Source organism: Capra hircus, chromosome 19, assembly GCF_001704415.2.
Source record: "Capra hircus breed San Clemente chromosome 19, ASM170441v1, whole genome shotgun sequence".
In the NCBI taxonomy this organism is placed as follows: domain Eukaryota; kingdom Metazoa; phylum Chordata; class Mammalia; order Artiodactyla; family Bovidae; genus Capra; species Capra hircus.
The window spans coordinates 54,992,084-55,102,639 of record NC_030826.1 but is presented as its reverse complement, the minus strand read 5'-3'; the positions used below and the strand labels follow the sequence as shown (position 1 = coordinate 55,102,639).

Here is a 110,556-nt window from a genome sequence, read left to right as displayed (position 1 = left end):
GTGGTCTCCCGCTGACCACGGGAGAGCCCACTTGAGCCAGGCAGGCAAGGCCACCAGCATTCTCATCACCTCTCCAGCCTTTCCCCTCCTCCTCCCCACCCCCCACACCCCCATGCTTGGCTCCTCCCAACTTCAGCACCGACACTTGCAAGATTTTCTTAATTGCAGGTCAGATTGTCTTAATCCTTTCCTGATTTCCCCCAGGCGTTAGTTGCTCCTTTCTCGATGCTCCCTACTCTTTCTTGCATCTCAGATAACACTACTGCCTGCAGAATCTGTCCCAAGTACCCGGCGGGAGATGAGAGCCCAGGTGATGGGAGGGATGGAGGGCAGGGTCATTTTTTGGCCACACCATGCAGCATGCAGGATCTTAGTTCCCAGATAGGCGAGGGTTAAACCCATGGCCCCTGCCTTGGGAGCACTGAGTCTTAACCATTAGATCGGGCTTCCAGGGAAGTCCTGCACTCTCTAATTTTATGCATGAGGGGTTTTTTGTTGTTCTTTTTTTGTTAAATCAGAGTGTGAAAGGTGCATACAGAGAAACTGTTTGTTTATTTAAGACAGGAGCACAGCAGAGATACACACCTGCAGAGAAAGGGTGTGGGTGTTCTCCCTAATGCGGAGGAACGCCTTCATGCATGTTGAAAATCTCCAGGGACTTGCCTGGTGGTCCAGTGTTCAGATTCCACACTTCCACTGCAGGGGCGCAGATTCAATCCTTGGTCAGGGAACTAAGATCCCACAGGCCTTGTGACCAAAACTATAAAATCTTTATAATAAAAAAAAAAAAGTCAAGTTCCTTTGAACCATAAAGAATAAGAAAAGTCTCCAGACTTGGAATGGTCCTTAGGAGAAAAAGAAAGAGCAAGGTGCTGAACAGTGCAGGGAATATGCTTTTGTGTAAGACAGGGAGGAAATACAAAACCGAAAGTATAGAGAGGAAAGACACAGAAAATGCATTTTAAATTTGAATTGGAAATATCAATATGAGCTCACGATTCAAAACTAAAAAGTCCCAGCTATGTCCTTCGGAAGGACCCAGAAGCAATAGCTGGCCCGTTGTAGCACTAAGCACCCGAATCTTAACCTTCCCTCCCAAAAAGGAACCAGGGCTGCTCGCAGAGAAAGGGCTAATCCAGAAATCTAAGTGAAGCTGCTCCAGTGTGTCCCAGAAAGCAGGGAGGACTGCAAGGAGGGTTTCAAAGGTCAAGGAACTGGTTTGAAAAGACCTCCCACTGACCAATTATTGGGAAAAAGGAAAAACTCCCTTGCTGCCTGTACTTGCTGCTATGCTCTCACACCAAGTGCGTGGGCTTTTCACAACCAAGCACTTCTGATGCCAACTGCCCAGAGTCAGCACCAACCCCACAGGTGAAAAGGGCTCCATCCCATAAGACTGTCTGCTGCCCAGAAGCCAATTGCAAGTCCTGGCCTCCCCAAATTCCCACTGACTGGCTGTAAATTGGGGGTTCCCATGACCCCTCCTTGGGCTCAATAATTTGCTAGAAGGACTCATAGAACTCAGGAAAACAGTTTACTTACTAGGTTACCGGTTTATTGTGAAAGGATACAACTCAGGATCTCAGGATGGGCCAGAAGGAAGAGAAGCACAGGACTCAGTACAGGGTGAGGGAGCGGAGCTCCCTCTGGTTTCTCCACCCTCCCTCCCAGCGCTCCACGTACCCAGCAATCTGGAGGTGTCGGAACACACTCTGGTTATGGTTTTATGCCAGACTGATGACTAGGCAGGGGCTTCCCAGGAGGCACAGTGGTAAAGAATCTGTCTGCCTGTGCAAGAGACCCAGAAGACGGGCGTTTGATCCCTGGGTCAGGAAGATCCCTTGGAGTAGGAAATGGCAACCCACTCCAGTATTCTTGCCTGGAGAATTTCATGGACAGAGGAGCCTGGCAGGTTACAGTCCACGGGGTCGCAAAGAGTCAGACATGACTGCACACCTGAGCACGCACACACTTCATTACATGATTCATTAAATCATTGGACATTGTTTTGGAGATGAAAGTCAGTCTCTAACCCGTCCCCCTTCTCTGGAGGTTGGGGGTTGGGGTGAGGGTGGGGGAGTATTGAGGCTGAAAGTTCCAACTCTAATCACGTAGTTGGTTCCCCTGGCAACCGGTGCCCCCAACCTCAGTGGCTTTCCAAAAGTCACCTCATTAACATAAACTCTATTGTTATTGAAAAGAGCTTCTTATGAATAACAAAGACTCCTTTCACTTATATTGCTCCGGAGCCTTTCCAAGAACCATAGACAAAAACCAAACATATCTTGCTTATTATATCAGAACATCACCAGTGTAAACTATTGGATAAGTGAAAATGAGTCCGTGCATGGCATTTGATTTGAAAAAAACAGAAAAAATGTATTTGCCACCATTCGAGTTGAATATATCAACTCTTTACTCTGAAAGTTAGAATTAAAAGAATTAACCTTTGTGCACTGCTGATGGGATTATAAATGATGCAATTGCTATGGAAAACAGTATGGTGGGCCTCAAAAATTAAAAATAGGACTACCACGCGGTCCATCACTTCTGGGTTTATATCCAATAAAACTGAAAGCAGAGTCTGGAAGATAATGACTGCACACCCGTGTTCATAGCAGCTTAATTTACAATAACCAAGAGGCGGAAGCTACCCAATGCCCATCAACAGATGAATGGATAAAAACAATGTGGTCTATACATACAATGAAATATTCAGCCTTAAGGGAAGAAAACCCGCCACATGCTACAACAGAGAGGAAGCTTGTGGGCGTTATACTAAGTGGAATAAGCCAAACACAAAAAGACAGACTGTGATTCCAATCACGTGAGGTACCAGAGTAGTAGTAATAGTAGTCCCCTGGACTGCAAGGAGATCCAACCAGTCCATCCTAAAGGAAATCAGTCCTGAATATTCATTGGAAGGACTGATGCTGAAGCTGAAACTCCAATACTTTGGCCACCTGATGTGAAGAGCTGACTCCCTGGAAAAGACCCTGATGCTGGGAAAGATTGAAGGCAGGAGAAGAAGGGGACAACAGAGGATGAGATGGGGCATCACCGACGCGACGGACATGAGTTTGAGCAAGCTCCAGGAGTTGGTGATGGTCAGGGAAGCCTCCATGGGGTCGCAAAGAGTCAGACACAACTGAGCAATTGAGCTGAACTGAACTGAGAATGGTCAAAATCACTGATTCAGAAAATAGAATGATGGTTAATCAGGGGTGGAGGTGGAGAGTGAGGAGCCATTTAATGGGTATAGTTTCAGTTGGCAAGATGAAAAAGTTCTGGAAATCTGTTTCCCAGCAATGTGTATATAGTTAACACTGTTGATCTATACACTTAAACTGATTAAGGGAATTCCCTGGCAGTCCAGTAGTTAGGTGCTTTCGCTGCCCCGGTCTGGGTTCACCCCCTGGTTAGAGAACTAAGATTCTTCAAGCCACGAAGTACAGCCTAAATAAATAACTGATTATGATGTAATTTTTATGTTTTTACTACAATTAAAAAAAATCGTTGTGGTTGTTTTGTAATGTAATAGTAATTGTTCAAAGTTCTATAACTTGAAAAGATTTTACCCTGTATTTTGGAGGTATATAATTCATTCCCAGTTGATGAAGGAAACCTTTTTTTTTTTTAATTTGAAGGATACCTTTTATTAAATATAGAAACAGAAAGTCACTGCTCTTCAACCCCCAAAGAATAATTGATTCAAGCAAGGATCAACAATGGATGCTAGAACAGTTCAGTGAAAGTTTGTCGGGAAAAGGGCAGGATGACAAAACACCATCACCGCCTCTTACTTACTTTTTAATCATAAAGTGAAAATGCATTTTTACAATTAAGAGAGATGGTGAGGCAGCTAACATCCTGCGCCAGCCAATAAAACACAGCACCTCCGAAGAGGTGCTTACTCTTCCAATAAGTGACATACATCGTCAAGCAAAAATAGTGGCGGGCTTCCCTGGTGGCTCAATGGTTAAGAATCCACCTGCCGATGCAGAGGACAGGTTTGATCGCTGGTCCGGGAAGGTCCCACGTGCCAAGGAGCAACTAAGCCCTTTTGCCTCAAGCACTGAGCCTGTGCTCTAAAGCCGGGGAGCCACGACTACCTAAGCCTGCTCACCCTCCACAGGAGAAACCACCGCAATGGGGAGCACTTGCACAACCACTGGAGAGCAACCCCTGCTCCCTGCAACGAGAGAAAAGCCCGAACAGCAACAAACACCCAGCACAGCCAAAAATATACAAATAAAATGATTTATTTAAGTCAATGTTTGGGGGTGAGAGAGGGGAGAGGCTGTTTTAGGAGTAAGACAGATTAAACAGTCAACTGTGGTGGGGATTAATACAAGGTCTCTAGACGGGTCACCAAACTGTTCTGGTCACACATCCACTGTCCGTTTATTATTCAAGTTGTTTCTTTATAGAAACGGGTACCGTAACTGATGTACACGGTCAAGCAAAAAGTAATGCCTCCTGTGGCGCATCCCTGGAGAATACTCCGTCCACCTCGGATGCCCGTGGTTTAAACTGTGAGTTCCGTGAAGCAAGCAGATGTTGTGGCTCATTCCTCTGCGATCCCCAGCACCTGGCATAAGAGCTCGTTAAATGCTTGTCAATGAATAAATGATTGAACTAATGAGGGAGCAAGTCTGGCCTCCTTGAGGCCGTGGAATGAGCGTGGGTAGGTGGCAGCTGCCATCTGAGGTTCCTGGACCTCTCTTTCAGGGACCTCAGCTCTTAGGCAAAGTCTGCAGAAGGAAACCCCACTACATACCAGACTCACTCTGGCCCTAAGGCTGCAGAATCAGACAATAGAGGGTTTTGTTTTATTTTTATTTTTTATATAGAAGTAATATGTAGTACAAAGCTCCTTAACCCTTTGGGGACCAGTACCTATTTGGGAATTCAGTGTAATCAAAGGATCCTTTCCCAGAAAACCCACATTCCCGTGTCAGATACACCTTGAGTTTCACACGTGATCTCAGATGATTCATGGACCACCCCCTGACCCAGGTCCATACTCAGGTTCTGGGTAATGAAATTCCAGACTTGAAGAAACCCGAGGGACCTCATGGTTTGTCTTCTGAGGGCCTCTCAGGGTACACATCTCACCTCTCAGCTGCTGCCAAACTCCTGCTCTCCTAGTCTCTTTTTTTTTTTTTGGATTGTGCTGTATAGCATGTAGGATCTTAGTTTCCCAACCAGAGATTGGACCTGCACCCCTTGCATTTGAAGCACTGGACCCTTGCATCTTAACCACTGGATCACCAGGGAAGTCCCCCTAGTCACTTTTTTTAAATGATTTTATTTATTTATTTGTGGCCGTGCAGGGTCTTCGTTGTGCGGGCTTTTCTCTAGATGCTGCGAGTGAGGACTACTCTCTAGTTGCGGTGTGAGGGCTTCTCATTTCAGCGGCCTCTGTCGCGGACCACGGATTCTAGGATGTTCGGGCATCAGTAGTTGCGGCTGGTGGGCTCTAGAGCGCAGGCTCAATTAGTTGTGGCACACCAGCTTCGTTGTCCCACAGCATGTGGGATCTTCCAGGACCAGGGATGGAACTCATGTCTCCTAAATTGGCAGGCAGATTCTTTCCCACTGAGCCACCAGGGAAGCCCTCCATTAGCCATTTTTTAAAGGGTCTGGAATGAGGAGGGGAAAGGGTTGCTGAGCTCAGTGGGGTCTGTGGCATTACTGCCTCTGGGCCGGGCTCTCCTTCTCTTGGAGGGCTCATCAGCAGCCCCCACTGTGGGGTACACCCCCTGATGGATGGTGCCAGCAGGCTGCTCCCTGAGCCTGTATTTCCCAGGGTGGACTGGGTGACGGCTGGAGTAGCTCAGATCCATCGGGCATGACCTGGGTGCCCCAACCAAACTGGGGCTTCTTCCACAGAGCTCCCCACTCCAGGAGCCAGCCTCTGAGCCCCTGGCCCAAGCAGAGCAGATCTCAGATGCCTGGGCAAGGTGCCAAAGGGGTGACCTGAGGCTCGTGCAGTTGCAGTGAGCACTTACTGTCCTTGGCTGCTTCTCAGTCAATCCCAGCTGTTCCTAGGGTCACTCTGAGAGTTGGCAGTGTTTGCACCTGTTTACAGATGAGAATGCTGAGGCTCAGGGAGGCTGTGTCAACTACACGTTTATTGAGCAACTGCTATGTGCCCAGCACTGAGCTAGGTGCTGGGGATCAAAAGATGTGCTACACCATGCCCATCCTTGGGGTTCACCCTGCAATAGGGAAGAGACCCCTAAACAGATTATTTCAAACCAGTGTGGCAAATGAAAAAAAAAAAAACATGCCCCAGGGGTACACAACCCAGTCCAGGGTTCAGGGAGGTCAAGGAAGCTCCTTGGAGCAGGTGACATCAGCATAAGGCCCTCAAGGATAAGGAGGATAAACCAGGCTGGGTGAGAGTGGGAAGACCCCAAGTAAAGGGACCAGCCTGGTGTAAAAGAGCCGCAGTCCCCATATGCAAGAGGATGCTGGCTTGAAGCTGCTTGGTTGGGGGTCTCTCTCATTTTGTGCAAGGTGGAGCCAGAGAAAAAGACCAAGTTGAGGTCATGGAGCAACACCAGAAAGGTGAACCCACTTAACCAGCAGCACTTGAGAGAGGACGAGCTGGGTGGGGTGGGGTCAGATTTGTGCAGCAGCTCGTCAAGAACAGCTGTAACCTCAGGTGGGTGCTGCCTCTTGAGGGGCATTACTCTCGCTTTAAGAAGGTTTAATTAGCTTGCCTGCAGACACTCAGAGAACCAGTCCTTGCCCAGAGCTCCCTCTGGGCTCACGGGGTGAATGCGCTGGCGAGTTGGGGAGGCTAAGATGCTGGGAAGGCAGACCCCGCCTGGGGCAGCCCAGAGCTCGTCCTCGGCGCTGGCACACAGAGAGGGGATGCGCTGTGTATGATTGTCGGGTTGTGTGTCTGGGGCTCCCGACGGCTCCCCAGGGCAGGGGCGATGGCTCCCGGCCCAGGGTCTGGAGGAGAAGGACGGCGGTCCCAGAAGGGGGCTAGGAGGGGCCGCCTCTAGGTGGGGGCAACCCGGCCCCCGAGCCTGAAGCCCGGAGGGGCGAGGAGGCTCGGCCCCCGGGGCTGGACCGGAGAGAGGCGGGTGGCTCCTCCCCGGCCCCGCCGCCCTGGGTCGGGGCGCGGGGCCGGGCGCCGCGGGAGCCGCAGCCCTTTCCGGGGGGCGGGCCCAGAGGCGGCAGCGCCCGGCTCCTGCCCCGACAGGTGCGCGCCGCGCGCAGGAATGCGGCCGGCCTGACTCACCAGCGCCTCCTTCCTACCTGCCGCCCGCCCCATAAAGCGGTCCCCTCCCCGCCGCCGCCCGCCCTCCCTGCAGCCCGCCCTCCCTGCAGCCCGCCCTCCGCACCGTCCCGGCTCGCCCGCGCGCCGCATCTGGAGCCGCCGAGCGGAGCCCAGCGCGGGGAGGGTGCGAGTCCGCCCCAAGGTAGGTCCAGCCATCCCCCCGCACTCCGCCCGCCCCTCCAGGGCCCCGAGCCGCCGAGGCTGGGCGCGCTCTAGGAGATCTCCGAGGGGAGAAGCGGAAAGGGAGTGCGCACCCCAGCCCCGGGCAGCCCGACGGGGAGCTGATTGGTGGGCCGGCAGCTTTTGTTTCCCCAGCTCTTCCTTTCCTAAAGGCCGGCCGCCCAGGGCAGGTGCCCTGCCTGCCCGGGTGTGTCCAGGGGACCCCCGGCTGAAAGGGAACAGGCAGAGCTGGAGAAGGCGCTTGGTTGTCAGACCTCTGGGTGGAGGAGGGCAGCAGGGAGAGGTCTGGGCTTCGGGTGGGCGCTTGGGAGAAGTGGTGGGCAGGGGCCCGGTGGGTGGCCTACTGGGCTGGGCACTTCTGGGGTTCAAAAAGAAGCAGCCACCTAGAGGCAGAGACCCTCCGATTTGGCTGGGTGGTGCCACCGTGCAGCTGGGGTCTGGGGACTCCTTGACTCTCCTCTCCTCCTGGCTAGGCACACGTCTGCCTTGCTCCCAAAGTCAGCTCAGGACACCTTTCCTCCAGGAAGCCCTCCTGACCTCATGGCCCACCACTGTGACCTCCTCCAGGGCCAGCCCCCCGTCCCCACCCTCTCAGCCCCGGGTGGCCCTGTCCGGTTGTAGGTGGGGACCTCTAGATGGTTCCTCCTGGGCTCCTTCTTCTCTCCAGTGGCCTGGCCACACCCTGAGCCCAAGGCTGGACGGGGTTGTGGCTGCCTCAGACCACAGCTGGACGTGAAGTCTGCAGGTCTCTGTCCCGGGGGGCTGAGCGGGTAAAGGAAAACAGGAGGGACAGCGGGGAAGGGGTGTCCGTCTGTCTCCTTGGCCTTGAATCTGCGGGTGATAGAGCAGCAGAGGGGCCAGAGGATAGGGAAGCAGGAGGGAAGAGAGCTGTGGAGGGCGGGTGCAGACGTGCCAAGCGGGGGCCCCATGGGGTAGGTATCAGGAGAACGCTGAGCCCACATTATGTGGGCCATAGCGTGTGTCCAAGAGTATGTATGTCCCTGAGCCTGCCAGACTGGGTGTGCTGCTATGTGATAACAGTGGGTGGCAAGCACTCACTTCCGGGACCCGGCTGCTACATAAAAAGGCCCCGCGCCTGGTGGGACCCAGAGTAGCCTGGAGGGACCCAGAGTAGCCTGGAGGGTTCGTGTCCCAAGGCCTCTTCCCATGCTGCCACAGTCACGTCTCCCAGGAAGCCCACAGTCCTCTTATGTGACATCTTTTCACCCACCAATGACTACTTTGAAAACTTTTTAGGGAGGCCCCTTGGTGGTCCAGGGCTTCCCAGGTGGCAAAGTGGTAAGGAGTCCGCCTGCCAATGCAGGAGACACGGGTTCGATCCCTGGGTCAGGAAGATCCCCTGGAAGAGAAGATAGCAACCCACTCCAGTATTCTTGCCTGGAAAACTCCCATAGACAGCGGGGCCTGGCGGACTCCAGTCTGTGGGGTAGCAAAGAGTCGGACACGCCTGAGCATGCATACAGTGGTGGTCCAGTGGATAGGAATCGGTGCTCTCACTGTCTGGGGTTGGGGTCAATCCCTGGTCAGGGAACCAAGGTCCCACAAGTCACTCGGTGTGGCCAAAAACAAAAAAGCTTTTTAGGCAGTTCCCTGGTGGCCCAGTGGTTAAGACTCAATGCTCCCAATGCAGGGGGCACAGGTTCATTTCCTGGTTGGGGAACCAAAATTTCTCATGCTGCAAGATTCAGCCATAAAAAAGAAAAAAAAAGTTTAAAAACACAAGTTGAGAAAAACACAACACTCCTGTGTGCATCGCTGCTATTTTAGAGTCTCTGAATATAATGTGAAGGTTAAATGGGGCGGGGGTGCTGCTGCTGTACTGCCCCGTCTCGTCTGGACAAAGGGGAGCAGGCAGTCATTCCCCCACTGGTTCCTGTGCAGATTAAATGGCGATTATGTACATGACATGCTGGGCACTTGCCCATTGTGTGCCCAGCCTGGGGGCACAGGAGAGTGAGTAAGAGCCGGGTTGGGCAATGCCTGTACCTGCATGTATAATGGTGCCCCAGGGAAGCCCGGGGAAGCAGCCAGTATTGTGTAGCCTGTGGGTGTGGTGCCTGTGCCCCAAGGCTGCAGGAAAACCATTTCCCCGCAAGAAGCACCCCTCCTCAGCTGGCTTGGGGCACCCTTACCCCAGGCCCATCTTAGAGGCGGGCTCCTCCCCAGCTGACTGCCTGTGGATGAGGTGGAGCTCCTGGTCGCCGCCTCGGAGAGACGGAGGCATGCCCTCCTGCAGCCCCTCGGGTCTCCCCAGGGCCTGGGGTGTGCCTGCCCCACAAGCCAAGGCCTGAGTGAGGACTCAAGGCTGAGGGCCAGTAGGCATGGCCTAGTCGCGGGCTGCTGGGTGACTGGCTCTGGAGAAGGAGGCCGGGCAGTCACTCTTGCCCTCAGCTCTGCCAGGCCAGGCGCCTCTGGCCAGCTCTTCTCTTCAGCAGGCTGTCCATCTTGAAACGTTCTCAGGAATGTTACTGCCTGCCCTGGAAGGTCACCAATGACTCGAGATGGTTTAAAAGTTGAACCAAAGGGGCCTTCCCTGGGTCAGTGGTAAAAGAATCCGCCTGCCAATGCAGGAGACACGGGTTCAATCCCTGATCCAGGAAGATCCCACATGCCGAGGAGGAGCTAAGCCCGTGTGCCACACCACTGAGACTGTGCCCTAGAGCCCGGGAGCCGCAAGCAGAGAACCCACCGCAGGGAGAACCCCACTCACCGCAACTGAGGAGAAGGCCTAGCACAGCCAAAAGCAATGAATAAATAAATCGTTTAAAAAAAAACAGTGACGCAAAGGCAGATGGGGTGTCCTGGGGTGGCTGGCAGTGTGTGTGTGTATGAGTGGGCTGCAGGGGCTTTTAATCCCCCTCCAGGCTAACTTTCTAAAGGGTGATCTGCTCAGAATCCCCCAACTCAACTCGGGCAGGCGCAGGTGCGGGGACCCCCTCCTCTGATGGGCCAGGCAGCCATTACAGAACTTAGCTGAGTAGCAAATCATGTCCTCCCTTCCCTAGGCCCCCAGTACTGCGGAGGGCCCCCCTCCTTCTAGGCTGTATCCCATCACCGGAGGGCAAGTAAGCGGGCCAGGACCCTCTAGGGTGGCCCTGTCCCTGCCAAGCCTGACCCAACCCAGTGGGGTCTGAAAGGCGAGGGTGGAAAAAAATCCCTGGTCTTCCCTCCGGGGAGCCCAGTACAAGAGACCTAGCAGTGGGACAAGCTCAGAGCCCACAGTCCTCAGTGGTGAGAGGGTGGGGGCCTCCCTCGCAGGGTGTAGGCCTACAGGGCATCTGGCCGCTCTAGGGATGCCAAGGAAGGGGCCAGAGGAAAAGAGGGATCAGGGATCCTGGGCCCTGCCACTTGTAGGCCAGGTGGCCTCGGAACATCACTAAAATTCTCAGAGCCTGTTTGTACATCTGTGCAATGGGAACGGTGGAGCTCTGATGAGGACCCAGTGAGCTGACACGTGGACCAGGGTTGTCAGGCATCATGTGTCAATTGTGGGTGTTTTACAGGAAGAGGAGGATGGCAGGGCCACATCCCAGCCCGTGGACCAGGCTGCTGCTGGCAGCCCTGCTGAGCGTCAGCTTCCCCGGGGACATGGGTGAGTCGGACACGCCCCTGCAGCACCCTCCTTGGCGGGGCCTCAGCTTTCAAGGCCCTGCCCTTAAGGTATCAGGGGTGTGGGGGGAGGCTGTCACTCAGTGTCTGGCCCAGACCCTCACTCAGCCATTCAGCAAACAGCCACCACCCACTTCAAGGGTTGTGGAGCAAGCGCAAGGAGACTTGGTCTGAAGGAGGGAAAAGACATCCACTCAGAGAAGGCAGGTGCTTACAGGGTGTGCTGAGGCCTGGACAGCGGAGTTGAAAGATTTTATGGGAATTTGAAGGAGAGGGAGGTGATCGACACTGGCTCTCTGAGTGTCTGCAGTCCGCAAAGGGCTCCTACTGATGGAATAGTGCCTGTCAGTGGACGCCATGGCTGGCAGCTCAAAGCAGTCCGTGGTAGGAACATTTATACTTTGGAAATCGGTAAATGCTGCAAGTCAGGGCTTCCCTGCCCTCACCGGAGACACTGCTAAACACTGACGGCACTCCTTTTCCTGAAAGTCCAGGAGCCCTGCCCACTAGCGAGGGCGGGTCCTCACTGTGATTTTAACTGAACAAAACCAGACGGTATCCCAACCTTTGGGGAAACTGAAGTTTCACCTCATTTATTTATTAAAAACTTACCATGTGCAGGGCATAGGCTCAGCACTAGGGACGCTGATAAAAGAAACACAGTCCCGGAGGAGCAGGCAAGGGGGCTGGTTAGGGTGTCCCCGCCAGCAAATGAGCCAGCGCCTCCATCTCAGCCCCTACCCTCCTTCCCTCCAGACTTGGGTGGAAAATCCCAGTTTGAGACCTGGCTCTTCAGGTTGCTAACCGCGTAGCCATTGGCCTCTGTTTCCCCCTCTGTATCTTGGGAGAGAGTCCCTACCTCTTTCAAATGAGGATGCTTAAGGGGAGGGCTTGGTCCTGGGGGAGACCTATCTCAGTGGGCCCACCCCGCTCTGCTCCGCAGCGAACCGCTGCAAGAAGGCCCAGGTGAAGAGCTGCACCGAGTGCATCCGCGTGGACAAGGACTGCGCCTACTGCACGGACGAGGTGTGTTGCTGCCCGGCCGGGCCGCCTCCCCCGCCTGCGCACCCACCCCTGGGCTCTGGCCGAGTCCACATTTGCCCCACCCTCGGCCCAGCCTTGGGCCAGCTGGGCGTGGGAGAACGGGCAAGGGTTCAGGAAAATTGAGGGGTGTAAATCCGGGGTTAGGAGAGCAGCGGGGACGGGCACGGCCCCCCTGACCCCGTCTCCTTCTGGCCAGGTGTTCAAGGAACGTCGCTGCAACACCCAGGCTGAGCTGCTGGCTGCCGGCTGCCGGCTGCAGAGCGTGGTGGTCATGGAGAGCAGCTACGAGATCATGGAGGTGCCTGGGGTCGGGGGTAGGGGGAGACAAGCTCAAGGCCAGCTGCTTATGGGGCGTTATGGGGTCCCCTGGCTGAGCGGTCTCTCCATTAGATCTGGAGAGGCCCTCCAGCCAGCTGTCCTCCTCCCTTGGGCACAGGAAAGGCAGATCGACACCACGCTGCGCCGCAGCCAGGTGTCCCCCCAGGCACTGCGGGTGCGGCTGCGGCCGGGTGAGGAGCGGCACTTCGAGCTGCAGGTGTTTGAGCCCCTGGAGAGCCCCATGGACCTGTATATTCTCATGGACTTCTCCAACTCCATGTCTGATGATCTGGACAACCTCAAGAAGATGGGGCAGGATCTGGGTATGGAGAGGAAGACTGCGGGGCAAGGAGAGGGTGCCCCCCCACCCCCAGCTGCTGAGGAGGCCAGGGCTCAGGCCAGCTATACCCACTCCTCAAGGAAGGACAGGACTTCTGAGCACCCCAAGAACTCCTCCCCATTCTCAGAGGAGAGTCCTGGCCAGACCCCCAATAACCACCCAGCAGTACAGAGGAAGGCACCACTGGGTGGGCCCCAGACCCCCTCTGGTCCTTTTTGGGTTTTTTGGCTGGACCGTGTCACGTGGCTTGTGGGATCTTAATACTGTGACCAGGGGTCAGACCCGTGCCTCTGCAGTGGAAACCCAGAGTCCTAGCCATTGGACCGCCAGGAAATGCCTGCCTCTGGTCCTGACAAGGAGGGTCCCAGCTGCTATGAGGCTGAGGTTAAGTCCGAGCTCAACAGACATCTGGTCCAGCTCCCCACCGCCCCCTCCAACTTGCTGCGTGCGTGACTCCGGGTACCCTGAGTCCCATTCCCTTCATCTGTAAATAATGACAGGGCTGCTGTGTGCACCAACTGATGCCAAACATGCAAAGCATTGACGTTAAGTTATTAAGTTATTCTTCCTCTTCCTCCTTCCCAAACCAGCCCCCAACACCTATGTGGATGTAGGGTTCTTGGGGCTCAGCTGCCCTTTCTTTTTGTTTTTAAAAAGTTTATTTTTAATTGAAGGATATTGCTTTACAATGTTGCATTGGTTTCCGCCATACACCAACATGAATCAGCCGTAGGTGTACCTATGATCCCCTCCCTCTTGAAGCCCCCTCCACCTCCCACCCATCCCGCCCATCCCACCCTTCGAGGCTGTCCCAGAGCCGCCGGGGTTGAAGCCCCTGAGCCACACGGCGAATCCCCCGGCTACTATTTTACACATGGCAGCGTGTCTGCTTCTGTGCTACTCTCCGTCAATCCCACCCACAGCTGCCCCGTCTTTCCTACTGATGCCCAGCTCAGGTCCTGAGGCAGCTCACCAGTGACTACACAATAGGATTTGGCAAGTTCGTGGACAAAGTCAGCGTCCCTCAGACGGACATGAGGCCTGAGAAGTGAGTGATCGACCAAGTGGATAGGGGTCTTGGCCAGGTGGCCCACCTCCTCTCCACCCAGGCACTTTGAAAATCTTGGGGTTACACTGAGCCAAGGGGTGGTCTGCAAGGAGGGTGGGCGCGGGGCATGGGGGTCTTCTTCCCTGACTTTCTCTCTCCCTGATGCTCCCCTTCCCACCTTCCTAGGCTGAAGGAACCCTGGCCCAACAGTGATCCCCCCTTCTCCTTCAAGAATGTCATCAGCCTAACGGAAGACGTGGAGGAATTCCGGAACAAGCTGAAGGGGGAGCGCATCTCAGGCAACCTGGATGCCCCCGAAGGAGGTTTCGATGCCATCCTGCAGACGGCCGTGTGCACCGTGAGTGTGGGGAGGCTCCTTCCGATCTAGACCAGGGCTGTGTCAAGAGCTGCCCCCTGGCCTGCTCTGGTGCCAGGCTGGGGCCCCCATGCTCTCAGACAAGCTCAGACCCTCTGGGGGACCCTCAATTCCAATCCAAGTTTAGAGGTGTTGGGGCCTGAGCAGTCTTACCCTGGTTTTGTATTGGTCACCAAGGTGGACCTGAGCCTCGGCGTTCTGGAAACTTCAGTGCCCCGAGCCCCAAGCTCCCTGCTAATACCCATCTCCAGCTGTGCTAGAAGAGGGCACTTTTTACGTGCACATCAATTTTTTCATTTAAAAAATAATGCACCGATGTTATAGACAATTTGGAAAACAAAGAACAGAAATTGCCCATAATTCCACCACCATCACAGAGACAGCTGCCTGCCCCGGCAGCGTGTATTGTTCCCTTGTGTAGTCGAAATCAGTGCACATTATATTCTGCCCTTTTTTCCCCCCAACCTATTACTTTTATAAACATGGTTTGCAAAACCACCCTATATATTTCTCAAACAAATGGCCATGCGCTGCTGTCCCTGTTTTAAGTCTCTTGTTGAACGTTGGCGTGGTGTCCGTTTTTATATGCAGTTGAGAGATGCTCGCAGAGTGATTGAGACCTTGAGGGGACAGCTGGCTGAAACTGGCTCCCATCTTGCGTGGTGCCCGCTGTGGGCACCATCCCTGCGTCCATTTCCCGCTCCCCATGGCTGGTTTCTGTGCCCCCTCCCCACCCCGGTCATCCTTCCGGCGCTGTTTGTCATGAGCGTTGCTCACAGAGGCTGTGAATCGCGAGTCCTTGCTGAGCGCCGCGTTGGGACGCGCCTTCGCCATGATGGTGCACGGCGCTGTGACATTGCCATCAGCAGGCTGCCTGCTCCACGGGCACCTTTTTGCTCTCCCCAGAGGGACATCGGCTGGCGCCCTGACAGCACCCACTTGCTGGTGTTCTCCACCGAGTCGGCCTTCCACTACGAGGCCGACGGGGCCAACGTACTGGCCGGCATCATGAGGCGTAACGACGAGGAGTGCCACCTGGACCCCACGGGCACCTACACTCAGTACAAGATGCAGGACTACCCATCGGTGCCCACCCTGGTGCGCCTGCTCGGCCAGCACAACATCATCCCCATCTTCGCCGTCACCAACTACTCCTATAGCTACTACGAGGTGCGGGGCTGGGCCTCCCTGGGCTCGGGGGAGGGACCCATGGAACTTCTCAGACACACCCCCCACCCTCCTTTCCTTCCTTCCGGAAACTTCAGATGGGCCCTGGTGGGAAGAGGCGGTCATGTGCCCATCCTCTGACCCCACTCCCCAGCAGGCAGGAGCTGAGAGCGTCCCCCACCCGCAAAGCGGGTGAGCCCCAGAGCTCCCGTCTGGATCCGGAGCGATGGCCCCCGTCAGAGGCTGAGCCCCGGGCCCGGCTTTCTCTCCCGCAGAGGCTGTCGTCCTACTTCCCCGTCTCCTCACTGGGGGTGCTGCAGGAGGACTCGTCCAACATAGTGGATCTGCTGCAGGAAGCCTTCAACGTGAGGGCCAGTGAGGGCTGCGGGGCCCGAGGGTGGCGGGGGTGGGCGGGAGAGATGGCCGGAAGACAGGATGGGGAAACAGGATGGGAGGGCGGAAGGGACTCCTGCGGTCCCTGAGGAGCCCCCTGGGCTGGCCCCAGGCTCCTGCAGGCTCTGCTCCCATGAGCCCCCGGCACCCAGGCCTCCGTGCAGGTAAGGCTGCAGCTCAGGCAGCCAGGCCGCAGCGGGCGGGTCTGGGCCCCACCTCCCAGGTCATCAACAACCTGCCCCCTTTTAGCGCATCCGCTCCAACCTGGACATTCGGGCCCTGGACAGTCCTCGAGGCCTGCGGACAGAGGTCACCTCTAGGATGTTCCAGAAGACGGACACAGGGTCCTTTTTCATCCGGCGAGGGGAAGTGGTATGCCTCCATGGGGGCCCCAAGAGAAGGGAGGATGGGGACAGCACCCTGTGGGGTGGGGTCTACCCAAACAGAGATCCAGAGCGTGGCCTCCCGAGTCAGACAGATCTGGGTTTGAAGCCCCCTGGAGCAGCCCCTTGGCTGAGCTCTGCCCTGCCCTTGGCTGAGCTCTGCCCTGCCCTTGGCTGGTGCTCAGCTGTAAAGCGGAGATCAGTCAGCATGGAGCCCAGGTTGCTCAGCTGAATGAGCAGGCCGAAGGCAGCTCTGCTTACTGTCGGGCTCTTGTTATCCTGACTGCCTGGAGGAAGCGAGTTGGCAGCCCTGAGGAAGGACAGGCAAGGAGCTGGGTGGCAGGGGCCAGACACATTTCTGAAGCTTTAGGGCTGAGAGCTTTCAGGTAGAACTGCCATCCCAGCTGGTCCAGCTGGGCCTGCCTCGGCTAAAGGCGGGGTCCTTGCAGGGCACATACCAAGTGCAGCTGCGGGCCATCGAGGACTTGGATGGGGCTCATGTGTGCCAGCTGCCGGAGGCAGACCAGAAGGGCACCATCCATCTGAAGCCATCCTTCTCCAACGGCCTCCGGATGGATGTGGGCGTCATCTGTGACGTGTGCTCCTGTGAGCTGGTATGACACAGCCCTGCCCAGGGGGCGCGGGCAGGGAAAGGCTAAGCTAACCGCCCGGGGACCCGAGTAACAAAGCAGAGCTCCCTTTTCGGGGTGCTGGCAAGCATCTCCTGCCCTTCCCCCACCCACCTCACCACGATTTCATTCCAGCAAAAAGAGGAGCGGTCATCTCGCTGCAGCTTCCATGGGGACTTCATGTGCGGACACTGTGTGTGCCATGAGGGCTGGTAAGTGTGGAGGGGGTGAAGCCGGCACCCAGGATGCCAGCATCTCCCCGTGAAGGGGCCCGCAAGTGCTTGACACTGGGCATACCATGGAGGCAGGCTGAGGAGGGGGTGGCAGCCGGGCATAGAAAAGGCTGAGAAAGGGGCACATCCAGTTGGTGGATTAAATTCAAAGCACTTTGAAAAACATGGGTTTAGGAATTCCCTGATGGTCCAGTGGTTAGGACTTGGTGTTCTCATGGCTGGAGCTGTGGGTTCATTCCCTGATCAGAAAACTTAAGATTCTGCAAGCCATCCAGTGCAACACCCCACCCCCACCCCCCAAATAAAACCTGGATAATTCTTGAAAAAATACCTGGGTATATCGGATTATCTCTGGAAAGTCATTTAAGAATCAGGACAGTGGCCATCAGGGTCTTGTGGGTCAGGCAGAGGGGGAGGCTGACTTTGCCCTCCATCCCTTTTGAACCTTTAGTATCTGAGCCATCCTGGAGAAGGAAATGGCTACCCACTCCAGTATTCTTGCCTGGAAAAATCCCATGGACAAAGGAGCCTGGTGGGCTACAGTCCATGGAGGTGCAAAGAGTCGGACACGACTGAGCACACAGCACATTTGAGCCATGGGCCCCTATTCCCTGAGCAGAAGTGAGTCACGGATGAGTGATAGTAAGAGTAAGGGCTTTTCAAGCTTCAAGACACTGAACAGATTTGTCGTGACTTGAGGGGACAGAGGGAGGGTCTCAGGGAACTGAGGTTTGAGTTCAGTTCACCCACTGCTGTCTGCTTAACTTAGACCCATTTAGAGCCTCAGTTTCCTCATCTGTAAAATGGGATGGTGAAGGCCCAGCCTTCTTGCTGGGCAGTGGGGAAGTGACTGGCTCCTCCTGCAGGAGCGGCAAGACCTGTAACTGCTCCACCGGCTCCCAGAGCGACCTGCAGCCCTGCCGGCGGGAGGGCGAGGACAAGGTGTGCTCCGGGCGGGGCGAATGCCAGTGTGGGCACTGTGTGTGCTACGGCGAAGGCCGCTACGAGGGTCAGTTCTGTGAATATGACAACTTCCAGTGCCCCCGCACCTCTGGGTTCCTCTGCAATGGTAAGCTGCTGACCCGGGCGGGGTGGCACGGGGCTTTGGGGGCGGCCTGGGTGCCCAGCCCACACCCTGCCCCGCTGGCTCTCCCATCAGAGCCCAAGTAGGGAGAGCCACACCAGGAGTCAGAATCCCCACGTCCAGGCCTAGCCCTCCTCCAGATTCCCTGAGCGCGGCCCCCAAGTCCAGCCCCAACCTGGACCTCTCTCCTCCTCCAAAAACTTGATGCCCAAGGCCCCTACCAGCATGACATTACCCTTATGTTTAAGACTCTGGCTCCCCTGAGGTCCTCCAGTCCATGCCCACCTTCTTCTCCACTCTCCCACCCCACTAGGGTGGGTACTACCCAGCTCGGTCTCAGGGATTGGTGCTATAAGGCATGGTGATCTTTCCTGTCTTGGAAGGTGCTACATCTCTGGCAGGCAGGGCCTGGGGTAATGCATCCCACAGGGCCCAACACAGTGTGGGTCCAGGCCAGGGGCCTATAGGCTAGCCAGAGCTTCTGGAACTGGGCAAGAGCCACAGAACCCACAGGGCCACAGGGAAGGACTGACTGGGTAAATGGAGGAGATTGAATGAAAATCCACTCACCAAATACTTATTAAATCCCAACTGTATACTTGCCACTGGGGGTCTACTCTTTCCTTCATTCTTGCTTTTATCTGCCTTCTCTTCTCTTTACCTGCCTACCCCACAGTGTACTCAGAGAAATGAAGGGAGAACCCAGGATGTCTGGAGAAAGACAGGTATTTAGCACAGGTGGAGCCATGAGATAGGAAGGGAGGGAGATGCTGCTGGAAAGGAGGCAGGGCCAGAGTGTGAGGGGTTTGGATTCCAGGCCAGGATGTACCAGTTTTAGTCTAGTCCACACTTTTTCTTAAAGGGCCAGACATTAAATGTTTTCAGTTTTGTAAGCCAAACCATTTCTATCACTACTACTCAGCTCTGCCGTTGTAGCAGAAAGCAGCTATAAGCAATACGGAAGCAAACGAGTGTGACTCTGTTCCAGTAACTCTTTTGCAAAAGCAGGTGGTGAGTTGGATTTGGCCTGCAGGCTGCAGTTAGTCAACCCCTATTGTAGCAAGGATATTGGACTTTATCCTTTGGGCAAAGGGAATCATTGGAGGTTTTAATTTCATTTTCTCTTTATATGTTAACTTTGTAACCAGCCACCTTGCTCAACTAACTTATGAAACCTAGTAACTTATCTATAGATTCTTGCTATTTGGGGACATTTCTGATACTGGCAAATAATGACAGTTTTTTGTTTCTTACTTTCCAATACGTATGTTTTATTTCGTTTTCTTACCTTATTGCATTGGCCAGGACTCATCAGAGGTTCTTAAACAGGGGAGACATGTGTCTGGGTTTGTGTTTTAGGGTGATCACTCCATCTGCAGAGTGGAAGGTAGAGGGCAGAATAGAGCTGGAAAAATGGAGAGAAGGGAACTCCAGGAAAGAGAGGAAGAGATGACTGCCTGTGGCTGGAGATAGCCTAGCTCCCAAGGCAGCTCCGCCAGGTGGGCAGGCGGGACTGCAGGTGCAAATGTGCCGCTCCTCTCTCGCTTTCCCTTCTTTGCAGACCGGGGACGCTGCTCCATGGGCCAGTGTGTGTGTGAGCCTGGCTGGACAGGCCTGAGCTGTGACTGTCCTCTCAGCAATGCCACCTGCATCGATAGTAACGGGGTAGGCCTGGGCATGTGGCAGGCAGTGGGGGACAGGGGGCGGGGCCCCCCTCTCAGACAGGGATGGGGGCGCAGCTGGCTCACAGGGGCCCCCTCTCGCCTCAGGGCCTCTGTAACGGACGTGGCTACTGCGAGTGCGGCCGTTGCCACTGCAACCAACAGTCGCTCTACACGGACACCGTCTGCGAGATCAACTACTCGGCGGTGAGGCCGGACTCGCTGGGTGTGGGTGCGGGGACCCATCGCCATGGGGGCTGCCCAAGGGGGTGAGGTTGCGGGAGCAGGCCTGGCAGGGGCCACCCAGCACAGTGCCCGTCTGCCCCTCCTCCTCGTCCACCCAGATCCGCCTGGGCCTCTGTGAGGACCTGCGCTCCTGCGTGCAGTGCCAGGCCTGGGGCACCGGTGAAAAGAAGGGGCGCACGTGCGAGGAGTGCAGCTTCAAGGTCAAGATGGTGGATGAGCTTAAGAAAGGTACAGGGCAGGCAAGAGAACTAGGCAAGGGGAGACCTCTGAGAGGTGGGGGTGTCGCTCATCGGGGCGGGGCTGTAGAGCTGGGTAGGGGGCTCGTAGTCCAAAGTGAGGACAGGCAGTCCGCAAAGAGGGGTTCCAGGCCTGGGGAGTGGTCACAGAATCCAGACCGGGCACACAGACCCCGGGAGGGGACGCACAGTCTGGCCAGGGCACCCAGTCCTGGGGAGGGGGCCATGATCATAGCAAAGGTGCAAAAATGGGCCCTGGGGCACACAGCCTCCTTTCCTCTGGTCAGAAAAGTGTTCTAGAAGCCCAGCTCCTGAGTGATGCCCAGGACAGGCACAGATTTACAGGCTTTGATGGTCCTGGGCAGGGCAGCCCCCACATTACCCCCCCACCCCGCCCCCCGTGTGCAGTCTGCCGGGAACTCACATTCTTCCCCAGGGAGAGGCCTCCTCTCCTCCATGCCAACCCCGTGATGGGCGAGGTGGGCCCCAGAGCAAGGCCGTGGTGAGGAGCGGACCCCTCGCCAGGCCCTGAGGTGCTCCGGGCTGGGGTCGGGTGCCCTGCTGACGGTCTGTGTCTGTGTCTGCAGCGGAGGAGGTGGTGGAACACTGCTCCTTCCGGGATGAGGATGACGACTGTACCTACAGTTACACCGTGGAGGGTGACAGCGCCCCCGGGCCCAACAGCACCGTCCTGGTGCAGAGGAGGAAGGGTGAGCCGGCGGGCCGGCAGGGATGGGCCTGGGTGGCCTGTCAGACCTGCTTCGGGGGGATGGCACTGGCTCCCTCCTCCTCCTCTTTCCTCCCTAGAATGCCCCCCGGGCACCTTCTGGTGGCTCATCCCCCTGCTCATCTTCCTCCTTCTGTTCCCGGTCCTGCTGCTGCTGCTCTGCTGGAAGTACTGTGCCTGCTGCAAGGTGGGGGCTTCCCCGGTCCCCACCCCACCGGGGTCCCTGTAGAGGGCAGGGGCCAAGTGAACCCACACATTCCGCCCAGCTCTGGTGCCATCCCCACCCCAGCCCCTCGCCTCTGCCAGCCACCAGTGGCCGAATTCCTGGGAGTCCCTGGCCCGGGGGTCAGCCGCATGCAAAGGGTCACAAGAGCCAACAGGAAGGAAGGGCTCTGCCCACCAGGAGCTGGCCATCTCCCTGGGAGAAAAGACTGGAGACAGGAGAGTGCAGAGTATGGCCCGGCATGGAATACTGAAGGGGGCAGAGGCGCCCATACAGCAGCCCCCAGGGTCGTACTGGTGTGTGTTAAGGGAAAAAGCGTTCTGTGATCAAATACTTTTGAGAAAGCGGTTTCTCCTCTGCAGGGCTTCTCGGAGCCTTTGAGCTAGTTGTTTGCATAATGAAACTACATGGGGAAGGAATTCAGTGCTTCCCGAAGGGGTTTGATCACAGAACCTTTTACCTTCCGGAGTAGATAGTGGGACCAGAGTCCCAGGGCGTGCATTTTGGGTACCCTCTGCCCCCGTTCACCTCTGTGCCCACACCCAGGCCCCTGTAACTGCTTGGATATCCTGATGTCTGGGGAAGGCACTGCTGACCCCTCTGGACCACTGGCGTGGGTGGGAGGCAGTAGCCGGAGGGACTTCCCTGGGCCAGTGTGGCCGTCTCAGCTCTTATCCCCACCCTCCTTGCCTCCTAGGCCTGTCTGGCCCTTCTCCCTTGCTGCAACCAAGGTACGGGCCTGGCCTCGGCGGGGGTGGTGGAGCTCTGACAGCTCCGCCTTCAGCGGGGGTGGAGGGGAAGCAGGGCGCCAAGTCTGGGACAGAGGCCGGGGACCGTGGCGGGGGTCCCACCTGTGGGGTGTGGTGGGGGAGGGTCTAGAAAGCAGCCCCTCAGCCCCGTACTGAGGCCCAGGTCCCACAGGTCACATGGTGGGCTTCAAGGAAGACCACTACATGCTGCGGGAGAACCTGATGGCCTCGGACCACCTGGACACGCCCTTGCTGCGCAGCGGGAACCTCAAGGGGCGCGACACAGTCCGATGGAAGATCACCAACAATGTGCAGCGGCCGGGCTTCGCCTCGCACGCTGCTGGCATCAACCCCTCGGAGCTGGGTGAGGGCCGGGGCTGGGCACCGCGGCTCCTGGCGCTGCCCTTGGGGCCTGGGGCATGTTCACCACTGCTTGCCGCTCCGGGATCCAACATTCCTCTTTTCTCTGGGTATTGGGTGCAGGCACATGCCTGTTACCTCCTACCCTTCCTGAGGGGTACATGCCCCCAGTGCCCCCCAGTCTGAGCACGGCTTCTGGAGGGGACTTCTGCAGTGCCCACCATGGTGGGACTGACGATCCCCTCTTCTCGCCTGCCCTAGTGCCCTACGGACTGTCCCTGCGGCTCGCCCGCCTCTGCACCGAGAACCTGCTGAAGCCTGGCACACGAGAGTATGACCAGCTGCGCCAGGAGGTGGAAGAGAATGTAAGGAGCTGGTCCCCGGCAGCGGGTGCTTCTGGGCCGGGTGTGAGACTGGTGGCGGGAGGGCAGAGGGAAGCTGCCATGGCAACTGGATGTATCCGGGTGGGAGAGAAGGGCTTCCTCGGACATGTGCATGGCCGGGGGGTCACCCTGGGATCTGCCCCCTGTGAATGCTTCCAGAAGGGTAGAGCCACTGCTCATGCCTGTGGCCATGCCCCCAGCCACGCCCAGGAGGTCCTCTGGGTGCAGGGGCTCCCCCAGGGCCCCAGCCTCACAGCCCTCCCTTGCCCGGCAGCTGAACGAGGTGTACCGACAAATCTCAGGCGCCCACAGCCTCCAGCAGACTAAGTTCCGGTGGGTCCTGGGCGCCCAGGGTGGGGTTGGGGGTGGGGCACTGCTCCCATAGCTGACGCCAGGGGATTTCTCCCAAGCAGATAATCCCTGCCCCCTAGGGACCTTCTGGCTCACGGTCTTCACTTTGTCCCCCACAGGCAGCAGCCCAACGCTGGGAAAAAGTGAGTAGAAGACACATCGGTGGGCAGTACCAGCCCCAAGTCCCACCTCCCCCTTCCCCACCTCCCCCATCCCCACTCCCGTCTCCATCATCTCCGCCCCATGGGAGAGGAGGGCTGTCCAGGTCTGTCCTGGGGTAGGACCTTCACTGAACACATACCCGTATGAAGCCCTCACTGACAGCCAGCCCCTGTATGAGACCAAGGAACCCACAGGGAAACGAGCCAACCCAGTCCCTGGCCTCACACAGGCAATAGCCCCCACCCAGTACCAGGGACGGCGGGTGCCCAGAGCCAGACCTTCTCTGAGGCCAAAAGCCTTGATCCTGGAGGCACCGCTGGTTACTAACCAGATGGTCCAGTGGGTGACACACTTCTTTCCCAGTTCCCACCCCGAGTCCCAGACCCCCCAGGGAAGAGTGGGGTGGGGTTCAATACCAAGAAGACAAAACCCAGCTCTCACCGGGCACAGCGCTGTCAGTAAGAACCACTGAGACTGGCACTTTGAGTGCTGACCACCGGCCAGGCCTTGTTTTAAGGACTCGTGTGTGTAGTTCTTACTCAAGTGGGTAGCACTGCTATGCCCTTTGTATAGTTGAGGAAACTGAGGATCAGAGAAGTTAAGTAACTCACCCAAGGTTACCTAGCCATTAAGATAGAACCAGGGGAATTCCCTGGTGGTCCAGCAGTTAAAGCTTCCTAGGTGGCTCAGTGGTAAAGAACCTGCCTGCCAGTGCAAAAGACAAAAGACACGGGTTCAGTCCCTGGGTCTGGAAGATTTCCTGGAGTAGGAAAGGCAACCCACTCCAGTATTCTTGTATGGAAAATTCCATGGACGGAGGAACCAGGCGGGCTACCGTCCATGGGGTCACAAAGAGTCGGACACGATTGAGCTCAACACAGGAGCAGCAGTTAAGACTCAGGCTTTGGCTGCCAGGGACCAGGTTCAATTTCCATATGGTTGGGTGAAAAAAAAAAAAAAAAAATTTAAGATGAAGAGCCAGGATTGCAGCCAGGCAGTCTGGCCTGTCCCCTTGGCATCTTTGCTGCCCCGCCTCCATGTGTGTGTCATCAGCCCTTCTGGGAGAGGTGGGCAGGGAGAGGAGCCTCCTCTCACAGATAAGGACCCTGAGGCTGCAGAGGGTGGTGGCGGGGCCAGGCGGGGTCTCTGCGTCTGTCTGGCTCTGAAAAAAACGCTTTTTGTTGCCTGGAATCTTGTGCCCCGATGCAGAGAGGACAGGCAGGAGGGGCGGACAGGGATGCGTGGCAGCCTCCCAGATGGCCTGACACTCCCCACCTACCCCGCCCCCAGGCAGGACCACACCATTGTGGACACGGTGCTGATGGCTCCCCGCTCAGCCAAGCAGGCCCTGTTGAAGTTGACAGAGAAGCACGTGGAGCAGGGGGCCTTCCATGAGCTCAAGGTGGCCCCCGGCTATTACACGCTCACTGCAGACCAGGGTAGGTGGGCAGGCTCCCTGTGCCCCTCCCTCTCACCTCCCACCCCCGTGCGGGCCCCTGACCCCCATCTGATGGCTCCCCACCAGACGCCCGAGGCATGGTGGAGTTCCAGGAGGGCGTGGAGCTGGTGGACGTGCGGGTGCCTCTGTTTATCCGGCCCGAGGATGACGACGAGAAGCAGCTGCTGGTGGAGGCCATCGATGTGCCCGTGGGCACCGCCACCCTCGGACGCCGCCTGGTCAATATCACCATCATCAAGGAGCAAGGTCGGTCAGGATGGGGGCCACCGGGGACCCAAAGGGGACTCTGGGACCCTTGTCTCTCCTCACATCCAAGTGGAAGTGAGACTTGGTCCTGTGGCCTAGGCAAGCAACTCAACCTCTGAGCCTTGGTTTCTCCATCTGCAAAATGGGTATTAGGCTCTTATAAGGGGGGTGTGGCTGTACCTCTCTCATAAGTGCGCAGTGGGGGGCTTCTCTTATCATCACCAGAGGGTACTGAGTTCTCCTGGAGCCTTCCCACGACCCTCTCCTTGTCCTGTGGCTTTTGAACTTGAGACTGAAAGGGTCCCCAGGATGCCAGGACATCAGAACAAGAAGGGACCTGGGGCTTCTTCTGCCCAGGCCTACCTAGAGGGCGGGCAAGGCGTCACACCACCGTCACCTACCTTGCCTTCCCTGCTAGTTCCTCGGGGAAACTGGACTTGTTGATAACCGTCCTTCCGGTGTCCAGAGGGTCTGTTCTGGTCGCTGACCCCTCCTCCCCACTTGCCGCAGGACTTAGGCCTGCTCTGCCTCGGCCCTCGGTCTCAGCCCTCATCTCTGGTCTTGCCGCTGCCTGGCTTCCCTTCTCTGCCCCGACCCTTCCAGGATGTCAGCTGGACACTGTTTCAGCCTTGTCAACTTTTCCTGGAAGACTTTTCCAGCCCCTCTGTCCACCCTCCCCAGAGAGCAGAGGGGTGAGGGGTGATAAGCAGACTCCTGAAGTCTGAGCTGGGCTGGGCCAGAGGGAGGGCAGGGGCTGAAAGGGGGACTGTGGTCAAGACCCCTGACCAGCGCCTGGCTCCTTGCAGCCAGCGGGATCGTGTCCTTTGAGCAGCCCGAGTATTTGGTCAGCAGCGGGGAGCATGTTGCCCGCATCCCTGTGGTCCGGCGCATCCTGGACAGCGGCAAGTCACAGGTCTCCTACCGCACGCAGGACAACACTGCCAAGGGCAACCGGGTGAGTCCTTGCCACGAGGTCAGGCACATCCCAAGGGCCCAGTGGGGGCCGGACACAGCGGTATCCTGGGTCTCTGGATGCTGGTGGTGCCACAGGCTGGACTCCCAGGGACACGTTCCCTCTGCCACCCTGCAGCAGGGGCATCAGTTCAGTTCAGTCGCTCAGTCATGTCCAACTCCTTGCGACCCCATGGACTGCAGCACCCCAGACCACCCTGTCCATCATCAACTCCTGGAGCTTACTCAAACTCATGTCCATTGAGTTGGTGATGCCATCCAGCCATCTCATCCTCTGGTTCCCCTTCTCCTCCCGCCTACAGTCTTTCCCAGCATCAGGGTCTTTTCAAATGAGTCAGGAAGATCTCCTGGAAAAGGAAGTGTTAACCTACTCCTATTCTTGCCTAGAAAACCCCATAGACAGAGGAGCCTAGTGGGCTACAGTCCATGGGGTGGCAAAGAGTCGGACAGGACTGAGCAATTTCACTTTCACCAAAAAGGCCAGTGATGCCCTGAATAAGGCCTCCTCATGTCCAGACCATCCACGTCCCCCTTGCAACATTCCAGGACCCACCCAGACACTCTTCAAAGAAATAGACTGCCCCCTCTGCCATGGCCCAGAGACTCTGGCCTTCTTGTCCCCAGGCAGGCCCTCTGTCGGCCAGGCCACAGGACAAATCCTTCAGGGCAGGGAGGGCCTCGTGGTGGGCTGGTGTCAACTTTTTCGCTACTTAATCACTCTCAGACAACAGCCATGTCCGTGCTTAGTTTGGCTTATACGTCTGTTTTTCTAAATTAATTACCAACGTTTTGTGTATTTTGATTTTTTTGGCCATGCTGCGTGGCTTGTGGGATCTTAGTCCCCCAACTAGGGATCAAACCTGGACCCAGGGACCTGGCAATGAAATTGAAGAGTTCTAACCACTGGACTTGGAGAAGGCAATGGCATCCCACTCCAGCATTCTTGCCTGGAAAATCCCATGGATGGAGGGGCCTGGTGGGCTGCAGTCCATGGGGTCGCAAAGAGTCGGACACGGCTGAGCAACTTCACTTTCAATTTTCACTTTTCACTTTCATGCATTGGAGAAGGAACTGGCAACCCACTCCAGTGTTCTTGCCTGGAGGATCCCAGGGACAGGGGAGCCTGGTGGGCTGCCGTCTATGGAGTCACACAGAGTCGGACACGACTGAAGCGACTTAGCAACCACTGGACTGCCAGGGAATTCCCTATTACCATTACCAATTTTTTTTAATTAAATTTTTTATTGGCATACAGTTGATTTACCATATTGTGTTTCTGCTGTACAGCTAAGTGAATCAGTTAAACATAGACATATATCCACTCTTTTTCAGATTCTGTTCCCATATAGATCATTACAGAGTACTGAGTAGTTTCCTGTGCTATACCATAGGTTCTTATTAGTTATCTATTTTATACCTATTACCAACATTTTAAAACTAAAAATATTCATATCAAAACTTCACTGGACTTTCCTCTTGGACCAGTAGTTAAGATGCTGCGCTTTCACTGCATGGGTTCGATCCTGGTTTGGGGAAGTTCCATATGCCACAGAGTGTGGCCCAAAATTAAAAACGAAACAAAACTTCACTCAAAAGTAATAAAGGTTAGTCGCACTGGCCTGCAGGCCCACTTGGCAATCATGAGAGCAAGTGTGCACAAACACCCTATTCTTTATTTCTTTTTATAGGTAGGACTAGTTCTCATTACTGCTCTAATGCTCCCAGTGAAAATTCCAAAACGGAATTTGTACAACCATAACTTCACTGAAAGTGAAAAAGTGAAAGTGTTTAATCGCTAAGTCATGTCTGACTCTTTGTGGCCCATGGACTGCAGCCTACCAGTCTCCTCTGTCCATGGGATTTTTCCAGGCAAGAATACTGGAGTGGATTGCCTTTCCTTTCTCCAGGGGATCTTCCCCACCCAGGGATCAAACCTGAGTCTCCTGCATTGCGGGCAGATTCTTTACCATCTGAGCCACTAGGGAAGCCCTTTATAAAGATCCTTTGGTAGTGAACTATGTTTTTTAACATTTTTAAATATTTCTCAACTTTTTATTTTGAGAAACTTCAAACCTACAGCAGAATGGAAAGACTAATAAAATTAGCACCCATTTACTCTTGACATAGATTTACCCATTGTTGATAGTTGCTTTCTCTCTTTCTATACAGATGTATATATGTATGTGTATACAGGTATATGCCTGGGGGTATAGCTCAGTGGTAGAGCGCATGCTTAGCATGCATGAGGCCCTGGGTTCAATCCCCAGTACCTCCATCCTTACATTTTTCGGCTTCCCTGGTGGCTCGGACTACTGGCAAAGAATCTGAATGTTAGTTTACAGTGCCACCTAGTGGAATCATGTGAAAAGGCTTCCCCCTACACACACTGCAATCCATCTGCCCCATATCAGTTCAGTTCAGTTCAGTCATGTCCGACTCTTTACGACCCCATGAATCACAGCACGCCAGGCCTCCCTGACCATCACCAACTCCCGGAGTCCACTCAAAGTCACGTCCATCGAGTCAGTGATGCCATCCAGCTATCTCATCCTCTGTTGTCCCCTTCTCCTCCTGCCCCCAATCCCTCCCAGCATCAGAGTCTTTTCCAGTGAGTCAACTCTTCACATGAGATGGCCAAAGTACTGGAGTTTCAACTTTAGCATCATTCCTTCCAAAGAAAACCCAGGGCTGATCTCCTTCAGAATGGACTGTTTGGATCTCCTTGCAGTCCAAGGGACTCTCAAGAGTCTTCTCCAACATCACAGTTCAAAAGCATCAATTCTTTGGCGCTCAGCCTTCTTCACAGTCCAACTCTCACATCCATACATGACCACTGGGAAAACCATAGCTTTGACTAGATGGACCTTTGTTGGCAAAGTAATGTCTCTGCTTTTCAATATGCTATCTAGGCTGGTCATAACTTTCCTTTCAAGGAGTGAGCGTCTTTTAATTTCATGGCTGCAGTCACCATCTGCAGTGATTTTGGAGCCCCCCCCCCAAAAAAGTCTGACACTGTTTCCCCATCTATTTCCCATGAAGTGATGGGACCGGATGCCATGATCTTTGTTTTCTGACTTAATCCCAAGATGTTCAGGAAAAAGCTCTAGGGCATTGGAAAATAAAAACTGGAGGTAATAGAAGCACCCCACCCAGGAAGCAGGGCCGGGGGGCTGGTGGGATTCAGACTTCAGAGCCCCAGGGTGGGGAAGAGTTCCTCCCTCCGAGGTGAGGCCTGCAAATCTCAGCTCCCTTGGCTGAGTGCCTGCCTGTGTGGGACCCTCCTGTATCTGCATCCTTGTCTCTCTGTGCCTTGGTTCAAATCCCAGCTCCACCACAACTACCTGTGTGAACTTGGGCATCTTTCTTTACCTCTGTGTGCCTCAGTTACCTGATCTGTAAAATGAGGACAGTAATATCTCTGCCTCACTCTGCCCTGAGGAAGAAACGAGCTAATATCTGTAAAGTACTTGATGCACAAGAGGTGCTGTATAAACAGGAGCCATTCCGTGTCCATGTGGGACAGTCTGTGCGTGAGGGTATCTGCACTGGCTGTGGGGTGGGGGTGGAGCGTGTGGCCTTGGCTCGTCTCCCAGGCCTGCTCCAACTCTGACCCCTTCCCATTCCTAGGACTACATCCCCATGGAGGGTGAGCTGCTGTTCCAACCTGGAGAGACCTGGAAGGAGCTGCAGGTGAAGCTGCTGGAGCTGCAGGAGATGGACTCCCTCCTGCGGGGCCCTCAGACCCGCCGCTTCTACATCCAACTCAGCAACCCCAAGTTCGGGGCCCGCCTGGGCCAGCCCCAGTCTGCCACTGTCATCATTGGGGACCGAGGTAGCCAGAGCCTGGGGTCAGGTTAAGCAGGTGGGAAGGGAGGGCTGGGGCTTCTTGAAAGTCTCAGCCGTAAAAATACAGAATGCTCAGTTAAATTTGAATCCCAGATAAATAACAACTCAACTTGTAGTATAAATATATCCCATATGCTATCTGGGATATACTTATTCTTAAAAAGTATCTTTGTGTGAAATTCCAGTTTAACTAGGCATCTTGTATTTATCTGGCAACCTGCTCTCAATCAGAGAGACCAGGGTCATGTGGCCACGGGCCTGCCGCTGGCTGGGAATCCCACCATTAAGCCTTAGCCCTTTGACTTCAGCCTTAGTTCAAGCTAAAATGCAAGTGTTTCAGAAGGGGTGAAACACTTCTTATGTGCCCTTAGCTTCCAGTATAGTGGGGCCTGTGAGCCCACCCTGGAGGAGAGGTTTGCCAAGAGGATGGGGGCGGAGGAGGAGTCTTGGGGTAGGGGAGAGAGGAAGGGCGTTGGAGGAGAAAATGTTCCCTGTGGGTCACGCCTTGGCTGCCAAAGGGACAAAGAGAGCAAGCCCTCATCCCTCTGGAGACCCTCCTGGGTCCCCCTGAAGCAGGGGGAAGATTCAGTTCAATTCAGTTCACTCGCTCAGTCGTGTCAGACTCTGTGACCCCATGGACCGCAGCCTCCCTGTCCATCACCAACTCTCGGAGTTTACTCAAACTCATGTCTATTGAGTTGGTGATGCCATCTAACCATCTCATCCTCTGTTGTCCCCTTCTCCTCCTGCGTTCAATCTTTCCCAGCATCAGGGTCTTTTCAAATGAGTCAGTTCTTTGCATCAGGTCGCCAAAATATTGGAGTTTCTGCTTCAACATCAGTCCTTCCAATGAACATTCAGGACTGATCTTTAGAATGGACTGGTTGGATCTCCTTGCAGTCCAAGGGACTCTCAAGAGTCTTCTCCAACACCACAGTTCACAAGCGTCAATACTTTGGCCCTCAGCTTTCTTTATAGTCCAACTCTCATATCCATACATGTGATGTGATGTGAAGGGGAAGGAGTCTTGGTGTTTAACTGTGCGTCTGGTGCCCCCTGGTGGTGCAGATGGTTCCTGCCCCCTCAAAGCCAGAGGGGAGTCTCTGCTGACTGCCTTGCCCTGGCTTGACCCTGTGCAGATGAGCTGGACCGGAACGTAATGAACCAGACTGTGTCATCACCCCCACCACCCCGGGGCGACCTGGGTGCCCCACAGAATCCCAATGCCAAGGCTGCCGGGTCCCGGAAGATCCACTTCAACTGGCTGCCGCCTCCTGGCAAGCCAACAGGGTACCGGGTAAGGTGGGGGGCGACGAGGGAGGTGGATGGGAGGCCGGGCACACACTGTCGAGGTGGGCCCGCTGAGGTCAGAGAGGGCCCCAGGGAGAGGAGAGGGCGTGCTTGGCCTCAGTGGGTGGGGAACCCCCATCGGCCCCTGAGGGAGGAAGAAGTCCCTGGAATGTGGCCCCCAGAACCCAGAAACACCTGTGCTCTGGGCCAGCCCTGCTGCGTGCGCCTGGCAGGACACTCAATCCCTCCACATCTGTGTGCCCACGGGACTGTAAGGGCAGGGCTCAGCGGAGGGACGGTGGGCTCTGCCAGCTGCTCCCCACTGACCAGCCCTGCCCTGGGCACAGGTGAAGTACTGGATCCAGGGCGACTCCGAGTCTGAAGCCCACCTGCTCGACAGCAAGGTCCCCTCAGTGGAGCTCACCAACCTGTACCCATATTGCGACTACGAGATGAAGGTGTGCGCCTACGGGGCGCAGGGCGAGGGCCCCTACAGCTCCCCGGTGTCCTGTCGCACCCACCAGGAAGGTGAGGCCTCGCCACGTCCATCCCTGGCCACCCTGATGCCAGCTTGCCCTGCCCCGGCCCCGCCCAGAACTCTGCCCTCTTGTCCGCTGTTGACAGCACTCTTCCTGCACCCCCTCTGCCCCACCCAGTGCCCAGCGAGCCCGGGCGTCTGGCCTTCAACGTCGTCTCCTCCACTGTGACCCAGCTGAGCTGGGCCGAGCCAGCAGAGACCAACGGCGAGATCACAGCCTATGAGGTCTGCTACGGCCTGGTCAATGAGGACAACCGTAAGGGCCTGCCCTCGCCTTCTGCCTCCAGCGAGGGGAGGGGGCGTGTCTGGTTGCCTGGGGGCATCATTAGGTTTGTGGTCAGGTTTGGGCTGAGTTAGTTGCCTGCCAAAGCAGAGCCCAGAAGCTCCCAGGGCAGGTGAGGATGGAAGGCCTGAGGTTATGTGTGTGCAGTGGGGTCACAGGTCCAGAGTGCCTGCCCACGCAGGTTAACGAGAGTGGCTCAATTCTACATGGGTGTCTTCAGGTCAGGGTAGAGAGATTTAGCAAATACAAAGCAGAGGACGCCCTGAACTTCAAACAGTTTTTCTAGTACATTTCATGCAACGTGTTATCTGGCAGCCCTAGGCCAGAGCACTAGGCAGAACTCTTTATTTTTCTCCCGTCCTGGAAGGGAGAGATGACCCCTGCACTTGTCAGGATGGAAAACTTTTCAGGGGAACTCAGTCCCCCACTCTTGCCTGGTACAGGGCCCTCCTCTCTGCGTCCTCACATGTTCAGTCCATCCCAGGGATGGAGAGCTTCCCACTCCCAGATACAACCTGTGGACCCTAAAGTGGGTTAGACTTAGCACTCCCAGGTGGCCCAACAGGGCAGAGGGCAGCAGGATTGTTCTGGGCCTCAGGCTCCTTGCTCTGTTCACCTGGCCGACCAAGCACAACCTTTTCAGCTGCTGCGTCACACCTTGGCTCCTGCTGGCGACCCCTGATCCACCCCTGGACCACTGTCAGGAAGTCTTTTGTGGCCCGGTCTTTAATCTTAACCAGGCGTGACTGATGATTCCGGCCCACAGTCTTAGCTCTTGCCTCACAAACGTGTGAGGAAGCCCTCCTGACCCAAGGGCATCAGCCCTTTGGGGTGGTCCCCTTCCCTTCTTCCCCTGGCAGACAGATGCTACAGGGTGGACCCCACCTCAGCACTCAGAGGCCTCCCCCAGGCAGACAGTCCAACATCAGCCAGTTCTTGGAGCACAGCTATTCTCTTATCAGACAGCATCAAACTTTGCAAGTGGGGTTTTCCCTGAGAGCCCTCCTTTGGACCCCTCGGACACTGAGATGTCTTCTGATCATCCAGAGAGCCCCATGTTGTCAGGTTGGGGCCCCTAGGCACTGTAACTCACTCAGAGCAGCCTGGAGTCTCTTCCTTCCCCCTCCCAGGGCTGCGTGTCCTCCCTTCTGGGTGTGGGGGAGCTGCCTCACCTCTGCTCCTGGCTAACTGGCTCTTGTGCAACCTCCATCCCACCCCGGCACACTAGGCTCATGCAGGCCTCGGCCTGTCCTCGGCTGCAGAATCAGCCCTGCCTTTCTCCTCCCATCCTTGCCCAGGTAGCCAGGGCAGGCTTGGCAAGTGCCCGAATGTCTCCACTTTTAAAATATTTTTTATTTATTGTTTTGGTTGTGCCAGGTCTTCGTGGGGGCATGCGGGATGATCAGTCTTTATCGTGGCACGCAGGATCTTTTCAGTTGTGGCCTGTGGGATCTGGGGCTTCCCTGGTGGCTCAGCGGTAGAGAGTCCACCTGCCAATGCGGGAGATCTGGGTTCAGTCCCTGGGTCGGGAAGATCCCCTGGAGGAGGAAACGGCAACCCACTCCTGTGTTCTTGCTTGGGAAATCCCATGGACAGAAGAGCCTCGAGGGATCCATAGGATCCCTCGAGAGTCCATGGGATCGCAAAAGACTTGGACACAACTTGGCTACTCAGCAACAACATGTAGGATCTAGTTCTTGGACCAAGGATTGAACCCGGGTCCCCTGCATTGGGAGAGCAAAGTCTTAGCCTCTGGACCACCAGGAAGTCCCCAAATGTCTCCACTTTGGATTTCCCAACAGAGCATTTGGGGTTTGGTTGGGGACGGTGAGGCCCAGGTGGTGAGGGCACTCTTGGCTCTGGAGCCAGACTCGCACAGATGCACGTGAATGCAGGACCTTTACCAACGGGTCAAGGTGACACGCGGCTGACTTGCGTCTAGTGTGTCTCTGCCACTCAACTTAGCGATGAACCCCGTGGAGCCCTGGTGACACTTCTCTAAGCCAGTCACACCCGTCAGGGCTTGGCCCGTGTCTGGGCATCAACAGTTGCTCGCTCCTTGCCTTGTTCCCCTGACCCCTGGGTGCAGTTCAAGGGCCATGCGACGGTCCTCGGGCATCCGAGACCAGGACCAGGCCGGAAGCTAGACGATCCCCCTGAGGCACTCTCCCTGCCCCAGGACCCATCGGGCCCATGAAGAAGGTGCTGGTGGATGGCCCCAAGAAGCGGACGCTGCTCATCGAGAACCTGCGCGAGTCCCAGCCGTACCGCTACACAGTCAAGGCTCGCAACGGGGCAGGCTGGGGGCCTGAGCGGGAGGCCATCATCAACCTGGCCACCCAGCCCAAGCGACCCATGTCCAGTGAGCAGGGGGCAGGGAGACACAGGGTGGACAGGGACGGGCAGGGGCCTGAGATCTGGGCCCTGGCTCACCTCCCCCCCACCCCGCAGTCCCCATCATCCCTGACATCCCCATCGTGGACGCCCAGAGTGGGGAGGACTATGAGAGCTTCCTCATGTACAGCGATGACGTGCTCCGCTCTCCGGCCGGCAGCCAGAGGCCCAGCGTCTCTGATGACACCGGTGAGTGGGCCAGGGATCCCGGCGAGGATGGTGGGGGTCCTGAGTAGAGGGTTGGGCTGTCGCTGGTGTCCAGAGACAGCAAAGGGGCCAGTGACCACTGGGCAAGAAGATCAAAACTGAAAGTCCCCTCTCTGCACAATCAGCGATTTGACAGGCACCATTCTGGCTCTGGGTACAAAGGACAAAGCTGACGTGGCTCATAGGACTGGTGTGCACATCTCTGTGTGAGGACAGACAGACAGACATAGGTTTGGGGCACATGCACATGGGCTCGTGCACATGAGACTGGAAACAGCTGTGAGAGTGGAAGGCTCACCAGCTGTGCCATGGAGTCAGGACACCCAGGACACCTCCCAGGGACAGGGCTACAGGCGAGGAGGCAAGCCTGGTCCGGGAGCCCCAGAACAGCGACTGGCGTGGGGGCCCCCAGAGCAGTGTGCCTTGCACTGGCCCTGCTTCACTTCCCTCTTGGATTCCTGTACAGTGTGATCAAAGAGCCCCCGACTGGGACTTCTGGGGTCTATTTTAGCTCCGGCTTCACTGCGGACGGCTTCCCTTGTAGCTCAGTTGGTAAAGAGTCTGCCTGCCATGCAGGAGACCTGGGTTCAATTCCTGGGTTGGAAAGATCCCCTGGAGAAGGAAATGGCAACCCACTCCAGTATTCTGGCCTGGAGAATCCCATGGACAGAGGAGCCTGGCAGGCCACAGTCCATGGGATCTATGGGGCAAGAGTCGGACAGGACTTAGTGACTAAACCACCACTGTGGGAATTCAGATGAATCACATACATTCTCTGCCTCGGTTTTCTGATCTGTGAAATGGGATGCCAATCATACTAGGCTGAGTAAAAATCCACCAGGATTTGTATTTCCTTTTTATATAATTTATTTTCGGCTGTGCTGGGTCTTCATTGCTATGCAGGCTTCTCATCCCAGTGGCTTCTCTTACTGTGGAGCAAGACGGGCTCTTGGGCTTAGTAGTTGCAACTCCTGGGCTCTAGAGCAATTACTCCGTGGCATGCAGGATCTTCCCTGTTCAGTTCAGTTCAGTTTGGTTCCGTCACAGACCAGGGATCAAACCTGTTTTTCCCCCATTGGGAGGTAGATTCTTTACCATTGAGCCATCAGGGAAGCCCCAGGATTTGTATTTTCATCCTTCTTTACCTACATCAGGCTTCCATGGAGTCAAGCTAGGGTTCAGGGATCTTGAGGGTTTTGAGGGTCTGGAGTAGAGAGCAGCTGGTATGAATCAGGTTCCTCAGCTTGTCGGCACCACACAGATCTACTCCGCCGGCTGGAACACGCTGGGAGGCAGGCCAGGGAGACATCACTCCCTCCCTCATCCATAAGGGATGTAGGCTCAGAGCAGAGGCCTCACGGCTCGAGGTACAGCCAGGGCTCTGGTCCAGAGGGTCTTCCCTTGCCAGCTGCGGCCCAGGCCGCCCTCTAACACCTCCGGGCTGAGGGTCCCACCTGCCGCCGCACACCCAGATCACAGTGCCGGGGGACCACCGGCTTCTTCTCCGCGCCCCTGGCGCCCCCTGGCGGTGCCAACGCGGCCCTTCGTTGTTCCTAAGGCTGCGGCTGGAAGTTCGAGCCCCTGCTGGGGGAGGAGCTGGACCTGCGGCGCGTCACGTGGCGGCTGCCCCCGGAGCTCATCCCGCGCCTGTCCGCCGGCAGCCGGCGCTCCTCCGACTCCGGGCCCCCGGGAGACGGCACCGCCGATGGGGGCGCTCGGGGCGCCAGCGGGGAGGGAGGTGACCGGCACGCCCCCACCCGCACCCACCTCGGCTCCAGCCAGAGCCCACCGCAGCCAGGCTGCCTTGCCCGGTGACCCCAGAGCCAGGGGACCCCAGGGCAGGCGTGTAGGCTCTCCCCAGGGCGGGGCCGACTGCTGGGGCTGCAAGGCCCTGGCGGAGGTCGGGTCCGTGGGGGCCTCCTGCCAGGCCAGGGGACCTGCGTTCCAGAAGACTGCGGGCGTTGGGGGGGGGGCTGTGGACTCCTCCAGGGGCCTCTGTCCCTGGTGGGCAGAGGGAGGCTGGGTGTTTTGATGCCAGGGGGCCCCCGGTAGGTAGGTAACCCCCGGAACTCCCAGGGCTGCAGCAGCCCGCCCCTCGGGGCTCCGGGGTCTGCGGCCGGGCCTGTGGGAGTGACCCTGCCCTGTCCCCGCAGAGCACCTGGTGAACGGGCGAATGGACTTTGCCTTCCCCGGCAGCGCCAACTCCCTGCACAGGATGACCGTGAGCACCGCCGCCCACGGCGCCCACCTGAGCCCGCAGCTGTCCCACCGCATGCTGAGCACCTCGTCCACCCTCACGCGGGACTACCACTCGCTGACGCGCACGGAACACTCGCGCTTGGCCACGCTGCCCAGGGACTACTCCACCCTCACCTCCCTCTCCTCCCAGAGTGAGTGCCGCCTCCTCCCCGGCCCTCCGGCCAGTCCTTCCTCTCTTCCAGCTCCTGGAGGCGGGACAGGGGCTGCTGTCCCACGCTGCCCCCCATCCAACACGCACACCCGCCCCAGCTCACTCCTGTTTTGTCCTGCCCTAGGCCTCCCTCCCATCTGGGAACACGGGAGGAGCAGGCTTCCACTGTCCTGGGCCCTGGGGTCCCGGAGTCGGGCTCAGATGAACGGGGCCCCCCGCTCCGAGGACTCAAGAGACTCTATAATCCTGGCTGGGCAGCCAGCAGCGCCCTCGTGGGGCCCAGGTAGTACAGGGGTGGCCGTCCTGCGTCTCCATGGCCTTCCGGCTCCATGTCACCATCTTCCCACCATCAGCACTGCCCACGCCTCCTCACCCTCCATTCCATCCACATCCATGCTGGTGCCTAAAGTGGCTGTCCTCCTGCGGTGCTGGGCTGGGGCTGGGGCAGGAGAGGGGCCAGCTGAGGGTGGGGGGCCGGCCACTCAAGCGGAGCCCGCACTCACCTGAGTGTGGTGGGGAGGCACTGGGCGGCTTAGAGAGGGTGCTGCAGGGCTGAGTGGGCTGCCCGGCCAGCAGTCACGGAGGTGCGGCTGAGAACCAGGGACTCCTGCCCAGACACCCCTGCTGGGGGCTGACTGTGGCCTCCCCCATCTGCAGGCTCCTGCCTGGCTGCGGGCGTGCCCAACACGCCCACCCGCCTGGTGTTCTCTGCCCTCGGACCCACGTCTCTGAAAGTGAGCTGGCAGGAGCCGCAGTGTGAGCGTGCGCTGCAGGGCTACAGTGTGGAGTACCAGCTGCTGAACGGCGGTGAGGCCTGGCTGCTGGCGGGCTGACACACAGGGGCTCGGGCTGTCTGGAGCCCAGCCGAGCCGCTTGACCACTGATGCCCCCACTGCCACCCCCTGCCTCTCTGAGAGGGCCTTTCCCTTCCGAGCCCCCCACTGTCCCCTTCACTGCGTCCACTCTTCCGCTGCATCCTCATCCATCTCCCTGGGCCTCGCTCCGTATCACTTCCCCCGCGAGGTTTTGCTTAGGGACCCAGGGCCTCTCTGCTGAGCCTATGAGAAGTGGCCCTTTTCTGGGCAGGCATGACCTGGGCCCATAAACAGCTATCATACACAGATGAGATTTCAGATTCCACTCACTCCTTGACTAGTGCACAACCTGAACCGCCAACCACACCACACAAGGCTGCCCCCACCTGTACCCCAACCACAGCTGGTCCTGGCTGGGCGAGGACCAGGTCTGGGCTGTGGCCTAGGGGAGGGGCGGGATCAAGCCGGGGCTAGGGATGAGGAATGAGGCTGCTCTGCTGTCTGCCCCCGTCACCCACCCAGGTGAGCTGCATCGCCTCAACATCCCCAGCCCCAGCCAGACCTCGGTGGTGGTGGAGGACCTCCTGCCCAACCACTCCTATGTGTTCCGCGTGCGGGCCCAGAGCCAGGAGGGCTGGGGCCCAGAGCGCGAGGGTGTCATCACCATTGAGTCTCAGGTGCACCCGCAGAGCCCGCTCTGCCCCCTGCCAGGTGAGTTGCCACCCCCACCCCCGCGGGTGCCCCCGCCTGGCCCTCAGGTACCCACCTGTCCCCTGACAAGCTTCCTCGGCTGCCCCCAGGCTCCGCCTTCACTTTGAGCACACCCAGTGCCCCGGGCCCACTGGTGTTCACTGCCCTAAGCCCCGACTCACTGCAGCTGAGCTGGGAGCGGCCCCGCAGGCCGGATGGCGACATTCTGGGCTACCTGGTGACGTGTGAGATGGCCCATGGAGGAGGTGCTGCCCACCCCGGGTTGGGGGGCGGGGGGGGTTGTGGACAGGGAGCCACAGAGGCTGAAAGGCATCTTCCCTGCCCAGAGCCAGCCACCACGTTCCTGGTTGATGGCGACAGCCCCGAGAGCCGGCTGACCGTGCCCGGCCTCAGTGAGAACGTGCCCTACAAGTTCAAGGTGCAGGCCAAGACCACCCAAGGCTTCGGGCCGGAGCGTGAAGGAATCATCACCATTGAGTCCCAGGATGGAGGCAGGCTTCTTTGCCCCTTCTCCAGCCCCGCCCCTTCTCTGGCCACACCTTCTCCTGGCACCATCCTCTAACTGCGCCCCCACCCACCCTCTCCAGGACCCTTCCCACAGCTGGGCGGCCACTTGGGGCTCTTCCAGCACCCAGCATCAGGGGAATACAGCAGCATCACCACCCACTCCAGCACCACTGAGCCCTTCCTACTGGGTGAGTTGCCCAGTGGGGGCTCCTGGCTCTTCCCAGGAAACACAGAGCTAACAGAGGAAGGGGTCGGGGGGGGACAGTCAGGACCCAGGGGTAGGTCCTTCAACGCTTCTTCCCCTGCAGATGGACTGACCCTGGGCTCCCAGCACCTGGAAGCAAGTGGCTCCCTCACCCGGCATGTGACACAGGAGTTTGTGAGCCGGACGCTGACCACCAGTGGGACCCTCAGCACCCACGTGGACCAACAGTTCTTCCAGACCTGAGCTCCCCCAACTCTACACACACACCCCGCTCCACCCCCACCCCAGGCGCTGCCTCAGCTACTCCATCCTTGGACTCCTGGTGGCCCGGCCCAGCCACATGCTGATCACAAGGCCGCTGCCTCTGGCCACAGTGCAGGGGCTCAGTGTCCTCTGGACGGCATGGAGGAGGCAGAGGTCCCAGAAGGCCCTTCTGGCTGCCCCCCCTGCCCCCGGCCCCAGCCCCTTTGTAACCAAAGAGCTGGACCCAGCATGGCAAGGGCTTGGCTTTGTTCTGCACTATAATAAAGGATTTCGCTACTGCTTGGCTCTGCCCTGACCATGTCTCTAGGCCCTGTCCAGAGCAGGGAGTGGTTCTCACACCCCCCTTTTCTGATGCCCCAGCACACATACACCTCTTGAGGCAGGCGGGCATCAGAGTCAGAGATACAAGTTTATTGAGCACCCAGACAGGAAGGGAGGCCCGCCGTGTGCTGTCCCAGCGAGGGCCTCATAAGCGGAGCACCTTGGCGCCGTCAGCCGCCTGGGAGAGGTAGAAGGTGGCGGTCCCGCGGTACTGCTTCTGCCGGGGGATGGAGGGTCTGAGCTCGGGGGGCCCTGGGAGCCCATCCCTCCTGCTCCCTTGCCCTCCCCTCCCCTCGACTCCAGCACTGCCAACCTGGATGTGCTGCATCACCCGAGGAGCGGCGGAGGCCTCCAGCAGGGTCACCGTGCAGCCCCCAAAGCCACCGCCCGTCATGCGGCTGCCGTAAACCCCCGGCGCGGAGAGCGCGGCCTCCACCAGCTGATCCAGCTCCGGGCAGCTCACCTCGTAGTCGTCTCTGTGGAGAGAATACGGAGCCTGGAGCCAGCCCCAGCTGCAACACGTGTGCTCGCGGGGGGTCAGGCACCCAGGGGCCTCACCTGAGCGAGTGGTGACTCTCCACCATGAGGCGGCCGAAGGCTCTGTAGTCACCGCGGCGCAGGGCGGCCGCCGCCTGGGCCGTGCGCTGGATCTCGCCCACCACGTGCCGTGCCCGCCGGAAGGCCTCCATGCTCATCAGGTCCCGACCAGCTGGGGAGGAAAGGGGCTCAGGCAACCCGCCACCCACGGCCTCTGGGCCCCTGTGGACTCCAGGCCGCTGGCCCAGGGGCATCTCCACTCTGGTTCTGACAAAGCTGTGGGTGGAACCTCGGGTTGGGGAGCAAGGTTTTAGACCTCACCTCCTCGATTATGAAAGGGGGTACCCAGGACGTCCCTGGGGGTCTAGTGGTTAAGACCCCCCGCAAGCTTCCACTGTAGGGAGCATGGGTTCAGTCCCTGGTTGGGGAACTAAGATCCCATGTGCTGGGCAGTATGGCCAAAGAAAGGGGCATGACCCACCTCATTTGGGATGTGGGGAGAACTTAGTGAGGCAGACACATGCAGAGCTCCCAGCGTGCCTGGCACATGGTGGGTACTCAATAAACAGCCGTACTCTGCTTCTCTGGCGAATGGGACACTGCTGCCTTCCAGAGGCCAAGACAGAACAGAAAGGACAAGTCCTGCTGGTGTTTTTGCTGGACTAACAGTGAAACCTCCAAGGGCCAGGAATCCAGAACTAGGGTACAGCGCAGGTCTGCCTGGGACACCCCAGGGAACCAGCAGGCTGTCCAACTGGCTAACGCTGAAGCGGGCACAGCCAGCCGAGTCACTAAGGGCAGCCCTGAACACTGAGGAGACTTTGCAACTTAATTCCGAGTGCCAGTGAGATTCTGGGGAGGGACAGAGCTGAGCTCTAGTTGACAAAAGTGACCACCTTGGGCAGGGGCCCCGCTGGGAGAGGTGGGCGCCTGGAGTCCAGCTGGTGGCTATTAACATCAGAGACCAGGAGGGGCCCGATGTGGGGAGGAAGGGGAGGAGGAGAAAGAGGTCAGAGACCCGAGGGGCTGGGGGGCCAGGAAGCACTCAGGGGTGACTCTGAAGTTTCAAACGGGAGTGACAGGGGTGAGGAAATAACAGACAAGGCGAAGTCAGGGGAGAGGTGCCCAGGAGAAGGATGAGTTCCACCAGGGCCAGGTGAAGGCTCCAGGACCCCAGGTGGGAATGAGGGGGTCAGACTCCCATCTGAGTCCTCAGTGGGGCAGTGGTGGCTGGAGTTGAGCTGGGGACGAAGCCTGGGGCAGGCCCGGGAGGAGGAACAGGGCTCTGACCAAGCAGATCCAGCACTGAGGGGGTGGAGAGGGCAGCCCCCAGGTTTTTGTGGGGAGCCCCCAGGAGAGCTGTCATACCAGGTAGCATGGGAGACCGGCTGCTGGGTTCAGAGGATTCAGAAATGAGTAGAGAGGAGAAAGGGCTTTCCAGGTGACATGAGTGGTAAAGAACCCGCCTGCCAATGCAGGAGACGTGGGTTTGATTCCTGGGTCTGGAAGATCCCCTGGAGGAGGAAATGGCAACCCACTCCAGTATTCTTGCCTGGAGAATCCCATGGACAGAGGAGCCTGGCGGGCTACAGTCCATGGGGTCACAAAGTCGGACACGACTGAAGCGACTCAGCATGCACACACAGAAGAAAATGGGGGTTGTGAGCATCGGGGACCCTTCCCAGAGGACTGGCATAGGAGGGAGACTCCATTTGAGGATGTTAAAAGACTGGGCATGTTTAAAAGCAGAAGGCGGGGGGCAGGCGGAGGACAGAAAGGCAGGCAGAGAGAAGCACGGTTCCTGAGGGAGACGGAAACCTCCAGGGCTGGGGTGCGGGGGGCAGATGGAAGGGCCGAGGAGGAGGGGAGAAACAGCTCAAGTGGTCAAGGGCAAAAAGCTCAACCACTGGCACCTGCACAGAGCAGGTGGGGCAGGCCTAAAGCTGATGGTTCACCAAGAAGGACAAGATGGTCCCTGGAACGGGCCCCACACCGCCAGGGAGGGCAGCTCCTAAGGCCAGCAGCCTGGCCCCGAAGGTAGGAGGACGAGCTGATCCGCCTGGGATCAAGTCTTAGCCCTGCCACTCACTGTACATCCCATCACAAAAAAGTGAGAGGGACTCCCCTGGTGGTGCAGTGGATAAGACTCCACCTGCCAGTGCTGGGGCCAGGGTTTGGTTCCTGGTCTGGGAGCATCCATCCCACATGCCGTGGAGCAACTGAGCCCGTGCACCCGTTACTGAGCCCAAGCGACAGAGCCCAGGAGCTGCAACTACCGAAGCACTCGTGCCTGGAACCAGCTCAGTGAGAAGGCTGAGCACTGCAGCCAGGAGCAGCCCCGGATCTCTGCAGCCAGAGAAAGCTCAGGCGAAGCAACAAAGACCCAGGGCAGCCCAAAGTGATAAATAAATGAAACCTTTTTAAAGATGAGTGTGTTATCTGTCCTACAGAGTTGTGAGAGACTTCAGTGAGTTAACGTTTACATGACCTTTAAACTGTTCAACAGACTATCTTCCTGGCCATGTATATCTGGAAACTTAAAAATACATGCTATCTTTTGATCCTGTGATCCTACTCCAAACAATCGAATCCTGAGAAAATAGGAGGAAAACGCAGAGAAAGAATTATGTATAAAAACATCCCTCGTGGTGTTAGATGTGATTATCAGAAACTGGTTAAGTAAATTAAAGGGCACCTATATGCTGAAATGCTTCAGTAGCTTTAAAAAGCCATGTTGATGGGGACTTCCCTGGTGGTCTAGTGGCCAAGACTCTGTGTTCACAATGCAGGGGCCTGGAACCAAGGAATCTTCACTGGCCAGGGAAATTAACAGACCTCACATGCTGCAGCTAAGAGTTCACATGCGGCAACCAAAGATTCCACATGCCAAAACTAAGGCCCCAGGCAGCCAAAAAAAAAATCGCTTCCAGCGGCAGGGTCTGGGGAAGAGGTGGCAGGCACCACGTCAGACCCCAAAGGTGGCAAGAAGCAGCCCCTGATGCAGCCCAAGAAGCAAGCCAAGGAGATGGGACGAGGAAGATAAGGCATTCAAACACAAACCGGAGGAGGAGCTAAAAGCCAAAGCGAAAAGGCCCCCTGCCCACAGGAGGAATTAAGAAATCTGGCCAAAAAACATTCCTTGTGCCTGAGGCAATGATGGTTTTTAGTTCCATTCCTGTTTAAACATCTGGACTCCCTGCCATTAACATCTGTTGCCACCTATAGCTACAATTAAGTGTTGTCTTGGAACCTATTGTACATTTAAGAGTAAACTTTTGGGGGTGGGAGAAAGCTATGTTGATGACCGGCCTTTCACGGTATAGGAAGTGTACTGAGAGAGTTAAGGGCGACAAAAGGGCAGATAGCAACACTGCGTTCATGCAACTTTGAAAATACAGATGATGAAACCAACACAACAGTGTAAATCAACCATAATTCAATAAAATTTTTTAAAGTATTTTTTAAAAAGAAAATACAAGTACAGAAAACCATTAAAGGAAATATATTAAAATGCTAATAGTAGGACTTCCCTGGTGGTCCAGCGGTTAAGAATCCGCCTGGCGATGCAGGGGACACGGGTTCTATCCCTGATTCGGGAAGATTCCACATCCCAGGGAACAACCAAGCCTATGCGCCATAACTACTGAGTCCATGGGCAGCAACTACTGAAGTCCGAGTGCCTGGAGCCCGTGTTCCACAAGAGAAGCCCGCACATCACAAGGAAGTAGCCCCTGCTCACCGGAACAAGAGAAAGCCTGCACACATCAGCAAAGACCGAGTGCAGCCAAAAAAATAAGCTTAGTGGCTATCTCTGGGTAGCGATCTTATAGCTTATTATTTTCTTCTTTGTCCTTTTCTATATTTTCCACAGTGCATATTTAATTCTTAAATTACAAAAAACGATATCGAGATATCAAGCAGTCTTACGTTAGCCATATCAGGAGTAGGCAAAGCATGGCAGAGATTCCAAGAGATGAGAGGAAGCACATCTGGGCCAAAGCCAGCTGAGGCCCCGCCCTGCCCCACCCCGACTCAGCAGCCCCTGCGGGGTGCCAAGCAGTCTCCAGGACAGAGCGCACCCAGCCAACTCTCCACTCACCCTCCAGCTCCTCCAGCTGTACCTCCCGAAGGCTCTCCTTGCCCAGCGCCCGGGCCACCTCTTCACACTGGTGCCGCCGCAGGGGATACTCACTGGAGCCCAGTGAGTGGCGAACATTGGAGTTGGTGATGAGCACGGCCAGCTTGGGGTCCGACAGTGGCACCAGGCTTGTCTCCAGGGACCTGGGGCGGAGATGGAGAGCGGGGAGATGACAAGGCCGGGCGTCTGCTTGCCGTGCAGGCTCCATCCAGGAGCTCCTATGAGGTGGGAGGTCCAAGGGGAGCCCCTGACCTGCAGTCAATGAGCAGCGCGTGGCCTCTCTGCCCCAGCAGTGCGATGAGCTGGTCCATGATGCCACAGGGCACCCCTGCGAAGCTGTGCTCGGCCCGCTGACACACCTGGGCCCGGGCAGCTATTGTCCCTGAGTCTGTGGCACAGGGCGAGGTGGGGAGGCTAGGGCCCAGGAGGGGGCACTAGGGGGTCGACGGGTGGGAGCAGCAGTAGCTCCAGGGATGTTCCAGGGAGATTCCCCACCTACCCCGCCAAAGCCACGGTTGGGGTAAGCAGCTCTGATCACAGGACCTCGGGGAAGGAGGGCTGGGTGGGGGCTGGGAGGTACCTGGGCAGAGCTGCTGTAGGAAGGTATACGTGGCCACTTCCAGGGACGCCGAGCTGGACAGCCCACCCCCCAGGGGCACAGAGCTGACCACCACTGCGCTGAAGCCAGGGAGGGGGGCAGCTGCAGGGGAAAGAATGGATGACGGTAAGACGGGCCACCAGGGAGGATGAACACTAGAAGGGAAAGCGTTCTGGTGCAAAGGGAGGCAACTGTCCGGCAGCTGCTGCTGGGGGATGTGTCTCAATTGTCAGAGGTCACCAACCTGCTGGGCCAAGGGGTCCGCTGCCCTCCACCCGGCCACCCTGAGGGTCCTGAGACACAGTCTCCCAGTTCGCAGGATTCAGGGCTCTGGAGACCAACACGTTGGGGTTTGAATCCTGGCTCCTCCAATCGTGGGATGGGCAACCCAGGGCTAGTTCTGGAACCGCTGGGGGCATCAGTCTCCTCATCTGCCCATTGGGGAATCTCTACTCTGCACCCCTAGCCACAGTGGATCAGATTAGCTACTGGGCTTTGTGGCTGAGGCAGGAATCTGACCCAGCCCCAGGCCCCATACCTGGGTAGTGCTGAATCACTCCCTTGACATAATTGGCCCAGTGAGGGGTCCCAGGCTCCAGTGGCCGCTGGCTTGTGGGCAGGGGAAACTGCAGCCGCCGGGGCTCGTCAGCATCCTCAGAGGTAGTGAGGAGGGAGACAAGCCCATCCGCACGGGGGCTGCCCACCAGCACCGTCACGAGCTCCAGGGCCTGGCAGGAGAAACAAAAGTATGCAAAACTCCCAACACCAGAGGGCCTGGGACGGATGAGCAGCTGGCCTCCTGGCTCCAGGTGAAGGGGATGTGGAGTGTCCCAGGGAAGAGCCTAACAGCTCATCAGGCCTTGGGGGGCTTGAGTCCTGTCCCAGCGAAGAGTCAGTGCTTGGGGAGTGCAGATCTGAACTCTGCCCTGCGCGTGGGCTCCTGGCTGTGACGCAAGGGGGAGAGAGAGAGTTCAACAGGGAAAAAAAAAACAACAGAACTCCTTTTGGCGCTTCCCCATTTGGAGGTAACCTCAGAGGCACTGTACTCACTCAACCTGCCAGGCTGCACCGAGGGATGAACACGGCCCCAGGCTAAGGCAGTCCAATCGCCCCTGTGTGACCTTGGGCAGATGACTAGCCCTCTCTGAGCCTCCTCTGCTAATCGAACGGTCTGGACCAGGTAGCTTAGGGCTTTACTTCGCCCGGATCTACCCCTGCGACCCCCCTTCTGCATCCCCCCACACCGTGAGGAGGCTCCCAGGGAGATGGCGAGGATCAGCAGTACACGGCCTACTTCCTCGAGGATTCCCGCCTTCCTGCCTCCCGACGTGGGAAATGACCCGTCTGAGGGCCTCTCTACGTGCTCGGGCCCCACACGCGGCGGGAGTGAAAGTTCGGAGCGGCCCGCGCAACGGTGCACGCGGGACGCCTGCGCCTCCCGCCCAACCCCTCACCATGGGCAGCACCAGGCCCCGGTTGTAGTCCGTGTGTTCCCCGATGAGGTTGACGCGGCCCGGGGCCGACACGGCTAGCTCGGGCTCAGCTCCGAACTCCTCCAGGAAGGCTCTCCGGGCCTTGACCAGCAGCTCCCCGGCTTGGGGCTGCTCTGAAGCGGCCATGACGCTCTCCCGGCGATTTCGCCGGGTGCAGTCGGGTAGGGGGGGCGATGCTGGGGCGAGGCCGCGCGGCGTCTGCTCACAGTAGCTGCTCGCACCGCCCAAAACCGGCCCGCACTGGCCCCGCCCCGCCCGGCGCGCCGGCCCAATCCACCGGCCGCGGGCGAGGGGGAGGGCTGGCGGCGGGCTTCGGGAAGGATCGCTGGGAGCCCACCGCGGCGGCGATTGGCCGGACCGGGAGATCCGAACTGCCCTTCCTTGGCCTCTGTGTCACACCCATCCAGCCGTCTATCTCAGCCAGAGCTATAGAGCTGGCCTCCAGTACACCTGGGTCTCCCAAAGGGCTCTCCAGGTCCTAAAGTCCTGCAGAGGTCACCAACCCCTGATCAGGAATCTCTAAGAGGGTGGCCAGACGATCAACATAGAGAGGACTGCCCGAGTTTAGTGGAGTCCCTTTCTATAGGCTCCTTTCCTAGAGTGGACCCGCTGTCCCAGCTCCTAGCAATGGAGCAGTAAGGAGGATGGTAGTGGGCAGTGATGGGCCCAGAGTCTGGTGTTCTGAATGTGACATCTCCTCTCTCACCAACATGCATCCTAAACCTTCAAGCCTGTCCACAGTTGGCCACCCCATAGGAAACCTTGGAAGGGAAAGGCTGAAATATAAGCAGACTGTTTGAAATTAGGGAGGGGAGCTTTGTGGAGGGCTGTGGCACGGGCTGTAGCTAGGGATCTGCTCAGAAGTTGCCCCAAGAGCATTCAGAAGTGAACTTTGAAAACTCCTAGAAGTAAACATTGGAGAAGGAAATGGCAACCCACTCCAGTGTTGCTTGGAGAATCCCAGGGATGGGGGAGCCTGGTGGGCTGCCGTCTATGGGGTCGCACAGTGGACACGACTGAAGTGACTTAGCAGCATAAGTAAATGTAAGGGTAAACCTCTGGGACGTTGGCTTGTCAATGGTTGTTTAGATATGACTCCAGAAGCACAAGCAACAAAAGGAAAATAGGCAAACTACTTCATCAAAGTAAAAGACTTTTGTGCATCTAAGGACCCCATCAAAAAAGGGAAAATACAACTCACAGAAAGGGAAAAAATAGTTGCAAATCATATATTTAAAGGACTTGTATCAAGAATGTATAAAAGGGACTTCCCTGGTGGTCCAGTGGTTAAGAATCCACCTTGTATGAACCCACATGAAAAGTGAAAGTGAAGTCGCTCAGTCGTGTCTGACTCTTTTGCAACCCGCGGACTGTAGCCTACCAGGTTTCTCCGTCCAAGGGATTTTCCAGGCAAGAGTACCGGAGTGTGTTGTCATTTCCTTCTCCAATGAACCCACATGAAGGGGGGAAAAATAAGCTCTTGTGCTGCAATTGAAACAGTTTACCTCATATTGGGACTTAAATCCGTGTACTGGGACTCAACCCTGGAGAGGGAGATGGCAACCCACTCCGGTATTCTTGCCTGGAGAATCCCATGGACGGGGAAGCCTGGCAGGCTACAGTCCATGGGGTCACAAAGGGTCGACATGAGTGAATCGACTTAGCGCTGGGACTCAAACCCAGTCAAAACCCTGCCTGGGACTTGAACCCATGTGGCTGCAACTTGAACTGGGCCAAAACCCATGGTCTTCCAACTGAGATCACAGACCTGGTTTCAAGACCTAATGAACCTCAGATTCTTGATCTCTCATCGCACAAGCTATTCAGTGAGAGACAGTGATAGGCAAGAAGTGGATTTATTCAGATCAGAGAGAAAGACACTTAACCAAGAGTATGGGCCATTACAGAAGGCGAGTGCGGTGGCCTTGAAAAGTGGCATGGTTAGTTTTTATGGGCTGGGTAATTTCATAGGCTGAATGGGGTATTATTTCAACTATTTGGGGGAAGGGATAGAGATTTCCAGGAATTGGGCCATTATCCACTTTTTGGTCTTTTGATGGTTGGCCTTGGAACCATCCTGGAGTCTCTGGGTGTGTCATTTAGCTTGCTGATTGGGAATCAAATCAAGTTGACTTGTCTGCCATCTTGGATCCATTTAGTTCTAATTGGTTTATGTTGTGTCCTCTGGCTATGTCATTCTTTCAAAAGTCGTGCCCTGTCCTTTCAAAAGCTGTGCCCTCAGCACAGCAAGAGATCCCACATGAGGCAATGGAGTTCCCACGGGCCAAAACTAAGACTCAATACAGCCAAATAAATAATAAATAAATAAATAATAAAGTGCTGAGTCTTAAAAAAAAAATCTTACAATAGGAAAAACGTAACTTTAAAATGAGGAGGGGGAAAGATTAATAATAAGTCCTGGGGATCAATAAAGAAAAGTTTTAAAAGCTAGAAAAAAATGGGCAGAAATTTGAACATTCTCCCAAAGAAGATGTGAAAAGATGTTTAACATCATTAGTCATTTAGAGAATGAAAATCAAAGCCACAATGAGATACTACTTCACATTCATTACGATGACTACAAATTTTTTTAAAAAGACAGAAAATAACAAGTGTTGGTGAGGATGTGGTGAAATCAAAACCCTCATACACTTCTGATGGGAATGTAAAACAAGCAGTGCCATAAAATGCTAATTGTAGAGTTATCGTGTGACCAACACTGAGAAGAACTGAAAACATGTGTCCCCACAAAAACTTGTATACTAATGTTCACAGCAGCACTATTCACATTAGCCAAAGTGGAAATGATCCAAAAGGGATAAATGGATAAACAAATGTGGCTTATACAATAGAATATTATTTTTTAAGTTATTTATTTTTGGCTGTGCTGGGCCTTTGTTGCTGCAAACAGGCGTTCTCCAGCCGCAGAGAGTGAGGGCTGCTCTTCAGTAGCGGTGCCTGGGATTCTCTTTGCGGGGGCTTCTCCTGCTCCAGGGTGTGTGGGCGCAGTAACTGCAGCTTGAGGGCTCTGGAGCTCAGGCTCAGTAGTTGTAGCACATGCACTTAATTGTTCTGTGGGATGTAGGATCTTCCTGGACCAGGGATCAAACCCAGGTCCCCTGCATTGGCAGGCGGATTCTTATCCACTGCACCATCAGGGAAGTCCCAGTGGAATGTTATTCAGCTATGAAAAGAATGAAGTTCTGATACCTGCTACAGCATGGATGAGCCTTGAAAACATAGTAAATGAAGGGAGCCAGTTACAAAAGACTACAAATTGTATGATTTTACCGATCAAAAATGTCCAGAATAGGCAAATCTAAAGAGACAGAAAGTAGATTACCGGTTGCTTGAGGCTGTGAGAAATGGGAGATAAGAGGTGATAAGTAAGAATACCAACTTCTCTTTGTAGTGATGAAAATATTCTAAAATTTACAGTGGTGATGGTTGCTATATCTGTGAATATACTAAAACTGCTTTAAATGGGTAAATTGTATGGTATGTGCATTGTATTTTTTTTTTAATTTATCTGGCTATTCTGGGTCTTAGTTGCAACACGTAGGACCTTTAATCTTCGTTGCAGCATGGGGATCTAATTCCCTGAACAGGAATCAAATCTGAGCCCTCTGCATTAGGAGCTTGGAATCTTAGCAGCTGGACACCCAGGGAAGTCCTTATGCATTGTATCTTAATAAAATTGTTTTTTTTAAAAATGAGGAATAAAGCAATTCCAAATTTCATCTAATGGTCTGCTCCTTTTGAGCACTCCTCAGCTTCCCTGGTGGCTCAGACGGTAAAAGAATCCGCCTGTAGTGCAGGAGACCTGGGTTCAATCCCTGGGTTGAGAAGATCCCCTGGAGGAGGGATAGGCTACCCACTCCAGTATCCTTGCCTGGAGAATCCCAGGACAGAGCAGCCTGGCAGGCTATAGTCCATGAAGTCACGAAGAATCTGACACGACTGAGTGACTTCCGCTCACTCACTGACAGCAAAGCACAGGCATTTTTTGGCATAGGTAAAACAAAACAAGATAAACAATGAGTGGTTCTTGGGGCTGGTTGAAATGGAAGTAAACTCAAACCAGGCCTCCTTACAAGGAAGATGCATCCTTGTAGGGAGCAAAGACCCCTTGTAGGAGCAAGGATCCGTTGCTCTTTGAATCATTTACCCACCTCAGCTCTGATGGCCAACCACTCTGAGCCCAAATCTCTGCCCTTACTATTGTGATATCTCAATCAGATGACTTACCCTCTCTGAGCCTCAGTTTCTCTTGGGGCTGGTATTTCCTTCCTGACAGACTGTTTCAGTAGGAAGTGAATGAGATCAGCTTCACAGAGTGCCCAGCCCAGCCTCTGACACTTGGTAAGCACAGAATAAATATTTGCTATTATTATCAGTCATCCATTAATACATTGTTGGACTCTCCTGCAAGCAATGGGCCAGATAAAAGCCTCTGGCTCTCACTGTCTGATAGGGGATAGTCTCAATGTGGCCCTCGTCCCTCACTGAGATAAATGTCCGACACACAGGAGGAAAGAGCTTTCTAAGAGAGAGGAGGAATTCTGATCACTAAGCAGCTCACACCCTTATTTTTTTTTTTTCCATTGTTTTGATTGAAAAGATGTCCTTTTCACCTATCTTCATCTTTTGTATAGTTTCAGTTGTTCCTGGAAAACCTTAATTTGACCCAAGGGCAAGTTCTCTTGTTGGCTCACGCTGGACTCTGACATACTGATTTCATCTACAAGAACTGTTTACTATCTGTGTTTGAATGCTGTCTAGCATGTTACATAAAATTTGTTCAGAAGGAAGTCTGTCTCTGACCTTTGACCCTCCCTCCCATTTCCTGGCCAAATGTCACAAGAGGGGGGGGGGTAGGTGGCACCTTAAAGGGGACACTGCCACCCAAAGTCTGTCCTCTGCTTGTCCATGTGCTCAGTTCTTAATCCTTGGGGCCTCCCTGCTAGGCCTGGTCTTTCTTCATGCAGTGAATGTCTGTGCTTCATGCAGCTCTGGCATCTCCATTGCAATTACAGACAACACTGGTTAACTTTAGTTGTGGCATGTGGGATCTAGCTTCCTAAACAAGGATCAAACCCGGGCCCCCTGCATTGGGAGTGCAGGGTCTTAGCCACTGGACCCCCAGGAAGTCCCAAGACTGGTTTCCTCGTGGGGCTTGGGTCCACATCTCCCAAGACAGTCTCTGAAAATACTTGCTCTCAGCAGATGGCTAAGAGGCCATCTGGGCGATTCTGGGAGGCTTTTTTGTTGTTGATTTGGGTCCCCTTTGCCCTTCTGTTTCATTAATGATGACAATTTCTATAGTATTGGTAATACTGATACCGAGTTTGTGGTGGGCCCTGGGGTCAGGACTGTGATGCAGTCTATAGGGTAGCACTGGTTGTTCAGTGCCTGTTCTGAATGGTCAGTGCTCCAGACTTTTGTCAAATCTTTTAAAAGGCACCAGACTTTGCACAGATTGTTTTATTAAATCCTTACAAGCCTGCGAGGTAGGCACTGGTTTTATCTCCATTTTACGAATGAGGGAAAGAATCCCAAATGGATTAAGGAACTCATCCAAGTAGGACAGCTGGGCCTTGAACCTGGGTCTGTCTGACCCTGAGTTTGTTCTCTCGGCAACCACCCTGTCCCCAGGAGCACTCTGACCTGCTGTGACGTCCGCTTACTGAAGGTCCCAAACTCAGCCTCTCAGTAAGGAACAGGAAGGGTAGCAGCTCTCCTGGACCTCTGGAGCCCCCAGTCCCAATTTGGAAGTCGACCAGTAGGCAGAGCTCTTGGGAACCTGACTGATTCTTTGCCACCTGGGCCGGGAGCAGATCCAACCAGCTGTGCTGTGGGGCTGCCAGGGCTATTGGGTTGGCCAGCAAACACGCCTGGAGTCTCTGCTGTGTGCCAGGCATGACTCCAAAGGCCCTGCCTCTGGAGCGCCAGGAGCTTCTCGTCCATCCCTGGCCCCAGATGCCCCTGCTAAGCAGGGGCCAGTTGCAGGCCCCGTCTTTATTTGGTGAACCCCACTGTGTCCCTGAAGTTCCTGCCCTCTAGGCTGGTGATTACCCTGCTGATGGGACAGGCAGGGAACGACACAGCTGCAGCTGACTCTCCATGTACCTCGCCCCAGGCACTGTGGCGGCCCAGTCCCCCAGGCTGCTGTGGGTGGGCAGAACTGAGACTGGCCGTGGACAGGGCACTGAATGGGGAGAGGCCCCTGGGTTCAGCCGGACTCTCAGGTTGCATGAAGACTGGGCCTTGGACCCAACCCCATCCTGTCCCCTCTCCTGGTGCTCTTGGCTCAGTGCTTAAGACAGTGAAGAGCTTATGGGAATGGTCCTGGGGGCCAGTGTGTCCAAAAGAGAGGGAGTAGGGAGAAGAGGTTGGAGAAGGAAATGGCAACCTACTCCAGCATTTTTGCCTGGAGAATCCCAGGGATGGGGCAGCCTGGGGGGGAGCCTGGTGGGCTGCCGCCTATGGGGTCACACAGAGTCGGACACTACTGAAGCAACTCAGCAGCAGCAGCAGCAGCAGGGAGTAGAGGTTGAGCCTGGGCACCACCTCCCTGGGGATGTGTGCAGTCCCTCCCACACCTCTCAGCAAAGGCTGCCAGCCCCAAGCCTGCAGCCCAGCAGCCTCTCTTATCACTGGGACTGGCGGCTGGGAGACGGCCTCCTCCCTTTCAGCCCACTCTCCCTTCCACTGTGTATGGTCCCAGAACTGCAACTTCCTAAACAGGGGCTGGCAGCTGTTGGAGAAAAGACCCCAGACCCTGGCTGCCCAACCTCGCTCCTCTGCACATCACTTGTGGCCTTACAGCTCCTCCAGGAGTCACAGCCTCGCTGAAGCGACCCCTCCACTCCGTCTTGCTGACAGCAGAGGTGACTGCACAACCTTTTCGCTTCTCCCACAGGAAGGGCATTGGGGTAGGTGGGATGGGGGTGGAGGGTCCTCTCTCAGGACAGAAGCTGAGTCGTGCTGCTCCTGGGCATGCACGATGGTCCTCACCCTTGCTGGACACTGCATGTAGTGCCCAGGTGGAGACACCAGGACAGGCTGGGGACACCTCACATGGAAGTCCCTTAACTGCTTGGAACAGCGGTTGTCAAGCTGGGACCCCTCACTGCCAGGGACAGCTGGGCAGTCAGCCAGACCACAGGGAGAGCAGGGGGAGCACCGCTCCCGACCCCAGGAGGGAAAACAACGGCCTCTGGCCCCTCCTTACAGCACAGTTTCTGTGCATAAGCTTGAAGCTGTTTCAGCTGCCCCCACCCACCTTGGCCCACAGCCTCACTCAGTCCCTAGACCTGTGGACAAAAGGGAGTCCAAAGGCTGGCCGCCTGGCCCAAGGACATGCCCTCAGGGAGTGCTGCAAGATTTGGGTCAGCAACCCAGGCTAGGGTCTGTTCTTCCCAGCCTTGCCCTGAGGAAGGCAGGTTGTTTGTGGGAGTTGCTGGCCAGAAGCCAGGCCCAGCGGGGGCCAGTGACCTCCCCGAGGAATGGTGAGACAGGCAGGACCACCAACAGGGTGAGGGAAGAGGCCAGGGAGCACAAAGAGCACTACGCTCAGCTGTGTTCTTCTATCAGGGCCTGGGGTGGGGCTGAAGGAAACGGGCTGTGTCTGCGCTCAGCGGCCAACTCTTTGCAACCCCATGGACTGTAGCCTGTCAAGCTCCTTTGTTCATGGAATTCTCCAGGCAAGAATACTGACTAGTGTGGGCAGGGGATCGTCCTGATCCAGGGATGTAACCCACTCCTGCTTTGGCAGGCAAAATTCACCACTGGCACCACCTGGGAACTCCTGTAATTGCCATGAGGTGACTTAAGTCAAGGGATGGGGAAGGAGGAGTGAGGGAAAGGAGGGGTGAGGATTATGTGCCCAGGAAAGATGCTCAAGGCTCTTGTGCCTTGAGGGCCACACCATCCACAGTGACACAACGGCCACAGGTGGTGTGCAGAAAACTCACCCTTCTCCATGGAAGGGTAGGTTGGCCGTAAGCCTGAGGCAGATTGCTGACCTGCTGCTGTTCCCGTTCCTGTGTACAGGCTGGCTTTTGCCTGCACAAACTTCAGGGCAAGCCCAGTTTCCTGCTGATCCAAAGACAGCTCAGCTGACAGGGCCGTTTCTACTCTCTGCTGCCCTACTTGAAGGTGAGCCAGAAGGGGCCAGCTCTCCAATTGAAGCACAGGTCCCAGAATCAACACTTGACACCAGGCAAGCAGCAGTGCTTACAAGGGGCCAGACAGGGGAGCCCCAGACCACTATTGGGGAGAGCTGAAGGTAAAGCTTTCTGAACATTTTCCAGAGAAAAACTCTGAAAACATATACCATCCAAATGAAGACCATAAAGCTAAGAAAGTCTGAACTTTAAAAACTTTTATTTTTGTTTGCTTTTTTCGCACTACCTAAACCCAGGGATAAAACATATGGGAAGTTTCCCAAAACCAGAAAGTACTTTTCGCCTTCTGGGTTAAAAATAAACTCTGCAAGCGCAAGCTCTACTATTTAAGCAGCAGATTCCAAGCTGCCCAATAAAATTCAACCTCAGGATGCACACTTCAGGCAAGGGCAAAAGCGTCAACCACTTGAGTGGTTCTCAACGAGCCTCACCACCACTGGACAGGGTTCCCACCACCACACATTCCACTGGCTAGGATTTCAACATTCTTCAGGAACACAATGAATCAACTGTCAGAACTGGTTATGACGGACCTTCTAGGAAACGTTTATACTCTATCAGATTCCGCTTTTGGCACCTCATAAAAACTATCAAATTCTCAATCCTAATCTAACTCCAAGGGAACCTCTTAACCCTTAATATCTGAAACTAGTCCAAATTTAAATCCCACTGAACTGTATCAGAGTATAAGTATCTTTCTATAGCCACTGACTTCAAATTATACAGAATGCGTCTGTCTGACTCCTGTGGTTCTTGTGCCCATATTAACATTTCACTGGTGGCCATCACTGGTTAGGAACACTAGTTTCACACTGAAAAGGCAGCTTAGACTTAAACCGAGTTCTACACCTGTGGGCACTTGTTGTAACTCACTGTATAAAAAAGTCTATACTGGGAGGGGACATATATACACCTACAGCTACGGCTGATTCATATTGATGTTAAAAAACAAAATCCTGTAAAGCACTTATCCTTCAATTAAAAAATAAAAAATCTATAAACGTTCTTCACAAATAGGTTCAGGAACAAACCCCAAATTTGAGTTCTAGAATTAAATTTCCTTTCCTCGACAGATACGGGTAGGCAGGGAAGCCGCCTTTTAGTCACAGGCCCACACTGCAAAAATGTTGTCATAGCATTTTTAAAAAGCTTCTAGAGGACTGTTTACATGCTTTGTAGAATTATTCTTCTAAATACTGCTTTTGCTATCAAGTAAAACTTGAAATCAGCTAAACTTAAAAGCTTTGTACTCAATTTAGGTTTTTGACACTTAGTTGAATAAACAAGTTTTATTTGTAAATTTAGTCAACATACATAATTGACCTAAAAACTTCAATAGAAGGATAAATTTTAAAACCACTTGGAAAGCCATCTCTATGAAGTGATTTTCCCAGAACCTATGCCACATGAACACCATTTAAACTGGCAGAGGTTCAATAAGCTGAAGCTGTGTCCCTCCCCAACAGCAAGTTTACCCTAACAGTTATTATAATACAAACCCCACAAGGAAAAAAAGTTCGGTATTGTTCCTCCTTGGTAGAGAAAAGTTCAACCTAGTTATGAGACCAATCACAACACAAAGAAAAGCTGCACTAACTACTATATTTAGTAACAGATGATGCTGGTGTGAGTAACTTGTATTATAGTCTAGAGCCCTTATAAATAAATCCCCCTCCCCGTTAGTGTTTGCATTATCAGCTAGATTAGTTTAACATGTGGTAGAATGAGGACTTATGCAAGGTATAACGCGAAAAGCATTTTACTACGTAAACAAGTGCAGTCTACTCAGGGGAAAACCAATCGAACTCTAAATTACACACCTTAAAGACAACACTCCCCACCACATGTCAATGTAAAACATTTAATTTAAAAATGTTGACACTACAATATATAAAATAGCTATTATAAATGCACATAGTGTATTCTATAGCTGCCAGGTTTACTTTTTTTTTTTTTTTAAGGAAACTGTAAGTTACACTGTGGTTAAGACTTGTATCTTCACCCTTGAAAAAGCCCACATTCTATCACAGTGATGTATGGTTAGACTTAACAGCCCCAATTGTTAAACACTTGGATCAAGTCATAACCAGTTTTATTGCAAAAGGACCCTGTACACATTTATCAATTCTAGTACCTTAATAGCTACCCAACAAGTCATTAACATACAGAAACATGCATCATGAGAAGCAAGAAATATCACCCATCCCTTCTGCATATTAGCAACTTGTCACTCCTGAGCAACAGTGCTCACATCACTGAGGTCTGTGAACAGTCACTTTTCGCAGTCATCCTGAGTGAAAGATGGAATGACTTAAGTACAAATGCAACATATTATAAACAATTTCTTACAAAAAAAGTCACAAATTAAACCGAAGTATTTTACAGAATTTACTACAAAACACCATAAAAACTGCCTTCACTTAAGCTCTCTCTCCCCGTATCCGGCGAGCCAACTGGATGTCTTTGGGCATGATGGTGACTCTCTTAGCGTGGATGGCACACAGATTAGTATCTTCAAACAAACCCACCAGGTACGCTTCGCTTGCCTCCTGTGGAGGACAAGAGCCACACTATTAGACTCTCTCCGAGGGGGCCGCGCACCAGCCCTCCCCTCCGCCCGGCCGCACACAGCCCCCGCCAGCTCACCTGCAGCGCGCCGATGGCGGCACTCTGGAACCTCAAGTCGGTCTTGAAATCCTGGGCGATCTCCCTCACCAACCTCTGGAAAGGCAGTTTCCGGATCAGAAGCTCGGTGGATTTCTGGTAACGACGGATTTCTCGAAGCGCAACAGTCCCGGGCCTGGAGCGAGCAGGAGAGCGCAAAGGGACACCGGTTATGAAAGCGGCCGGAGAGCCGCGGGAAGCATCCCGCCCGCAGGGCCGCCGAGTCATCGTCTCCCTGTAGTGCTGCCTACCTGTAGCGATGAGGTTTTTTCACCCCGCCGGTAGAGGGGGCGCTTTTCCTGGCCGCTTTGGTGGCCAGCTGCTTGCGGGGCGCTTTCCCACCCGTTGACTTACGAGCAGTCTGCTTAGTTCGGGCCATTTTCTTTTACCTGTAGAAGACATCCGTGACTCCGGGGCCGAGGCACGCTCGCCTCTCGGCGTGCGGCGCCCCAGCCCTCCCGCCTCCTCGCGCCCCAAGGCGGACGGCAGATGGCCGAGGGCCGCCGCCTCCTCCCCGTCCCCTAATGACTCAGGCTGCGAGTAGCAGCAGACTCCTGGGGGGGGGGGGGCGCGGGGAGGAGTCACTTCCCCTCCTCGACGGGCGGAGGCCCGGCTGCCCGGAACCCAGCGTCGGGACCTCTGAATCACCAGCGGGAAAAAGGCGGAGACGCGGTTCCGGAACGAAACCCCAAGGGAAAACTACCCGCCCCCACAGCCGGCGCCAACAGCCAGAGTAGCCCGCACCAGTCGGCACTTGGCTCTCAACGGCCTCGACCCGCGATATCAACGGCTGGCCAAGCCTGAAGTCACAGATAAAACCCATGAACACTTACTTAATGCCGAAGTTTTAGGCCGCTTCTCCGACCACCGCGCCGCCGCTGCTGCCCAAAGAGCCGCAGTAGCTGAAACACTGGACGAAGTCTCCCCAACGAACGACCAAACCGCTCTGCGCGCTAAGCCCCCCTATGCCTCGGTTTTTATACCCACGCTTCACGCTGCGTCCCTGCGTCATAGGACCCTAATTTGCATACACCAATGACTTTTTCTATTGGCTGACGCTTTCGCCGACGCGCTGACATCCCCCGACACAAAGGCCGTGCTTCGGCCCCGTTCCCTGATTGGCGGACATCTAGACCACTGATTGGCTGTTAAAGTGGCCTAACGATTGGATGAATGCAAAGAAGAATGGACGAATCAGAGTTTAGCACCAAGCCGCTCTTCTGATTGGATAAAATGGAGCTATGTTTGGATCCTTCCCTTGGTTCCAAAGCTCTACAATAGAAAGTCAATGCAAATGAATTGCACTGGTCCTTATCAGGACTGGTCCTTAATCTGGACAGATGGGAGGGCAACGGGCGTAACGCTAATACCATGAAGGAGACGGTATTTTCATGAAAATTTTGTAAATATTTTCCAATGTAAAATAAAATGCATTCCCTGTGATTGCTTACTTTTCATGAACATTTTGATAGGTAGTAGTGTAAATGAAAATTAGAATTCAGTAAATCATGTTATCAAGTATTTATCTATGAGGCATATACATTTTAACCAAAATACAGTTCTTTTGTTTGGTGGGGTGGGGAGAGGTAAATAACAAATAAATAAAAAACAAAGAAACAAATGTCAATAAATTATTTTATTTATAAGGACTGTTTTTTATGTCCTTAGACCACCACAAAACACTGATTTCAATATGCTTACAGTTAAGGAGTAACTTACTAGGCAACATATTTTTTTAAATTCTGTAATTCAACTGAACAAAATCACTACAGCCAGAATGGGAATAGTCAATTCTAAACCAGTATTTGCAAGTCCCTAAAGTATAAACAAAAGACTGCTGCTGCTAAGTCACTTCAGTCGTGTCTGACTCTGTGCAACCCCATAGATGGCAGCCCACCTGTCCCTGGGATTCTCCAGGCAAGAACAAAAGACAACTAAATTAAATATGGTCCCTTGTATTTAACGGTCTATCCTGGAATATATTACTTCTGAAGAAACATAAAAATGGTAATCCCTGGAGAAGGAAATGGCAACTCACTCCAGTATTCTTGCCTGGAGAATCCCATGGACAGAGGAGCCTGGCAGGCTACAGTCCATAGGGTTACAAGAGTCAGAGGCAACTTAAGAGACTAAACCACCAGAGAAAGACTACCCTCAATTTGGCAGCAAGTGACAACTGTCCTTAAGATTTTTTTTCCCCTCCCTGATAGAAAAAGAAAACACTTGGAAAATGAAAATAATAAATTTTCTATTCAAATGTAAAAAAATGATGGTAATCCCTACCTTTGTCTACATGTCTTGAGTGGATTTTAATACTTAGTTCTTCAGATGATTCAGTTATATAAAATATCAAAGCAGGCTTAAGGTTAAGACCAGCCAAACAAAGTTCAGAAAATTGAAACAAAGCCTTGGGCATTCTACTCCACAGTTTTTACCCTGGATTCACCAAATATTTTAAATTATTAAAAAAAGCAGAAAAATCAGGTACATATAGATTCAACAGAGAATTATACTACATAAATATAAACACCTCAAAAATTTACATCTGATGTCAAAAGTTACCCCTCTCATCATTAAAAGTGAGAGGGAAAAAATGAACAGTTTGATTTAAAGCAGCTATGGCAAAAACACCTTTGGCCCAACCTCTAGTTCCAAATTTGTCATTTCGGCCCCCTCAATCATAACACGCACAATATGTATTTGATTATCATATATCTATAAACTTTTATATCATAATTCAGTCAACTTTAGTTTCTTTCCTCTGCTCAAAGTTTAGGGTAGAGGAAACTATTTCATGCCAGGCTGAGAAGAGAAACCAAGATGAAGGTTCTTGGCCTGTTCTCAGAAATTGTGTAAAGCTGAAAAACAGGGCACTGATTATACCTCAGGTAAAAGACTGTCAAGCGTCCTTGAATTTAACCAGAAAAATACCCTGCCATCTTTTTTTGACTGCCCAGATGGCCTAGAGAAGGAAAAGGATCCTAAATTAACACCCACTTTTGTGTTCCAAGGCTTTTCTAGGCATTCCAGAACCCTAACTGTCTCATGCTTTCTACCGAATACAGTAGTGATCCATCCCCACCCCACACCCTCGCCCATCTCTGCCTCCAGAGATAAACTGAGCAACTGAACTGAACTGAAACTAGGTATGGATTTACATGCATCCATTTAAGAATGATTAGTGGAAAGAATCTGTCCCTCTTAGTTGGTAGTCTTATCGCTAGGTTTTTCTTTTTCCTAACCCTAAGTGAATGCAAAGGAGGAAAATTAACACAAAAATAGGGAACAACCGAAAATGCTAATACAATCAAAACAATGCAGAATATGAGGCAGCGTGTAGATTACTGTCCTAATTCCTGTTCTGTCACGTACTTGCTGAGTAACTTTGCACGAGTTTCTTAACCTCTCTGAGTTTCGGTTTCCTCTTCTCTAAATTAAGCAGTTTGAATGATATCATATCTCAGTTCTACTAGTACACACTTATTCTGAAGCTCATGGTATATGCTCATTTAAAATATAGCACGCTGAACTGTATTTCTTCAATCAAATCACATTTGGGTATTTTGGAGGATAACCTATAAATTGATTACTTGGATTTAACAATAGGATTAAAGCAGTACACCATAATTTACACGACTTTTTTGTCCTTTCGGAATTTTTCATCTTCAAACACCCCTAGTGCTTAAACAATTGATTTGGTCTGTTTAAGAAACACCAGTTTCTCAACTTGGGTTTGGCTTCTGATATGAAGTTACTCGGAACAACATAAAATAGATATGCATCAATCTTAAACATGAAAAATTTCCATTCAGCCCACAGTGCTTCACCCGCAAGGTTAATCGAATGTTTCTTTAATGAGATTATCATTATTTAACGCTATCTAATAAAATGTAATTAGCCTGTACAACAGGGTTTTGAATAGATTCAATATGGAAAACACTTTGTTAACAAAGTGTTAAAATATCTGTGAAGTACTTCGCCCAACTGGCGGGAAGAGGGGAGGAAACATTTTCCCCAGTAGAAAGGCTGAGGGCCAGAGCACGAAAGTGGAGTGGGTTATAAATCGTACTCTCTACTCAAACCCAGGCCCATCCTCTGATGCTTTTCGACACTCCTGCAACTTGCCAGTGTACCTGGGACTATGCTAGATGGAGATTAAATTCGTTCTTGGCCCTTAATATACTGGAAACATGTTGGTAGGGCCAGGTGTCGAGTTGGGGGACTCAAGTCGTGTGGAGTTCCAGGTTTCAGGGCTGGTAAAGGTTTATGGAGCGCCTCGGCAAAGGCGCGGGAACAGAGTATTGTGTTGTATTGCTCTTCGTTGGCAAAGCTTTCTCAAGCTGACTTCCAGCAGGCCGACTTTCCTTCACGCTTGGTCCCGCCGCAGGAATGAGGATGTTGGCGGACTTCAGGTACCTGCAGCTCAAAGGCCCACTGCTAGGGACCCTCATCAGAACCGAACCCAAGTTGGGATTAAGTACGGAGGCGAGGTAATCATTATCCTGTTGAGAGTGAAATTACACTTGGAACGGTTTTACAGCAGTCGTTACGCCCTCCCTAACTCTGGGCCTTTTCGACCCCAAGGGCTCCAATCGCAGGCAAAGGCTCCCCTACGAACCTGGAAACGCAGTTAAGAAGTAACGCAACTGGACTGCAAGCCCCACAAACCGTCGCGGGCTCTCAGCATCCGGGACACCGCCCGCAAGGCTCTCTGGGTATTGTGGTCTGTTCCTTCGGCAGCAACCCTCTGCCGGCGGTAAAATTCCAGCCGAACCTGGGACCACAACTCCCAGCAAGCCTTGCTGCCGCGCGGGGGGTCTTCACGTTCTCGTGGCGCGGCGCAGCCGCACTAGGGCCTCGGCGCGGACCGCGCAGACTGAATAATAAAAGGGGAGCGGCGAAGAGGCAGGAAGACAGGACCATGTCGAAGGGCCCCGGGCCCGGCGGCTCCGCAGCTTCCTCGGCGCCCCCGGCCGCTACCGCTCAGGTGCTGCAGGCACAGCCCGAGAAACCGCAGCACTACACGTACGTAGAGCCCCCCCCCCCCCCCGCCGCGCGCGCACGCCTGACGTCAGCGGCCAGCGTGAGTCACGCGCGCAGGGAGAGCGCGAGGCGGCCTCTCCCTCCCCCCCTTCCTCCTCCGGCCCGGCCCAGACCGGTTCCAACCTGCTGGGGCCGGTCCCAACTGCCTACAACTGCCACCAACCTTTGGTCCGGCTGAGGGGCGGGAAACCCGGTCTCCGGCGCCGAGTTGGGAAGGCGGGAGCTTGGGATGCGGAGTGCACACCTTGTAGGCCGGAACCTTTCGAGGCCTAACTGTTCCTCAGACCGTAAAAACCACAGTCCCAGGCACTTTGGGGGCGATAAGAAGTCCAAGACGCGACCAGGATGAGTTCCTAAGCGGCCAACCTTAGACCCGCTTATGAATGGACAGTGAGCGTGAAGTCCTGTCAGGAGACCCACGTACTAGGAACCAGAGGCCTTTTGTGACCGCAAGGCCCATATGTTGTCCACGGAGGCCACTCTTGATTGAATTCGCTTAGAAACAGTTGCCCCAGCCTGGGTGATGGGGTCTGAGTGTTGGCCTCAGGCCCAACCCAAATGTGGCCTCAGAGGGAGCCCCAAATGCCGACTCTGCAAGTCTAGTGAGATGGAAAACCTCTTCCTGAGAATCTGCTTGTATCTTAAGTGGAGGTCCCTGTCTTCTCTTTATTTCCCTTCAGGGTACTTCTTAGCAACTACCTAGAGCTAGATGCTTTGGGAGAAAGTGAGAAAAGGAGGCAGGTCCTCCTGTCGAGTGAAATGTTGGTTTCCATTTCCCTGATGTTGAGTACCGGACATCCCCCCTGGGCTCCCAAGTCGTGTACAAGCCTAGAAAGATCTCCCAAGTGTACCTCAGCCTTGCTAGAGATTTGGAACCTGGGGGTTGAACAACCCTTGAGGGGCACACGGTAACGCTGCCTGGTGAACCAAGTACAAGAAGCATTTGTTGGAGTAGAAATACCTAAAAGACAGGAAGAGCTGCTGTTTGTCACGGAAGTAAGACCCATTGGGAAACTTCTGAGATTAGGGAATATCGATTTTAAGAAAAGTGTGTTGTTTTAAGAGCCTCTGTTATTGGTTGAAATCATTTGAAACTTTTTCTTGACTTCAGTCTGACTCACGTTAACTATAACTTTTCTGATGTGACGATTGCTTTGCTGATCCTTTCTTGCTGGAGTTCTTTCTGCCATTCAGCCATTGATTTTGGTGAGATGGTCTTAGAGAATTGAGTGATCAGATGAAGGGTATGGTCCAACAGCATGGTCTAGATTTGGACATCTGCAAACTTCATCCTATTGAAATTTACTTACAATCTCTGGTTGCTCAGATCACGTTTTTTCAGTAAAATATGGATAACATTTTGAGTAATATGAATCTTGGTTTCAGCAACTTGTGTTTCTATGTTGTCATTGAGTATACTATGGAATCTGTGTTAGAAAGGCTTTCTAACCATTTTGAAATTGAGAGGTGAAACTAATCAACAGCTGTGTAAATGTTAATATAAGTCTATTTTCTTGATGCTAATTGTTTAAAAATTATTTATTTGACTGCGCTGGGTCTTAGTTGGGATATGTGGGACCTAGTTCCCTGATCAGGGATGGAACCCAGGCCCTCTGCATTGAGAGCATGGAGTCTTAGCCGCTGGACCACCAGGAAAGTCCCTGATGCTCATTGTTAAAGTGAGATTTGTTTAAAATCTGCCTTTCCGCTTCTTGTGGGATAAGTACAGAGTAATCAGTCTTGGCTGTTCAAGTGGCTTAGTAAATGGACAGTAGCAGATGTAAAGCCCAGGTCTGATTGAAGGTTGGAGGTGTTACGGCTCGCTATTTTCTGTTATGTGTTCATGTGTATCTGTGTGTGTGTTTTTATCTCCAAAAATCAGAGGTAGAATTCAGTTGGTAGAAAGAGATAGAACTCTTTCTTGATAGATTTATGGGCCTTCAGAAACCCGAATGATTTGGAAAGCTTCATTCCCTTGTCATGGGGTCTGAGGAGCAGGAAGCATAAAGACGCTGAGTGCCGCACCAGTATACTTGTTGACTCTGAACCCATTTGTTGTCCTTGGGGGTTAGAAGACAAGAACATTTCAATTTTGATTTCAGTATTTGTTATAAAATTTTGAGTTGCCCCCCAATTTTTTAATTCTCCTTCATAGCATGAATTTCTAGAATTTATTCCAATCTAAAGATGACCTTATCGATTGCATTGATCCCGTCATGGAATAAAGATACAGACGCCTTTGTTTTTTAATGTTTGTATTTTTACCTGTCAATTTTTTTTTGCCTTTTAAAGCTTACTTATACATAAATTGTTAATTTCGTGTATTTCTTTTGTACCTGATGTTATTTGAGATTATGTGACAAGCAGTAATTTTGCAATAATTCAGAGAAGGTTTGCATTAAAATCCAATGCCACTGATCTACAGTCCATGGGGCCACAAAGAGCCCAACACAACTGAGCAACTAAGCACACACATCATAACGGCAGTATTGGCAAATGCTTTTGAATCTACCAAAAGTAAAAATTGCCTTCCTGTTGGCTTGGTTCTTGCCCTTTATTCTTACGCCACAGCCAAAGTCCTAGAGTTTGAGCCCTCCTTTTTCTAAACCAAGAGGATTATCATAACAGTTTGAAAGATAATTATTTTGGGGGTGTTTTTTTAAGCTCTTGAATAATCTTAGTTTAAGAGAAACAAAAAGTAATCCTTTCAGGAAATTGGTGTATTGGGCGCTTGTGCTAGGCCTAAGGAATTCGACCCTTTTAGAAAGTGGCTATATCAGAATTTCCTGTGTTGTACAATTCCATGTGTCTGATTAGCTCTAAATAAAATGATAATATGCCTGTATTAGTTCTTCAATACGAGAACCACGTGACCTCTTGCTAGGTAATTTTTCTTTTTTTGACAGGGACTAAATGCAGCTTTATTTAGAACAAATCCATCTTACATTTTAGAAGAGATTGAGGAATGGGAAATTTTGGAGTAATACAAATTTAGCTAACTTTGGGCTTTTTTTACTACATAATTAATACTGTTAAAAGTGTATAGTTGAAGTCAAAGTGAAAGTCAAGTTGCTCAGTCGTGCCCGACCCTGTAGCCTGCACCAAGCTCCTCCATCCATGGGATTTTCAAGGCAAGAGTACTGGAGTGGGTTGCCGTTTCCTTCTCCAGGGAATCTTCCCAACCCAGGGATGGAACCCTGGGTCTCTCACATTGTAGACCGACGCTTTACCGTCTGAGCCACCAGGGAAGTATAGTTGAAAGGTCAACAAAAATTTATCATTTGGGATTTGGCAAGTCCCTGATTTTGGGAATTCCCTGGTAATCCAATGGTTAGACGTTGGCGCATTCACTGCTGTGGCCTGGGTTCAGTCCCTGGTCAGGGAACTAAGATTCTGCAGCTTAGCCAAATAAAAAATTCAATTTTTGACCTCATTATTTTGATCCCATAAGCGGATATAAACCTCAAAAACATCATTTTTGGATTCTTTTAGTTGGCAGTTGATTCTCAGACTTCTTAATGCTCTGTATTAAAGGAAGGTGAAATTCTAGTTTATTAAAGATTTCTTGGAGCTTTCTGACCACTGGGTGATTTCTTATAGGAAGACAGAAGATAAATGCTTTATATCCTTATCTAGCCAGTTGTCATTTTAATTGAGGACTGTTTCCTGGGTATCTTTAAACAAGAATAATGTAGCAGTACTTCCATAGATAAATGATTTTGAGGGAAATCTGTTAGTGTATGCATTATGTAAATCTCATGAGCTTAGCTTGATTGCATCTGACTGTGTTTTGGAAAATCCAGGCAATGAACAGTATTTAAGTCATTATTGCAAATTGCAGTAACATTGTAAATACATTACTCTAGAGCACAACTTGTTGCACAGTGGAAGTCACTGGAAGCATTCCTTAGCAGCCTCAGCAGGAATGAGTTAAATTACCAATAAACATCTCTGGATCTTGTTTGCTCATTTATCAAGGAGAGCTAATTCCTTGCAGGACAAAATTGAGAGCTCACTGTGGCCTTCAGGCAAGCCTACAAAATCCCCATTAAGTGTTAAGTGCCCATGCTAAGGGTAAGCCTTTAATTTAGCATCTAGTTGATATTTGCTATCATCTAAATTAATGATTAAAGTGAAAGTTTGCCTAATGGTTAAGTTTTTTTGTTTTAATCCAACTGTGTTAGATACTAAAGAAGGCTTCCCCACCAACCATATGCATCTGCTTTGACTGGTGGTTTCTCTCAACCTACAAAGACTGTGGCTTATTGGTGAGGGCAGCTGGACAACTCTGAGAGCAACTTAGAGAAATCCATCTTGAGCTCCTTCTCTGGAAATAGCACCCCAGATAAGTGCCCCAAAGCAAGACATCCTCGTGGACCTACTTCCTCCCGCTTTCAACACATTCATGCCTGAAGGTGAGGTCTCCTTCCTGTGTGTCTTAGGAGCTATTAGCTCACTTAGGTAATGAGAATCCTGCAACAGCCTGAGCACCACTCACCTGCAGGCTTTCCTACCAGACCTTTGTCTAAAGGTTGTTTTTCTCCTTAGGAAAGATGCTAGGTCAGAAGCCTGGTAAAAGTCAGGTTGCATTTAAAGCTGCGTTACTTTAATTAGAGGACTGGTCTAGAAATTGTTTTCCCAAATGGGGATGATATTTGCTTAATGATTAAGTTTTTCATTTTGTTTTATTTTGTTTTTGATCCAGCTGTGCTTGATACTAAAGGAGGTTTTCCCACATACGCATCTTCTGTATTTTGCAATTACAACTGTGGACAGTTATGGCTAATCCTAGTAGATTGTCTTCCCTTCTTTTAAACATCTTGGATGAATTTTGGGGCACACTAATGTGTTATGTGAAGATGGATGTTGAATGTAAGTTTCTTGTTAGTCAATATATGAAAATTACAGTTAGTCTGATTGCTAAAAATGTCAAGAATTTGCGATCAGTATCCTTCTGGACAATGTAGTTTTCTTATTTTCTTACCATATAGATTCTTTGTAAAGTTACCTCAGCCAGCCACCTTAAATACCTGCATGGGCAACAGAGAGATCTGTGGTGAAAGTTTGGGTAAAGTCAGTGCTTATGAACATAGGTATAGGGTTTATTTGGGGGGGGGGGTGGGAGTGTTCTGGAATCAGACCATGTTGATGGTTATTCTAAAAACCACTGAAATGTACACTTTAAAATGGTGACTTTTTATGGTGTATAAGTTACTTCTCAGTTTTTTTTTTTTGGAAAAAAAAAAGGGGGGGGGATTGTTAAAATCAGTGTATGAGTCCCTCCTACTCAAGAAACCTTAAGACACATGGCCTTTAAGGGCTTGGTAGTATCATTCAGCATGGGAGAGACCACAGTTCTCAAAAAGCTCCTTGGCACCCTTCTCCCAGCCTTCTCAATGGCTTCATCTCCATATATCCATTCTAGGTGAATGCCCCCATGTTGTAAGTCTATGGAGATTCTTTTAAGAAGTGAATACTCAGCAAGTTTGGGATTCTAGTTGTTCGTAGTTGTACTTTAAATTGTCTCTGAATTGATAACCATTATATAGAACAAGCATACTTTTCCCAATAGCTTCGTAAAATGAATTGTGTTTATTTAGTAGGGTGGGTGGGAGGTAGAAGAGGTTGCTTTTTTGCTAAAATGAACTGATTGTGTTCACAGGTGTTGTGATAATTGTTTTAATGATCACATGGGCATTTCTGTAAGGACAGGCCGTGTGTTTCAGGCATTTAAAATGACATCAGTGGCTATAATATTTTTAGTTCAAATAATCACAATTAACTTTTAATTTCTTTATAAAATCCCTCAACTTTCACCCCTTTTTTCTTTGCCAGTGTGTAGAATTTGACAGCAGTTTCAAGAGCTGATGAGGAAGAGAAGATGGAAAGGAGTCTAGCAACTTAAAAATCTCATAGCGTTTTCTGTGAGGTGACCTTTTTCCTGCTGGTGGCTCTATTTATTTAGGAAACAAAGATATTAAGGCCTGTGATAGTATTGTCATGTCATATCCGAACTTACTGAAATATTCCCTCCCTTTCCTTATTCTTTACATCACAGTTTGCTTTTTGTGTTCATAAGTTGAGTCATTTGTTTCCCATTAGTATTTGAAACATCTTATGGCCACCATGAGTCCTAACAGAATGACTTCTTGTGAGAAGCCGATGGGTGTTCCCACTTACCAATCAAATTTTGGTCTATTCACAAAACTACTGCCATTGAAGAGAGATAGGTAATGCTTTTGGAAGGAAGAGGTTGATAAAACTTTGGTGTGGTGTGTTATGACTTGAAAGTTTTTAAGCAGTGGTTTTTATATCTAAAAAGCTTGTATTCATTTTGGTAAAAGCATTACTCTTTTTATTTTACTTTTACTGCTCAGAAGTGCCAAGCATTGGGTAGTTCAGGACTTGTGTTAAGTCAGACATAACACAAATTAGACTTCTCTGGTGGTCCGGTGGTTAAGACTCCATGTTTCTAACAAAGCGGCTGTGGGTTCAGTCCCTGGTTGGGGAGCTAAGAGTCCATGGGTCGCATGGTGCAGCCAACAGACAAAACAACAGAAAACCCGCATAAATTAGAAGCATACACTTGTGTTTTCTTAGTTAAAACCAAATCAAACAGATTTTTACTATTGAACTAAGTACTTTTATAATGAATACGCAAGATGAATATCATATACCCAGTAGAGTATGTTGAAGTTAACGCTTCTGTTTTTGTTTTTATTTTATGATATTGTAATTATGGCCTGTCAAAAACTCCCTGACATGTTTTCAATAGCTTCTGGAGAGTCGCTTATACTTACATGTTGCTGCTGTTGTTTTTCCTATAGCTCAGTGAAGAAAAGCATAGTTAACAGTCCACGTGGTGGTGAAACGTAGGGACGCCAGGACCAGCCTGTCTTGAGCTGCAAGATCGCTTTACCACTACAGCTGTGGGATCTTGGGCGAGTGACTTCCCTAGTGCACCAGTTTCCTGACAATACTGATAGTACCTGTGCCAAGGGGTTGTTATGAGGATTCAGTGAGTTAATGTATATGAAGCGCTGAAAACCATGCCTGGCATTTGGCACATGAGAGTACTGTTCTTACTCAGTATCTGAACAATACCCAGGTTACTGCTTTCAGTAACATTGCTGTCTCCTTCAACAGCTTGAGCCTGTGTTATCTTCAGAGCATACTCCTCTCTTCTGTATCCATTGGAATTTCACTTCAGTCACAGTTCTTACAGCCTTCGTCAGCCTGGTTATATCTTACATGATGAATTTATTCTAAACAGATCTACTCTTTCAGGGATACAGACTTTGTTGTACAGAAAACAGTGTTCAAAATAACACATCAGTTCAGACTTTGTACTAAAATGCTCATCAAACTGGAAGCTTTTCAGCCCAGTTGTATATAAGAAGACTTTGAATCAAAACAAGATGTTATCTAATTTAGAGAAGAATAAACCGGAGTATTCAATAGTCCTCACATATTCTCCAGAATCAATGATATGAGTCACTGATTACATGAACTTGCTTCAGTTTTACCCGTTGCAAGATCCTTAGGCCAAGGAGACAGTTATAGAATAGAAAGAGGGAACCACGTATACCATCTGGTACTGTTCATGGTTCGTGTTCATTCTTGGGGCTGGGACAGTTCACGCGTGTCAGCTCTTTCCCAGTGAAGAATGGGCTGAATTCTTTTGCAGTTCGTGACTCCCCACCTTAAATTTTTGCTTGCTAAAATGCCTGTTGTACCGTGGGTCTCTGTGTGTGTATCTGTGTTAGGATAGTTTCACTATATCTTGGAGATTGCTTCTGGCCCTAAGGTCTTTGGCTAAAACCTAGTTATAGAATCAAAGCCTGTCTTACAGATTTAGACATACACAGAAATTCACTAGATGCTTATTTTGTTTGCCTGAAGAATACTCTTTGAACTTGCCTTTTCTGCCAGAAAGAATGTTCTAAACCAGGATCACATCAGAAGATAGCACTTTACCAGAATTTATCAGCGCTTTATCCAAATATTTACCAGTTACGAATTTTAGCTCTATTTTTTTTTTTCTTTTTTAATTTTGGCTGCTCCGGGTCTTCATTGTGGCCCACACACTCAAGAGCTGTGGCACGTAGGCTTAATTGTCCTGTTGGCATGTGGAATCTTAGTTTCCTGACCAGGATTGAACCTGTGTCCCCTGCTTTGGAAGGTAGATACTTAACCACTGGACCACCAGGGAAGTCCCTGGTGCGGTTTTTTAAAAAACCTTTTTTTTTTTTGGTGAGGGGGTGGCAGATCCTCCTGGTGTTATTGTTAGAATGTTGTATGGTTTCTGAATTACGTTGGGTGTGAAACAGAATGTGTTTGTAGATCTTTATAAACGTTGAATCTAGAACTGCTAATAGTTTACCTCACATTTTTCAAAAATGAGGAAAGATTTCTTCGCAAATTGTAAGAAATACTTACTGTTACACACACACACAGGTAAATAATTTAGGATTCTTAATGTACTGCTTATCTGCTCTTCTAATCTTGAAATTAAGGATTTTATTCTCAAACTTAAAGAGGAAGAATCTTTGGTAAACCATGAAGTATGAGCTCTGTGATCAAATTTCTTTATAGGAGTTATATATGGGAGAAAAAAAAAGTAGCCAGTAAGGTTAATATGAATATGGAAAACAGTAGATTATGTTAGTAGATAAGTGTCATTTGAACCTTTGGACACTACAATAATGAGGTTTTTTTTTGGGGGGGGGGGTGGAGGGCTTGTTTGTTTTTCCTTTTGCTAGTTTTAGAATCCTGTCACGTTATGACTAGGTCTCAACAGGGAATATTTAAGAACAGGTTTGTTTCTTGCATTTTAAGATTACTTTTTCCACGATAAAGCTTGTATATTGCCTGAAACAGACAAAAGTCAGATTTTATATGACTAGCTGTAATAGAGATGAACAGTGGTGACTTATAAGGGACATGGGTACACCTGTCATGTTGCCAGATCTCTGTGGCCCCCGTGGGAGGCTTAGGAGCAGTGACCACTGACTGGCTAGGAGAACAGCCAGGCTCCCAGGAGCAGGGCCGTGACCTCCAGGCTGCAAGGCGTCCAGGGTGGGCTGCTTCTGTTGGCTCAGTCTCCTTTTTATTGGGCTCATAGATTGCTGTTCATTGTGCACGTTGGGAGTCCTAAGCCCACATAGTGTTGCTGCACCATCTCTTCCTGTTGCTTCTCCAGAGGCCATCATTGTCTTGCCCGTGTGCCTTTTTCTTCAGATCTGACCGTTCTACATGGGAATCCACTCAGACTACCTATCAGAAGCAGGATGACATACTCAGACTACCTATCAGAAGCAGGATGACATACTCAGACTACCTATCAGAAGCAGGATGACATACTCAGACTACCTATCAGAAGCAGGATGACATACTCAGACTACCTATCAGAAGCAGGATGACATTTTAGGAGTCATTCGTTTTATAAAAAAAGTTTACCACAGTTGACTTTTCACTTAACTCTTCTGACTTATTAGCAACATGTATCTTTTATTTAATTTTGGATCAGATAGGATTCCCTGTCAAGTTGTCAGTAAAATTGTAGACTTCTTTCCTAACAAGTTTTCTTTATCTTAAACGTTAAGTTACAGTAAAGAAAAGTCATGATAACCGCTAAAATCAACTATTAAAAAAAAAATTTTAAAAAAATCAACTATTAATACTGGATGTATTTTCTTTTCCAGTTTTTCTTTCTGTATATAGTTTAGCTAGTTGTCTGGCTATATTTATATATTTTTTTCTCTCACTTAATGTATCTTTGTTTATCTTTGCACATTCCCAGCAACAACTACAGAGCAAGCCATCCCACTGGTTGCTTTTCTAGTCTGCTTGTAAGGCTGAAGATCTTAAATTTAGCGTTGAGTGTGAGGAGCAAGGCCATGCAGACGTTTTGGGGAAGGTAGCTAGAGAAGTTACGGGTTTCTTAATCACCAGGAGAAACATCTAAGTTGCCTCTCAGTGTTTCACTGAGTTAGTGCACAGCTGCTGTGGACCAGGCTTATACCACTTGGGATGCTTTAATGTTTTTGCTTTTTCTTGGACAAACGCGTCTTGAACACCTGCTGCAAGCTGGCTTTGTGCAAGGGTACAAAGATGAGCAAACCTGGCTGTGTACAGAGCAGTTGAAATTCTCTGTGGTGGGGCCATACCAGCTGTGTTCAAACAGTGTGGTGGAAGCACAGAGGAGGAGGCCATTAAGACCCCTGGGCAGGGCAGGAACCTTTCCTGCAGAGCGAGGCACAGCACAGAGGGGATCTGGAGGCAGGAGCAGCACGGCCAAAAGCATGGAGATGAACGGTGAGGGGAGGCTGCGGTGCACTGCGGAGCACCCCCTGCCAGATGGCGGGCAGCGACCTGCGGCTGTGGGCCAGACCCACTCAGCTGCCTGCTTGTGTGCGATGGGTGAGCCGAGAGCAGGTTTTACATTTTTAATGGTTGAAAAAGAATAATATCTTGTGACACATGAAAATTGCATGCAATTTAATCTTCAGCATCCATAAATAAAGGTTTATTGGAACCTGTACTCATTGGCTTACATATCGTTTATGGCCGTGTTTGCAGTTTAACCAGAGAGTTCAGTAGTTCTGATGGAGACCAGGCGGTTGGTCTGCATTCACGCAGGTGATGGAAACGGCTCTGAATTGCTGTGCGGTGCGCAACAAATCACGGTGACTCGGTTACAACTTGACAGTGTTGCTAGCGCCACAGTGTTGTGTTTCATTCTTTATCACTAGTGCCTATCATGTCAGAACGCGAGGAGGAGGAAAATGGACTTGAAATACCGTGTTTTTAGGGCACAGCGGAGTGGATTTTCTTGTCCCTGAATTAGTTGGCCGAGCTATCTGTAATTAAAAAGCTGTGCTGAAAGAGTCCATCAGCATTCCCAGACTACACAGTTGTCACAATATTCCCAACTCATAGGAAGGCAACTGTCAGAAAAATTAAAATTTTAAAGAGACTGTTTTGTTACAGCGGAATTTCTTCACAAAAATGAAAATGAGGTTACAACTGAAAATGAGGCCTCGTTTGTTAACCAGGCAAGGGAAGCCATACTGATATTGAATTAATTAAATTGCATTTGATGCAGGAACTGAAGAAATATGTCCAGAGCATTTGTTTAAAAGAGCGTTAGCCGTTCAGCAAGAACAATTTCTCAAAATGCTGAGGTCAATGGGAGCTACATCAATAGTCAATTAAAAACAAGGCAAATGATTTTGTGTAGTTTTTCTTGGCTCTTGATGAGTCAACAGAAGCTGTTTAGTTGTTTTATTCATGGAGTCAATGCCATGTGTGAAGTGACTGAAGAAGTAGCCTCTTTGAATAGTCTACTTAAAACAGCTGCAGCTGAGAATATTTTCAAAAAAGACAAGAAAATACTAATTCAGTACAACCTAAAGTATAATCTGTTAATATCTGTCACAACAAATGATGGTTGGAATATGTGCAGAGCAGAAAATGATTTAATCTGTCATGAGCTATTGAAATGCTAGGATCAGTGATGAACTTCACTCCCTCTTGTGGGATTTAACCATCCTCAGTTCCATGAACTTTTATCAGAAATAAAAGTGGAATAGTCTGACATGCCCTACTACACAACCATTTGATAGCTTAGCAGTGGTAAAATTCTCTTGTTTTTTGAATTAAGGGCCAACATTGAAATTTTTCTGAAAGAGCAACCATTTTCAGCCACTATTACTAAACGCTGAATAGCTTTGGAAATTAGCTTTTGCTACAGACTTGATGATTTTTCCTAATTCATTCTAAAATTACAAGGGAAAATATCACATATGCAAACTTTAAGAGTTGGACTCGACTGAGCGACTGAACTGAACTGAACTGAAAGTCGTTTTGACAACTAACATTTGAATCATAAGTCAAGCTGCCTTATACACTTTCTCTGCTGCTAAAAGTTGAAGGTGAGACCTCTGTTCCTACACAGATTTACCATGGATATAATTGCTGAACACAAATTACCGTTTGAGCAGTGACTTTGCATCTCGATAGGAATACAAAGGAAATCTCCATATTTCAAAATATTTGCAAATAAGGAGTTTACACCAAACCTTCAGATGAAAGTGATTAAGAGAAAAGTATCAGGGCACTAATACAATTCTATAAATGTCTTCCAAAACTAATATATGCTCAGTTAAAGTCATGCTTGTAGAATGATAACAGCATTTGGCAGGACCTGTCTATTTGAGCAGACATTTCCAAAAGGGAAATCGGTCAAATCCTGTTACAGAGTCAGTATTAACAGATGAACATTTGTAACCAAGTTTGGATGCAGGGGACCCCCAACTTTTCAAATGTTATACTTGTCCCCTAAGCCCATTCTTATTAGTAGACCTGTATTACCAAAAATTGTGACCAGTTATTTATCTTCAACAATAAAAATTTGTGGAAATTTGTTTTTTCTCTTGTTACGTAAGTACCTGCATAATATCCTCAGTTTCAGCTCTTAGCCCTCGGAGCCTAAACTACTTAATGTATGGTCCTTGGCAGAAAAGTGTGCTGACCCTGCTGTGGAGGTCAGCCTGCTGGTGGGGGGAGTGGGTCCCTGGCTGCAGGGTTGGCAGAGTGAGGCCATGCCAAACGCTCTTCTTGGAGCAGTGGGGAGCTAGATATGGATTGAGACACCAGCTGCTACTTGCCTGTTGCCTCCAAATTTACATAGTTTTTCTAACAGTCATCTCTAGTACTTTTCTGTTTATCCAGATACTATCCAGTGTATTAGTGTGAGAAGAATCCTAAACCTAAATGGATGAGACAGCTTGAAATTCGATTTAGTTGGAATTCCTGGCAGTAGGACTCTGCTTTAAAGCACTGCCAAGGGTGTGGGTTTCATCCCTGGTCCTTGGAGCTGAGATCCCGCAAACTGCACCGTGTGACCAAAAATAATAAATTAATAAAAAGTTTAGCTGGAAATTGAGCTGGTAGCAGTTAGCACTTCTTTTCACACCTACTTAAGAATGATGTAATTTACTGAATTTATTGTTAATCCCCTATGTGTTATCACTGTTGGGTTAATGGGCCAAGTGAGTGAATTTAGATATCAAGTAGGCAGATTTTTGTCATTTTTTTTAGAACTTTGGAAAATAAAAATAATCCAGTAAATAGTAAAAGTATTTGATTTTTTAAAAACAGGATATTTGCATGTATTTGATTTTTAAAGTTTTTAGGGAAAGGTATTAGTTTTATAAAGCAATTTAGTACTTTGATACCTATGATTATATTTGTATAAAAATACTGGGAGAAAATTTACCAGAAGTCTAGCATTATTTGTGGTGGAACTTAGGATAATTTTGCCCTTTTCTGCATTTAAAATTTGTAAGTAGACATGTTACTTTCACAATGATCTTTTACTTTTATAAGTAAACCATTTAGAGGATAACTAATATGATACCCTAAACAGGAATGAGCAATGGCTTTGATGGACAGTCAGCCCCTAGCAGGGCGCGCGTGCCGGCACTGCTCCTCGGTCAAGGCGAGCCCCTGGTGGCTGCAGTGTCTTCTAACCTTGCTTGATGCTTCTGCTAGGCGAAGCTGTGGCTGTCTCCATCAGCTCCTATTTACTCAGGGCCTGGGTGGTTTCTTTTTTTTTCTTTTTCCGTGGTGGTTTCTCAGCTCATCCTGGCCACAGTGGGTCACCGAGGCCTTGCAGTTTGCAGCTAGTCTGTGTTCACTGACATTTATCCTTGAGCGGGGTGCTCCCAGGAAGTGGTGTGGGAAGAATTGAGCTCTGTGGCCAAGATGGGTTGGAGCTTAAAGGAGAAAATTGTGGATTTCTTCTGAAAATTTGTTTCATTTCAATCCATGAAAGAGTGACTTCTGAGTGGGTTTCTCTTTGCTGTCTGGACACTGCATTGCCAGTTAGCACAAGGTTGGAGGGGAGCCGGGAAGTTCTCACTAAACAGTTTGGTTCCCAGGTGGTGGATGGTACAGTTCTGTTAGCAGAAGGTTAGAAATTTTTCTCGTTAATTATTGTTGGTTGACAGTGGGTACTCTGCCTGCCTGGATTTGGTCATTTGGCCCCTTTTCTCACAAGGGGCCTTTATGCGGGACAGTCTGCCCTATCCCCTGAGTTACAAATTTCCTGCACTGTGATCCTTTTCACAGGGGCTTGTAGCTCTCAGTATCTGCCTGCTGGAGGCATCATAAAACTCTTGGTATTACTTTGTGGACTTTGCCCCTTGTGCAACTTTTTATTTCTTGTTATATTCATTCAACAAACTTTGTTACTGTAGTGAGTTCTTACATGCTTGCTATCAAGGACTTTATAATCTAGTAACAGAGGAAAATGTACACATTATTAATATGCAATGTAAGATAAGGACTGTTAAGAAATGTCTAGAGAAAGTGCCATAAAAACTTAGAGATGATAACTTAATTGGGGACAAGGGTATGAGGGGGAGGGTAGGTAGAGGTGAAGGAAAACGCCATGGAGGTGATGGCATCAGAAGGTTCATTACCTTTAAATTCAGCCTTAAAAGATTTTTCCAGGTGAGGGAGGGGATAGGTGCAAAGGCCTGGAAGTTAAAGATCTCTTTGCAAGACACCAAGGACTCCAGAGTTACTGGAATCAAGAGAAAGGAAGCTGGAAAAGTACACTGGGCCAGATGTGTAGTGCTTGAAATGCCAGGCCAAATAGTTGGATTTTATCAGTGGCTACTGGTGGAAGCTAAAGGCTTTTAAGAAAGTAATCCCGTTTGGGCTCTGGGAGGAATGATGGGTGCAGTGCAGCATCCCCTGGACACGGGAGGTCAGATGCAAGGGGCCCTTTTATTAAAAGGTCTTGAGTGTCTGCCCCACGGCGGTGGTGATAGAGATGAAGAAGCATCAGATGAGGTAATCTGCTGCCTCCACGTGTGTTCTGCGGGGCATCCCTGCCAGCTGGAGCCTTTGGAGCCCCAGCATCTACACACAGCACTGTGGACACGCTGCCCCACGGAAGCAGGCTTGCCAGGACCTCTTTCTTCAAAAGGACAGGCAGTTCTCTGGACAGCCTCCTTGGGTTTCTACTGAGGCCCCGATCCTAAGCAGATAGGTGCCACTCTTAGGGTTGCTAGATTTAGCAAAGAAAAATGCAGGATGCCTGATAGATTGAAATTTCAGACAATGGACCATTTTTTAGTACAAGCATGTCCCATGAAGTATTTGATTTATCAAATTCCAGTGTAACTGGATGTTCTGTAATTAATCTGCCAATCCTGACTACTTCTCACCCTTCTCTGGCCCTGGGTTCAGTTTCCTCCACCCCTATTCCCTACCTGTTTTCTCCCGAATGAGTCTTCTGTGGGCTGGGAGTCAGGTAGAGTATGTGCTGCCTGAGAGAGGTCAGTCCAGCCGTTTGAGGGGTTAGTGTCCCAGCCCAGTGCCAGGGTTTGGTCCCTGTGTACAGCACGCAGGGCAGAGTTCTGTCTATAATCAGACGGGGAGAAACACCTTGAGTTCCAGTGCCAAAGAGGGTGAGAGAGGCCCTAGGGAGCCTTGCAGGGTTCAGCCTGGTGTCTCAGAATGTACCTGCAGCCTGGAGATGCCGTACCTAAAATTTGGCCCCTCTCACACCTCACTTCCTCATCACTTCCCTTTTGGAGTTCTACCCTACTCACATTCCACAAAGGCACTTGGAGCTCTTCACCTCCACATACTGTTTCTAAGAGGGCTGAGGGCCGAAGAACTGATGCTTTTGAACTGTGGTGTTGAAGAAGACTCTTGAGAGTCCCTTGGACTGCATGGAGATCAAACCAGTCAGTAATATTCATTGCAAGGATTGATGCTAATGCTGAATCTCCAATACTTTAGCCATCTGATGTGAAGAGCCAACTCATTAGAAAAGACCCAGATGCCGGGAAAGATTGAAGGCGTGAGGAGAAGGGGATAACAGAGGATGAGATGGTTGGATGGCATCACTGACTCAATGGACATGAGTTTGAGCCAACTCTGGGAGATACTGAAGGACAGGGAAGCCGGGGATGCTGCAGTCATGGGGTCACGAAGAGTCGGACACAACAGAGCAATTGAACAACAGCTGTTTCTAAGCTCATACTGTTTCCTTTGCCTAAAACACCCTTCCTACATTCTTCACCCACAAGTGCCTCTCCTTCCCTGTCCCATTTCTCTCTGCCAACCTGGGTCAAGGATCCTTCTTCTGGGTTCCCGAGGAACCCACAGCAAGCCGTCCTTACAGCGTTTGCCACAGTTGACTGCACCTGTCACTGGTGTGTCTCCATGGTGACGCAGGCTTCTTGGGGTAAGGACCTGCTACCTCAGTTCCTCAGTGCTCACTGCCGCACCTGTACCTAGTAGGTGCTCAGCAAACAGATGCTGACTGAATAGGGCACTATTTGAAAGTGTTACTGCCCCTTAAACACCTCTCTGTGATCTTTAGGGAGCACCCACCTCCAGCTTTCCCCCTGCCCAGCACGGAAGCCTGGACACTTCTCCACACTTCAGGGCTGGGAGGATTTTTTTTTTTTTTTTTTTTTTTGGCCACGTTACATGGCTTCCAGGATCTCAGTTCCCCAGCCAGGCATTGAACCCAGGCCCTCGGCAGCGAAAGTGTGCAGTCCCAACCGCTGGACTGCCAGGGAATTCCCCTTGGCTGGGGGGATTTTTCAGCACTTTAATTAGCATCAAAGAAAACCTGTCTGGAAGGTCTCGGCCCTGTCCTCACACCTTCAATGTGCCCAGGCTGGCAGGGCCCTGAGCACCCCGGCATGAACCAGACAAGGGCTGGGCCTGCTTCCCTGTGTCCCAGGCCTCCCAGCTCCAGGTGGAGCTTGTAGTCTGGACAGAGGCTCCAGGTCAGTTGGCCCCCCTGCTCCCTTCTGCCCACAACCTTTTGTACCTTCTAGAACCATCCTCAGTGGCATCAAACGCCCTCTATCAAGCCATTTGTCGCCTGCGTTGTTAGGAGTTGAATAAGAATTGGCCTGCCTGCCTGTCCCCCAGTGTGTGTGTGGGGTGGGGGTAAGGGGATGAATCGAAGAAACACTTCACCAGGACACAAAGTGAACGAAACACAGATGGGTGGTACGGTTCTGTAAGAGGGTCGGGCCCTGCGCTGGTGGTGATGGCAGGTGGGGCTTGGAGTTGTCTTGGTTATTAGATGCAGAGCAAAGGAGAGAGACAGGTTGGAACGAGGCCAGAAGGACAGTCCCCAAGCCGGGGTGAGTCAGGATGGAAATAGAATACCTCAGTTCTGCAGGTGGTCATTCCTGAGGCATGGCCAAGAGGGAGTGGCTTCAGATGCTTCTAACATGAGCTTCAGAGACGTTTGGGTGATGCTTTAGGAAACGTCTATGGGAAGAGCTTGGCAGAGAGGACAGTGGCTACCTGGGACGGGTCTGAAGGGACACCTGGTGACCTAGGTTTTCAGCCCCAAAGCAGCAGCCTTTCTGGTGCTCAGTCCGGCGCCCATCCCTGCTCCTGGAATGAGCGAGGCCTCCTGCCTGGCAGGCAGATCTAGACAGCGGAGACCCTGCAGGACACTGCAGAGAGGGCCCTCAAGCTCCTGTTTGCAGCCTTTCCCCTGCGATCAGTGGTTTGGCCTAGGAAACCTCGGGTGTACTCGGCCACTGAGGAAGCCCTCCCCTGGTCACCATGGGAGACTGGGGAGGGCATCTGTGGTTCTGCCCTGCAGGCTGGCAAGGGACCTGCATGTCAGGAAGGATCCTCATGCTAAGATCCTGCCTTCAGCCTGGTCTTCTCTGGTGTCTCAGTGGAACTGGCCCCGCAGAGTAGGGCCCTTGGGGAACTGGGTGGCCCACGTCTTGCTGGGAAGCAAGGGCCGCGACCGCGCTCCTGGCCTGCTCACCGGGGGCTCCCTCTGCAGGTACCTGAAGGAGTTCCGCACTGAGCAGTGCCCGCTATTTGTGCAGCACAAATGCACTCAGCACCGGCCCTACACCTGCTTCCACTGGCATTTCGTGAACCAACGTCGCCGCCGGTCCATCCGCCGTCGGGACGGCACCTTCAACTACAGCCCCGACGTCTACTGCACCAAGTACGACGAGGCCACGGGCCTCTGCCCGGAAGGCGACGAGTGAGTGCCGGCCGCCTGCCCTCCGAGGAGCCCGTCTCCTGGGCCAGAGGCTGCCTTCGGGGGACTGCTGCAGCCTGGCCCACTTTCCTGTGACCTGGACCTGGGCTCAGAGCCTGCCGTCCCCCAGGGGAAGCCCCTTTTCCTTTACCCACTTTTGGGAGGCCCTGCATAGGCCTTTCTTCTCCTAAGCCCGAAGGCCATGCCTGAGCCAAGTGGCTTCCTGGGCCTCCTGTCCTGCTCCCCTGCAGCTCACAGGACCCCGTCCTCAGCCTGCGCAGTTCCCACCACAGCCGTTTACACAGAGCCTCTCCAGTTCCCCTTTTTTCTGACTCTGAATATTTTGCCAGGGCTTCCTCCAGTGGCTCAGTGGTAAAGAATCTGCCTGCAATCCAGGAGATGCGGGTTCGATCCCTGGGTCAGGAAGATCCGCTGGAGAAGGAAGTGGCTACCCACTCCAGTATTCTTGCCTGGGAAATCCCATGGACAGAGGAGCCTGGCTGCAGTCCATGGGATTGCAGAGTTGGACATGACTGAGCGACTAAAAGAACAAAATATTTTGCCACAGAGCTCTGTGAAGAGACGGCATAATAAACGACAAGCATGAGGTGGCAAACCTGGGAAGGCCTCAGGGCACATGTTGTGATCCTGCCTAATGTGTGCTTCCCCCATGCAGAGGTGGCGATGGGGGCCATCCTGGGGGTTTTGTGGGTGCGCCTCACTGGCCGTCTCGCACCAGCCCTCCCCATTCTCTCAGGGGTCAGAGGCTTGCTTATCCCACCCCCAGCCTAATGTAGCACCCAGAGCTCAAGGCGGTTTGCTTCTCTGAAGACCCCTGACCTGGGCAGCATGTGTTCTCCCAAGAGTGCCCCCAGGAAGCTTCTTTTCAGGACAGCCCAGGGCCCCAACTGAGTAGCCTTTGAGAAGTTGACGTGGAACGCCAGGCCTCACGAGGCGCCACTTGGGGCTGCGGCCCCCACTAGCAGTGGGAGGGTGGCTCTGTTCCACAGCAGGACTTGTCGCTTGCTTGTTTGCTCAACCCACATCAGTGCCTCCTCCGGGTCATGAAGAGCCTTCCACGGGCAAGGAAAGGGCGGGGCTGGGAGCCCGCTGCCGCGGGGGAAGCGGAGTGACGCGCAGCCCCGCTGTGTCCCAGGTGCCCGTTCCTGCACAGGACCACGGGGGACACGGAGCGCCGCTACCACCTCCGCTACTACAAGACGGGGATCTGCATCCACGAGACCGACGCAAAGGGCAACTGCGCAAGAAACGGCCTGCACTGCGCTTTCGCTCACGGGCCCCATGACCTCCGCTCCCCTGTCTATGACATCAGGTGGGCTGAGGGCCCTGCCGGGCTGAGGGCCCTGGGCAGGACCGCAGCTGGAGTGCAGCACTCCACTGCCTTCCTCCTCATGCTCCCTCCCTGCTCTGTCTCCTCCGCTGCTCTCCCCGCAGGGAGCTCCAGGCAATGGAGGCCTTGCAGAACGGCCAGACCACAGTAGAGGGCAGCATGGAAGGCCAGTCAGCTGGGGCCGCGAGCCACGCCATGATAGAAAAAATCCTCAGTGAGGAGCCGCGGTGGCAAGGTAAGGGTGGCCACACGGCTGGCCACGCCCCTGCCACCAGCTTCCTGTCCTCTCCCCTGTCCTCCCCATAGCCTCCCTGAGCACCACCCACGGCCTTCTCCCAAAACCACCACCTCTCCTGGGAGGCCTGTGCCCTCTCCCCCCACCTCACACCAGCCACCTGCAGCCCAGTCCTGCAGGGCCACCCCTGACCCTGGTCCTGTCATCCCAAAGTGTTAGGGGTTTCTCTGGTGGTTCAGACGGTAAAGAAACTGCCTACAATGCAGGAGACCTGGCTCAGGGAGATCCTGGGTCAGCAAGATCCCCTGGAGAAGAGAATGGCAACCCACCCCAGTATTGTTGCCTAGAGAATTCCATGGACAGAGGAGCCTGGTGCTCCCAAACTACCTTCAGGGGCTTTCACACACACGTTGGCTGAGCATGTACACGAGTAGGTGTATTCTCAGCCCTGCCGAGGACTCCCTGTTTACTCTGACCTGTGAGCTTCTTTAGTGAGGGATGGTGGTGTCCTCTTTACCTCTCTCCTGGGTCGCAGACTTGGTGTTGGCCCACAAGGAGGGGACCTTGCTCATTCCTGTCCCCAAAATCTTGGCTCCTGGACCTTTCCCAATAGCTTCTCCTTTCCCTGCCTCCACCCTGCCCACCTGACCCCTGCCTCTGCCCCCCGTGCAGAGACCGCTTACGTGCTGGGGAACTATAAGACGGAGCCGTGTAAGAAGCCCCCGCGGCTGTGCCGTCAGGGTTACGCCTGCCCCTACTACCACAACAGCAAGGACCGGCGGCGGAGTCCCCGGAAACACAAATACAGGTCCTTTGGCACCAGCAGGCCAGCCGTGGGAGGAGGGTGGTAGGTGACAGATCAGGGCCGAGGCTGCTTCCACTGTGCTCCCGGGGTGGGGGCAGGGAGGCCAGCCCTGGGGGTCGCAGGACCCCTCTACAGGGGAGGGGAATGGTTAGGAGAGCTGAACGATCCTTTGGCGTGAAATGAGGATCTTTTCACTAGAAACCCCTCTAGACCCAGAAGGGTGTCTTCAGGGCCAAGCCAGGATGTGGCTGTCGCCTGGCTCTCCTTTTGCGGCACAGTCCTGGGGGGAGGGGAGGACTTGGCTGAAGGGAAGAAAACAGTGTCCTTCTGGTGATGTAGCCAGGCCGGGCAGCAAAGCAAAGCCTGGCTTCTGGCCCGAGTAATGCGCTCACTCTACAGTGATCTTCCCTGTTTCTGAGCCTGGCTTTGCAAAGCCGGGAGACCTAACAGGGGCCCTGAGCTGCGATCTCGTTAGCATTCCCCAGGTCCAGTCTGCATCCTTCTGACGCACCCTGTTATTGAACCAGGTCATCTCCATGTCCGAACGTAAAGCACGGGGACGAGTGGGGAGACCCTGGCAAGTGTGAGAACGGAGACTCTTGCCAGTACTGCCACACACGCACGGAGCAGCAGTTCCACCCTGAGGTGGGCCTTGGAGCCGGGAGTCCTTTGAGGGGCGGTTGTCCTGTGAACGTGGCTCCCTTAATGCCCAGAGGCACGTGGGAAGGTCATAGCCCTGACCAAGATCATGAGTGGGGGAGATCCCTCTGTGGGAGCTGGGTCAGGGCTGGCTGGACGTGTGACCCAGGAAGGGAGGTGGTCCCCGGCGTGGGGGTGGCCATGTCTACTCACTCTGTCTTGAGCGAGGAATTGGTAGGGAGAGACTTAGGGAAGTGGCCTCGAGTGGGGAGGAGAAAGAAGAGACTTCTAACCCAGCCCTGCTGAAGGCACCCCGGCTACCGTCCGTCTGTGCCCAGGCCTGACCTGCCTCTCTTCTGCTCTGCCCTCCAGATCTATAAATCCACCAAGTGCAACGACATGCAGCAGTCGGGCAGCTGTCCCCGAGGACCCTTCTGCGCCTTCGCCCATGTAGAACGTACGCTCTTCTCGCTGCCCTGGGGCAGGGCCCACTCCCTTGCCCTGCTCCCCTTCCCCGAAGCTCATTCTGTCAGCCAGCAGTGGGCCCTGCCCACACTGGGAGTTCCATTCCCCCGCCGCCCCACCCCACCTCTCTGGAGCTGGCTCGAAACCCAGAGCTTCCAGGGTGGTGAGACTGCAGGGACTGTGCCCCTGGTGGCACGCTCAGAGTCCCAGGCAGAGCCCCGGCCACTGTGCCTCTCCCGTTGGCAGACACCACTGATGGAACATGGCGCTCCGCCCTGCTGAGAGCAGAGCTGTCCAAGTGAAACCTAATGCAGCCCTCCTGCGTCATCGCAGGTTTTCAAGGAACCTCACCTAAAAAAAGAAATAGTTTTAAATTAATTTTTAGTATATTTTTATTTAACCCAACATAAAATAATTTAAAGTATAATCAATATAAAATCAAGGTTTTTTTTTCCCCAAATCAAGTCTTTGAAAGCCAGTGTGTACTTGAATAGCTACAGCACAGTCCAGTCTAGACCAGCCACGTTCTGGTCTCAGCCGTGGCCTGTGGTTCTAGGCTGCCGTATTGCTCAGTGCAGCTCCACACTGCCCTGCCCATCTCAGAGACAGGCTTGAGTTACTGCCGTTGTCCACCCCAGACCACTGCTGGCTGTTCTTAACCCCTTCCTAGTCTTAGGCCTTGTCTCAGGGATTAGAGTGAAGAAGAAATTGCAGGCCCAGTAAGGGGGAAGCATACACTTGGCTGAGAGGTGGGCCTGGCTAAGGCAGCACGGAGAGCTGATGAATGGCCCAAGCTTTGTAGTCGTGTGGATTGGGGTTCAAATCCCAGTTCTTCTGTTTCCAGCTCAGCCACCTTGAGAGATTTACCTAAACACTCTGAGTCTGTTTCCTTATCTGTAAAATGGAGACCAGGATACTACTCCTATCTTCCAGTCATTGTGAAGATTCACAAATCATGCAGATTGCCTGGCACGTAGTAAGTGCACAGTGCGGTGTGTGATGAGAGAAACAAGGAGGCGCCTTCCCTTCACACACGGGGCTGTGTGGTCTCCTTTAAAGGGACCTGGATGCGGTTCTGGAGGGCCGGAGCTGGCTCAGGGGCCGGCTGACACCCTGCCCTGTCTCTTGCAGAGCCCCCCCTCAGTGACGACCTGCAGCCTTCCTCAGCTGTGTCCAGCCCCACCCAGCCAGGCCCCGTCTTGTACATGCCGTCTGCTGCTGGAGACTCAGTGCCCGTGAGCCCCTCCAGCCCGCACGCCCCTGACCTCAGCGCTGTACGTGCCTGTCTGGGGGTGAGGGTGGGGGCACCATTCCTGCCCAGAGCCAGCATCTGCCTCTCTTGCCCTGTGCTTGGGGAGATGGCCTCTGCCCAGGGGGTTCTGCCCTTTAAGCTCCAGAGTTCTTCTGTCACAAGCTGATCATGGCTGGGGTGGTATCCCCAGAGCCTACGATCAGCCTGGGTAGACATGTAGAAGGGACAGAGCGCCTCATGAGGTTCTGAGTTCCTGGGTGCTGGTTGCTCTCCCTGGCAAATGGAAATGGAACTGAGCCTCTTGCTGGAGACTCTCCCTCCAAGGGGATGGAGGGTAGCCATGCCCCCACCTGCATCCTGCTTATCGGCCCACTTTCTTCCTTCGCTGCAGCTCCTCTGTAGAAACAGCAGCCTCGGCAGCCCATCTAACCTCTGTGGCTCCCCACCGGGCTCCATCCGGAAGCCCTCCAATCTGGAAGGCATTGTCTTTCCTGGGGAGTCTGGCCTTGCCCCTGGCAGCTATAAGAAGGCTCCTGGCTTCGAGAGGGAAGACCAGGTGGGAGCTGAGTACCTGAAAAATTTGAAATGCCAGGTAAGGGATGCGGGGGCAGCCCAGTGAGTTTAGCCACATTCTGCCTGTGGCCGGAGAAGCCCTGGAGGGTTGTCCTGGCCCAGCTACGGGGAGCGTGACCCAGAATTAGAAAGTCCCTGATCCCAGCCTCTCAAAGACTAAGAGAGTGGGTGAGGCCATCCCATCTTACAGATGAAGACAGGCAGGTTAGAGGCAAGCACCTCACCCAGCATCAGAGCCATCGACTGAGGGCTAGGGGTTCCCACCGTGGTCTTCTGACCCTGCATCCAGTCTCTGCTCTGCCCCGTGCTGCCTTGATGGAGCAGTATGGCCTTGCGGAGCAGGACAAGAGGGGTCCGGAACTGGGCTTCTCTGTGACTTGGATTCACCAGGGAGGAGAGGAGCAACGCCCCTTCGTCCCCAGGGGAGGGAAGGAGAATGTGTGTGTGTGAAGGGGGACCACACAACAGCGCCTCACGCCTCCTTGCCCCAGTCCCTGCAGCCTCCACAAGCTGATGCTTGGGTGGGAGGACTCTTGGGCTCAAGAGGTCTCCTAGCACCACATTCATCTCCTGCTTCCTGACTTTTTTCTCAGGCCAAGTTAAAACCCCACTCACTAGAGCCCAGGAGTCAAGAGCAGCCTCTGCTTCAGCCCAAACAGGTATAGAGCCCTCAGCCCCCGCCTTCCCCTTCTGGCACCTGCTGCAGACAGGACAGGCCCAGAACCCCAGGAGGCTTCTTCAGGGAGCTCCGGGCACCAGTTTCTCTACAGACTGAGGGCAAGATTAAGGTGGGCCCCCAAATCCAGAGGGCGTGGGGGGGTCAGGCTCTGGAGCCCCTCACCACCTGGATTCATTCATTAGTCAAAAAACTTATTGAGCCACTGGCACTGAACTCGCTTCCCCCTTCCCTATTTCAGGGTTTTAGGGGAGAGGGGGCCTGCAGTCTCCAGGCCACACGTCTCCCTCTCCAGCCCCACAGGAGGGTGTTGAGGGAACAAGCCAAGAGCTGGGATGCATCCTTCCCATCTGCCCAGCCAGCCCCTGCCGCCAGCTCCTGGCCACGGCCTCCATGGGTGTCCAACCCCATCTTCTCTTCACTCTCGTTGCAGGACATGCTGGGCGTCCTCCCCGTGGGCAGCCCCCTCACCTCCAGCATCTCTTCCAGCATCACCTCCAGCCTAGCAGCCACTCCTCCTAGCCCCGCTGGCACCAGCAGCGTCCCTGGCATGAATGCAAATGCTCTGCCCTTCTACCCCACCAGCGACACGGTAGAGTCGGTCATAGGTAATTGGGCCACTTCTGTTGCGAGTCTAGGAGCAGGTCTGTAGTCAGGGATACTGGGTCTCTGGAGTGAGGCTGGTCGCTTCAGACATTGGTCTTGGGAGATCAGAAAGTGGGCGCTCTGTGAGTCCTTTGACCTGGATGGAACGTGTGTCCACGGTGCAGGGCCGAGATGGCTTTCAAGCATGTGAGCCCTTCCGTGTGCTCTTCTGTACAGGTTGGAAGAGGGGTCTCTCCCCGTGGGGGTGTGCAGTCTCATGCCACCACAGGTGTCAGTCAGCCCCAACCAGGTGTCCTTGTGAACAGTCTGCCAGCTGTCCTCAGAGCACCTGGTCATTAGATGCTCCTACCTTCTCCTTAGCAGGCACGTGTGGGTGAGGCTTGGTGCCCGGTCCTCACGGGCACTGGGGTGACAGATGAGATAGGCCCTTCCTGCGCTCCCCGTTTGGCTCCGCAGAGCCCAGTGGATGGGTGCTGGGCAACTGCTAGGCACTAGCCACCGAGGGTCCAGAGACCTGCCCGCCCTCAGGGAGCTCAGGAGGAAGCCTGCCAGCAGGGACTTGTTTCCCCCGGGGCCAGCAAAGACGGCTTCAGAACGGAGAGTCATTGGAGCTGGACTTGGCCAGGGGTCGGTCTGGGTGGAGGAGCAGCCCAGGCATTATGGAGCCTTGAGATGAGGCAGGGCCAGGAGAAGAGGCAATTAAGGGCAGGTGGGTCCAGATGGCGGGGCCTGGAACCTGGGGACTGTGTGGCCCCTCGGGAGGCCAGCTGGCTCATACGCTTCTCACTTTACCTCCAGAGTCCGCGCTGGACGACCTCGACCTGAACGAGTTTGGGGTGGCTGCCCTAGAGAAGACCTTCGACAACAGCACAGTGTCCCATCCAGGCAGCATCACCATGGGTACTGGGCAGTGGGGGGCAGGGGTGGGGGCGGGCTCCTGGGGTCCAGCCTGGCCCCGCATGGCCCACCCAGCCCTCACTCGGTCCCCCTCCTGGCCTCTGTTGCAGGCGGCAGTCTACTGCAGAGCTCCGCGCCCGTGAACATCCCCGGCTCCTTGGGCAGCTCTGCTTCGTTCCACTCCGCGTCCCCGTCCCCTCCTGTCAGCCTCTCCTCTCATTTCCTGCAGCAGCCGCAGGGCCACCTGAGCCAGTCAGAGAACACATTTCTGGGGACCTCAGCATCCCATGGATCTTTGGGTAAGAGCCAGTATGGCTCCCTAAGGCCTGAGGCGGGAATCTGGGCTTTTGGAAAGTGCCTTTGGGCATTCTGTCCTGGCTGGAGGCAGTACAGAGTGGAGGTGAGAGCTGGGGATCTGGGGTCAGAGGTGAGTCAGGCCCCTTATCCACAGTGCTCTGAGCTGTGTGAACCTGGACAAGTGACTTAACCTCTCTGCCTTAGTTTCCTCTGTCATGTTGGTATAATGGCAGTACCACTTCGTAAGCTGGTGCTGAGGCTTAAATGATGCAAGTGAAGTGCCAGGTGCCAGACCAGTACACAGTGAGAAACATGGCCTCAGAGTTGCCAGGGCGTCCGTCTGCTCTTTATGCCAGTGTGATGGCTCTGCCCATTGCCCAGAGCTCCTGGAGGCCAAGGAGAGGTTGAACAGGCTCACCCCCAGCGCAGGGTGGCCTTCCTGGCCGGCAGAAGCGCCAGGGAGATACAGCTCTAACTCCAAAGGCTGTTTGCCAAATCCACCATTGGAACTGTGAGATCCGGGGCTCTGGAAGGCAGGTCAGAGCAGAGGGGCTAGAAAGGCGAGGAGGGGACCTGTGTGTATGAGCGGGGCCTGGTGAGCATTCACTGTGTAACAGACGCAAACCGTGACGCCCAGCCCGCTGCCTCTCGGTCACCAGCAACCACTGCTCTGACTCCCCCTCCAGCAGCTGTTCCCAGAGACCAGAAACACCCCCCCACCCTGAGGCCCCTGAGGGTGCTGGCCGTCCTGGTCACACTGAGCCTGAGCCTCTGAGGTGCGCTTTGACTTTCTGACCAGGTGTGGGTTCTGCCCTGATCTCTCTGGAGACACTTAGGAATGACGTTGAGCCGTCAGCTTTGGAGGCTTAGAGCTGTGTCTTTCTGACTTGCCTCACACATTCTGGAGGCATCTTGACTGTACTGGCCACGCATTCATTCAGTCCTTCCCCGCGTAGTTAACTGAGCAAGTATATGATACAGTGTGGGCTCAGGCATCCCTGCTGGCATGGTGCCATGGTCTGCTGGGGGAGGCACAGGCGCCAAGCCATGAGAGCGTACTTAGAGACCCTCACTCGTGTGGAGGCAAAGGGCCGGCTCTGTGACTCAGAATAATGGGGGGACCTAACCTGGAGGAAACACCACCTGAGTGAGAGGACAGAGGTGGTGGATTGCCTTGCCTCCAGGATGGGGCCGAGGGCCTTGTGTCTCCACGTGGGATGACACTGGTCACATGGCCATGCTTGTGTTGCTTGGAAGACAGACTTTCTTATATCCATTTGGTTCTGGAAAATCCTGGCTGGATTAGTGGGAAAAGGGGCAAGAAATAAGTCATTAAAGTGATGCATGTGGGCAGAATGCGGCCAGAGGTGGGTATAGGTCTCCCGCGGAAGGTGGGGCACCTCAGGGGCCACAGAGCAGGGGCTCACAGCATGAGCAGCTCAGCTCAGCTCAGCTCAGCTCAGGCGCGTCCAACTCTGCGACCCCACGGACCGCAGCTCAGGCGCTCAGGCGCGTCCGACTCTGCAGCCCCATGGACCACAGCTCAGGTCAGCTCAGGCGCTCAGTCGTGTCCGACTCTCTGCGCCCCACGGACCACAGCACGCCAGGCCTCCCTGTCCATCACCAACTCCCGGAGGCCACTCAAACTCATGTCCATTGAGTCCGTGATGCCATCCAGCCATCTCATCCTCTGTCGCCCCCTTCTCCTCCTGCCCTCAGTCTTTCCCAGCATCAGGGTCTTTTCAAATGAGTCAGTTCTTCGCATCAGGTGGCCAGAGTATTAGAGTTTCAGCTTCAGCATCAGTCCTTCCAATGAATATTCAGGACTGATTTCCTTTAGGATGGACTAGTTGGATCTCCTTGCAGTCCAAGGGACTCTCAAGAATCTTCAACAACAACATAGTTCAAAAGCATCAGTTCTTCGGCGCTCAGCTTTCCTTATAGTCCAACTCTCACGTCCACACATGACTACTGGAAAAACCATAGCCTTGACTAGAGGGACCTTTGTTGGCAAAGTAATGTCTCTGCTTTTTAATATGTTGTCTAGGTTGGTCATAGCTTTTCTTTCAGGGAACACACATCTTTTAATTTCATGGCTGCAGTCACCATCTGCAGTGATTTTGGAGCCCAAAAAAATAAAGTCTGTCACGGTTTCTACTGTTTCCCCATCTATTTGCTATGAAATGATGGGACCGGATGCCATGATCTTAGTTTTTAAGCCAACTTTTTCACTCTCCTCTTTCACTTTCATCAAGAGGCTCTTCAGTTCCTCTTCACTTTCTGCCATAAGGGTGGTAGTATCTGCATATCTGAGGTTGTTGATATTTCTCCTGGCAGTCTTGATTCCAGCTTGTCCTTCATCCAGCCCAGCGTTTCTCATGATGTACTATGCATAGAAGTTAAATAAGCAGGGTGACAACATATAGCTCTGACGTACTCCTCTCCTGATTTGGAACCAGTCTGTTTAAGCAGACACCCGCCAAATGGCCAGGTGAGGGCTGAGCAGATGAGGGCACTGGGTGAGCACATGGCTTAGCCTATCACAGAGCACAGGCCTTTACAGCCAGATGTCCTGACTGTACTGGCTCTCCCGCTTACTGTTCTGTGATTCCTGGCAACGTGTTTTATCTCCGTTTCCTTGTTGTAAAACAAGGGGGCTGGGCCCAAGGCTCCCTGAGCTCTTCTTGCTCCAGCTCTGCCATCATCTGAGGCTCTGACCCATGTCTTGCTTTCCTGAATCTCCTCCTGGGCCCTCACATCACGAGAAGGCTCCCCTTCCTCTAGCCTGGAAGTTGGGATCACAAATTACCACGCTCTCCGGCTGCTCTCCCTAGTTCCCTGAATCACCTTGGGAGGCAAGTGAGGGGAACCCTGCTTTACAGACAGGGATGCTGAGACGCAGAAGTAACAGGTGGTGCTTACACATCCCTGTGAAGTTCCCAGCCTGGCATTGCTGGAGCCTGGCACAGACAGCCCCCGGGAGCCCCCAGGCAGGGCTGACAGGGCCCAGGCCCAAAGCCCTTCAGAGCGCTGATGGCCCTCCCCTTCCCGGGGCAGGTCTGAATGGGATGAACAGCAGCATCTGGGAGCACTTTGCCTCTGGAAGCTTCTCCCCGGGCACTTCCCCTGCCTTCCTGTCAGGGCCGGGGGCTGCCGAGCTGGCCCGGCTTCGGCAGGAGCTGGATGAAGCCAACGGCACCATCAAGCGGTGGGAGGAGTCCTGGAAGCAGGCCAAGCAGGTACTGAGCTCCCAGGCCCACCCGCCTTCCCCAGGCCCCAGGGCATTCAGCCGGAGCCTGTCTTACATGGAGTGGGTGCAGGGGCTGGGGGAGCCAGGGGTCCCGGAGAGCAGGGCAGAAACGCGGCAGTTTATTCTCTCCCCCATGGAAAAACTTGCCTTGTCAGTTGGGACCATGGGGTGTTTGGTATCACAGGCCTGGAATCCCCTCTCCAAGCTGTTCGTTTGGTCTGGTCTCATAGTATCACATGCTTCTCCCCAGAAGTCCTGACTCCTGAGCTCTGGGTCCAGGGTTCTGGGTTCTGAGATGGGCCACAGCCTGCTTGCCCCTCGAGGTGCTGGCCAGCTCTGCCTGGCGCTCCCCTGCTCCGCTGGGCTTGGCCCCCTGCCCTGCCCACAGAAGGTCTCGCAGGTCCTGAAACTTCTCTTTTCTGCAGGCAGCATCAGCCCTCCTCCCTGCCCCCCTTCCCAGACACACCTGCCCCAGCTCCCAGCAGGCCTCACGGCCGCGGTGGCCCCCACGGGCCCCCAGAGACGCACTCTCGGGCAGGGGAGAAGGGTAGCGGGCCATCGTGACAAGGTGCTGCGTGTTGGGCCCACAGGCTTGTGATGCCTGGAAGAAGGAGGCAGAGGAGGCCGGGGAGCGGGCCAGCGCGGCGGGTGCAGAGTGCGAGCTGGCCCGGGAGCAGCGGGATGCCCTGGAGGTACAGGTGAAGAAGCTGCAGGAGGAGCTGGAGCGGCTGCACTCGGGCCCTGACCCACAGGCCCTGCCCGCCTTCCCCGGCCTGGAGGCCCTCTCACTCTCCACCCTCCACTCTCTCCAGAAGCGGCTGCGGGCTCACCTGGAGCAAGTGGACAAGGTCAGCACCCTGGGGAGCACGGGTGAGGCTGCATAGTGGCCTCGGCCAGTGCTGGGACTCAGATGGGTCCCTGCCTCTCGGGGTGGGCTACCCTCCTCCTGAGAGTTTCTGCCTCAGGTGAGCTGAACCAGGACGCCCGCACTGGGGAGGGGAGAGTGGAGGTAGGGGCGCCAGGGCCCACCCCCCTCTTGGGAGGGCAGGCCTGAGCGGAGCTGCGGTAGTGTGCCTGCATCCTAGGCTTCATCCTGACCACTTCCCTTCCTGGGAGCTCTGCACGCCAGCAGACGTTCCAGAATGTGAGGTCCCTGGGGCTCTTGTCTGCATTCCTCAGTGCCCTGCTGGGTCCTAGGAGCACGACCTAGCAGGGAAGAGCTTTCTTCCCTTCACTGGACTTCGGGCAGCCAGGCCCCACATGTGGCCCTGTCACCTCAGGCCCGGTGGTACCCTCTCCAGACCCCAGAGTTCTCACGGGGGACGTAGGGTCACTACAAGATCTAACAAGATGAGGCAGGAAGCCTCGGTGCGAGGAAAGGCCTGACCCTGTGGGAGCTGCAGAGCAGCCCTGGCCTTCCCGCACCCCACCGGGGCCCACTGGGCCACTGGCAGCTGAAGGCAGAGAGAGGGTGCCTCAAGGCGATGAGCCTGGCCTCTGACCCTGCCCTCTTGGGGGCTGTGAGCAGGCTCTAGAGCTCTGTGCCCCAGTTTCCTCACCCGAAGGGGTTGAGTGAAAGTTGAGGGAGCTCCTTGTCCCATGAGGGGCCAGGCCAGTGACTGTGGTGTCCCTTTCTCCGCAGGCCGTATTCCACATGCAGTCGGTGAAATGCCTTAAGTGTCAGGAGCAGAACCGAGCGGTGCTGCCGTGCCAACACGCCGTGCTGTGTGAGCTCTGTGCCGAGGGCAGTGAGTGCCCCGTCTGCCAGCCGAGCCGGGCCCATTCCCTCCAGTCGTGACCCTGCAGGCCCGGCCCCGGCCTGGCTCAGATCTTCTCACCTAGGACTTTTTAAAGTATATATATATATATATATATATATGTATGTATGTATGTATGTATGTATATGTATATGATTATGTATATGTATACATTTCTGTACGTGTGTAGGTATGCGTGGGCGGCCCGCGTGTGAACAGTGTGTGTATATCTGTACATAGATATAGACACACACTTTAAAACAGACTTACCAAGCACTTTTTAAAAGAAAAAAACTATTTTGCAGTTCTCCCCCTGCCCGCTCCCTACCTTTCCTGCTGCAGAGACAAAGTCCCCTCTTCTCCCACCAGCCTTCTGGCAGGGAATTTGTTTCTGTCTCTTTTTTATGTAGGAACTAACTATTTTTAACTTTTTCCTGGGGCCTGAGCAGGTCAGGGTGGAAGCTCGAGGGGGCCGAGGGGAGGAGACAAGCCTTCAGGGCAGGCCCTGTTCATCCCGCCTCCCCAGGCCAGGGCAACCGCCAGAGTGTGGAGGACCCAGGGGCAACCCTGGTTCCCAGCTGTGAGGCTGAGAGGGGGTCCATGCCCGCCGAGCTCCTAGGTTTACCAAATGTGTATTTAGTCTGGGCTGGCAGGCCAAAGCTGTGGGGCCAGCCCCACTCCCGACCCTGGGCCCTTGACGCTCCTCGAGGGGCAAAGCCCAGGCGTTCTACCCCTCAGGTACCTGAGGCCGGGGTCTTCCCCAGCCCTTCCCGCAGCCCTGGGCTCCTGGAGGCTGCCACTGCCCTCTCCAAACCCCCCGCGGCCCTTAGCTGCCCCCCAGCCCAGCACAGCCCTCCCCCTGGCAGCTAGCAGGGCAGTGGGCGGGGAGGAGCTGCGGACCGTGAGGACCAAGGCAGGGCCCGGCTCTGCCCTCCTGGCCAGGCAGGGCTCCGTATGCATTCCGTGGTGCTCTCTGAGTGCAGCTGGCGTCCTGCCCCAGTGGGGAGCAGGCGCCCGTGTGCATGTGTGTGCGTGCCTGTCTGATGTATGTTGTGTCTTAGCTTCCATTTTAAACATTGTTCTGTACAGAGAGATGCGGCAGGGGTGGGAGGGCAGAGTGGGCAGAGGGAGGCCACCCCGCTCCCCGCACGGGGTTCTGGGGTGGGAGTGAGAGGGCCGCCAAGGGTCTGGCCTGGCCCAGGCCCCAGCTTGGGCTTAGCACGAAAGGGCTTACAATGAATCAAGTGAAAACTTTTTTACAAAAATGCAAAAATCAAAGCTCCAGACATATTGGAAATAAAATATGAACTTGTGATGGCAGCTCGTTTACATGGGGGCGCGGGAGAGCGGGGCCCTAAATGAGGGCCTCTCCACTGTGCGCTGGCCTGGCACCCAGCTGGCTGTCCCACCCAGGCGCAAGGGCTGCTCCGGGCTCCTGGACGGTGTGTTCTCTGCCACAGGCCTGCTGGGGCCTTTAATCCTGGACCCAGAGACCGCCCAGGCCAGAGAACTCTTCAGAGCTCTGTCGTCAGTGGCAACTGGTATACCTAACTGTCTTCCAACAGACAAGGCCCTGAGTAGTTTCTCAGGAACAGACAGTGCCTGCTCATAAAAGCATCAAAAGAAGGGTGGGCCTGCCCCTTGAGGGAGCCTTCGGGCCACCTCCCTCCCCCTGCCTCGGAAACAGAGCTGCCCGGAGCCTTGGAGATGACCTTATCTGATCACCCCTGTGCAGACTCCGAGAGGTTAAGTGACTCAACCACGGTCAAGTGAATGACAGTGAACCCCAGGCTCTGACTCCCAGCCTGTGGGCCACTCCCCTAGGCAGGTCTGGGGTGCCATTCCTCTAAGCCCTGCTGTCTAGAGCGGCGCCTTGGACTCAGCGTGCGCTGGGGGAGGCCCCCTACTCCAGGTGCTCTCACCAGAGTGCCAGGTTCCCGTGCTGGCACCGGCCACAGAGCCTGGTATGTCTGGTGGGTGGTTTCTTCAAAGCCTTCTGCCAAAATACCAGTGATCCTAGTTGCCCCAGTCCCCGCCACAGCGTCAGTTACCTCCACGCCCGCCCGCCTCGCTGCTCTGTAACACGGGGGAGTGAGGGGTGGGCCGGAGCCCAGAATCGGGCAGCTCAAGGTCTCCTGAGGGCTGAGGAGGGAGTTTGCATGGCCTGACTGTAACCTGGGCCCCACTGCAGGCCAACACTTCATGTTTTGTGAGAGGACAGCAGATTGTTAGTTTGTTTTATTTTTGCTAAGACAGTTTCTAGGTAGTAGGCACTGTCCTCAGCAGAGTGGTCCTCAGCAGACATGCCAAACTGTCCCCACGGCCTACCAGTTCTCACCCTTCTGAGCCAGAAGGTCCCTGGCTCCCGGCTTGTCAGCTTGGGTGCTGGCAGGCCCCTCAGGAGGGGACCCAGGTTCCCTCCATCACAGGTGCTGAAGAATAGGCCCCAGGAGCCTGGCCCCCACCCCAGCGGCTAAAACAGGACACGGGGGCTGAGACCCTGCTCTGCCAAAGTAACTTCTCCCCAAGAGGGGGGCAGGGGTGAGGGAAGCAGACCGCTGTCCCCCCACCCCTGGGACGGGGCTTGCACGTAATGCTGAGGCCAGGACCAAAAGGAGGTGGGAGGGAGTATAAATACTGTGAACCGGGCTCCCATCACTGTGGGCGCCCAGCTCTGGCAGCAGGAGCCCCCACACGCTGGGGCTCCGCACACCCGAAGGGCCCTTTTGGGGTGTTAGGCCAGGCGGGAGGGTTGCCCTGCGGCGGGAGAACCCAGATTGGCCCCCCCCACCCCAGGGACTGAGCCTCCACCACTACCACTACCGCCCTGGCTGCAGGCTGTGCTGGTGGGAGGCCTGCTTGGCTCGCTGCCGCCGCAGCCGCACAAACGCCTGGGCCTCTCGGTCACCCTTCCGGCTCTCCAGCAGCTGCAGGATCAGATCCCCTGCGAAGAGAGGCGTTTGGGGGTCAGACTTGGGAGACGCAGCGCATGCCTGGCGAGTGGCCAGAGCTGTGGTCCCGCCCCGTCCTCCCGAGCCTAGGGATTGGCCCACCCAGCCACGCTCACAGGAGAGCCTGGCAGCGGCGCTGGCCCTAACTCTCAGCCCAGCTGCAGCGCAAGACACTGATGTGCCTCAGGTGGCAACCATGACCTTTTCATACAAAAACCTGGGGCCAGTTAACCAATGTGTGCCTCGGTTTGCCCATCAGGAGAACAGCAACAGCTGCCTCGCTGGGTGGTCGTAAGGGAGTGGTATGAGGGTTAATGTGTCCAGGGCTTAGAATGGGCTCATCACAAGTGCTCAGACACAATTCCTACTCCTCTCATCGAGCTCAGGGGCTGCTCTGCAGAAACATGCCCCCTGGGCAGAGAGATGGCCCCTGTCCCCAAGCAAAATGCGGTGTGACCTTATCCCACCAGGGAGAGGTGTGCACACCCAGCCTAGCTTAGACCATGGGTCCTTGATCAGACCTAAGATCTCAGCAATGCAAGCCCCACTCCGGCTCCACAGGCTTCCGCCTCCAGGGAGGTGTTCCTGATCCCCACATCGCTGCCTCTCTGGGGGCTCCAGAGCCTGGCAGCCCCTGCCCTGCATCCCCGTGCTGGGCCAGGCCCCGCACTCGCAGCCTCTGCCCTGCCCAAGGGCTCAGGCCTACCGTTGGGTGCAGGGTAGGTGAGGGGCAGGCGGGTCTGAGGCACTTCGCCAGGTTCCTCCATCCCTGTCAGGCCGGGCACGGAGCGCAGCGGCAGGAAGGCCTCCCCCTCCAGGTCATCAGTCCCCAGCCTGTCGTGGTCCAGCACCGTGAGCAGGAGGCACGCCCCGTCCTTCTGCAATGGCTCAGCAGGCACCAGGCTGGGCGGGGGGACAGAGTCAGCTCAGCTGCCCGCCCCGCACAGTGCCATGGTCACCCACCCCCGCACACAGGCTGGCCCAGACGGGTGGGGATTAGGATCACGTCAGCTCTCAGCCTGGCGTATCTTGGGGCACATGCTGTCATGCCTGCTCTGACTGTGAGCTGATGCTTTCAACCAGGGGCCCCTGTGTACCCAGGCACCCCGTCTTGTGGAACAGAGGACCTCAGAGACACCACCCTTCCCTGAAAGCAAGCCTCTCAGTCCAACATGTGGGAGGCATCTCCCCAACAGTGCCCCTTAACTCCACCTGCAGGAGTGCAGGCTTGAGGCATGTGCCAGCAAAACATTTGTCCCCACTGCCCCCTCCCTGGGACTCACACCGGGTCATCTGAAGGGAGCCCCTGGGCCCCAAATGGGAGGAGCAGGCCTGAGGAGGTCTAGGGTTGGGGAACACAGCCAGTGTAGGCACCACTCACAATTCAAAGGTCTCATCAAACAGTGGGTGAAGGTCCTTCTTGTGCTTTTGGGTCTCCCGGGGGGCCAGCTCAGGGAACTCATGCCTGGGTTCCAAGGTCAGCTGGACAAAGGGGTCGCTGGAGCCTGGCAAGTGGCCCGGGAGGAGACGTTGCCAAGGATGATACCCCAAGCCCTGAGTGCAGTCCGCACCCCAGCAGCGGTGCCCTGCCCACTAGCACTGCCCCCTCGTGGTGGTCCAGGGGAAACGCACCGAGCGCCAGGAACTCTGGGGGACCGAGCGCAGACACGGAGAGCGGCCGGGGCAGCCTCCACTCACCATTGGAGTCCAGGGGCAGTAGGTTGGAGGCGCTGAGCAGCTCCACACGCAGCTTCTGCTCGGAGGGGCGGTAGGAGGCCTTGACGGTGACGGCCCCGAGCTCCTCGGAGGTGGTTGCTGCCTGGGGGCGGGGCGCAGGGGCGGGGTCAGCGGGGGCCCAGCGGGTGGGGCGGGGCTCCAGGTGCGCGGTGACGGCGGCGGAGCGCGGGGCCTCACCTGCTGCTCGAGGCGGCAGCAGAAGTACTTGCTGACGAGCTCCCGACTGGAGGCCGCCTGCAGCTCCAGGTCCCTCTGCAGAGCCTGAGGAGGGGACACACCCTGAACCGTCACCCCCAACCGCAGCCCAGGGCTGCCCTGGCGCCCTGGGACCACAAGGCAGGGTTGGCCCTGCGACAGCCAGAGGCACCGACGCGGCGGGCTCCGCGGGTGTGTCTCAGCCGCCCTGCCCCAACCAGCTTTAGAAGAACTTCACGCTCGGTTTAAGGTTCTGCTGTTGCTGTCTTAAATTTTTCAGTTTTTTTTTTTTTTCTTAAGAAAGGGCCCATATTTCATTTTGCGCTGAGCCCTGTAGATTATGCAGCAGGCCCTGGACACAGGCGAGCACAGGAAGCTGTGCGCCAGCTCACCCAAAGGCCCTACCTGAAAGGTGGCGGTGTGCAGGGCCTCGGGCGGCAGGCCACAGCCCTCTGCGTAGAAGCAGATCTCCAGGTTCTAGAGGGAGCAGAGAGGTGAGAGATGAGCCCCTCCAGGCACTCGTCCCAGCAGGGTCATCATCGTTGTCACTGGTGTTACCTGTAGTGCAAACTTCAGCCTGCTACAGGCCAGGGGGCAGCTCCGCTGGGAGGCAGCCACCTCCGCCAGCACCGAGAGCGTGTGTGTCCAGAGCAGACTCAGGAGGCTGGGGGGACGTGCAGAGGGACGCAGGACCGGAGGACAGAGACGGGAGCCAAGATGCTCTTGAGAAAGGGGAGGCCTCGGGGCCCCCCGGGCCTGTGCCCAGGTCTGCCCCGCCCCCACCCTCCACCTGGTGGGACTTCACTGGTGGGACTAGGACCTGGGGCACAGGCAGGGTAGGGAGGGAGGGCTGTCTCCTGAGGGAAGAGGGGGTAAGGGGGCAGTCAGGCCCAGTCCTATCTACAAGCTAGTGAAGAATCCTCGTGGGATTATCAAACCTCAATAAACAAGGGGGGAGGGGTGGTCCCCCAATGACAATCTTGAGTGAAGATGCGAGTGGCCAAAATGAATAAGATCTTATGGATCAGCAGGTACTACTTGCAGGGAGAAAAAAAAATAGCAAACCAAGCCACAGTCCATCCTAATAATGACCTGAAGTAACTGACTTGTCAAAGTAGAGTCAGGCAGAGAAACATACACAAAAAATGTGTGCTTAAGAATGGGGGAGGTCTAGGGGCTTCCCTGGTGGTCCAGTGATTAAGACTCTCTGCTCCCAATGCAGGGGGTCTGGGTTTAGTCCCAGGGAACTAAGAGCCCACACACAGCAACTAAAGAGCCCTCAGATGGGCTCCCAAAGCTGTGCTGCCCCAGAGGGAGAGGAGCAGGCCTCCGGGGGCCAGCGGCCCCATGTGGGGGACCAGTTGGCATCATCGTCACTGTCGTCACAGCGGCTCAGTCACCGACCACTTCCTTTGTTGCAAGCTCTGTTCTCAACACCTCACATGACTCATTTAGTCCTCCACAGAGGCCAGAACTATGATCAACTGCACAGAAAACTTGAGTGATCTGCTCAAGGCCATCCACCAAGCAGCAGTGAAGCTGGAGTCTGAATTGGGGTCATCCAGAGCCCACACCCTTGACCTATACCCCCTGCTGCCTGTGTGTGGGGCCCTGCTCCAAGAGACCCTAATGGGAAGCTCTCCTGGAACATGGGAGAGGAACACCAGCTTCCAGGAATATTAGGGAGGCCAGAGCTGCAGCCCCCAGAAGATGCAGCCCAGGGCCAAGGGAGGGCGACCGGCAGGTTTCAGCTCAGCCGGAGGTGAAGTGGCTTGTGCAGTCCTGAGCTCCCTGACCCGGGCAGCGAGCATTTTAAGAACCCGGCTGCATTCTCCCCCGAGGATGGATGCTGAGGCCAGGAAGGAGGGGCAGGAGAGGAGGAAGCGGTGGGACACGGCGGGGCAGGCAGCTGCTACAGACCTGCTGAAGTTCTCCTGCACCAAGTTGGTGTTCATGTAGCAGAGCTTCACCTCCAGGAACTTCATCAGAGGCAGAATGGCCTGGGGAGGGTAGCAGTATGTCTGGCTCTGGCCCATTTGGGTCCCATCCCCATCCCCTCACCCTGGCCCAGAAAGAAAACAGGGCCAGGAGCTTTCCTGCCCATCGGTGGAATGTCTGCAGAGCTGACCCCGGCCCCAGTGGGCTCCAGCCACGCTGGCCTCCCCTATAGCCCTTGAACCTGCCAGGCCTGGTCCTGTCTTTGTCCGTGCTATTCCCTCCCACAGAAATCCTCATGGCTCCTTCTCTTGCTTCCTTGAGGTCTTGACTCAGCTGTTACCCTCTGAGTAAGGCCTTCTCTGGCCACTATCTAAAACCACAGTCCTCAGGGACTTCCCTGGTGGGCCAGTGGTTAAGACTCCATAATTCTACTGCAGGGGGTTTGGTTTCCATACTGGTCAGGGAACTAAGATCCCACAAGTCACATGGTGCAGAAAAAAAAAAAAAAAAAGCAATCCTTTGATCCTTTCCATTCCCTTGTTTTTTCTCTAGAGAGTTTATCATTGTCTAATACATATGAGCTTCCCAGGTGGTGCTAGTGGTAAAGAACCTGCCTGCCAATGCAGGTTAGACGTAACAGATGAGGGTTCGATCCCTGGGTCAGGAAGATCCCCTGGACGCGGGCACGGCAACCCACTCCAGTATTCTTGCCTGGAGAATCCCATGGACAGAGGAGCCTGGTAGGCTACAGTCCAGGGGGTCGCACGGAGTCAGACATGACTGAAGCGACTTAGCACACATAAATGCATAGACATATATACATTTATACACACACGTATGTATAGTTCCAATAATGGCTACAGTGACAGTTTATACTTAGCTCTTTTTTAACCTCGCTTACTAGAATGCAAACTGTAGGAAGGCAGGGATTCTTATCATGGTGTCCACTGATGTATATCCCCAGTGTCTAAATCAATACCTGGGACAAAGTGGGTGCTTAAATAGTTGATGAATTAATAAGTAACATTCTCCCAAACCCTGATAGTTCAGTTGGTAAAGAATCTGCCTGCAATGCGGAGACCTGCAAAGGAGACCTTGGTTCTATTCCTGGGTTGGGAAGATCCCCTGGAGAAGCAAAAGGCTACCCACTCTAGTATTCTGGCCTGGAGAATTCCATGGACTGTATAATCCATGGGGTCACAAAGAGTCGGACAAGACTCAGCGACTTTCACTAGTCTCCCAAACAGTCACAGGTGCACATTACTATCCCTGATTGCAGATGTGGAACCTCAGGTCAGCTGGCCTGAGTAACCAGGACAGTCATGTGACTAGGCAGTTGAGAAGGATGCAGGGCTATCTGGCTGCAAAGTCTAAGCACTCCCCTACTGCACCCCCCACACTGTCAGTGCTAGGAGAGCCTGTGGGATGACCCAGCCCCACACTCTTAGCATCCAAGGAGGAAACTGAAGCCAGGAGGGAACATTCCTTGCCCACGTCTGGGGAGTTTAACTCTGACACCTCACAGCCTTCAGCCCCCTGCCCACCCTAAGCCCCTTGGCAATCCCTGACCCATGCTGCTGGCAAAGGTCAGTGAGCAGGGCGGGCCACTCACGTCTTCAGGCAGGACGGACTCCCTGATGCCCACAAGTTTCTGGATGTGCTTGGCAATGCCCGCCTCCAGCTAGAGACACAAAATGGAAAGAGGGAGGCCAAGGGCATGAGTCGGGGCGGGGGCGGGTGGCGGTCAGGAGAGGTTGCTTGGGGCCTGTGTTTAGGTTCAGGAAGAGGAGAAGGCGGGGCACTGACCCCAGTCCTGCTGGGAGAGGACTTCAGGCTGCTGTTGGGTGGGGCGGGGTCACTGTGGGTCCAGCAAACTACCTGCTTGGCCAAGGTGCGGACGCCAGTTCGGATCTCATGGCCCAGCCCAGCCAGGGCGCCCTGCAGCTGGGCATGCAGCGTGTTCTGCAGCTGCTCCTGCTCCAGCACAGCCCCCACCCGCTGCTCCAGCGCCTCCCATGCCAGCTGGGTGGGCAGCTTGCCGATCACCAGCCGCAGCTGCTCCATGTCATTCACCACCACGCACAGCTGCAGGCGGGCAGGGGCACAAGGAGACAGGCTTTACTGAATAGTATCAGCACTGGCCGGCTCCGCCCCCAGCCCAGGCCAGCCCCCAGCTCCGGCCCTTACCATGTTAGCCGCCTGGCCTTGGTCCTTCTGGCCTGCAGAGAGCTCCTGGGCACGGGCCTTTATAAGGCTGCAGTACACCAGGGCCAGCCGACAGGTGTCCTGGGGTGAGGAGGGGATGATCAGTTTGGTGGGGGAGGGTGCCAGGAGAGGCAGGTAGCGGAGGGACAGGAACCTCAATGTCCTGGGCAATTTAAGGTGGAGTGTTCTGGATGCTGCTAGGGTGAGAACTGGGACTTCCCAGGTAGCTCAATGGTAAAGCAGCCACCTGCCAATGCAGGAAACATAGGTTTGATCCCTGGGGTGGGACGATTCCCTTGGAGAAAAGTGAAGTGAAAGTCACTCAGTCATGTCCAATTCTTTGCAACCCTGCGGACTATACAGTCCATGGAATTTTCCAGGCCAGAATACTGGAGTGAGGGGCCTATCCCTTCTCCAGGGGATCTTCCCAACCAAGGGATTCAACCCAGGTCTCCCTCATTGGGAGCAGATTCTTTACCAGCTGAGCTATCTATCAGGCAAGCCCTTCCCCTGGAGAAGAAAATGGCAATCCACTCTAGTATTACTTTTTTTTCCTCCTAGTACTTCAATCCCACTCCAGTATTCTTGCCTGGGAAATCCCAGGGACGGAGGAGCCTGGTAGGCTAAAGTCCATGGGGTCACAAAGAGTTGGACACGACTTAGCAACTAAAATAAAGAAACCAGTGGCTAAGACTCTGTTCTCCCAATGCAGGGGCTCAGGTCCAATCCCTGCTCAGGGAAACAGATGAGAACTTGGGTGAGAACTTGGGAGAAATGGTGGAGTGGGAATGAGGCTGTACCTCCACAAACTTGACAGTGATCATGAAGGCCTCCTCCGGGTCAGGCCAGTTCAGCTGCCGGGCGGTGTGGCTGATCTGGGCGAAGCAGGTGGACAGATCCACAGCGGAGGTGCTATGCTTGGTCAGTTCCCCCAGGGGCACCAGCTAGGAGATGGGGGAGTGTGTAGAAAGGAGAGTTCAAGGCTTGCCAAATCCTCCCTGCTTGCATCTGCAAGCATCCATAGTTCATACAGCCAGCAAGCTCAGAGCTGGGCAAGGGGCTGCAAGGCACACAAGCAGGGCTCCGCTCAGAGCCCGCAAGCTGCCAGGATGAGCCTTTATGGGAAGCCACGGTTCACCCTGGAGTAGTACAGGAGACAGCGTTTCACACCTGAACTGGCCTCAAAAGCAGTGCTCAAAGCTGGTTAGCCGCTTCCGCACCTGCTGCAAGGTCCCGGCAGAGCTGAAAGCCACACCCCCAAATCTGGGACTCCGCCCCTAGCAGGCCCCACCCCTACCTGGTCCATCTGTACAGCGCGCTGCACGCGCGCCAGGGCTACACTGTAGGTTTTCTGCAGCCAGGACGGGATGGCCGGCTGGAACCAGCGGTGGAAGCCTTCCAGGGCCAGGACACCATCCCTGGGGAGAGCGGGGGGTCAGCCTGGGGAGCTGCGAGCCCTCCTCACCCGGCAGCCAGTCGACTACCCACCTCTCCGAGGGGTGCGGGCCCAGCTGGTAGAGCTCCTTGAGGCTGACGTAGAGCTGGAACAGGCTCTCGCCCAACTCCGGGGTCACCGAGCCGCCCACCATCGCGATGTAGTCTTGCACCCGCTTGGCCACCTGCGGAGGGAAGGCGTGGTGGGCGGAGCTCCAGAGGCACGTGCGGGAGGCTCGGCCGCGGGACACGGGGAGCCTCACCAGCCACTGCAGCTCCAGGAAAGCCATGGAGAAGAGGTCGATCTTGAGCACGCTGGAGGAAAGGCAGCAGGCGTGACCTGGCGGCACACAGCCGGGTCCCTCTGGACCCCGTGCGAGCCCCCATGCACCGCCCCGGCCCCACCACCCGCTCACTTATGGAAGATCTTGTTCCACGTGCGCTGGCACTGGTGCAGGTCCCCAATGATGTCCTGTACCAGGCTCAGTAACGCCTTGCCCATCTCCAGCAGCCCCTGGCAGGGACAGAAATGAGCCAGGCAGGGCTTCAAGCGGTGGGCATCTGGTCCCACCACCTACCACCTGGCATGAGCCCCTCACCTGCACCATGGGCTGATGGTGCTGCTGCTTCAGGTGGAACCATCCCACGGTGCCAGCCTGGGGGCAGAGAGGCCGTGAGCAGGGAGGGGTGCCAGGCCCAGGCACACGCCCTCCCCACCCCCAGGACAGACACCGTACCCGCAGTGCCTCAGTCACCAGGCTGGGCAGGGGAGCGCTGTCTGGGCACAGTTCCCCAAAGGCCTTCATCTTGCACATCTGTACCAGGACCCTGTGGGGATGGAGAGCCATGTCCAAGATGCCGCTGCCCTATGGCCCCCCTCATTCCTCCTGGAGACGGCCATCCTTCCCAGAGGTGCCCCCGAACGGGGGCGGGAGTCACCACCAACCTGAGAAGGGACTGCAGCCGGGCTGGGGAGTCAGGCACCGAGAGAGGGAAGACAGACCGGAACCTCCGGATGAGGGAGAGGCCATAGGCCAGCAGGGAGCTAAACGAGGTGGCCAGCTCCTCCAGCTGCAAGGCCCGGAAGGTTCCATGAGGCAGGGGCTGCTTTAGGGGGCCGAAGCCATTCCCTGAGCCTTGCCCGCCCAACACCTCCCCCCGCAGCTCCCTCCAGCCCACCTGCTCGGCCTTGAGCCGGCCCTGGATCCACTGGTACTCGATGCTGGTGATGGGGAACAGGAGGCAGCTGCTAGGGAACTCCAAGCTCTGGTAGAGACGGCTGTAGGCCAGCCACTGCCTGCGGTGGACAGGAAGCCCTCAGCCAGCTGGGGACCTCCTTTCCCACGGCTTGCCTGGCCTGGGGGAGGGGGTCAGGGGTGGACAGTGCCCAAACCTCTCCAGCCCTGCTCCACCCCAAAACCTCCCAGGGTTTCTCATCAGCCTGTAGAGGCTGAAAACCAGTAACTGAAAGTAACCCATGGGATTGCTTTTGTTCCCATAGTGAAAATGCTCAGTCATGTCCAACTCTTTGCGACCCCACGGACTATACGGTCCATGGAATTCTCCAGGCCAGAATCCTGGAGTGGATAGCCATTCCCTTTGCCGGGGGATCTTCCCAACCCAGGGATCGAACCTGGGTCTCCCGAATTGCTGGCAGATTCTCTACTGTCTGAGCCACCAGGGAAGCCCTTTGTTCCCATAAGGGCTTTTCAAAACATGTAAATGAATTGCCCCGTCTCTTAAATTAGAATATTTGTGATTTTAAAATTCAGGACTTCTTGCTTCTTTCAAAAAATCAGATTTGGAGACTTGAGCCTTCAAGTCCAAGTCCAAGTCCAAGTCAGCCAGAACATCCCTTTAGAGAGCTGAGGGGAGACTTCACAGAGGGGGCTGAGCGGAAACAAGTGGGAGGCTGAAGGAGGCTGGGGCAGCACAGCTGCGCTGGACAGGCCTCTGCCATCCGGGGACGCGGCGCCACCAGCAGTCCTGCTGGGGCCCTGGGGCTGGGGTGGCAGACTCAATTGCCCAGGACTCAGGTGATGTCAGGGAGTGAAGTGTCCAGAAGGCAGCCATGATGGACGATGGACAGGGGAAGCTAGGCTTCCCTGCCCTTGACCCCCTGCCGCCCAGCAAGGCGACAGCCCTGCAGCTTCGGCATGAATCTTTCATGGGAAGCCGGAGATGTGAATCTGCATGGAAAATCTCCAGCTTTTAAGAGCTGGCGACTGGACTTCCCTAGTGGCCCAACGGTTACGAACCCACCTGCCAACGCAGGGGACACAGGTTTGATCCCTGGTCTGGGAAGATGCCCCATGCAACTAAGCCCATGTTGCTACAGCTACTGAAGCCTGCACGCCCTGGAGCCCTGCTCTGCAACAAGAGGAGCCCCTGCAGTGAGAAGCTCACACGAGACAACTAAAGAGTAGCTGCTCTGCTGCCGCAGCTAGAGAAAAGCCCGCAGACAGCGACAAGGACCCAGCGTATTGAAAAACAAATTGAGTCAGCCGGCAACTGACTCACAACTTAAAATACACAGTTTGGGCCCCAAACAGATCTCTGGAGGGTTAGACAGGGGCTGCCAGCCTGAAGGAGGGCAAGCATGGAGGGAGCGGGTGGCGCAGTGCAGACAGCCCTCGGGTACTCTGGCTGGGCTGGGCACTCACGCCAGGGACCGGTGGAAGTCCGACAGGTCCTTCTGCGTGGCATGGAGGAAGAGAATGGTGGCCGCCTGGGAGCTCAATGACCCGTCCCAGGAGGTGCTGCCAGCCTGAGGAGGCAGGTGAGGGGTGTCAGGACCTGGCAGGCAGGCCCTGGCCCCACCCGGCCCTAGCAGGGCAGTACCTGGTGCTGGGTGACCTCATGGGACACCAGCTGCTGCAGGAGGTGGAGGTGGACTGTGTAGCTGGGCTGGGAGCGGCTGGCCTTGGTGGCTCTCTGCAGGTGGGCGGGGGCGGCAGCGGCCCAGCATGGCTGTGAGCAGAGGACCCCACGCCTGGGCCAGCCCCTCCTCCCCGCCCAGCCGGGCCGCCTACCCGCTTGTGGATAAACTGGAACTGGAGGTGACACTGGCCGCGGTCCGGGTAGGTGTCCGTGCAGGGCTCCAGGGGGTACCAGTGATCCTCCCGGCAGCGCAGGTCCTGGCGGGCCGGGCAGGCAAGAGGTGCCCACGCCCTTGAGCCGCAGGAGCTGCTCACGCTTGGGGGTCAGGGAGGCGATGGGAGGCAGACCCCAGGCTCCGCCCGGTGCAGACCTGGAACCCCTCCCTTGGACCCCTCGTCACCCCCACTCCACTCACCTGTAGTCTGAGAACTACGTTCCCCAGGAAGTCGTCCTGGCCTTTTTCCTTCCGGGCCTCCTTAAATATCCTGTCCCAGGGAGAGGGGCTGAGAGCCTGGCCAGGTCAGGCTGGGATCTGCTCCCTCCCTCTGGCCACCTGGGCGCAGCCAGGGCCTGCAGCCCAGCCACTGGGGTACACGTTGCGGGGGGTGCGGGCAGAAGGAGCCCTGATTCCTTCCCCAGGGAGGACCCCACGGCACTCACCTTCGCAGCCCATGCAGGTCTGTGAGCTCCCCGAGCTTCTGTCTGACGGACTCCACGGCGTCCATGTCCCTGGTGTGGGCAGAGGCTTCAGCAGGAGGCGGATAAGGTGTCCTGGGAGCCCCCGGCCCCTTCTCTTCCCCACCCTAGCGGGCGGGATTGGGGCCCGACCCTCACCACATGTCCAGATGAAAGCTGGCGTTGCTTATGTCCTCAAACTCTCTGTAGTGAGAAAAGAGCATGGCTGAGGGGCTTGGATAGCTAGGCCCCCTGACCAGGCCACTGGACCCCAGGCTCAAGCCTGCCATCCTCAAAGTCAGTTCAGTTCAGTTCAGTCACTCAGTCGTGTCCAACTCTTTGAGACCCCATGGGCTGCAGCACGCCAGGCCTCCCTGTCCATCACCAACTCCCGGAGTTTACCCATGTCCTCAAAGCTACCCATCCTCAAGTCTTAGCCCTTGCCTGCAAACTCCTCCTTCTCAAATGTATCGTCCCCTTCTGCATCCCCATTAACCCACCCGTGCCTGACCCCCTCTCCCCCAGCACGTGGCATTTATGCCACTGCCCTGCCCTATCTGGCCTCCGGTCTGTCTTCCCTGCCTTGGGAGCAGCCTCCACCTCCGGTCAAGCCACGCTCTCTCCCCCAAGCCAGGAAGTCCCGCTGATCTCACTGATGGGGGCCACCACCCCACAGCCGAGTAGCCCCTGACGACCAGAGCGGGTGGGAGTCAGGGCAGGGCCACGTACAGGATGAACGTCTCGTCCCACACAGGGTTGAGGGTCTGGGTGATGACCTGGGTGCGGTGCGTCTGCTCTTCGGGGATGGTGTGCCTCACCACGGCCTTCTGCCGGCGCCGGAGGCCTGGGCTGCCCCCGGACACCGTCATCCCCTGCTCGATGCCCAGCAGGCAGTAGGGGTCACTGAACCCTGGGGAGGAGGGGATGGGGGAGGCAGTAAGGGTGTTGGCTAGGCTCCCAGGGAGAGTCCTTATCACCCCCTCCCCATCCAAGGGCCAGGGGCCAGCAGCCCCCAGCTGAGCCCCAGGGGATGTTTGGGGGATGGGAACTCTGGGACAGGCTGTGACGGGGAGAGGAAGGAGCCAGGAAGAAGGCCCCGGGTCCCCATCGCCTACTCACCGCTGACATCCTTGCCCAGGATACCCTTAGCTTGTTTCACCGTTGCTTTCAGACAAAAGACTGGTTTCTGGAGTGACAGGAGGTGGGGGCTGAGTCCCCGAGGGAGCTGGCCCTCCCAGCCCCCCTGATGGCCCAGGGTGGCCCTGGCGGGTTACCTCCAGCTGCTGGACGCGCTTTAGCATCTGCTGATGCTCCTCGGGCTCCATGCGGAAGGCCTGGTGGGGCAGGAGTGTGGGAAGCTGGGGGCACGGGGTGGGGGCGGCCAGGCTGCAGGGAGGCGGGCAGGAGGGGGCTGGGCTCACCTCCTGCAGGTACCGCAGCAGCTCGGAGGACTCCCCCACATGGTTGGGCTCCGGCTGCCCCAGCCGGTACAGGACGGTGTAGAGAGCTTCCTCGTAGAGCAGGGCCCGCTGAGACATGGCAGGGTCACCGCGGGATCCCCCGTCCACCCACCACCACAAGGTCTGAGCGCCACCAGCCACCCTGGCACCCAGGGCACATGCCCGAAGCGGGGACCAGGTGTCTGAACGCACAGGGAAGGGAGAGGGTTGAGACCCAGCCTTGGCAGGGGGCTGTTTGGGAGGATGCTGGCCCGCTTCCCAGCGCCCCTCTATACCCCCGAAACACCCTGATTCTTACCTCCTCAGGCAACAAGTGGTGGGATGAAGGCTCGATCTGGGGAGCGAGGCAAAAAGACAGGGTGTCCCAGAGGCCAGGACCGGGGTTTGGATGCCCGTACGACTCCCCACAGGGCAGGCCCAGCCTGAGGGCTCGGGGGCCCCAGCATCTGGCGTCCAGCCCAATGGTGCCGCGCACCTGTTCCTGCGGCAGGCCTCCTGGGGGTCCGGCCCCTGAGCCACCTTCCTTGTCCCCTGGCCTGCCATGGCTCGGGTCCATCAGTTCTCAGCTGCCCTCCGGCAGCGTGAGCTCAGCACGGCCCTTGGCCCCAACCTTCCTTCCTTCCTTCCCCAGAGGAAACAGGGCTGCTTATCGGCGGCTCCGCTCCGCACCCCAGCGGCGGAAGTGAGGCCCAGCAGCGAGGTATGAGACCGGGGGTCATGCCCAGCGGGCCTGGGGGTTGCTCAGCAGGTCCCCCAAAGCCCAGCCCACAGCAGCGATACTTGTTGCCTAATGGAGCCCATGGAACTGGAGGAGCTCAGGACAGCCAGCAGGGGTAGGGGCAGGTGCCGTGGGTGGAGGCCCACCAGAGGGAGGGGTCTCAGAGAGGCTCAGACCCTGGGCCTGAGGCTCTGGGGAGCCCAGAGAAACACCTGTTCCGCTGACCCGGATCCCAAAGGCTCCACCTGGGGCTGGGGTAGGGCCAGAGAGAGGAGCAGAGCCGCAAGAGGTGGGGCCCGGCACCCAGAGCCAGCAGAGCCCCACCCAGGCCTGCTGGGCTGCCCACTGAGGTCCCTCCTACCTCCTGAGCCCGTGGGGGCCGGGGATCCTGCAGATCTCTGACCCCGCGGCGCCTTATCTTGATGGCCTGGCGCAAGAGGGGAGGGCGCCTCTGGGGCCGGGAGAAGAGCGTAGCCATGGTGTTCAGCCCAGCCCTTCCTCTCCGCCTGGGGGAAGATAGTGAAGCCACAGGGTTATGCAAAGAGCCCGGGGCTGCCACCCGGTTCCAGGGGAGGGGGAAGGAAGGGCAGGCCCTGGGGGAGGGTCAGGTCAGGGTTTCATCACCTCGGGGTGGGGGCCCCTGGCTCCCTGGCCCCTGCACCTTCCTCCCTGGGGCTGGCTGGGATACTGGGAGGAACCTGGGCGGACTGCAGGCAGAGGCAGGCTGCTCGGCCGCAGCCTCCCATACAGGGGCCCCAGGGATTGTCCAGCACTATCCAGGAAGGGGCTTGAGGGCAGGGGGACAGCAGCCCCCCGGGTGACTGAGGGAGGCCCACCTGGCTGGTCCTCACCCGCAGCTTCCCTGGAATGGGCCGGAGACCTGGAGTTGGGGTGGGGAGTGGGCAGGGCACAGGGTGGGGACCCGGAGAGGCGTTTCCCCCTGGGGCCAGCCAACTGCTCAACCTGCTCTGCTCCACAGGTGACATTCCACCAATCTGACGAGGCCAGGCTGTGCCAGGCAGGGACGGCCCTACGGCCCCTGCCCCCACAGGGAGGGCGTCCTCTTCAAATGCCCTTGCAGAGGGTTTTGCCAAGCCCAGGGGCTGCTGGGCAGGGCTGGCCAGAAGGTAAAGGTTGGGGAGGTGA

General features: G+C 54.3%; 5 protein-coding genes and 1 non-coding gene across 14 annotated transcripts; 3 read left to right on the top strand and 3 right to left on the bottom strand.

Moving 5' to 3' along the window:
• On the top strand, positions 7,198 to 39,655 carry ITGB4 (integrin subunit beta 4). Of its 7 annotated transcripts, XM_018063799.1 has the most exons (41): positions 7,337 to 7,442; positions 11,005 to 11,093; positions 12,054 to 12,136; positions 12,351 to 12,452; positions 12,591 to 12,795; positions 13,764 to 13,860; positions 14,047 to 14,218; positions 15,143 to 15,406; positions 15,679 to 15,768; positions 16,046 to 16,168; positions 16,629 to 16,793; positions 16,944 to 17,020; positions 17,908 to 18,110; positions 19,687 to 19,790; positions 19,895 to 19,993; positions 20,131 to 20,260; positions 20,856 to 20,978; positions 21,076 to 21,182; positions 21,916 to 21,949; positions 22,140 to 22,331; positions 22,589 to 22,692; positions 22,985 to 23,043; positions 23,181 to 23,204; positions 24,514 to 24,662; positions 24,749 to 24,928; positions 25,735 to 25,883; positions 29,528 to 29,732; positions 30,886 to 31,043; positions 31,384 to 31,564; positions 31,693 to 31,830; positions 34,037 to 34,219; positions 34,309 to 34,440; positions 36,017 to 36,196; positions 36,612 to 36,848; positions 36,993 to 37,151; positions 37,526 to 37,675; positions 38,206 to 38,394; positions 38,484 to 38,639; positions 38,721 to 38,885; positions 38,982 to 39,089; positions 39,210 to 39,655. In XM_018063799.1, exons 2-41 carry the CDS (start codon positions 11,015 to 11,017, stop codon positions 39,347 to 39,349), a joined length of 5,595 nt encoding a protein of 1,864 aa, XP_017919288.1. In that variant the 5' UTR covers positions 7,337 to 7,442; positions 11,005 to 11,014; the 3' UTR covers positions 39,350 to 39,655. The 7 variants fall into 7 exon arrangements, with proteins under 7 accessions (XP_017919292.1, XP_017919288.1, XP_017919291.1 ...); XM_018063802.1 differs by lacking the exon at positions 36,017 to 36,196; XM_018063801.1 differs by lacking the exon at positions 36,993 to 37,151.
• Positions 28,104 to 28,175, top strand: TRNAA-AGC. Its single transcript has one exon. It is a non-coding gene; the product is annotated as a tRNA-Ala (tRNA).
• Positions 39,767 to 46,712, bottom strand: GALK1 (galactokinase 1). The gene is made up of 8 exons (XM_018063804.1): positions 46,419 to 46,712; positions 45,503 to 45,692; positions 44,947 to 45,066; positions 44,619 to 44,754; positions 44,328 to 44,509; positions 40,250 to 40,400; positions 40,005 to 40,167; positions 39,767 to 39,908 (listed from the first exon to the last, which is right to left on the bottom strand). Exons 1-8 carry the CDS (start codon positions 46,581 to 46,583, stop codon positions 39,837 to 39,839), a joined length of 1,179 nt encoding a protein of 392 aa, XP_017919293.1. The 5' UTR covers positions 46,584 to 46,712; the 3' UTR covers positions 39,767 to 39,836.
• On the bottom strand, positions 54,829 to 58,278 carry LOC102190909 (histone H3.3). The gene is made up of 4 exons (XM_018063796.1): positions 58,144 to 58,278; positions 57,562 to 57,699; positions 57,293 to 57,446; positions 54,829 to 57,195 (listed from the first exon to the last, which is right to left on the bottom strand). Exons 2-4 carry the CDS (start codon positions 57,687 to 57,689, stop codon positions 57,067 to 57,069), a joined length of 411 nt encoding a protein of 136 aa, XP_017919285.1. The 5' UTR covers positions 57,690 to 57,699; positions 58,144 to 58,278; the 3' UTR covers positions 54,829 to 57,066.
• UNK (unkempt family zinc finger) lies at positions 62,008 to 94,420 on the top strand. The gene is made up of 16 exons (XM_018063793.1): positions 62,008 to 62,335; positions 80,208 to 80,417; positions 81,571 to 81,747; positions 81,870 to 82,000; positions 82,673 to 82,808; positions 83,333 to 83,450; positions 83,817 to 83,901; positions 85,041 to 85,183; positions 85,553 to 85,753; positions 86,328 to 86,393; positions 86,844 to 87,018; positions 87,815 to 87,916; positions 88,024 to 88,212; positions 91,268 to 91,449; positions 92,051 to 92,308; positions 93,103 to 94,420. The coding sequence occupies exons 1-16, from the start codon at positions 62,232 to 62,234 to the stop codon at positions 93,256 to 93,258; spliced, it is 2,433 nt and encodes an 810-aa protein (XP_017919282.1). The 5' UTR covers positions 62,008 to 62,231; the 3' UTR covers positions 93,259 to 94,420.
• Positions 95,427 to 110,294, bottom strand: UNC13D (unc-13 homolog D). 3 transcript variants are annotated; one of them, XM_018063791.1, is made up of 33 exons: positions 110,247 to 110,294; positions 109,772 to 109,916; positions 108,991 to 109,026; positions 108,654 to 108,761; positions 108,507 to 108,566; positions 108,352 to 108,418; positions 107,962 to 108,142; positions 107,392 to 107,436; positions 107,218 to 107,286; positions 106,973 to 107,042; positions 106,710 to 106,814; positions 106,519 to 106,611; positions 106,341 to 106,444; positions 104,857 to 104,974; positions 104,624 to 104,748; positions 104,415 to 104,505; positions 104,277 to 104,333; positions 104,094 to 104,191; positions 103,941 to 103,992; positions 103,732 to 103,862; positions 103,541 to 103,661; positions 103,044 to 103,187; positions 102,226 to 102,324; positions 101,917 to 102,123; positions 101,651 to 101,719; positions 100,021 to 100,100; positions 98,659 to 98,764; positions 98,506 to 98,577; positions 98,083 to 98,166; positions 97,867 to 97,987; positions 97,550 to 97,673; positions 96,875 to 97,071; positions 95,427 to 96,161 (listed from the first exon to the last, which is right to left on the bottom strand). In XM_018063791.1, exons 2-33 carry the CDS (start codon positions 109,886 to 109,888, stop codon positions 96,037 to 96,039), a joined length of 3,276 nt encoding a protein of 1,091 aa, XP_017919280.1. In that variant the 5' UTR covers positions 109,889 to 109,916; positions 110,247 to 110,294; the 3' UTR covers positions 95,427 to 96,036. The 3 variants fall into 3 exon arrangements, 2 of the variants coding, with proteins under 2 accessions (XP_017919280.1, XP_017919281.1); XR_001919632.1 differs by lacking the exon at positions 97,550 to 97,673 and having other exon boundaries at positions 95,441 to 96,161; XM_018063792.1 differs by lacking the exons at positions 109,772 to 109,916; positions 110,247 to 110,294 and adding an exon at positions 109,168 to 109,742 and having other exon boundaries at positions 95,441 to 96,161.

Excerpts from the sequence above, each read along its gene's own strand:
- ITGB4 (XM_018063797.1), top strand. The coding sequence starts at position 11,015 with ATGGCAGGGCCACATCCCAGCCCGTGGACCAGGCTGCTGCTGGCAGCC. Across the intron at positions 16,169-16,628 it reads TCATCCGGCGAGGGGAAGTG|GGCACATACCAAGTGCAGCT; the intron begins GTATGCCTCCAT and ends GGGTCCTTGCAG. Across the intron at positions 29,733-30,885 it reads TGTCATCATTGGGGACCGAG|ATGAGCTGGACCGGAACGTA; the intron begins GTAGCCAGAGCC and ends GACCCTGTGCAG.
- GALK1 (XM_018063804.1), bottom strand. The coding sequence starts at position 46,583 with ATGGCCGCTTCAGAGCAGCCCCAAGCCGGGGAGCTGCTGGTCAAGGCC. Across the intron at positions 44,510-44,618 it reads GCGCTGCTCATTGACTGCAG|GTCCCTGGAGACAAGCCTGG; the intron begins GTCAGGGGCTCC and ends TCTCCGCCCCAG. Across the intron at positions 40,168-40,249 it reads GAGAGTCACCACTCGCTCAG|AGACGACTACGAGGTGAGCT; the intron begins GTGAGGCCCCTG and ends TTCTCTCCACAG.
- LOC102190909 (XM_018063796.1), bottom strand. The coding sequence starts at position 57,689 with ATGGCCCGAACTAAGCAGACTGCTCGTAAGTCAACGGGTGGGAAAGCG. Across the intron at positions 57,447-57,561 it reads AAAAAACCTCATCGCTACAG|GCCCGGGACTGTTGCGCTTC; the intron begins GTAGGCAGCACT and ends TGCTCGCTCCAG. Across the intron at positions 57,196-57,292 it reads CCGCCATCGGCGCGCTGCAG|GAGGCAAGCGAAGCGTACCT; the intron begins GTGAGCTGGCGG and ends TGTCCTCCACAG.
- UNK (XM_018063793.1), top strand. The coding sequence starts at position 62,232 with ATGTCGAAGGGCCCCGGGCCCGGCGGCTCCGCAGCTTCCTCGGCGCCC. Across the intron at positions 81,748-81,869 it reads TCCCCTGTCTATGACATCAG|GGAGCTCCAGGCAATGGAGG; the intron begins GTGGGCTGAGGG and ends CTCTCCCCGCAG. Across the intron at positions 82,809-83,332 it reads CCCCGGAAACACAAATACAG|GTCATCTCCATGTCCGAACG; the intron begins GTCCTTTGGCAC and ends TTATTGAACCAG.
- UNC13D (XM_018063791.1), bottom strand. The coding sequence starts at position 109,888 with ATGGCTACGCTCTTCTCCCGGCCCCAGAGGCGCCCTCCCCTCTTGCGC. Across the intron at positions 108,762-108,990 it reads ACCACTTGTTGCCTGAGGAG|CGGGCCCTGCTCTACGAGGA; the intron begins GTAAGAATCAGG and ends GCCATGTCTCAG. Across the intron at positions 104,506-104,623 it reads CGGCTGCAGTCCCTTCTCAG|GGTCCTGGTACAGATGTGCA; the intron begins GTTGGTGGTGAC and ends CCATCCCCACAG.